A 144,179-nucleotide genomic window follows, 5' to 3' on the forward strand; every position below is an offset into this window, starting at 1 on the left:
TCACCCCTTCATTCGGAGGTGGAGGCATTAATTTAGGAAATGAAATGTATGAAGAATTTAAGACAGTTTCAGGTAACGTTTGCAACGGATTGTTCTCAATTGGTGAAGATAGTTTCGGAACCAGAAGAGCCAGCATTTGAACGTTATCTGGAAGACATTAAACTCTTAAAAAGAAGTTTCCTCAACTTATACATCGTTCATGTACCCCGGACGGAGAACCTACAGGTGGATAGCTTAGCACGCAGTGTTAGGAAACAACTGTCATTCGTCGTTCACATGGATGCGGAGTTACCGATTTGGTTTACAGAGTTAACATGAGTCTGTAAATGTTTGCTGTAAAAAAAACATATAGAAAATCTATCTTTGTTGAACAAATAAAAAATTTAAAACATCTTACTTTCGGGAACAGAGAAAAAGTGTAACTGAACACGGACAATTATATAATAATTTCTTCTTCCAACATTGTTGTGTTGTTATGAAGGTATATCTGGTGGGTATATACAAAAGAGTGGATGATAACAACAAGTCATGATTAAGACAATCTGATTATGCTTGATTGATTAAAGTTGAGCCAAATTAAACATAAAATGCTTACTTTTTATTATATTCTTTTCGGGGTCTATATGAATAAAAGGAAAAACGACAACCAAAGGCAAAGCATCATTTCATCAGGGGCCATTTTAAACGATTTAATAGCTTTGAACGAAACATTTAGTATGAACTGTATATAAACATTTTTTTAACTTTTCTTCATTGCATTTCTTTAAATGAAATTTATTCGGGAAATTTGGAAAATGTCTAAAAGTTCAGACTTTTTTAGGGTTGTGTGTTGTTGTTGTATGTGAGTAAGTTTTTAATTAATTATAAATCATTTATCATAATTTCCCCAAGTATTTAGTCCTTTAACAGTTTGAAATATACTTTTTTATCAACTGAAATTATAATCAGTAAAATAACATTAAAAAATTTTGTGAACTCATAGATCCAGGGCAACCGCCCCTCTCTCCATGGTCAAGAGCCGGGACTGCATGTCATGCCCGCTATCCTCCATCTCCCTCAATTATATTTTTCTTAGTTTTATTATAACTACACCAATGTTACATTCTAAAAAGGTTATTTTTTAGACTGAAAATAATAATGTTATTGTCTACAACAATATCCCAATATATAGTGCAATGTCAAATTCGTGGGAAAATAATTTTAATACTTAACCAAAAAGACAATTGGCCACTATCCCTCACTTAATGTGTGGTGTATTGAATCCTTGTCATATGTTTACGTTGCCAAAGTTTTTTTTAGCTAAACTGTAAAATTCATATTAATGAAGGATAGATTGTACAAAGATCAATCTAAAATCTGGTATCTTTTTACGTCGCCGATGTTCAAATTTGCAAAAAAAAAGTAATAGAAAGAAGAATCTGGTATCTCCAAAAACTTAGACCACATTGACGATATAAACACAAGAAAATATGATGTTTTCACGAACTCAGATTCACAACGAGAGTATTAAAATGAAAAGCACAACAAACAGAATAACGCCCAACCAAAAGAATGTCAAGAATACAATACGTGTGTTCTCAAAACATTTAACTTTGGATTAAATGTCGTTTTAATGTTTCAAAAATATACTCCATCCGTTTCATTTTACTTGTCGTTCTAGACTTCGACACACAGATTAATAAAACATTTAAGTTTATCTATTTACTAGATAAAAACATCATTATCAATACATCTAACCAGATTTCAACCAATAGAAAAATAGATTAGAATAAAAAGTCAATAAAATTTGCATTGAAATCATAAAACGACACTAATTTTGAAACAAAAATTTTGCTCTAAAACGACGTCTAATTCAAAACGGAGGGAGTATATGTTTTAGAGTTTTCAATCATTTTGTAGTTATTTTTTACTCCCTCTGTTCCCGAAAGTAAAATTTTCTAAAATGTTCACGCTTATTAAGAATTCAATAAATTTTTATAATTTAATTTTTCTTTTACTTTATTATACACTTTCCAATAATTTTTCACCAATGAAATTTAGTCAATTCAAATATTTGTATTTAATGTTTCTTAAAAGTATTAAAAAGTACCTTAAACATATAGAAAATCTATCTTTGTGGAACAACTAAAAAATCTAAAACATCTTACTTTCGGGAACGGAGGCAGTATAAATTTAAACCAATATGAAATTAATATAAACACATGACGTTAACAAAATATTATATGAACAGATTTTCTGACTTAAACGGTGAATATTTAGTAAACATTTACATCATTTTTTTGTAATTATTATTTTCAAAAGATGTTATGTATTTGAGTCAGCAAACATCAAACATTAAACTAAATATTCACCTTTTGAGTCAGAAAATCCGTACAGTAAATAGAATTGGTTTATTGATGAAGAAAGAAAAACATGAACTGACTATATTTGTTTGGGCTTGATAGTAATTATAACACCAAAGCCCATATAATTGGGCTTTAAAAGCTCTTATAGTCTCCGTCGTAAAAGCCCTAAGGAGAAAAGCCTGCGAAAATGGTGTAGCGTCTTGTCTAACAACTACGCCACCAAATCGAACCAACACCGCATCGTCGAGACTCCACGTCTCCTTTCGATGCATGATGTGTAAACAACAATCACCCATCTTTTCAGAGTGTAATACGTATGTGAATCTACTCCTTTTTTTTTTTTTTAATCTACTCTGGTTCTCTGGACTTTGATTCTCGTGTAGCTTAAGCGTTTTATGTTTTTTTCTTCTTCCTCTTTGTTTTTGGCCTTGGATTACATACATTTTTACACGGTGAAATGTTGAATTTCGATCAGGTCAAAATTAAGTTCATCAACTCATGAAATTTACTACCCAACGTTCCTATACAGCTAGTGAAGTTATGAGCACACAAAATAAGGAATGGTGAAATTTTCGTGAATGCTGCTGACAATGACATTTTGAGTTACTTAGTCTTTGTAAAGTGTTTCACATATATAAATTAGATCACTGAAGTGTACATAACCTATTGACAAGCTTAACATATTGAAAAATGAAATAGAAATTTTACTCGCACTTGAATTTCTTAACTTCATTCTATAACTATATTCTAAAAACCTTTTTGAATATTTCAGTGACAATCTCGTATATTATGGTGGTACTTCTGACTTTATCAGCTCTAGAAAATATTTTCTTTCTGGCACTGCAATCAAACTAAAATGTTTTTTTAATGGTTTCTCTCTTTAATTTAGGTTGGTTTAGTCTATGTCATCTTCACTCAAGTCAAGCTAGCCTAAACTGACTTGTGCAAACAGTCAACGAAGCATAAATGAATTTTCCTTGCATTAGTGAAAGAGAGCCTACAAGAGGAACAACCTGGCTTACAAAAACAAAACCAAGAAGACAAAGACATGAAAATCTATCCAAATCCATCAAGTTGTGGAGAAACAAGCTGGCAAATCTCCATTAACGGATGGCAAAGAAGAATAATAACTCTCCAACAATGTCATGTTATGTTTCACGTCTTCATAATGGTGAGGGTGTTTCTCTTCAACTGTTGAGGCAATATCACCAAACCTGAGTGTGGCACAGTGACTATGAAGATCTTCATTGAAACTATGCATGTTCCTCATTTCCCCATTTCCTTCGAGTCCCTTTTCTTGATACTCTTGTGGTAGGCTTACAAGATCAGGACACTGCTCTTGGGCCAACACCGCACTGAGGTCGATCTTGCCGGTGCATTCTCCCAAGAAGCTCGAATATGATGATGGCATGTTTAGGAGAAACGAGGGGAATTCATTAGACGAGGCGAGCCTTGGAAACTGAGCTTGTATTTCTTGTGGAGCAAGAAAGAGATTTGTGAGGTATTGTTGGTCTAAACATGAAACCGGATTGAAATCGTTGGTGGGCTCGTAGGAAGTGAAATCCAAGTAAGAGAATGGACTTATAGAGGCAGCAAGAGGAGTTGTACTACTACTAGTTTTGGGAATTTTGTTCGTGTTCTCATGGTGAAACTGGAAGTGAGAGCTAGTTTTGAGGTCTGAAGAAAAGTGTGATGTGTTTGATGGCTTTTGGTTGGACATTGTGTCGATGCTTGTGTCTGATGGTAACGAGGAAACAAAGGAGTGAGAGAGAGCTTTTAGGGTCGTTGTGTTTGACTTTTTGAAGATTCTGCATATAGCCCACGAGTCCTGTAGTGATCCATATAAATTTTGTATTAGTAACAAACATCGTGTTGCATAAACTATATTAACAATAAGAGTCATCTAAACTATTAAAACTGAAGTACAAATAGTACTTATCCATAAGTTTTCTTCAATAATTAAAAATGCCACTGACCTTATCTCTATACTTTTAGTCTAACTAAAAAGCTTACACGAATTTAACCATGAACATTAAAAGCCCATTACATTAGATTTGTGGTACTATTATCGTTGTTTGAACCTTACAACAAAGCTCGGTTTAATAACTTATATAACACGGTTTGATCTAAAGTATCAGTAAACCGGATAATATTTAAAATTGAAATTTTAAAATTCTATCAAATAACTTATATTAACAAAGAAGATATCAACTTGCAAATCGATGCCAAAAAAATATATCAACTTGCAAATCACAGTTGGTATATTCTATGTTATAAAGTGTTTACAGATATTTATGATATTACTATTGTAAATCTTGCAAATCATTCTATTTATTTTAGTCAAAATGTAAATATGTACACATAATATTCCTATATATTCACCGTCTTAATATCTTGCCTTAACAAAAACCTAAATTATAGCTATCATATTAACCACAAAGATTTCAAACTTTTAAATCACGCTTTAGTATAATCTTATATGTAAAGTTTATTCTTATTCTACAACTTGCAAATCAAGCTTTCAAATATTTAGTTTAGATTTCTTCTCTCTTATTTCCTGCACCAACAATATATATATACAGTATACCATTCCTAGAACGATAACCTATTCATATTCCGAAAAAGTAACGTAAAAATTGTTTCCCACTTCACGTTTTATACTTCTCGAACGTCAAACCATTTAAAACTTGATGGTGATCTCAAGTCAAACTACTGCATTCCCAGAAACAAAACAAGAGAGACTCTTTTTTTTTTTTTTATCAAATCAAGAGAGACTCTTGATATGGTTCTCGCCAATGAAAACTATAAGCATTTTGCAATTTTTTTTTTTCTTTCACATACTATTGATCTATAAGTAATGACAAAACCATATGTTGTAGGGTGTTAAAATCGGTTATTGATCTAAGAAAGTTACGGCCCGTTATTTTCATTAAGGTGATTTTCATTGTGCTTGGTTACTATGTTTTTTTATTATCATAAAACAATTTAAATAGATAATATAAATATGTTATACATATATATATTCATGTTATATTTGTTTTTTGTAGAATAAGTGGTATAGTATAAATATTAAAATGTAGTTTTTCTCATCTATCTAGCTATCATACATATTCATTTGCAAAAATCTAATATTAAATTATTTACCAAAAAGTCTTTGGTTTTGGAAAAACCATACTAATATAAATACAAAAAAATATAATATATATATGATCCATGCGGATGATAAACCGAATAAGAAGTAATGTATGTAACATTAGCTTACACTATCAAAATTTGATACTAAATGAACAAGGTCACACATATATAAATTGTGAAAAATAATTAAACATTTATAAATATTTAAAATTACAAAACGAAAATAAATCCGCGCGCTCAAAGTCTAGTAGTATTTAAGGCATAAGCATCCACAGTCTATTTATTTAATGAGCTTAGCTGGCTTTTTCATATTTATCATAAATTATAAGATACTTTTGATTATTTGCATATGAGTTGTAATTTTAAGAAAATGTTTCATAAAAACCTTATTGTTATTAGAAATAGATTATAGTAGACACGGAAAACACACAATAGTTTAAGCTTACAATCAAAGGGGAAAAGGTAGGGGAAAAAAAAAGAAACGAGTCCCTAAAATATAAAATCCATATATTCACATCTCTAGTATTTGTCAATAAACAATCTTGAAAAATATATTTGCTTTATTAATGTTAAAGAGAGATATATAGTTCAACTCACTAGCTACTTTGCGAAAAATGCACCAAATTCAAGATATACATTATTTACACATAACAATTATCCTCAAAACCTTCTAACCAGATCTTCGATCTTAATAATTAAATTTGTACGTATAGCCGTCCGCATAACTTTTTAACCATATATGTTTCTATTTCCAAATAAATTAAATCTAGACAAATCATTGAATTAACCCGAACTTACGTTTGGAGAGACAGGCGAATCGAAGAACCTCTTAGAAGAAGGAGTTGGCTCCGAGATAGAAGGCAAACGAAACTCATGCATCATCCAATCAGTCTTAACTCCTTTCGCAGCTCTTCCTTGGTAGAACACCAGTGACTTCTTTAGACCTATGCATTTGTTTCCTTCCGACGAGTATATCGGCCTGTCTGTTCCCGTGGCTTTCCAGAAACCAGCTCCAGTCACTCGGTTCGGCCTCGAGCTATTCCTATACTTCCTGTCCCTCGGACAGTAAAAATACCATTCCTTTTCACCCGTCATTGCAAACCCTAATATATTAATTCAAAACAGCAACAATAACAAACATATTTGGTTAGACATCAGTTACTTATATTATTTGTAAGCAACGAATATGAGATATAAAGTATGAAAAATTATATATACTTGGAAGATCCCAGGGGTCGTATTTGTAGATATCGAGTTGTCTTATGAGTTCAATGGAGAGAGGATGGTGTTGAACCTTCCGCTTGAGGTAGAAGCTTACAAGCTCTTCGTCGGTTGGATGAAACCTAAATCCGGGCAACAATACTTCCTCCATTTTCTGATCACCATCAACGTTTCTCTCTCCCATTTTCCCTAAAACCCTAAAATAAAAGGAGTTTAGAAAGAAACCCTAAGTGGAAAAAGATTGAGTCTGGTTGAAAGAGGTGGAAGAGAAGTGAAGTGGTTTATCTTAAGTTGGAATCAATATATGCTTCCTTGCGAGGGGTCTGAACCCGAAGGATCAGCCGCCATTTCAGCTGAGATTTTTAATAGTAAAGTTATTTTTTTTTTGAATTAATGTCCCAAGAAAATTTGTTTGAAGGCTTCGTTTTACTTTAGAAGACAATTTTTTAAAAAAATTGAGCTCAGGGAAAAAGGTTATAAACACTAGGACAAGCACACGCAAATATATAAAATAAAAACGTACTATACTATATATCATCTGTATTTCTACATATTTACATATATTATCTGTATTTCTACATTTCATTACATCAAGAATGATCAGGATAGCATGTACGCATATATACACAACGTGTACTGTACACAGTGTGCATGCAGCATAGACAGACAAGGATGTGCATGAAATTTTTGTATTTTTGTATTTTTCGTTGCCTCAATTGTGGGTAGTCATTTGTGTTTGAATGCATGTACTTACTATATATGAATGAACACAAGAAATTATTAAAGACCACTGGAGTCTAATAGTGTAGCTTCGGTTTGAAGTCTTCTAATTAATAAAGGAAACAAGGGTCGATCGAGGCCAGCTGCCACAAACAAGACTTAGGGGTGAAAATTTAAATTCACATATCTTTTTATTACCAATCAAAATGTTACATAGATTAATAATAAAATAGATTAATTTTATTTAAAAAAATCTCAAAATAATTAAAAAAAATAACATCAATTTTAATGATACTAAAGCCACTAACTAAACCCTAAATCTAAATCCTAAATCCTAAACCTTAAACCCAAACCGTAAACCTTAAACCCAAATCATATATCCTAAACCCAAATTCTAAACCCTAAACCCAAACCGTAAACCGTAAACCCAAACCATATATCCCAAACCCAAATCATAGACTCTAAACTCAAACCATATATCAAAACCTAATCCCTACATCCTAAACTCAAATCGTAAACCCTGAACCCAAATCCTATATTCTAAAGGTTTGAGTTAATGTTGATGTTGTTTCTTTAGAGTTTAAGATTTGGGTTTAGAGTCTAGGTTTGGGTTTAGGATCTAGGGTTTGAGTTTAAGGTGTAGGGTTTGGGTTTAGAATTTACGGTTTCGGTTTAAAGTTTAGGATTTGGGTTTAAGATATAGGGTTTGTGTTTAGGTTTAGAGTTTGGGTCTAGAATTTAGGGTTTAAGATTTAGATTTAAAGTTTAGGGTTTAGAATTTAAGATTTAGAGTTTAGTTAGTGGCGTTAGAGTCATTAAAATGAGCTTCATTAATTTTTTTGAATTTTTTTTTTAAAAATAATATATTTTATTATTAATCTATGTTATATTTTGATCGGTAATAAAAGAAGAGATGAATTTAAAAATTCACTTTCAAGGTGAATTTAAATTTCATCTGTAAGGTGAACCTAATTTTTGTTCAGCTGCCACTACAAAAAATTCGAAATTAAATTCAGTCGTACGCACTAAAATAATTGCCTTCAGGTTTCTAATTAAGATTATACTAACAAAATTAAAAACGATTCTCAGAATCCGAGTTTCTATTCCATTCCTCTTCACAGTTTCTATTCCCACTGACCAATGTCAGAAAATTACAAAATTAAACAGATGGCTACGTTTTAATGGCCAATGGGGCGACGACGTTACTGTAATTTACAATTAACACCCTAAATTTGATTTGACCACTGTCTGAACGATCGTGTTCGCTTTACCTTTTTGGTAACTTCATCGTTTCGGATTTTCCAACGGACAAGTCTTAAGTTTGACTCATAGGCCAATGAATTAGTTGAAGGGTTCGACTTTAATTACTTTACGCAAATTTTTTAATTCAAGTCTATTCATTTGGTTCAGAAAGAAATAAGTATTTCTCTAACTTTCAAAGTTCAAACTTAGTCGCGATATTGCGTATTACGATATTCCTTGGTATTAGTGTGCGCAGTGCATAGAATAAAATAATTGATTAGATTATTTATTTTACGATATCTTATTACAATATTCAAGGATAAACATTTAGATATCAGTTATATTCAGTTGATTTATTCGGATTTTAATTTTTAGAGTTATAAATTTAAATATGATTAGATATTTACAAATGTCGGTTTGAATTTGGTTCGAATCATTTCGGTTCGGGTTCGAGTTCGCGTACCTATTTTAATTATGTAATTTTTTAACAAAAATTCAAATATACTTAATCCTCAAAATCCGAAAAATAAAAATAATGTAAAACATAAAAATTTGAATAATTTAAGACTAAATATTTAAATTTACATAAAAATAGTTCAATTTAAGTATTTAGATGGAGAAAAAAAATATTTTCAGTATTTTGAACATATTTTGTTATTTTAGATATTTACATGTTAATGAATATCTAATAAATATAAAATTTTAAAAAACTAATATATTTAAGTATATAATTGTGTTTTAGATATTTTCGGTATCCAAAATATTTCAGTTTGGAGCGGATTCGGGTATATTTATTCTGATATTAAAATTTTAGATCCATTTCAGTACTTAATCAGTTTTAATTTGTGTTTAGTATTACTTTCAAATCAAGTTCGGTTCGGTTCTTCGGATCCAAATATTTTTCCCAGACTTATTTTCTTCTATAAATATAAAGAAAATAAATCAATGTAAAACTAATATGTTAGGCTTATTTTAAATACATAATTATTGGACCATATTATAAGAACACCAATAAAAATGGTTGAGCGTCGTGTCAATATTGTTGGACACGTTAAAAATCGACGTAGTCTATAACCAATAACGTATACTTTCTTATGAAAGTTCTTGGTAAATATGTTATAAACACGATAGATTCAAGTGAAATGGGTTAGAGTTGTGTCAAAAATAATGTGATCTCTTCACTCGGTATATGAATTATGTTTTTCAATTGATTTTGCGAGTTTTCTTTTTTTAAAGCTTTTTATGATTTCTGTTTTTTTTTTCTAAAAATCTGATTATGTTTATAGTTCTTGATTTGATATGAAAACTCTATAAAAAAAAGAATACTTGGCTCAACTAAAGATTCAACTTTGTGTGTGGCGCTTTCACCTCAGTTTTCTTAATTCATAACCAATGACAATTGTTTGTTGCTTTCGTGTGCATAAACCTCAACCATGACCAAGTACAGCAATATACGAAACTATCAATTTCTAAAAACATTCTCATTCCGGCATTTTAGTTGACGTGAATCTTAATGATTTTGTAATTTAATTGTTTCAATAATGATATTATTCAGTACTTGCCCGAAGAGAACTTCAATTCACTAATACAGAGGTTAAAAATACAAAAACTAAAAATGAAATGATTAAAAAAACTAGTGTGTGACACATTAAATATTTTGCGATAGAGTTAAGAAAATTAATGTGTAAACACATTAATTATTAAATGACTGTGAGAATGACACGTAATCAATCTAAAGTTGAAATGATTATGAGACTGATACGTGTCAATGTGTGTGTGAATACATTTATTGCGAATGATTCTTTTTAATATATATATAAGGGATACGAAATCACTATTGTTGAAATAAAAAGATTGTACCAAAGTAAATATTCCGTTTGCAACAAAAATGAAAGAAAAACAATTGTTGAAATAAAAAGATGGTACCAAAGTAAATATTCAGTTTGCAACAAAAATGAAAGAAAAACAAAATAAGAAGGCTCTCGGATTGAAATTACTCAGCAGAAAAGATCAGTTAAAATTCTTTCACAGTGGAACTATATTCAGAAGAAAAGACTGAATCCACTGTCTTATTCATAAACCTGTAAACTAAATATTACTCTTTTGCTTCTACTGTTTTACATATACCTTTTCTTTTTTTGTCATCTAGTAGATTAAGATTATATCAAACATTCGGTTACACGCATACAATAACGACAATGTCTGAAGCCAAAAGTCGGCAAGGTAACAAGTACCATCCGAAGCCAAGAGCCGGCGAGGTAACAAATACCACCCGGAGCTAAAAGATAAACATAACACACACTCTTAAAGCTAATATATAACCAAGAAAAAGGAGACAAAAGGCAGAAGAGTGAAAACCAAGCTTCAGCAAGGAATGCTCAACCATGCACTCGAAGATGAACTTACCTAGCGAGACCTCATCAACTACTAACACCAGTAGAAAGAAGTAACAAGGAGGACTAGAAGCACACGAACATCACCAATACATATAACTGAACTAAAAGAGGTTAGAATCTTTAACCGTCGCTGTAAACACCCTTCAATCCTAACTAAGTCTCGCCATTGGACCTTGAAAGAGTTCTCCACGCGCCTCATACGCACCAACATACCATCACCCTAAGGCAAAGCCTAAGAAAGCTTTCCGACTACATCTTATTCAACAGCCGGTAACTAGATAAAAACCACTCCAAATCCAACATTAACACGAGCAAATCAGCGGCAATCGACCATCACTGAAGCAAAAGCTCCAGAATTAACATCTATCTCCTTTCGATCCTCTCAAACACTAGAAATGGTCTCGCAAAGTGAAACATCTCTTTGACCCCTTAAATTATACTTGTAGACACGACAGTACTTACTAACACAGTAAAGTGCGGGTTCGTAATTTAAAAGAAATTCAGAAAACACAATCCTCTCTCTCAGCCACGAAAAAAAAAACAGACTCCACGGCCAAATCCACTACACACCACCGCGTCTTGACTCCAACACAAGCTGAATCGATAGCAAACTCCGACGAATCTCGCGAGCGGTCACCGGAATCAGCAAGAGACGCTTGACCAGAACCCGGAACAAAGCAACAGCGGAGGGGAGTGACCGGGAAGCAAAGTGGAAAACAGAGCAAGGAGGAGGGAAGCCTCCGGCGGCCGGACGCGCGCGAACGCGCCGGACGACGCCGGAGCAGATCTCGCGAGCGGTCACCGGAATCAGCAAGAAAGGATGGTGTAAGACCCGATCCCGGCCGACTAGGCCGCGGTCGATGCCTCACGTCGCTCAGTCCATACCCAGACCGAACCTCTAAAAATTTTGCCCTTTATTTAAAATATCGCCCATTGGCGAGGGCTAACTCAGATCCTAGCTCAAGACTACCTTAGTCATTCCCTAGCTAGATCAATACAACACATACGCAGCGGAATAATATCTACTTAACCATTCTATCTAGATCTATACAACATTGCTAGATCATACCTTTGCCACATCCACGGAGCTTGTTAGCTCATCGGCCCAGCTACACTAGCTGAATGAACTCATAAACCAGCTGATCGAGCTGCGAGGTAGCCTTGCCCAGCTCCCCGTCCACTCGTCCAACTCCCTTATACCTTCATAAACTCTTCTCTTGGGTACTTAGTCATTCAGCCAACCATCCCCACAGACATAAGTAACCCTTGAGAAGTCTTCAAACAGCTAAGGACATGCATCTGGCCCTTACCGGCTCATGCACTGTCCCACATCCTTTTTGCCTTATCAACTTATGATACCAAGTCCAGCTCATGGACTAACAATGCCCATCAGATCCTGAGTCAATCAACCAACCACCCCCACATGACTCAGAACTGATGAGTCTTCACACTTCCTAATCAGTCATGGAACCATGTCCCACTGAACCTGATTAGTGTTGCTCTTACCACCGGTGCATCCTTTGATCAATCAGATCAGACACCTTGATCCATCATCCAAGGATCAGGTCGTCCATCCTTACCCATGATCAGATCACACACGGCCTGCCTTACCAACACCAAGGTTGATAACCAGCAATTCCTTATGATTAATATCATAAGTGACAATATGTTCCAGCACACAAACATATGATCAGATATCCTAACACAAGGATCTGACCCCAATATGCCCTCAGGTGCAATTTCGACCGCAAGCAAACCTGCTCCAAAAACATAGCCAATGCTTTGCACATAGCTTACCAACCCAAGGTTGATAACTAACATTCCTTATGATCAATAATCATAAGTGACAAACATTTCACAATACACAAGCATATGATCCGATAACCTAACACAAGGATCTATCATTGCATGGCTGGTTCCATAACTAACCGATCATTTTCTCATTAAACCCAAATCTGGCCGATTTCAAATGTGATCCAAAAATCAATTAAAATTCATGACAATTCATGATAAATCATAACTAAGAGAATGGTCCAATCGGATTTCCCAGAACCGGCCTCCAGCCCCTAGATCTCGGCCAAGATCAACCAAACCGGCCCGAGGGACCATCTCTAAATCAATCCCTAAAAACTCATTAGGATTCATGATAATTCATTATAAATACCCACTAAGAAGAATCAATCATCAGATCCCCTCAAGTCCTTCAGGAACTATGAGATCCGATCATACCTTCCAAACCAAGGCCATGGAGGATTTCTCCTAACCGGCCAAGGCCGTGGTTTAGTGTCATCAAGTCTGATCCAACAGACTACACCATAATCATTCATAATATATATATTCCTCAAGGACGTGCCATACTTGGCCATGATCAATTCCACAGCCAACAGAATTGTAATTCAAAAGGTAATCATAAAACCGGTTACCTTATACATGATCTGATTAGATCATGTGCCTTCCCTTATCATGGACGGCCATGCTCCTCCAGGGCACGCCTCCATCATTGTCCTATCACATACCTCCAGTATTGATAAGATCTATTCAAGGGTCGCACCAACTTCCCATCCATGGAACTTCCATGAAACCAGTTTCTACACTGCATCCGCCTTCAAGGCTGTCTTGGCCTGTAAGAGTGGAGTCTGGCCTTCTCCCTTCTCTCCTGATTATCTGCGTGTGTTCCCAAGACACAGAGGAAGCCCAGGATGTGATCATCCATGATCAAACATCCTCACAGGGTCGTCCATCATTTCCCCCTTCAGTGCCCATGAAACTGCCTTTCTACACACATATGCCCTTAAGGCTGTTCATGCCATTGAGAGTGGAGTCCGGCCTTCTCCCTTCCCTCCTGACCATTTGAGTGTGTTCCCAGGGCACAGAGGAAGCCTAGGACATGATCATCCATGATCAATCACCATCAAAGGGTCGTTCTCAACTCCCCTTGTGATTGCCCACAAAACTGCCTCTTTGCTGCCTTCACACCAGTCTTGATCTTGGATGGAGCAATCCGAATCTCTCTCTCTTTTTCTCTGGTTTTCTTTGTGTTTCAGGGTGTAGAAGGAAGCCCCTGGTGTGCCTGCAAAGGCACGGACTTGCCTGCCTTTTATAGAAGAAGGGGTGGTTACTTTTTGGTGGTTACTTTTTAACCATTCCATCCCTTCGGTTTCAATCCTGGCCATTGATTTAAATCAATGGTCCAGATCACACCCTTTCTCCTCTGGCAGTTACCACACGCCCTGGAACTGCCAATCCACTCCTGGACAAGGCCAAACAAGGCCCAGACTGATTGCCCACGCCCCTGGCTCAATCCCAAGAGCCCACCAGCCCATCGGCACACACGGGTCACCCACATGGCCCGGCCACTGTCCAGACCCGGCCCAACTGCCCATGACTTGAACACTCAGTCCAGCTGAGTTGAGCTGATCCCCAGCTGTCCCAGCTGAGTGAGCTAGTCCATCTAGCTCAGGGAGCTGACACACTCTTCAGTGAGCTACACTGAGCTGCACTACACTTCACCTAGCTGGTCGAGCTTGCTTACTGCATCGCCCAGCTGTTATACACTGTGTCCAGCTTGTTTCCTTTATCTTCTTCAATCCTTCTAAGTCCCTTGGTCAATTTCCAGACCTAGACTTAGTTTTCCCATGATCCATTCTGATCACTCACTTCATCGAGCTTCACCTGGATCTTGTCCAGCTACCAGCTCGCTTGTCCAGCTCCTTTGAGCTTGTCTCCTTCTTGGATTAGCTATGCCTTAGCTTCCTGATGCCCTTAACCTTACTTCCAGGCTATGACACGCTTGTCTTTGGGTCATATGACCATACTGGTGCATTTCCACGCACCGCAGTCCGTCCGGACGATCCTATCCAGAATCGTGGACATGACAAGTCTCCCCCACTTACGAAGGATTCGTCCTCGAATCCAGTGGTGTTAACCTCTTGTCTCATGACAAAGGTTCCATACAAACTCCTTTGTACCCGGAACATGGAGCATGCTCGATTGGTTCTTTCTAACCAGTTCGTTGCATCTCCCACCTTGTTCCTTCTCACTGACCACGTCCTGGTCATCATATACACAACAAGTCTCCCCCACTTGATAGATATTTAACCCAAAATCTTATCAAGTGGTCCATCAAGCACCCATACAAAGACATGACTTGTGTCACTGACCCAACTCTCCAGGTTGGGGTCCTAGTAGACACCAAGTCTCTTACTCTCTGACCCTAGTCCATGACTAGATCATCTTCAGTCCCTAAGAACTTACTGCATACCCGAGTCTTAGTAGATTTACCCAATCTCCAAGCCACTCAATGTATCAGTCAAGTCTTAATGAACTCGTTCCAATCTTTAGGCCGCTTGTTGTACCACAAGTCCTAACAGATTGTTTTGTTTCCTTATGTCTTACAGACACCAAGGGTTCATGATCACAGCCTAATCGTACTGGATCATCCCTTAACCGACCACAGCCTTTTCCAGCTTGGCCATATTGCGATCTTAGTCCCTACTAGACTAACCGCCTTATCTTTACTTCTGTCCATCACTGGACTTTGTCATATTTCGATCCTGGTCCATTTAGGACGTGATCATATTCCGGTCCTGGTCCACTCAAGGACTCGACCGTGCATTCCGACCATAGGTCCATCTCCGAGTAGGTCGTGTCCTGATCCTCGTCCCTTACCGGACTTGATCATATTACGGTTCTGGTCCACTCAGGGACTCAACCGTCTCAATCAATACACAGCCTGAAGCTACCATCTTTCTGTTTCACAAAAAGAACTGGTGCTCCCCAAGGCAATACACTAGGGCATATGAACCCCTTCTCAAGCAACTCCTCAAGTTGCTTCTTCAGCTCTGCCATCTGAGCTGGTGCCATTCTATATGGACTTTTAGATAATGGGGCCGTTCCAGGTTCCAATTCAATGATGAATGGGCCAGCCCTATCAGGGGGAATGCCCTGTAGTGCCCCAAACACATCCTGAAATTCCCGAACCAACGGTATACCCTCCGGGTCACAGGCCCCTACAACCTCATCAGTGTAAATGGTAGCCAAAAGGCCTCACAACCATTTCCAAGCATCCGTTCTATTGGACTGCTGAAACCACCAAACTACAAGAGGTTGGCTTGATTCCTTGGTACTTAATCGGGGTCCAAACTCGTTCTCAAGTTGCACCCTTCCCAGGTGACAATCTAGAGTTGCCCGATACTTTCCCAACCAGTCCATGCCCAAGATCACTTCATGATACTTGAGGGGGACCACAATCAGATCTATAGGCATCGGCCTATCCAAGATCACCACAATCAGATCTATAGGCATCGGCCTATCCAAGATCACCATAATCAGATCTATAGGCATCGGCCTATCCAAGATCACCACAATCAGATCTATAGGCATCGGCCTATCCAAGATCACCACAATCAGATCTATAGGCATCGGCCTATCCAAGATCACCACAATCAGATCTATAGGCATCGGCCTATCCAAGATCACCACAACCAGATCTATAGGCATCGGCCTATCCAAGATCACCACAATCATTAAGTACTTAGATGAGTAGGATCTCGGTTTGATCACACATTTGGAAAATGTCCCATACCATTCTCCAAAGCATCACACATTTGTGAACGTCCCATACCATTCACAAAAGTGTTTATAGTATACCTCAATCCTCATCATACTAAGATACTTAACATCGTGTTTCCAATTCCTCTTGGAATTGATCCATTCCATTCATTCAATCTTAAGGAATCCTACCTTGACTTACACTGAGTCCAAGCTGATCCATCTGATCACAAGCCCACTCATGTACTAGCCATGTAGCGTCTCCCTTAGACTAACATGAACATTGCATATGCTCACTTGTTTTGAACGGCCACCAAGGGATAACATTTACCTCCAAGAGAGTGCTGCACGTTTCTTTCAACCTAAGCCACTCTCTGGTCCATGTTACTTCCTTTGTCCAGGTCGTCCATACAAAGATCTTGCATTGCTCCATCATCCAATCCGTCCATTATTCCCAAATAACTAGATAAACTAACCTTTATGTTTTCAGGGTCTTGCCGTGGAAGAGTGTATCTTGGCTAAGCCGGCTCATCTTGGAACTTCCCCGTTCACAAGCATGAAACCCAAACTTACCTCAACTCTCACTTGGCTCACCACAACTAAGGTTCCAAGTCATCTCAGTTTTCAGAAATAATTTCGGTTTGGAACTCAACATCTTTGAGCACTGTCCGTAACAGGATCAAGCATGCTCTGATACCAACTTGTAAGACCCGATCCCGGCCGACTAGGCCGCGGTCGATGCCTCACGTCGCTCAGTCCATACCCAGACCGAACCTCTAAAAATTTTGCCCTTTATTTAAAATATCGCCCATTGGCGAGGGCTAACTCAGATCCTAGCTCAAGACTACCTTAGTCATTCCCTAGCTAGATCAATACAACACATACGCAGCGGAATAATATCTACTTAACCATTCTATCTAGATCTATGCAACATTGCTAGATCATACCTTTGCCACATCCACGGAGCTTGTTAGCTCATCGGCCCAGCTACACTAGCTGAATGAACTCATAAACCAGCTGATCGAGCTGCGAGGTAGCCTTGCCCAGCTCCCCGTCCACTCGTCCAACTCCCTTATACCTTCATAAACTCTTCTCTTGGGTACTTAGTCATTCAGCCAACCATCCCCACAGACATAAGTAACCCTTGAGAAGTCTTCAAACAGCTAAGGACATGCATCTGGCCCTTACCGGCTCATGCACTGTCCCACATCCTTTTTGCCTTATCAACTTATGATACCAAGTCCAGCTCATGGACTAACAATGCCCATCAGATCCTGAGTCAATCAACCAACCACCCCACATGACTCAGAACTGATGAGTCTTCACACTTCCTAATCAGTCATGGAACCATGTCCCACTGAACCTGATTAGTGTTGCTCTTACCACCGGTGCATCCTTTGATCAATCAGATCAGACACCTTGATCCATCATCCAAGGATCAGGTCGTCCATCCTTACCCATGATCAGATCACACACGGCCTGCCTTACCAACACCAAGGTTGATAACCAGCAATTCCTTATGATCAATATCATAAGTGACAATATGTTCCAGCACACAAACATATGATCAGATATCCTAAAAAAGGATCTGACCCCAATATGCCCTCAGGTGCAATTTCGACCGCAAGCAAACCTGCTCCAAAAACATAGCCAATGCTTTGCACATAGCTTACCAACCCAAGGTTGATAACTAACATTCCTTATGATCAATAATCATAAGTGACAAACATTTCACAATACACAAGCATATGATCCGATAACCTAACACAAGGATCTATCATTGCATGGCTGGTTCCAAAACTAACCGATCATTTTCTCATTAAACCCAAATCTGGCCGATTTCAAATGTGATCCAAAAATCAATTAAAATTCATGACAATTCATGATAAATCATAACTAAGAGAATGGTCCAATCGGATTTCCCAGAACCGATCTCGATCCTATAGATCTTGACCTAGAACAGCCCCACCGGCCACCTTGACCATCTCGAAATCAATTAGATAAAAATCCCCAAATACCATGATAATTCACCACTAAGAGGATTCCAAAGTCAGATCGCCATAAATCCATCAGGAAGTAGGAGATCCGGACTTAGCTGCCAAACCAAGGCCATGGAGGGTTCTTCTGAACCGGCCAAGCCATGGTTCAGTGTCATCAAGTCTGATCCAACAGACTACACCATAATCATTCATAATATATATATTCCTCAAGGACGTACCATACTTGGCCATGATCAATTCCACAGTCAACAGAATTGTAATTCAAAAGGTAATCATAAAACCGGTTACCTTATACATGATCTGATTAGATCATGTGCCTTCCCTTATCATGGACGGTCATGCTCCTCCAGGGCACGCCTCCATCATTGTCCTATCACATACCTCCAGTATTGATAAGATCTATTCAAGGGTCGCACCAACTTCCCATCCATGGAACTTCCATGAAACCAGTTTCTACACTGCATCCGCCTTCAAGGCTGTCTTGGCCTGTAAGAGTGGAGTCTGGCCTTCTCCCTTCTCTCCTGGTTATCTGCGTGTGTTCCCAAGACACAGAGGAAGCCCAGGATGTGATCATCCATGATCAAACATCCTCACAGGGTCGTCCATCACTTCCCCCTTCAGTGCCCATGAAACTGCCTTTCTACACACATCTGCCCTTAAGGCTGTTCATGCCATTGAGAGTGGAGTCCGGCCTTCTCCCTTCCCTCCTGACCATTTGAGTGTGTTCCCAGGGCACAGAGGAAGCCTAGGACATGATCATCCATGATCAATCACCATCAAAGGGTCGTTCTCAACTCCCCTTGTGATTGCCCACAAAACTGCCTCTTTGCTGCCTTCACACCACTCTTGATCTTGGATGGAGCAATCCGACTCTCTCTCTCTTTTTCTCTGGTTTTCTTTGTGTTTCAGGGTGTAGAAGGAAGCCCCTGGTGTGCCTGCAAAGGCACGGACTTGCCTGCCTTTTATAGAAGAAGGGGTGGTTACTTTTTGGTGGTTACTTTTTAACCATTCCATCCCTTCGGTTTCAATCCTGGCCATTGATTTAAATCAATGGTCCAGATCACACCCTTTCGCCTCTGGCAGTTACCACACGCCCTGGAACTGCCAATCCACTCCTGGACAAGGCCAAACAAGGCCCAGACTGATTGCCCATGCCCCTGGCTCAATCCCAAGAGCCCACCAGCCCATCGGCACACACGGGTCACCCACATGGCCCGGCCACTGTCCAGACCCGGCCCAACTGCCCATGACTTGAACACTCAGTCCAGCTGAGTTGAGCTGATCCCCAGCTGTCCCAGCTGAGTGAGCTAGTCCATCTAGCTCAGGGAGCTGACACACTCTTCAGTGAGCTACACTGAGCTGCACTACACTTCACCTAGCTGGTCGAGCTTGCTCACTGCATCGCCCAACTGTTATACACTGTGTCCAGCTTGTTTCCTTTATCTTCTTCAATCCTTCTAAGTCCCTTGGTCAATTTCCAGACCTAGACTTAGTTTTCCCATGATCCATTCTGATCACTCACTTCATCGAGGTTCACCTGGATCTTGTCCAGCTACCAGCTCGCTTGTCCAGCTCCTTTGAGCTTGTCTCCTTCTTGGATTAGCTATGCCTTAGCTTCCTGATGCCCTTAACCTTACTTCCAGGCTATGACACGCTTGTCTTTGGGTCATATGACTATACTGGTGCATTTCCACGCACCGCAGTCCGTCCGGACGATCCTATCCAGAATCGTGGACATGACAGATGGGATGTCTATTAAAAATTACATATACCTTTTCATAAGCAAATTATCTTTAAGGTAAGGTAAGTTTTCAATTGATATAAATTTTAACTATGTGTCATCCCGCAATATAGATAGCTCTGGCACACGTGTACATCGTCTTATTCCAGTGGTTTCTACGAATATGAGTACAAACCATGATCACAATCTTCATACAGAAAACACACACACAAACTACCAGATCTTTCATAATCAGCATTTTATATGTAGTCTTGGTTCTCGTAATTCTCCATGTCTAGCAAAAGCTACAAAACTTGTATGCGCCGCTCAAACAAAGATACACAAAGCATTGATTGTTCTTCTACCCCGAATGTTTGATTTGTCATGCATTAATAATTAGTTAATGTATGAATCACATCTACAGATATATGCACCACCTTGTTTTCTAAGGGCTTCACCTTGTTTTATTATTTTTGCCAAGGTGAGCCCATCTAGTTTTAAATTTTCGTAAAGTTTACAAACGCTTCTCATATTTTATATGAAATTCACAACGTTGGCAAAAAAGATATATAGACATTTCTTCGCACAATCTTGTGTTGTGCAAGTACCATATATATCTTCGATGAGTCATACTCCGTAACAAGGTCTCATCTATTTGGTCCAAACACCAAAAAATGATCAAGTCAAATGCAACAATGCCAACAAATATGGTCTACCAAGTGAATGAAAGGCTTTTTAGGACTCTTCATATGTTTTGTTTTCTAGGATTCTGTAGTTCTGATTCCACTTGTAAAGAGATGGGACGAACCTTTCCAACATAGAAATTTATGAGTTTTGGTCCACGACTCATCGAGATGACCTGATTATGTTCATACTTGTTTAAATTTTTATCATGAGAACGTGAATTATTTCAGTAGAGTTGAAAGATTGTCATTTTCTGTCCCTACTGATGATATACATACGTGCTACTACAATTTAAGAGAAAATAAAGATAAAGTCGTATCAGTTATCAAAAAGATATTTAGCATATATTTAAAAATAATCTTTGTATTTCTTATTTTTTATCTTTGAAAAAATTCACAAAACTTTACAAAGGATACAAAGAAATTGGATGTGTTTTTGTTAATTATTGAACTAGATTACATGAAACCAGTTTACACTAATCCCAATGCATAAATTTACTACTATCGGCAGTAAAATGTAACTAATCCTCTATGCATCCAGTCACGTGACCAAATAAACTATCTAAAGGTCTAAAAGTATAACAATTAGGGGTGGGCACGGATCGGATAGTAACATATTTTTTAGTATCTATGATTTGCTTCGTACTTCACGGATATCTGATTTTTCGATTTGCTTTGATTCGAAAAAATACGGATATTCAGAAAATTTATAGGTATTTGCGAATATTCACGGATGTTTACGGTTTTATCCACTTTGTACAATACAAGTAAATCTACCAAACATTACACAAATTTGTTTTTTCTTAAAATAAAAGTTACATAATACAAAAGATAAACTAAAAATTAATGAAACTATGTGTTTTATGAATTTTTAAAATTAATAAAAAAATCTTATAAAACAAATATTTTTAGAAAAATTGTAGTTTTCGTTAAAGATTTTATACTTTCTCTTAAATTATATGTTAAATTATAATTGTATAAGATTATGCATTTAAAACTCTATATTTAGTTATAGATATACATCTATATGTATATAAGCTGGAGCATATCAGATATCCGCCTCTAATTTTTTTAGTATTTGTGATTTGCTTCGCTTTTAACGGATATTGATTTTTAATGTTTACTTTACTTCGGAGGCGTACAGTTATCCGAATTTTTCGGATCGAATCGAAACGAATAAAGAATCGAATCAAATTTAACGGATAAAATGCTCAGTCCGAATTAAATATCTAAGAATGGCGGCTGACCTAGGCGATGGCGAAGGCGACAAGAACGGCGACTCTCCCCTGTCTGAGACGACGGACCAAGGCGTGGTGGTTTCGACTGCGGAGAAACCCCCTCTCCCCGGATCGGGATCTCCTTGGCAGAAAACACCAGTGGGGGAACCGCTTCCTCCCTCCGAAGCTGTTGACGACGTAGTCTCGATTCAGATACCCGACGAGATTCTTGTAGAACCTAACCCACTATGGAGGTGCTACGTGGTTGGTTACTTCATTGGAGACACACCCATGTTGGTTCCATCCATACTACAGTGAATCGGATCTGGTCTTCTCCGAAGATGGGAAGCAAAATCGACGTGCAGTTTCTTGATAAGACAACAGTCTTGTTCCGAATTGAGAACCCTCAGATGTGTGTAAGAGTGACTCAGAGGCGTTATTGGCATATTGCAGACATCCCATTGGTGGTTAACGAGTGGTCTCCAGAAACTGCTCTTGATCCCCCGGACCTCTCTGCCATGCCGATTTGGATTGATCTTAAGGGTGTACCGAGTCTTTTGTTCTCACATAAGGCTCTGAAATGTTTAAGTCGAGCAGCAGGAAATTTTGTTAAGTTACATCCGCACACAGAGAAGTGTACCAGGTTGGATGCAGCTCGTGTTCTCGTAGAGGTGGATCTTAATAAACCTCTGGTGGAGAAAATCAGCTGTCTGGACCGAGATGGAAGGACGGTGATGATTGAGGTCTTATATCCCTGGTTGCCACCTAAGTGTAACATCTGTAATGGATGGGGTCATTTAGTCTCTAACTGCCAATCAAAGAAGATCTCAGTGATGCAGAAGGGTAAGGAGGTTGCGGTAGATAAGGGGGATTCAGATGTGGTTATAAATGGTGATGGTTCAGTGAGAAACGATCTTCAGAGTACGAAGCGTAATGTGGTCCAAGAGTTATTAGACGAACTTGAGGGGTTACCACTTACGTTTGGAAGCAATGTTGTTGGTGATATCCAAAGGAAGCGTTTGAGGTTGGGGATGCATCGACTTCAGTAAGTTCTGAGCAGAGGAAGGAAGAGTGGGCTTTGGTGGGTAGATCTGACATTGTTGAGAAGAGGAGTTCAGTTGGAGAGGACCAGGAGAGTGATGTTGTAGTCTCTCCTTCGAAGTTCAGTGTACTAGCTCTAGAAAGGCAGGAGGAGGAAAATAATGATGAGATGGAAGAGGATGTTAGTGCTGAGAAGGGGGAAGATGAAAATGTAGGCTTGGATATTGAAGAGGGTGAACTGGTTGCAAAATATGTAGCTTTGAAGGCAAAAGACTCAACTAAGACCGCTCGGTTCCGTACTGGTACAAGTTTTAAGTTGAGTAAGCAGATCCCAGCTCGTGCTAAGGACCTTAAGGGTAAGAATCAGACCAACACAAGAAAGACTTGTTCTTCATCTGGAATATGTGGGGGTTCAACTCGCCGCGCAAACACAGAGAGCTTCGTAGATAGGTACAAGCTGAGAAGTTTATGTTTGGATGTCTGTTTGAAACTAGGGTACAATAAGGTAATTGTGCTGATTCTTTGGAAGCGGCTTTACTTGGTTGGGCAGCTATGTCAAACTATGAATTCAATCCTTTAGGGCGCGTCTGGTTTTGCTGGTCTGACAAGGTTGTGGTCACTAAGCTTCATAGTAGTGCACAGGTCATTACCTGAGCAGTTCAGATCCCCGAGACGCAGGAGCAGTTCATATGTTCAGCGGTATATATATGCATCCAATTGTGAAGTGGAAAGAAGACGTCTTTGGCTGGAACTGCGGGGAACTCAGGCTGCTTACAGCCACCTAGACATGCCTTGGATAGTGGCTGGTGATTTTAATGCGACTCTTTCTTCTGGTGAACACTCCAGGGGATGCTTAACAAGTTCAAGCAGATAGGAATGACGCAGTTTCAGGAGGCTGTAGGGGACTGCATTCGAACTGATCTTACGCATTCAGGAGTGATATTTACATTGTGGAATAATCAGGAAGCAGGCCCTATTGGCAAGATACTGGATCGAGCTCTCATAAATGGACCCTGGTTACGGACGTTTCTGATCATCTTGTCGTTTTGAGGCAGGGGGATATCAGATCATGCAAGATGTGTGGTGCATCTCTCTGGTGTAGTGAACGAGGCGAGGAAACCATTCAGATTCTTCAATTACCTCACTGAGCATCAAGACTTCCTTCCCACGGTGAAGAGAGTTTGGGACTCCACTCAACCTATACATCACTCCTGTACAGCTTTGAGCAGATTTCATGCTAAATTAAAGCTCTTAAAGTATGATATGTGTTTGCTTAATAAAACGCATTATGGGGATCTTCCTGCAAGAACTAAATAAGCTTTTGAGGAGATGTGTCGCTGCCAAAACTTGGTACTGCAGGACCCGAATCCGGTAAATGTTGCTGCAACAGCTACATCGTCTGATCGGTGGAATAAGCTGGCTAGTATTGAGGAGAAGTTTTTCTGATAGAAATCCTGTATTAGATGGCTTGGAGCAGGGGATCATAATACAGTTTTTTTCCATGGGGCAGTGCAGACTAGATCATCGAGGAACACAATCTATTTTCTCGTTACAGAGGCAGGAACAAAACTTACTAAACTCACAGATATCAAGAGAGAGGCAGTTCTGGAGTTTCAGAGATTCCTCCAAACTAAGGAGCAAGGAACGGTTGAAGACCCATGCCCCTTGCTGCAGGAACTGTTAACCTATAGATGCTCGTCGGATTCTGCTGCTGGCCTTGTAGCTCTGGTGTCTGAAAAGGAAATTATATCTGCATTGCATGCTTTACCTAATGATAAGGTCTCTGGGCCGACGGTTTTACTAAGTAATTTTTTTTATTGCTGCTTGGACAATTGTTGGAAAGGAGTTTATCATCGCGGTGCAATCTTTCTTTTTATTCAGCTTCTTACCCACTGGTATCAACGCAACAATCCTATCCCTCATACCAAAATTGGTGGAAGCGCAGACCATGAATTATTATCGACCAATTGCCTGTTGTAACTTACTATACAAGGTCATTTCTAAAGTCCTTGCTCGTCGGCTCAAGACAATTTTGCCAGAGGCCATAGAAGTTAATCAAACTGCATTTATTAAGGTGCGTCTACTGCTCGAAAATGTCCTCCTTGCTTCAGAATTGGTAAATGGATACCATAGGACCTCCAACTCCAACAGATCAACAGTGAAGTTTGACATCTCGAAAGCCTTTGATACCATTAAATGGTCTTTCATTACTTCTGTTTTGCAAGCTATGGGACTCCCTCTGCAGTTTATTCTCTAGATCAAGGTCTGTATCTCAACGGCTGCTTTCTCTGTCTCTGTGAACGGCAATCTGGAAGGATTCTGTACAAGTGCTAGGGGTATCTGACAAGAATGCTCTTTGTCACCATACCTCTACGTTATCTTGAATAATGTCCTCTCTAAGATGTTAAACAAAGCCGCGGAAGAACATCAGTTTGGTTATCATCCTCAATGTAAAGAAGTGAGACTCTCTCATTTGTGCTTCACCGATGACATTCTAGTTTTCACTGATGGTTCTGTTGGTTCGATGAGAGGAGTTATGAGGGTGATGGAGCAGTTTGCAACAATCTCTGGTCTTCATATCAACGCCTCTAAGTCATCCATATTTGCTACGGGTCAGAATATAAACCCCTTGTTGGGTGAAGCTGTGCGTTTGGGGATCAAAGTGGGAAGTTTGCCAGTCAAGTATTTGGGTATGCCACTTACTACCAAAGCTTTTAACAAAGCAAGACTACGAGCCATTGATAGACAAGGTCAGAGGCAGAATGTTATTTTGGAGAAACAAGTATTTGTCTTATGTGGGGAGGCTACAGTTGATCAGGTCAGTCATTACAAGTATTGTCAACTTCTGGAGTCAAGCTTTTATTCTACCGAAAGCTTGTTTGGATACAATTGAAAGCATGTGTAGCGCTTTTTGTGGTCTGGTTCTCCAACGCAGACGCACAAAGCTAAGGTGGCATGGGAGGATCTCTGTTGTCCTAAAGAAGATGGCGGTCTTGGCATCCAGAAGTTGCGAGATTCATCAAAAGTATTTGCGCTAAGCTTAATATGGGGGATTTTTTCGAACTCTGACTCTCTTTGGGTCTCTTGGATTCAGCGCTACTTGTTGCGTCAGAATTCGTTTTGGGAAGTAAGGGAGGATGGGAAGGGATCTTGGATCTGGAGGAAGCTTCTAAAATTGAGAACGTTGGCATATCCATTCATCCGGTTTGAGATTAATGATGGTCACACTGCATTTTTTTTGGTATGATGACTGGCTAAAGATGGGGAGACTCTTGGACATTACGGGTGATGTGGGTACGTACTATCTTGGAGTTGCGAGAACCGCTCGAGTTAGTGAAGCAGTTATGCGTCAGCGATGTAACATCAGGGGGCATAGAAGTAGGCATTGTCATGCTCTTCATGACTGTATCCAGAATGAAAGGGTACCTCTTGACGAGCATGGCAGAGACGTGGTGCTATGGAAGCATGCGGAGAACACCTATGAATCACACTTCTCATCGAGTAAAACCTAGGATCAAATACGGGTGAAAAAGGATAAGGTAATTTGGAGCAAGAGTGTATGGTTTTAACAGGGCGTTCCTAGATACTCTTTTATTGTATGGCTGGCAATAAAGAATCGCTTATCAATTGGAGTGCGTATGAGGGCTTGGGGTATACAGCAAATTTGCTTGATGTGTGGAGAAAGGGATGAGTCGAGGGACCATATCTTTTTTGCTTGTCCCTTTACCTTCACTGTTTGGAACAGACTTGCAGGCCGGTTATGTGGTAGAAGGATCAATCCTGACTGGAGTCTCACTTTGCAGTTTGTTACTAGAAACACTCTTAGCAACATGGACAAGATACTTGTCCAAATGGTGTTTTAGACATGCATCTATTACATGTGGAAGGAGAGGAACGACCAGAGACATCAGAAAGGTTATCACACAACAGAGCAAGCTATCCAAATCATTGACAAGGTCATACGAAACCGAATCAGTTCTCTACGATACAAACCGGACCATAAGTTAGTTGGGCTGATGCAACGCTGGTTTGAGGTTTTCGATTACACATAGGTCTATTACAAGCATTTTCTTGTGTATAGCTTGTAGCTTATAGTTTTTTACTTTCCATTGTAATTGTCTATTCTTTTACCTTAATCAATAAATTTTAAATTTCATAAAAAAAAAAAAAATGCTCAGTCCCGATAGCAATGGCCTTCTCTTTTTTTTTTTTTTTTTTTTTTTTTTTTTTGTCAACTCACCTTCTCTTTTATATAGAGTACTAGCTTGCTTGTACCAACACTTTTAGTAAAAATTAAAACTGAACTGAATTCAATAAGGGGTCAAAATCTATGTGATTAAAATAAACCCACGCTATAAATGTATATGTAAATTAATAATACGATTACATATGCTGCCTCCATATAATTTTTTCTTCGATAAACAAATCTCCAAAGTTCGAAGTGAAATTAAAATAAATAAAAAGACTTCAGGAGTAATTAATCTTAGTTCTGAAGTACAAAAGTAGGTGATATACGTTATACTAATATTATCGGGTACGCGGTTAATTAAATCATTAACATTAACAAGGTGCGTGTAGCATTTATAAGGCAAAAGTCAAATTTACTCGAAGTTCTTGATGATTTTTTAAATACCGAATACCAAAGTATAGAATTTCTCAACGTTTCCTTGCTTTTAATAAAATTAAAATTTGATTTCTTTAAGGGTGTGTATGTACAAGTACCGTCAATTAATTGATCGTTCACGACCGTCAAATAGTAAATTATTGGTTTCCGGAGTCTGGTAATATAAAACACTAGCTGCTAAGTGACAAGGCAAATAGAATTTACATGAAATTAGTTTTTATAACCTTAGTAGAAAGGCATAGACTTATAAATGTTACTATCAACTAAATTAAATGGTGGTCAATATATTCTAACAAGACTTATATAGGTTGTTAAGTGAATTTCTTGTGAAGAAAAACAGATAGACATATGATTAACCTAGTTTGAAAGAAATAAAGAGAAGTCTAACTGCACGGTGGAAATATACTAAACGAAGACATGCATGGTGTGGCGTTAACTATACTGCGATCGTCATGGTTTTGCTTATTACTTCTTTTTGTTTTGGAAGTTTTTTCTTCTATCGCACCTATTGGTAGCATTTTTCTTTATTGTTGGAACCTAAGTCTTTTGGCTTCGAACGTTTGAATAAGAATTCAACATTGACAACAAAAAAAGAAGAAGACATGCATGAATGAGACTGAGTTTGATTAAGGAAGATAACGATTTAACGTAGATACGAAGTTTGCTGTTATGTCCCAACTATTTGTCACTAACGAGACATGTATCGTTTTTGCAACCATAGATGGATCATGGATGATATGACATTTAATCATTTGGATTTTTTTTATGCATATGTTATCGTTCTTTTTTTTTTGGCATTAAGCTTTAAAGTGTTGATCTGCCTGTCCCGTTCGTGCGAGGCATCTTTTTTTTTTGAAACGGTACCTTTACTTTTTGTTATAAATCATATATTGTGGATGTTTATAACCGGCTCCGTTTATAACCGGCTCCGTTTATAACCGGCTCATATTTAGAGAGAGAGAGAGAGTCGGCGGCTAGAGAGAGAGAAACCCTAGTTTCCCTTTTCCTTATAGATCTATGATTTGTACTTTTTCCATATTTGTATTTTCTTTCTTTAGTCTTTCTATTATTCTATGACGGTGTAATTCCTATATATAAAGGGCTCCTTATGTTTATGAATAATACAGAAACAAAAATAAGATTCTATTCTCCTAAGTTTCACAACACGTTATCAGCACGATTACTCTAAGAACCCTAAGCTAAAATCCTGAATCTAAAACCCTAATTCCCCGGCGATAAAACCTACCGGCGATCACGAACCCTGAACCCGATACTAAGCTGATTCTCGATCGCGATCCGTTCCCCAGCTCGCGACCTCAGCCCGTTCGCGAGACACAATCTCAGCCTGTTCGACGCGATCTGATAGCTGCCTACTCCCGTTCGCGATAGACGACCTCAGTCCGCTCCAGCACGCGACGATCTCAACATTCAGCACATTCGCGACCCGATAGCAACTCGATACTGTTCAATGATCTCAGCTCAGCTCGCGGCTCTTTTCTAGTTGGAGCTTCATTCAACCCGACTTGAGGTTAAGGTAAAACTAAACCATATAACCAAACCCTAAGGTAAATAGATCCAATCCCTAATAACCAAAATCGAATCTCATTGCTTGATCTAAATTGAAACCCTAATACCTTTAAAACCTAGCCGCACGTATGCAGATTGCATACCATGAAAACCCTAATTTAAAATCGAAATCGAATTTGATTGTTTATGTGATTGAATGTTTTGAATCTGAATTTGATCACATAGAACCGATTGCTAGGATTGATTAATCTCATACTTGAATTTGGTTGTTTGAATTGATGATCCAATTGAATGAATTAAGGTTAAATAAATCTCCTAGGTTTAAGTTGTTCTCATCTTGTTTAAAGATTTAACCTAACCGGCTTGTTCATATTGAAACCCTAATTGCATTGACTGATTAATTTTTAATATGATCCGTTAGGTTGATAGCAATTAACTCTTTGCTGCATTGCTTGATTGTTTGATTGAGGTTTCATGTTTCATGATCACTTAGAAAACCGTTTTGCTAAGATGTATAAATGATTGCATTATGAACATATAGAAACCGTTTGATAAGATTGTTCATACCCTTGGCCGTGCGGCTTGTTAACAAATCATGCATGCATAATCGTATGACTTGAATGCATCATATCCGTTTGGTCGTGTGACCAATTTGCATATCTGATTGTCTTGTATGCATCATAAGAACATTATAAATCCTAAGAATGAAACATATAATTTCAGATGTCGAGAATCAACAACTTGGATTTTGCTGCCCTAAATCTCTCTAGAGATAATTGCTTGCAATGGGCACTTGATGCTAAGATCATCCTGAAATCCAAGGGACTCGGTGAATATATCACCGAGGGCAATGATGCAAGTGAGAAAGATAGATATAGAGCTATATTGATTATACGCCATCATCTTATTGAGAGTCTCAAAGATCAGTATTTGACTATTGAGAATCCTTTAGACCTTTGGACAGAGTTGAAAACGAGATATGATCACCAGAGAACGGTGTTATTACCAAAGGCTATGTATGATTGGAGGAATCTCAGAATCCAGGACTTTAAGTCTGTGGACGAGTATAACTCGGCCCTGTTTAAAATAGTTTCGAAATTGAAACTGTGTGGTGAGGATATAACGGATAAGGATATGCTTGAGAAAACCTTTTCCACCTTCCACACAAGCAATGTGTTGTTACAACAACAGTAGCATGAGAAGAGCTTCTCTACTTATGCTAATCTGATCTCTTGTCTCTTGCTCGCTGAGCAGAACAATGAACTGTTGATGAGGAACAATGAATTGAGACCTCCTGGAACAACCCCATTACCTGAGGCACATGCGACAGTAGAGGCTAAGAAAGAGTTGAACCATGTCCAGAGTGATAGCCAACACGACCCTGGTCGTGGAAAATGGCATGGACGTGGTGGTCGAGGCCGAAACTCGTTTGGTCGAGGCCAAGGCAACTCATATGGCCGTGGCCAAGGAAACTCTTATGGAGGCCGTGGTCATGGCCGAGGCCGTGGTACATCTTTCAAGCCACAAAACTCGACCAAATCTGTGTGTCATAGATGTGGTATGGGTAATCATTGAGCTAAGACATGTAGGACTCCCAAACATCTCGTTGACCTCTACCAAGAGAGTTTGAAAGGGAAGAATCCTGAAGCTCATATGACTTATCAAGATGGTGAAGAAGATTTCAATCATGAACAAGACGATCTCATGGAGTATGAAACGTCTGATTGTTTAAAAGATCAAAGTTGATTTTGGCCATCTATGTTTTTGTGTTCTTTGCTTTGTGTTTTCTATGTTTTGATTTCTTTGAACTTATTTTGAATCTTAATGAATGAAGCTTTTATAAAGTCTTTAAAGTATCATTCTATCTTGTTTTGAAGAATGAAAGATGATATGGATGTATTCGTTGTGGACAGTGGGTCAAGCCACACGATCTTAAGAGACAAAAGATATTTCATAAATCTAACTCTTAAAAACGCCAATATCAATACCATTGCGGGTATAGTTAGTCTCATAGAGGGCTACAGCCAGGCTAAAATCCTGTTGCCTAAACGCATCTAGAGATATCTGATGCATTGTATTCACCCAGCTCTAAGAGATGCCTATTGAGCTTTAAAGATATTCGAATGAATGGCTTTCATATTGAGACTAAGGGCGAAGGAAACAAAGAGTTCTTTCAGATCATAGAGATCGGCCAAGGCTATAAGAAAGTCCTAGAGACTATACATGCGCTCTCTACTGGCATGTACTATGCTAAGGTCGTAATGATTGAGGCCAATGCCGTATTGAACAGAGTGACCACCGAGAATTTTAATCTTTGGAACGACCGGCTCGGCCATTCTGGTTCGACTATGATGCGAAATTTGATTTTAAATACAAACGGCCATACTTTGAAAGAAAAACGAGTTGTCCCTAAGAATTTAACATGTGTAGCATGTTCACAAGGGAAACTCATTGTTAGGCCATCACCAGTCAAAGTGACTAAGGAAACAATAAACTTTCTAAAAAGAATACAAGGAGACATATATGGACCAATACACCCACCTTGTGGGACGTTTAGGTATTACATGGTCTTGATTGATGCGTCCACGAGATGGTCGCACGTCTGTCTCTTATCAACTCGTAACTTGGCATTTGCGAGATTGTTGGCTCAGATCATTCGTTTGAAAGCACACTTTCCAGACTTTCCTTTAAAGACTATACGTCTTGATAATGCTGGTGAGTTCACGTCCCAAACGTTTAATGATTACTGTATGTCCATGGGGGTAAGTGTGGAACACTCCGTGGCACATGTACATACACAGAACGGCTTGGCCGAATCATTCATTAAGCGAATACATCTAATAGCTAGACCATTGCTTATGAGGTCGAGACTTCCGGTCTCAACTTGGGGACACGCCGTCCTACACGCGGTCGAACTCATACGTATCAGGCCATCTAGTGAACATAGATATTCCCCATCACAATTGCTTACAGGTCATGAGCCAGAAATATCTCATCTTAAGACATTTGAATGTGCCGTTTATGTTCACAATTGCACCACCACAGAGAACAAAGATGGGACCTCAACGGAGGATGGGGATATATGTTGGATATGATTCTCCCACGATTATAAAATACCTTGAGCCAACTACGGGTGATTTATTTATGGCCAGGTATGCGGATTGTCATTTTGATGAATCCGAATATCCAACATTAGGGGGAGATAATAATAAGCTGGTAAAAGAAATTATATGGAATCAAACATCCTTATCTTGGCAAGATCCTCGGACTCAAGAATGTGATTTAGAAGTCCAAAAGATTATACATTTACAAAAGCTAGCTAATCAATTGACAGATTCCTTTGCTGACCCGAAAAGAGTGACTAAGTCATATATACCAGCTGCTAATGCACCAATTCGAATTGATGTTCAAGAGTGACACAATCAAGTTGCTACAGAGTCTAGACAACGTTTGAAACGTGGTAGACCAATAGGTTCCAAAGATAAGAACCCTCGGAAAACTAAGAAAGGTGCAGAGAATGAAACCGAGGTTGTTGAAACCCTAGACACGACCGCGGCCGTTCCTAAATCCCGAGACTTAGCCGCGGCCGATCGCAAAACCTTAATAGCGATCACGGCCGATCATAAACTCTTTGATGCGGCCGGCCCTGATGTATCTAATCCTGATTCTTGGGACACCAAGATTCAAGGTACTGAAGGCCCTGATAATAATGAGATCTCAATAAAATATGTCTTGTCTGAGATACAATGGAACATAAAGAATGTCGACATTGATGATATATTTTCATACAAGGTAGCACTTGAACTTATGGATTTAAACGAGGATCATGAACCCACGTCTATTTATGAGTGCACTCAACGATCAGATTGGATCAAATGGAAAGAAGCTATAAACGTGGAGTTGAATTCTTTAAAGAAAATAGGTGTCTTCGGTCCTATAATCCGAACACCCTATGATGTTAAACCAGTTGGATACAAATGGGTCTTTGTGAGGAAAAGAAATGAACATGGTGAAGTAGTGAGATATAAAGCACGGCTCGTTGCACAAGGATTCTCACAGATACCAGGAATAGATTATGAGGAGACGTACTCCCCTGTGGTGGATGCTACTACTTTTAGATTCCTGATAAGTCTGGCTATAAGAGAAAACTTAGACTTGCGGTTAATGGATGTAGTAACTGCATACTTATATGGTCCACTGGATAATGAGATATACATGAAAGTTCCAGAGGGTATTGAAGTGAAAAACAAATCGAGTTCTCGAGAACAACATTGTATAAAGTTGGATAAATCACTTTATGGATTGAAACAATCAGGTCGAATGTGGTACAATAGACTAAGTGAGTACCTAGTGAAAGAGGGCTATAAGAATGACCCGACCAGTCCATGTATTTTTATAAACAAATTCGACAATAAAGGATTTGTGATCATGGCATTGTATGTTGATGATCTGAATATTCTAGGAACATCTGGAGAGATTTCCCAAACAGTTAAATATCTTAAGAAAGAATTCGAGATGAAAGATCTAGGAAAAACGAAGTTCTGTTTGGGATTACAACTTGAGTACATTAATGATGGAATCCTTGTGCAACAAATGGCATATACAGAAAAAGTACTCAAGAGATTTAATATGGCCGAGTTTCACCCATTATCTAGCCACATGGTTGTGAGTTCCCTTGGCCTGGACACTGATCCATTTCGTCCTAAGATGGACAATGAAGATGTCCTAGGTCCCGAAGTGTCATATCTCAGTGTCATATGAGCTTTGATGTATCTGGCTACTCACACACGACCAGATATATGTTTTGCTGTGAATCTACTGTCCAGATTTAGCTCTTGTCCAACCCAAAGGCACTAGAACGAGATTAAACATATACTTCGTTACCTGCAAGGAACGAAAGACTTGGGTTTATTTTATACTAACCATAATAAAGAAGGGTTAGTTGGCTTTGCTGATGCATGTTATCTCTCAAATCCACACAATGCTCGATCTCAGACAGGCTATGTCTTTACACATGGAGGCACGACCATATCATGGCGTTCCATGAAGCAGACGATCGCGGCTACATCTTCCAATCATGCCAAGATCTTGGCCATTCATGAGGCCAGCCGTGAAGTTATATGGTTGTGGTCCATGACCAACCATGTCCGAGTTGATTGTGGGATGACCGAAGGGAGAGACGCACCAACGATCATGTATGAGGACAATGCAGCATGCATTGCTCAGCTCAAGGACGGCTACATCAAAGGGGACCAGACGAAGTACATATTACCCAAGTTCTTCTTCACGCATGAACTTCAGAAAGTCGGCGAGGTCCAAGTAGCCCAAGTGCGTTCCAGCGACAACTCAGCCGACCTGTTCACCAAATCACTTCCGACTTACACATTCAGAAAGCTCACGCATCAGATTGGGATGCATAGGCTGAAAGACCTTCAGTGATGTTCAGAACATGGGGAGTAACACGTGTTGTACTTTTTTTCCTTCACCATGATTTTGTCCTACTAGGTTTTACAGGTAAGGTTTTAATGAGGCAACATCTACAGCGTATTACAATCCATGTATGGTTATGGCATCCAAAGGAGAGTGTTATAAATCATATTGTGGATGTCCATAACCGGCTCTGTCTATAACCGGCCCATACTTAGAGAGAGAGAGTCGACGGCTAGAGAGAGAGAGAGAAACCCTAGTTTCCCTTTTCCTTATAGATCTATGATTTGTACTCTTTTCATATTTGTATTTCATTTCTTTAGTCTTTCCATTATTCTATGACGGTGTAATTCCATATATATAAAGGGTTCCTTATGTTTATGAATAATACAAAAACAAGAATAAAAGATTCTATTCTCCTAAGTTTCACGACACTTTTTTATTTTTGAGAAAGGGCTTAACGGTACCATTACTTACCAATATTTTTCATAACCTACTTCCAAATTATTCAAGCACTTTAGTCAAAAAAATATATATTCAAACATTATACTGATTTTAGCATCATAGTTGCTCACATTCAAAGTTTTCAAACATAAATCATTGTTATGGTACGGTTTTTTTCACAAGTACTATTTAATTGCAACAAAAATATGTGAATAGCATCGTATTTTAATTTGTTTTGTCAATGACGTATATAAATTAACCCTAAACTTTTTAACCTATTATTTTGTCATTTTATAGGTTATTTTGTGATTTATAGGTTATTTTGTACTCCATATGTTAAACAATCCGAGTTCCCAAAACTTATCTGAGGCGTACCAAAAAAAATACTTTTAGGAATTGCCTACAATTTGTTTTAACCTCAACAACTGGGGCATCAACAAGCCCGTCGACGGAAAAATATTTAAAATTTAACATGTGAAAAACTGGAAAAAAATAGAATGTAGCTTGATGGCCCTGCTTCACCTGAGTTTACTATTGGTACCGACTCCAAAACTAGATCGCACTATAGGCAAAAGTCTAAATTCATAGGTACTCCAAACCCAATGAAACTCCTAAAAGCCAGGTTTCCTCGGTTCATACCCATTTTGTCTCTCGTTGAGTTTTGACTCTTTTGGTTTTTACTTCCCAAGCGTGTGCACTTGGTACTAGAGATATTTCTTTGATTTTTTCATTGTATATAAGAAAATGTCTTCACCAGCTATTCACAGTACAAAATAAATAGAATAAAAATATTAGTCAAAACTCCAAAGTCTTCAAGCCCAAGCATCCATACCTCTTTCTTCGTGAACATTATTAACCATCTCTTCACCACAGTTAACTAATCATGTCTCTCTCCTTCGAACTTTTATCTTTGACCAAACGTAACTCGTTAATCTTCTTTGTATACTGAATGTTTTGAACTATATTCGTCTATTTTAGCACTACTTCACATGTTAGTAATTAGTTTTCAGGTTATAGAGAAGATAGAACGTGGAAAAAAACTGATAATGATATCACTATAGTTTTTCTTTAAAAACTGAGATAAAGGTACAAAAACTGCTAAATAATTAGTACATTGAATATGTTCTAGTCTTCTATTTATTTATTTTGTTTTCGTTTTTCAAAATTATATTTAGTATTTAGATTTATTCTGCTTAATTTAGCTCATCAATATTTTCTTTGATGAATCTGAGTTTTGTATGTCAGAATACTTTAATTTTTTTAAATGGTCAATTTACTTCAAAATTTAAAACTGATTTAATAACATAGATTTAAACGTATCATTCATTCAGTATAAATTTAATCAATGGCTTAACATCCTTTGTCTCAATTATTTTTATATTAGATTTTTGCCGTATATCATATCCAGAGTAAGTCTTAAAATTTAAAGAGTTATAAGCAATTTAATAACAGAAAATGTAATACTTTTTAGAGATTTATGTTTATATAAGTTATCTTTTAAATTTTGGAATTCATACACTAATATTTCACTTGCTTACGCTTATGACATAACCGACTGATCATATTGGCTCGATTTAATTATACCATCACTCCAACAGTGTTTTTTTTTTTGCCAAAATGTGAATTTCATATATAATATGAGACAAGTTTGTAATGCTACAAAAGTTTTAGAGCTAAATTAGGTCAGCCTTGGCAAAAAATAAACAAGGCTAAGCTAGTATCACTCCAACAGTGTTGAGACTTCTAGTTTCGGCTTAGATCAAGGTTTCATTTCAATATACTTATTTAAGTGAAAAAGTTATTATATGTGTTTCATTTATGCATTTGTATACATTCCTTGATTAAGAAAACCAAAAACTAGTTGTTTGGATGCGTCCACGTTCTTTTTTAGACTTTTGGGCCGAGAAATGAGTTCATGGCAAAAACAAAGAAAAACTGGGATCTCAAGACCTTTATTGGGCGTTATCTAGGTGAAGCAGCAACATGGGCCCAGTCAATAAACATTAGCCGATTGTCAGTGTCGTGGTTTTTTTCTTTGTTTTCTTTGTAGTTTCGCGAATCTGCTTAGTTTGGAGTTTAACTTTTAAACTGTTACGGGAGCTAACCTAGGAGGAAGAAAGGAGTCACTTACTAGTTACCACTAGGAAAACATATTGGCTTCATCTAATATTAAAAGCTTTGATCAACCATTCGTTCGTACAAAGGTGTATAAACTTTTGGTTGATATACATCCGGATCAGATTAGGATTGTGCATTATTGAATCTAGATTTACATATTTAATTCTCAAACTTAGCTAAAAAGTCACTGGCTTCTACCCCACAACATTATGATACATTCAATAAAGTAAAAACACAATCATATATGTTGTAGCTGAATGGGATTCGATCGTCTCCCCAAACCTCCGAGACTCTGAGTGGGTTTGCATCTTTCCTAAATCGCTCATAATAATACTAACAAGCAGTCCTATATTAAATAGATGAACTATTGATGATAAGTATCTATTCTATTAAAACAGCAGCATGACCAATTGATAAAATGTTGTGTCCAATTTAAAAATATAACTGCAATGAATTGATTAAATAGAATATTGTGTTGATATGTTAATAACTGCCACGATCCATGTTTTTGTAACTGCATTGAACTGATTAAATAGAATATATTATTATCTGTAGTGATATAACTGCATCGATCCATATTTTTATAACGGCATCGAACTGAATAACTACATGAACTATTTGTACACTTCGTAAGTTGGAGTATCTTTACAGTTATATCATTGATATATCTTTTTATAATGATATGTTGATTGTTTCTCATAATCTCGGTTAAGAAGTATAAAATGTAATTATTAAATTATACACTTTATATTTGTTAAGAAATACAAAAGAAAACACTTATAGTAGTTTTACTTTTTATTTTCACCCCTAATATTGGGAAAGAAAATATATACTCTTTCCGTTCCCAAAAGATCTATGTTTTAGTATTTTCACATTTTTTATTAAACATATTAAAATTTAGCTATAAATGCATAGTTTTTTTTATAATTTTATATTTCTTATATTTTTAAACCGATAAGATTTTAAGAAATACAATTAATGTTTTTAATTTCTCATTATTAGTTGAAAAAATTGCATTGAAAATATAGAATATGTATCTTTTTGAAATATTTTTTTATTTAGAATATAGAACTTTTAGGAACGGAGAGAGTACTATTTTCACCAATTACTACATCATAATATCTAGCTATAATAAACTTTAATATATTTTTCAAAAATCATTATCACACTACAGTACACATAACTTATATCTCAATCCAAAAAATTGAGACTTATTCAATCAAACATTAATTTAATCAAATTTGAAATATTTTACACAAACATTAAGTTTATCGATTAACAAAGCACGTGATGTTAAAATAAAGTTTAACAGGGTTTAAGTGAAATTTTAATTGAAATAAATATTCATATAAACTCATTTAGTACAATAGGTTTTAAATAGGTTGTTCGATTAATTTTTTTTTATTAAATATGATCTTACTTCAAGTTAGTGAAGACCATATTAACCATTTATATATATATAAATGGTTGAAAACTTTAGAAATAAATTTTTAAATAATTTCTGAAATGTGTATGGCGCAAGTGTATAGTTATGCAACTTTACATATTTAATATAGTTACTAAAAATATCTATTATATTAAAACTCATGTATGACCGATTGATATTTGTTTCGTCCAATTATTTATAACCTACTTTCTTAAAAATTTAACTGCCATGACATGTATATATATATATTATAACCTCTTCTTCCCTTGGTATTTTATAACCTCCCGATGAAAAAAAATGAAAAAAAAAATAACCTCCTCTTCCCTTTACTTCATATCATTTCGGGATGCATTACTTTGAATGGAAAAAGTATTCGACTACAATCATTGACAGCAACCAATTCATCTATTAGATGCTTTGATTTTCGCATGTCTGATACCATTCTGTATATACATTATCAATAACAATTAATAGCATTTATATTCATAGTATCAATAACTATGTTTACAAATAAATAAATAATTATACCAGCTTTAAATATCGGACGGTTTGAATAAAAATATCAAATAATTTAGATAATTTTAAATTTATGGATAAAAATATTCGGGTAATTTTGTTAATAAATAGTATTTTTAGTATATTTAACTATTTAAAAATTAAGTATAATTAATATTTGTAGGTATATAATTCCATTTTAAAATTTTGGATACCTATTTGGTTAGCGGTTTGGTTCCGTTCAATTCAATTTTTTGGTTCCAGAGATATATGATTCACTTGATTATTTATGAATTAGGTTTACATTTGGTTTTAGTTTTTTGGTTCTGGATAAATGTGTCTAAACCTATACAATATCTTATATAGAAATTAGGGGTGGTCGTTCGAGTACTCATTCCGATTTGGTTAGGATCTAATTCGGATTTTGGGTTTTCGGAGTTTAATATTTTAGCCTCATTCAGATATTTTTAAATTTTAGTTCTGGTTCGAATAACCCATTGAAATTATTTTAAAAATCTTAAAGTTCATATACTAAATAATATTGATAACTAAATTGTATATTGATATGTTTGTTGCTTCCTACGAGCAAAACACGTACCTATTTCATTTAACTACTTTTTACATTTAACTGATTTTATGAATGTGGAACGGGTGATATTCTTTTTTTTTGTTCAACCAGGAAGAGGGTGATATTCATTTTAAGCTATATATAAAAAATATACCGAAAAAACAAAACAAACAATATACCCGCGCTTTGTAGCGCGGGTCAAGATCTAGTGTTTCTTGAAAGGGACTGAAGGGAGTGAGGTATGGGTGACCTAAACCGACTATTTTTGTTTTCCTAATCAATATTTTTATTAATTTGAAAATCCAGAGGTTTTGGTCTCATGAAAATTTGGGAGCATTCAACCGCCAATCTACAATAACTTGTCGATCGTGTACTAGAAAGAAGATAGAGTGGGTCTTACTCTAACCCAACTTGAAGACTATTTTTCACTAGAAATCAAACATCTATATTATAAAAAAAAAAGTACAACTAAAAAATGCATCTTAGTTTTACAACTTATTTACATTATAATTTCACTGAGTAATTATTAAACATATATTTAAATATGGTTTGTCTTTTCCTAATTTAATAAATCATTTTCTAAATTGAGCTTAAACTAAAACAACTACTTAATTATATTATAATGCCACTAAAAATTACATAATTCTAACATTTAGAATTTATTATCTTTTTATCAAATTAAACAACCATAAAACCTACCTTGAGGTAACGGGTTCAAATCATGTCTCCCCAACATTTTTCCAACAAATATAAGTTTGATTCTATCAACTAAACGAGTGGAGCCAACTCAATGCGAATATGAAGCACATGGATACATCTTTTTATCGAATAAATGATGATCCAATGGTTCTCACTCAATGAACTTTGTACTTTGAAGGTTTAATTGAATTATCGTGGCTCTCGTATGAATCTGAGGTTTCAATTAGTAAGTAGGATCTTAATAAGAAAATTCATATCAATACTAAAGAAGACACCTAAATTTAAAAAGAACCATTTATATAAGATATAATTAAAATATAAATATATTAGCTTACGTATATTTTCATATAAATAATAGCCGAATGTAAATGGATAAATGTTGAAGAGTATAAAATATATAGCACAAGATTTTAAATAGTATATAAAACAATTATCCGATACATTATCATAAAAAAATTATCCATAAAAAATAAAAATGCATTTGTGTGAATGCACGGGTCATGTTCTAAAAATATGGGTAAAACAATTGTTTACAAGAAAAAATAAAATTAATCAATATAAACTATAAATTATTTTGCTACAAATGTCATGTTAAACAATTATTAATAGGGGTAAATTATAGAAATATATATTATTACTTATACAAATATATATGTATTTATAAAAAATAAAAATAAACACCACCGCAGGTCAAAGTCTAGTAATTGATTAAGGTTCTCGATAAAGTAATGTTGAATTCTGAGAATGTCTATTAACTTATATTTCTTCAGTCTGTTAAATTTTTAAAGAATACCCAAAGAATAAGGATTCAAAAGTTTATGCAAACCTCATAATAATTTTCTAAATCAAATCAAAAATGACTCTTACAATTCAAAGGTTTGCTATATATACTAAAATGAAAAGTCATAACTCCTACAAGATTAGAATATAACCTTGTATCCAAAAGTTTTTATCCTAAACTCTTTAGTAATAAGAAACTTAATGTTTATCTTTTTTTTGGTCAAACTTAATGTTTATCTAAACAAAAGACTTTAATAATAGAAAAGGAAACTAGAAAACCAAAGCTCAAAAGGATAGCTAACAATGTATGCTACATCATAAGAAGTTACCAATAGCTCAGAACACCAAAATCGTTAAAACGTTTGGAAAGTTGTAAAAAGGTCAGACACATTAGATGTTGAATGAAGTCCCGCAAATCTAAAATGTTAATAGAAAGCTTACTTGGATTATGTTCTTTTATTTTAAGTGGTATTTTGTAATGACTGTCCGCCTGTTGGCCCCATTATCCCATATGAACAACATATATGTTACGTGATACACCATCTATGTATACACATAACTACATAAGTATGCAAAATGGTGTCGTAAGTGCATTTTCCTCGAGAGTATATGTGATGCATCTGTCCACAAGGACCACAACCGCATGTTGACTTGATATGTCAATTCTTCCACGTTTGAAAATAATCTGATAAGAACACAAACCTTTTTTGAACAAGAACACTGATTACAATCTCCAGAACCTAGGGTTTACTGAGAATCCCTATCTCTCTCAGACATCCACCACAAGATGCATAAAGATTCTGTTACAATCGATCATCTATTTATACTATCTGATATTCATGTAACTCGTCCGATCAGACTGATGCGGCATATTATTCTATGTGTGACCGTTTGTGAATTTTATAACTGAGAATTACTCACATGTTTTGCTTGTCAGTAGTGAAAAGTGGAGATTATAAATAATTTTTACTCTCAGATGCACTAGAATTGAAAATGTGAAATGTTAAAATCTTAAAATATAATCTCACTTGGGGAACTCGGAATATCTCTCTTCGCTAAAAGAAGTTTTGGGGACATTTGTGGTCGATGGAGACGAGATCCACTGATAACCACTAAAAGCTGTCTAGAGTTGTTCTGACTTCACCATGGTGTGAACAGATGCTAGTTAGTAGTTGCCAAAGACGTCTTAGTGTTATATTAGGGCTGAACATATGGAGACAATAAACATTAGGGCTGAACATATGACCCGATATCTGAATCCGAATCCGAACCCAACCCAGAAAACCCGAACCGAAATCCGAACCGAAGTAGCAAAATATCCGAACGACTATTGAATTAGGAGATATTGGATAACCGAACCCGAACGAGTAATATCCAAACCCGAACGGACATCCGAAGATAACCGAACATATGTATACTTTACCATTTATTTCTAGTTTATTTCTCTCATTTTATTCAAAATATTTATATAGATGTTGTATATGGTTCAAAATCATATAATATACACATAGTTGCGGACAAGATGATTTGCTATTCACTTAAAATGCATGTCAAACTTCTTGTCTCATACATTAACAAAAGTTGGATTCAAATTCTCAAAACAACAACTAAATTAGTGTTTTTCTATTTTCAAAATTTTGTTTTCAAACCTATTAATCGCTCAACTATTAAAAATTTAAAAAATAAGTTAAATTAATTGTAAATTTTAAGTATAAGAACCTTGAGTATATCCGAACCCGATCCGAAATAACCGAACCCGAACTAAAACTATCTGAACCCAACCCGATATGTAAAAAATATCCGAACGGATATCTGAAGTAACCGAAAATCTGAAATACCCGATCCGAACCCGAACGGATATCCGAACGCCCATGGCTAATAAACATTGTTAACTGCATAGGACTTAATTCAGATGGTAGAAAATGAAGATAGACATCTGATTAAAATAAGAGTTGATTACACTCACATACACTTTTTCACTTTCTCTTACACCTAGAGACACTTCTTACATGTGACACACTTTGTTGTGGGCCAGCGACAGATTCTGGACAATTTTGCCCTTAATAGAAACGATAATTGTGGACAAGTGATGCGTGGATGCGTGATTTATGGACGGAGCATACGTGGATAGGTAATGTGTGGATGAGTGATGAATAATATGTGGACAGACAATGTTAATGTGTGGACAAACGATGTTAATGTGTGGGCATATGATGTTAATGTGTTTTATAGTAGATAACCCTCACCAAAAGAATTTTTTTTTTTTTGTCCATACCTAAGTTCTATGTTTTGATACGACAAATTGTGGACTGAATCAAAGCCAGTACATATGTTTTTGATACAATTGTTTGTCACTGCCAAAAACTTTAAGGGAAACCAATAATATATGGATATAAAACAAAAGTTGTAGACAAGGTTTTGTATACGTGAAAATTTATCCATAAATTTGTGTCCACATCTACAAACAAGTGTGATCAAATACGTGAAAGCTTGAGATCGTTATCACCAGGACTTCTGAATTGACTCAGGAAGAACGACTCGAGTTGGTGGAATCAATCGTTGAGTTAAGCTGCTCCTCTCCAACAAACACATCACATCCTTTCCATCGACCTGGCTCGTTCCTCACTCACCACAACCAGACCCAAGTTTGAACCCAAAATCCATCTCGTTTCTCCTCAAATCATCGTCTTCATTATCTGCCGTCATTACCACTACGATTGAGTTCTGGTTCCAAATCGCTAAAAGTTTTATCTTTTGATCCAATGTGCTAGAGACTTTCCCCATGAACACATCCAATCCAACGCAACACAACTAGCTCTCGATCTCAGATAAGGTAACTCTACCAATGGATAAGACAGCTCTGATCCAGCTGTCTTATCGGATATCGAGAGCTAGTTGTGTTGGATTAAATGTTATCACATGGGAATTCTCCAACAGATCGGTGTACAGCAGTTCGAAATATGAGACCTTTAGTGAGTTAGAACCGAAACTCGATCATGGTGGGGTGTCAGCGGTGCCGGTGATGGTGGGAATAACGGTGGAAATATGGTTATGTGGGTTTCTCCTTCCCGGAGACTATGGCGAAGAACAAATTTTTAAAGGTATCAACCAACGGCCTTCGTGTTAAAAATGTCCACGTCCACGTCCACAACTAATTTATAATTCTATTATCCACGTTTTGGTGTCCACGTCTTCATTTAAATTTGTTAATATATATATATATATATATATATAATATATATAAAAATAGATCTTAAAAGATAGATAGTTTTATATATAATTTGTTGTGACAATTATTTTTGTTTAATATATTTTAAAATTTGAGAAAAAAGTAAATGAAATCATAAAGTGAAATGAAAAAAAAATAAAGTAGAATAAGAAGAGGAAATATATTAGTGTGATGCATAAGAAAGAAGGGAGAGGTGTCTCTTTAGTTTAGGGTCATATGAGTTATTTTCACAAGAGAAATAATATGAATGGTGACCAGGGAACAACGGCGAGGAATAATTCATTTCCTAAAGTTCCTAAAAAAAAATCACCATTCATGAGGAATAATAATTTCCTCTCATTCTCTTTCATTCTTTTTTTTGTAAAGAATTAAAGAACAAAATTATTCCTTGTTAAATTTGATAAGGAACAATCTTTCATTTTCATTCTTGTTATTTTATTTCCGTACATTCTTTTTTTATTCGTTTCTTTTATTTCTCGAATGATCACCAGTCAGACACAAAGTGTGTTTTGTGTTTCAAGTGTGAAGAATCTTGTAATATGTAATTAGAAAGTTGGAAAGTGTCTCTAAGCAAAATTCTTAAAATAATGTCACGTCTTAACGAGCACGCCGTGTGGATCTGTGGATGCGCCTTATGCTACTACTATGAAAAGAACCAACAGCAAAAATTACATGGGAGCCGTCGGATCCAAATACAAATCATCATGGGAGGTACGATCACAACGCGGTTTTGCAGACATAACATGCTTTTTTATAATTCACAGATGATAGGGTCCTATGTTCAGAGGTATGTTCTTCCCTACTCAGTACTAATTAAAACTTACCTTCATAATTCATGCAACTATGATGACTTATTTATTGAAACTTGAAAGTCACTCACTACTTGAAGCGTAACAAGTAATCTCTCTCAATTTGGCCGACAAAAATAAAAATATTTCTCGGTTATGCATTTAACTGTAAAAGAAATCATTTTTTGAGATTAACTCTAGATGGAAAAAGCTACATAAAATAAAAATAAAAGCATGGAAAGTAATAGTAAGCCCCTTTTTTAAAAAAGTATGAAAAACAATTATAATTAACTAAAGACAAAATCAACTTTTTCTTTTTCTCCCTTTTTCTTTGTTTAGATGTATTTTCTCAAATGTAATGGCTTTAATTATAAATTTCCGTCAATTTTAGGTTAAATACAAAAATATATGAGACGTCGATTAGATCTGCACAGTTCCCCCCTTCTCTCTATCTCTCTATATGGCTCAGTTTTAAAAAGGGCAAAATAGTTTTCTCCCTCACACACAAAGTCGCCAGCTTTATTTATCATCACCGCATCCCATGTTGAGGTCATTATGATGACGATTAACATCATAAACTAGGGTTCTCCACAATCTATCTTATTACACGTTTCATTCAATCCCTTTCTTCTCCACCAATCACCAATCACCATCCCCACCGATAACAACAGCTTCTGATTAGCCAATTCTATCTCCCAGATTCTGCTGTATGTTCTTATTTCTTCATTCCGACAAATCTACTTTTAGTTCCCGTCTCCTTATGTTTTTTGCCACATGGGGTGTTGTTACTTTTGTTATTTTTTTCTCAATCTGTTCACATTCTCTTTGTATAATAAAATGTTTTCGTTAATCTTTGCGGATATTTGTTTAATAACGTCGTAAAGTATTGATCTTTTGCTTCTTCCTGAAGACATACCTTAGTATCATTGTCTTGATGTCAATCTGTTCTTATGTCTTGTTTGCTGATTCAAATCCAACAGATTCACACTTTTTCCCTCTTTGATCTGTTTTCTTATATCCTATGGAGCTGATCTGAGTTTTGTTCCATTCTTTTTAGACCAATCATGGCGATAAAGTCGACTTCTGCTGACAACAAAACCAGAAGCTCTGTTCAGATCTTCATCGTCTTCAGCCTATGTTGCTTCTTCTACATCCTCGGAGCATGGCAACGAAGCGGCTTCGGCAAAGGAGACAGCATAGCCCTCCAGATGACAAACAGTGGAGCTGACTGCAACATCGTCCCAAGCCTAAACTTCGAGACACACCACGCAGGAGAGTCGAGCATCTCTGGTTCCTCAGCAAAGGTCAAAACTTTCGAGCCGTGCGATGCTCTTTACACTGATTACACTCCCTGCCAAGACCAGAGGCGTGCGATGACGTTCCCTAGAGACAGCATGATTTACCGCGAAAGGCACTGCGCTCCAGAGAGTGAGAAGCTTCGTTGCCTTGTCCCCGCGCCTAAGGGATACGTTACGCCTTTCTCTTGGCCTAAGAGTAGAGACTATGTGCCTTATGCTAATGCGCCGTATAAGGCCTTGACTGTTGAGAAGGCGATTCAGAATTGGATTCAGTACGAGGGTGAGGTTTTTAGGTTCCCTGGAGGTGGGACTCAGTTCCCTCAGGGGGCTGATAAGTATATTGATCAGCTTGCTTCTGTGATACCCATGGGGAATGGTACTGTTAGGACTGCTTTGGACACTGGTTGTGGGGTAATTAATCTCTCTTTATGTTTGGTTTGTCCTTGTCTGAGTTTGTGGTAGCTAAACTGAAGGCGTTTTGGTTAGGTTGCAAGCTGGGGAGCGTACCTATGGAGCAGGAATGTACGTGCAATGTCTTTTGCACCGAGAGATTCACACGAGGCTCAGGTTCAGTTTGCGCTAGAGAGAGGTGTTCCTGCTGTTATTGGTGTTCTTGGTACCATAAAGCTGCCGTATCCAACTAGGGCTTTCGACATGGCTCATTGCTCAAGATGTTTGATTCCATGGGGAGCAAATGGTGAGCACTAGTTTCTACTTCTTTAACAAACGATTCAGTTTCTTAATCTTGTGTTGGTGTTTTAAACAGATGGTATGTACTTGATGGAAGTTGACCGTGTGCTTAGACCTGGTGGGTACTGGATTCTATCTGGTCCTCCAATCAACTGGAAAATCAACTACAAGGCGTGGCAACGTCCCAAGGAGGAGCTTCAAGAGGAACAAAGAAAGATTGAGGAAGCTGCTAAGCTTCTTTGTTGGGAGAAGAAGTATGAACACGGAGAGATCGCCATTTGGCAGAAGAGAGTCAATGATGATGCATGCCGTTCAAGACAAGATGATCCTAGAGCCAACTTCTGCAAAACTGATGACACCGATGATGTCTGGTACAAGAAAATGGAGGCATGTATTACACCGTATCCGGAGACAAGTAGCTCAGATGAGGTAGCTGGAGGGGAACTTCAGGCTTTCCCTGACAGACTTAACGCAGTGCCTCCTAGGATCTCTAGCGGTTCCATCTCTGGTGTCACGGTCGATGCCTATGAAGACGATAACAGACAGTGGAAGAAACATGTGAAGGCCTATAAGAGAATCAACAGTCTACTTGACACAGGAAGGTACCGTAACATCATGGACATGAACGCAGGGTTTGGTGGATTTGCTGCTGCTATAGAATCACAAAAGCTTTGGGTTATGAATGTTGTCCCCACCATTGCTGAAAAGAATAGACTTGGAGTTGTATATGAACGAGGACTCATTGGAATCTATCATGACTGGTGAGTAAAAACAATATAACACCCTCTTCTTCTGACAACTTCTCAAAAAGCTCATTAGAGACTTTGTTGTGGTGTTTAATATGTGTGTTTCAGGTGTGAGGCTTTCTCTACATACCCAAGAACATACGACTTAATCCATGCCAACCACCTCTTCAGTCTGTACAAGAACAAGTAAGTGTGTCTCGCTTTTAACCAGACACTTGTCTATTGGATGTGTGTGTTTTTGAGACTAATGAATCGTTGTAGGTGCAATGCGGATGACATTCTTCTGGAGATGGATAGAATACTCCGTCCAGAAGGAGCAGTTATAATCCGAGACGATGTGGACACATTGATCAAGGTGAAGAGAATCATATCTGGAATGAGATGGGACTCGAAGCTGGTTGATCATGAGGATGGTCCTTTAGTTAATGAGAAGGTTTTGATTGCCGTGAAGCAGTACTGGGTCACCAACTCCACCTCGGCTCAGTGAAGTTTCTTTTATTTCTTGGTGTGACCTGACATTTTGATCAAATGGTAAAGAAGCTTTCTTTGTCCTCTTAGGGAATGTGAGAGAGCTACACTCTCGTCTTTGTTACACTTTTCTAACTATCTATTTAATTTATAGTTAAAATTTGTTTTCTTCTCTTAGCAAACTCAAATTTAGATGATCACCAAGTATAAGGCACCACCATTTGTATCGAGGATAAGTACTTGTATTTGATGGTTGTATAGAGCAGCGTGAGAGTAGATATGTTTGTATAAGAACTTGTGATGCGTATACCGATGCATGAAGCATTGTCATGTGTCAAGGACTATCCTGACGGTTACACACTGGCTAGGTCCTAGGTATAGCAAATAGGTTTCAGGAGACAACATGTTTTATTCAATTTGGTATGCATTTTTTTCTTGTATCATGTTCTTGTTTGCTTACAGAATATGCCAACTGTTAGCAGAATGGTATAGGAAAAACATTTCTTTCAAGGATTGTAATTACACATATATCAAGTGGTGAAAACAAGAAGAAGAAATAGAACAGGATCCGAGTCTTTGGCTATGAATCAACTTGCAACTCTTGTGTCTCAGCCTTCTTTGTGAAATTGAGACTGGTCTGTATAACTTTCTTAGGTCCTGAAAAAGAACACACTAAACATAAGGAACAAAGATTAACATACAATGAATCAAATTCTTGCAAGTGATAAGGGAGTAGTATAAAGAACCTTTCTCTGGATTTTTCTTGATCGAATTAACAACGGTTGATTTCCAATCCTCGTACTTAGCCTCCTCCATCTTCTTGTGTCTTTTGTAGCACGAAGACTGCATAAGATCCAATTCAAATGTCGCGTGAGCAAATGGTCACAACAAGTAAGTAACAAACGCAAAAGAGAGTGATTCTAGAAAAGATTGCTAGAGTAAACAAAAGTACCTCATCATCAGATGAATATCCACCGTCCTCTAGTTTCCTCTTTTCAGGTAACACATCAAGCAACTCTGAGGAGAATGTTGCACATAATCAAATTATTTTGCATCGTTGAAGTATATGTTCAGACTAGTAGAGGGAGTATAAATATCAAACATACCTCTGTTTCCTTTAACGTCTTTTGCATCTTTCTTCTCCTTGGAGACCCCAACACAGTCAAAGCAAAGGTCTGTCATGGATGTAGACACCTGTTTGAATAATCCATGTAGCTATATATCAGTACTTGAGCAATCAACTCGCACATAAAAAAAAGAAGAACAAAAACAATGTCACACTCACACAAGAGAATTCAGATTCTGAAGTTCCACAAACTTCAACCAACCTAAGCTTATCTACCTTAAGCTGCAACATAGAGAAACAAAGCTTGATATTCAGAAAGGTTAACCCAACAAAGATACTCTAAACATCCCTCAAAAAGGAAAGAAATCCAGACTAGTAGTAGAACTAATTACCTTCTGCTTCTTGGCACACAAATAGAAAGCAGCAGCGGTAAATACAGGTCTAGTGAAGTCAGCATTCGCCCGTCTTGACGCTGGTAGCGACGCAAGAAACCTCTCTTTATACCTAGAGGTCAACCAAAAGCCGAAAAGAGTAAGAAAAACATGACCAGGAGTTTCTATGAGACATTTAATCAAACACATCCCATGCATATACCATAAAGGGGATAAAAAAACTTACAAAGATAGCATGTTGTGCACTGATTTGATGATCCTAACGCACCCAAACTGAATCGCAAGCTCTTTAACATTGAGCTTAATCCTGAAATGCACATTTTTTAAATAACTCAACCAACAGATTCATGTAATTGAAGTGGAGATCTAGTGGAAAAGGAAACCCACTTGACTCCGATAACGTTTTGGAGGCTATTGAATGATCTCGTGTATGCCTTTTCAGACATGCCACTCAACTTAATCGCTGCTTGTCTGTCGAAAATAACCTGCAACCTGTAATAGATTCGAAAGAAAAGTAAGATACCCACGATGGAGATTGAATAAGCATATGATTTCAATTGCGACATTACCTAGACGCTGCCATTTCAAGACAGATCACAGCTTTACAGATCTCACCCTGCGAATCCGATTACATATATAGTTAAGAATGAAGGCAATTAAACATCAAATGGTGATTGAGTTTTGGATTCAGGATGAAATGTCTTACAACGCCGATGACAGATGAATCGAACTGGGCATCACAGAGACGTCGAATCTCGGCAGCTTTTCGGACCACAAGCTTGTTGTTAGAGAGATCGAGCTTTCTCGCTATGTCGGAGATATCCATATCCTTAGTTTCGGAGAAGAAAGATCCGACTGAGAGGTTTTTCAACAGATGTATTGTCAATGGCGAATAGCTACGAGGAGGGATTAAGAACCGCTGTTATATTATAAAAAAAAAATGAAAGAAGAGCTGCCAACGTTTGGCGGGATTTTTGTTTCCTAGTTAAAATGTTAACCGCGCTTGAAATTTTATTTTCATTTTCCCTCTCTTTTATGGGCCTACAAATAAGGCCCTGGTTTGGCCCATAGAGCATCTTAATTCCTGTAAACATGCAGCTGAATAAACACAAGAGAAAAGATACCGGAGCAAAGTGTGTCTAGATATATTGATGCTTAGTAAGACGTTCTAAACGCATCGTGAATCTTATATTTTAATATCGTTTACGGCATATTACACATGACTACTTGTGTAATAACTTGTCTGCATTAGTTTAATGAAGTTTTACTAGTTCGCCAATAAATTGAAACAATATCCCATAATAGTCTTGTAAGAAGACAAAAAAGGAAGCAAATGTTATATTCGACCAACGGCAGTAACACCATGTTCGTTCGATTGATTTTACCTACTACCGTACAGATCATAAGCTTTTACACCAAAACGGAAGAAACAAAGCAACTAAACAGCGACGAACGGCCTTTTTGTTGTTGTTGAGGTAATCCACTTATTAGGCTAAATAGCGGTAAAGTTTCCGGTCCGTATTATCCCTTTCCAAGAAATCACGTTCAATGAGCGACTCGATCCTCTTCTTTATCTCGGTCGGGTTAGCCAAGAACCGTGGCTGTAACTGTTTAGTCACCTCCGCTATTATGTTGTTGTGATCCAGTATTTTCCTAGACTTCATGATCCTCACAATCGCTGCTTCAATCTGAGGTTTCCTGTCTTCCTCCACTCTCTGTCTCGTCTCTTGCTTCTCCGGCTCTGTCTCCTTTTGTGCAACAACTGTTCCAATCTTCACTTTGTAAAACTTGCTTGTGAACTTGTCGTTCACACAAAACAGATCTTCTTCTCCTATGTCTTTGCTCATCGGTTCTTTCTTTATCACGTTTTTGCCTTTTACACACGCTAGCGATTGCAAGCAACGTTTCAGATCTGGTGCTGGGATTTCAGTAGCCTGTTCGATCTCCTTGTAGCTGAGACGATCGGAGTTGTTGAAAAGCATGAGGACACACATCTGGAAAGTCGACACATTGAGTTCATGTTTCTGACCTTTTCCAAAGATTGCTTTGATATCGGCTGTGCCCATGTTAGTTTGCCAAGACAATCTCCTACCGGTATGGGTTCCAAGGTAATAAGAGCGGAACTTCTCGCAGAGAACCGAAACTTCAGCTGGGAGATTACAAGGTACTGCAGGCTGTGTGGGCCATGAACCAGTTGTAAGAACCTGAACAATAAGCGTTGGTCCTTCTGAAAGCTCAGGGTGACTGCCGTAAAACCCTCTCATTGTGTCCTCTGAAGTCTTCATGTCAGTGAACATGCCTTCCAATTTCGAAGTGAACTGATATCCACATTCCGTCTTTAGTTTCACTATCAGACTTTTCTCTGCGTCATCTGACACGGTTTTGCCGGAGAGAAGCCTTTTAGCCAAATGCTGCTTGTAGTACTTCTCAAACACATCTTTCTCTTGTAAGTAGCGGAACAGCATCATGACTTTATCAAGGACGACCTCCACATCCGCGTCTGCGATACCCTTAAGTCCTTTCCGTAGCTTGTCATCAACGAACAAGGAGATGAACTCAGGAGAACGAGCATTCAAGTTGATGAAATACTCAAACGAAGAATTCGACGCGTTCTGAAACGTTTTATCATTACCAAACGCGGTGCTGATGATTTTGTCATACTTATCCCGCTCGTCCAATAGCCGCTGCACGAACTCCACCGGATCCTTGGACTTCTCCGGATCAGTAACAAGCTGCTTCCCCATTTCCCTTAGATGCGAGGTCATAACGTCTCTGACAGTAGCAAGACCGTTGGTAACCCTGCGGAACAAGTTGTACATCCTACCCAAATCCTCATACTTATCATTCAGAAGCATAGTAACGAGACCTGAATTCTCCATGTGAACCAGCCTCTGCATGTGGTTAGCAATCATCTCTTTCTCAACCACACTAGTAATCTTGTCTTCACTCTTGGCATCCAAGTAGTGTCCTACCCTATCTATCTCCTCAGTCAGACGTTTCTCAGCTTTCTTCAGGTAATCCCCACAATCACAAGACTCAATAAACTCCTGAGACTCAACCTTGTAAAACTCGGAAGAAGCATCCAAAAAGGGCTTCTCAAAATCATCCTGATACACAGACTCTCCCAAGTCCATAAACATCTTGGTAACATTCCTCACCAACCCTCTGTCAATAACCTCACCAGTGCGTTCCTTATGGACTAGATCAAGAAGTGTGTTCAGAAGCCTCGAGTGAATCTTAGGGGAATGCACCACGTTGTCCCTCCACAAACAAAGCCCCATGGGATGAACGTGAGGCTTCTTGGTGCTCTCGATGTAGGTTCTGTCCATGTACATGAGGATGTCCCGTATCATTTCCAACGCTTTGTTGTGCTCGTTCCATTTCTTGTTGAGCTCTTCAAGAAACGATCCTCCCTGAGCAGCCTCGATGAGCTTGGACTTGTCCTTGAGATGAGCAGTCATGGTGGCGATAAAGCCGGTGTAGAGCTTATCGCCAAACTTGTGCAGAACCATGTTGTACGCGTTCCTGATAAATTGGCATGAAAACTGATCATTCTCAAATCGCTAGCCATTTAACAGCTGAATGAAAGAGAGAGACTCACACCAACAGCTCAACAGAGAAATTAAGAAACATTTCTACACTAAATCTAGAGAGAAGAGAGAGAGACCTGTAAAGCTCTTCGAAGCTGAGGCCGCTAGCATCTTGATTGTAAATCTGATGAATCGCACGCTCGAGAATCTGCCAGGTTTTATCGGCGTATTTGGGATCCACGACGACGCGGTGCTTGAACGCCTCAATCTGGAAATTCCTCTTCTTCTGATTACTCATAATTCAAAAACACCTAGCGATAAGATAGATAAATCAAAACCTGAATCTGCGCAACCAAAACCAAAGAGTATCGCAAAATCAATCTGAATTCGAAATCAAATGGTTAGATCGGAGACTGACCGGAGAGAATCGGGGGAAGGGGGAGATGATCGGATTAGGGTTTGGAATGTATTCTTTCCTTGCGCGAAGAGATTAATAACAGAATAAACGAGAAATTAAAGGAACAAGTATGGATATCTTTGTTTAATTAATTATGTAGCGTCGGTGTGTAGAGAAGATATAGGGGAAGAGACTTGAAGGTGGAGTTTTTTTGATGATTGAAGATGATTTAGAGAGGATGGAGCCCAAGAGAAATAATAGAAGTGGACTCTCCGTCTCAGCCAGCGGTTTACGAACCATATGGTATATTATACATTCTTTTGTTCCAAAATAAATTCCCCAGGTGGGCTACACTCCATCATAGGATCCAAAATCTAGTAGTGGTAAGAAAAGTTCGTTTGTTCTATTCGAATGCCCATTTAGGATAAAAGTTCATTTTGTATTAAGGTTAATCATATCTCACAGAGACATTTCAGTCGCAGATCGGAAGCCCATCGTCAAATATCTTGACATTACATATTCAACACGTGAACTTGGATAACGACTAATCTTTATAAGTATGAAATCAACAGGTCTAAATGCCAAGATCTAAGCTATTTTGCAAAATATGTCATCTTTTTTTTTTTAACGCTGGGTAACACATTACATCATCATATAATCTCTAAATCTATTAGATACGATGATCAACTACCTGCAAAATATGTATTCTAACCATCTAATTTTCCTTATCATTAAATGTTAAGGGTACATGGAGAACAGACAATTTATCAATTAAAAATATTAGGGTACATGGAGAACAGACAATTTATCAATTAAAAATATTCGGATAGATTATAAAGTTACATTAGAGATTAAAATAATTTTTTTTGTCTAATCAATCAAATGTTGATATTTATATGTTCAGAGAAATTCTTGGGTTGGACCTCTAGATTCACCAACCAATAGTGTTTGACTGTTTAATATTTGATATCTTTTAAAAAAGGAAACAAAATTGAATTTCCAAATAAGATTATATTTTTAAAATAAAATAATAAAAATACATAAAAATAGTTACAAAAAATAAATATATAAATATTGTTAAACCGTTAGCAAAATACTAAATCCTATACCCTAAATTATAAACCTTAAATCTTGGATAAACCGTAAACCATTGAAAAATTTTAAAACATAAATCATACATTAAAAACTAAATCTTAATAACACTAGACCCTAAACCCTAATCACTAAACCCTAAACCCTTGGATAAACCCTGAACCCTCGGATAAATCATAAACTCTAAATCAAAAATATTTAAAATTAAACCCTAGAGTTTATGATTTATCCAAGAGTTCAGAGTTTACCCAAGGGTTTAGGGTTTAGTGATTAGGATTTAGGGTTTAGTGTTATTAAAATTTAGTTTTTAATGTATGATTTAGGGTTTAAGATTTTCCAACAGTTTAGAGTTTATCCAAAGTTTAAGGTTTAACGTTTAGGGTTTAGGGTTTAGGATTTAGGGTATAGGGTTTAGTATTTTGCCGAAAACTTAACAATATTAATTAATTTATTTTTTGCAACTATTTTTATGTATTTTTATTATTTTATTTTAAAAATATAATCTAATTTGGATATTCAATTCTATTTCCTTTTTTAAAAGATATCAAATATCAAATATTCAAATACTATTGGACGGTGAACCTAGATGAACCCAAGAATTTCTCATATGTTCACGTCTTCTTAAATGCTAAGCTTTCTTTAAATATTTCTTGAATAATGTGATAGAGTTTCATGTAGATTCTAATCGGTGATCATAAAAATAACAATAGAATAATTTAATCGTTTTGTTAAAGAATGTGTTTTTCTTTTCCAATTTGTTAAAGAATGTTTTTCTCTATAGTTTTTTAATAAGCGAAGAATAAAGAAAAAATCATATGACAAAAATATGTATGGTAGTACTTAGACCATGTTCAATGGGAGAGCCACTATTAGGTCTCTTATGTAATATTTAATTACTAATTTTTTGTTAAGATATTTTGTTAAAGTATTTTTGTTTTCTTTGCTCCAATGGTAAAAATTCATTAGGGGTTCTTGAAAAAAACAATTGTGCATGTGTGTGTGACTGTGAATTTTTTCTTTTGTCGTTGTTCTATGAACAGAGTATCTGTATAACCAAAACAAATCATATTGATCATAAGAAGAACAAAAAAAAGGAATACAGAGGATGCATAAACAGAATATCAACTTACCCTGGCTTTACTTCTAATGTCCATTCCAGATCCACCAATCCTGCTCATTCACAATCCATACGAAAATATCAAAAACCCAGAAGACAGACAACAAAGAAAGAGACAAGCTTTATGATGTACACGTCAAAACATAAGAAGAGATTAATAGCAAAGGCAAAAGCTTTTGGATCATAGCCATAGTAAGAAACAGAGATAATGAGACCATATGTATTCAGCAATGATTTGCTTGGTGGAGTCGGTGAGGTTGAGGTTGACGAGATCTGAGAACAGAGACATGGCTGCGTTGAAGAGAATAATAGTGAAATTAATGAGTGTTGTTTTAGGGAAGGCGATCGAAACAGCTTCTCAACATCAGCATCATTGCATCAAAATCAAAAATAGAAAATATATACACACAAACAATAGCTTCAATATAAAACTGAAATCCATTGACAACTAATCCAAACACTCTTCAAATTGAGATTTTTATCACACAACAAACGCTTAGCCTCTAGTTTCAAGATGATCCAATTCCAAAGAACCAAAAGAAAGCATCAGAGATATAGTAAGTAAACCTCTCGTTTAGACCAACAGATAAAGCATCACCACTCCCACCAAGAACCAACCAAAACCTGCACCAATCTTCTTCCTTTCCCTCCACCACCACCACCCGAGAACTCAAAACCTCCACCAATCTTCTTCCTTTCCCTCCACCACCACCATCTTCGTCCCACCACTGCTCCTCAAATGCGCCAACAAACCTTTCAAGAACATCTAAGAAGGAGTCGTTTCCGGTGAAGTCCTTGATCGGCGTGTATCTAAGAAGGTTCTCATCTCTCAGAAGAGAACCATAATCTGGCTAATAACATCCAGAAAACAACAGTTTAAGTCAAAAGACAAGAGATTGTCACTATCTGCCAAAACATAGAAGAGATCCTCACTTGTGAAAAACCAACAAGGCTCGCATTGTCTCCAACGAAGTAGTCGTTTTCTAGAGGATAGAAAGAGATGGACTCATCTTCCCACACTTTGACTTCATGAAACTTGCGGTAATCTTCTATGAAAATCGTAATCAAATTCAAATAAAAGCATAGTAAATCAAGTTTCGAGCAATCTTCCATCGAATTGAAATCAAACAACAACCGATTAATCAACGAACAAATCAAAATATAATTAACACAGAGACAAGAGAGAGAGACAGCTTTCAATTCATCAACCTCAATTTGGTACCTTTGACGTTGGAGATAGCTTTCAATTCACTAACCTCAAGCAATCCTTGTCTCTTGATCGAAACCGATCGATCAAAGCTTCTTCTTCGAGAGAATCAGACTGGACAATGGCGTCGACTTGCTATGATTTCTCGATCAAAGCTTCTTCTTCGACGAGAACCAGATCGATCAAAGCTTCTACATCGCAAGAGCGATGGCCGGCGAGTTTCTCCTCTTCTATCCTCTACCCAATAATTTTTTGACACGTGCATCCTAAGAGATGTGCCTTATAGCATAATTAACCATAGCACCCCAAATGGGGTGCTTAATTTTTTTTTTTTTTTTGGTTTTTGGCTGATTAAAAAAAAAAATTAAAAATGAACCAATCGCGGGCCGCCACATGTCAGTGGGGTCCGCGAACAGTTGAAACAACCGGCGCTTCCTGCGCTTAAACAAGCGCTCTGTTTCTATTTTTTTTTTTTTTTTTTTTAAAGTTAAGCACTGGGGTAAGCACCCCGGTTAATGCTGCTCTTAACTCTCTCAATTAAGAGACGTGCTTTAGGTTTTCATCAATTTTTTTTTTCTTTTAATTCATAATTAGACTAAGAGACTCATTTAAGAGTCTGCATTAAACATGCTCTTAGTAAATAAAAGGAATTTATTATTCTCATTCATTTACTCGCTATTTCTATAAATGCTCACTAAACATGTGATAATTGTATTCCAACAGCTCATGAATTAGTTTAATTAGTTTTATACTTTCCAGGACTATCAATGATCTGAAGTTTTGTATTCTCGCAATTCTGTAATTATTTAAGGTAATTTTATATTTCTTATGACTATTGACGATCCTAAAATGTTATAGGATTCATAAGCCCTTTCTCAAGGAAAAAAAAAAGTTATATGATTGTAAATTCAACGGTACGTTAGTTAGTTTAACTATTTTTATATTTCGTTTGGTGACCTAATCTTTTATTTCAACGAAGGATCTAATATTCGTTTGAACAACTATCGCACCAAAGATTCAATGTCTTTTTTCTATCTTTAGTGTTTGCTATATGTTTTTTTACAATGATTTGACATGTTCTCTCGAGGCTAATGTCGAGAAAACTATTAAAGAGGAGTCTATTGTAAAGGAGGTTATTGTTGAAAAAAACTTGAGTTGAAGAGATTATTGTTGAGAATGTTGAACCTAATGCGAACAATTGAATCGTTTTGTTTAATTGTAACTTTTATATTGGTTGTATTTATTGAATGTCATATTCGAGAATGTTTATCATGTTATTATTGAATACTGATGACGTTCTCAGCTACATGGTTATCTTGTTTGCTGAAGCGGAGGTGAAAATTGATTCGTTTTACGTTTTTTTTCCAGTAATCTATTTATTGGTTATATTTATCTAATTTCATTTGTGTTTCTGTTCTTTTTAGCCTCCAAGCTACCTAGCCATAGCTCTAGCCAGTGAAAGGGCAAAGAAGAGGGGTAAGGGAAAGAAGAAAATCCCACCACTCACCCTTGAGCAAGCTATAAGGAAGGAAAGGATGGAGGCCATTGAAAGAGGGAGAGAAAGATACTAGAGTCTGACTGTGTACTTTTTACACAGTTGAATAAAAGTGACGGTGGAAACTCTGTTTTTTTCTTCGAGTTTTGTATCTTGAATTCATGTACTGTAAACTAAGGGATTTTCATGAACCTTCTTTTAAATTTCCATTCTGCAAGATGTCTTTCAGGATTAGTCCCAATCCCATGAATTTTTAACCATTTATCTACATAATATGACCAAATCTTTCTATTTTCCAAATCAATATTGTATCTATGACGTTTGAAATGTGCTCGATCTTCAAAAAGCGTACATTGTAATTTATTAATTCACCAAAAAGTCTACGTACCTTTATAATATTATATTCTACGTATCTTACAAAAAGAGGAGCTCAGGTTTCTTGAAACCTAATCAATGTTTTTTTTTTTTTAATCAATGTTTGTTTGACTTGGAACACGTTTTCATGTCCTTGAAACTTTTCAATCTCAGTCACAAGTCCTCACAGTCTTGACCTCCAAAGACTCTCTTCCGAATAGGAATATCATATCTATGACGTTTTTGCATTTGAGCTATCTGATCACGTCAATGAACAGTCAACTGAACTCCTAGTCGGTTCAATCCCTCCGTATTCAGATTTCTTGGCACGCAAGAAACAAGTTCTTCTTCCTCTCGTCGGCTTGCGTCGGTCCCAAAAAAAAAAGTAGAAGAACTTAGACAGCTACTATTAACCATTGATGCTACTTCGTAGAGGTTTAAATCTCGGATATGAATATTTGTAACTTTTATAAATAACTAAATATGGATTCAAAATGGAAATACTCTGTTTCTTTGTGTTCTGCGTTTTGTGAGAATTGATAGACCAAGTATTTTAAGCTTCCACACAAATGCAGAAACTTTCAAGTTTCTAAAACAAGAAAGCTCTCACTGTACACATTGCTGATTCATTCAGAAACATAATGCTGCTACCACTCAAAAGATTTCCTCGATTCTAGCTATGAAAATAGAGTAGTAATTCATTTATAATGGTCACTTAGTGTTAGGCTAATTCTGGTAGTAGACAGACTTTCCTCACAATCCATACAGACCATGTACAGCTGACGTGGACAGAAAAGTTCGCATAATGCCACGTGGTTGTATTTGTATTTGCATAGTGGTATGTACAGTACAGCTGACGAATATTCTTGGGAAACCAAAAAAACTTCCACACTTTAATAATAAAACTATCTGACGTGGTAAATAAAGTAAAAGAAATTAGGGAACCGAATCCGAAAACCCGATCCGATAAAAATGAATTCGAACCGATCCAAACCTGGCATAAATACCGAATGAATCTTGTTTTATGGTATTTCGGGTTATGGATATTATCCGAACCGAACCCGAACCTAAATGGATACCCGATAGAACCCGAAACATTCAAAATTTTCAAAAAGAACTTCTACCACACATGATCTCAATTCATAATATGTATTCAAAATATATTAAACATCTAAAATAATCATCTATTATATGAAGATTGATGGTTGAAGGTGGCGGTTGAAGTTTTTAGATTTTGGTTTTGTTTTCATTGAATAATGTTTTTCATTTCATGAGAACTTGGTTTTCGTTTTATGCTTTCATTTATTTGGTTTTCTTTCGATCAATAACTAAGTTTACTTTTTACTTGATTTTGAATGATCACATTTGATGTTCCTTTCTTTTTTTGAATCGATTTTATTTATGTTTTGGTTACAAAATAGGTACAAATCAAATATTTTAAAACCGAAGAACCGATTTTACTTACTTTTTGGTTACAAAGTAGATATAAATCAGGTACATTTAAAACGAAGAACCAATTGCGACCCGAATCCGAAAGTATATCGGGTTGTATCGGTTATTTGAAGATTTACTAACCCCGACACGAACCCAATAGAACCCGAACCGATCCCGAACCAAATTTTAATATAACCCGAATAGAACTGATTTTGATAAACCCGAAAAACTGAAATCCGATTGGACTAAACCAAAATCCGATTGGGACCCCGAATGTCCAACCCTAAAAGAAATCTTTCGAGTGGCACAGAAAGAGATAACAAAAAGAGCCGTGACTAATAAAGATTATAAAAGCTCACTTTTATTGCAAACAACATGTGTGTGTGGCTCTCTCATCTCTACATGCCCCTTTCTCTCCTGATGTGTCATCTACTCATCTTCCCCACTTTTTTCTCTCTGCGTGGCTCTCTGCGATCCATTCATTATACGTTATATACTCTTGTCACACATCGTTTAAAGAATAAACACAAACACATCGTTTAAAGAATAAACACAATACCATCTCTTCTTCTTCACTTTCTTCTTTCTTGAGTACAGTACTTGCAACGTTTGGTATGTAAGAACTTAGAGATACCCCGGTCAAATTGTTTGGTTGGACAATCACATCTTTTTTGTCCCTGGTATGTTCCGAGTTGAATATAAGTTTTTAATATTCTTTAACAGTTTAAAGAACGGATTTGATCTTATATTTCTTGCTAAGTAATGCAAAAAATTAAACTGAATCTTTTTTATCTCGTCTTTTTTTTTTTGAAAACTAGTTTCATGATGTTAATCCTAATCCATGCAAATCTGCTACTGACAACATCGAACAAGACAGCACAAGTCTGAGGGGTCAAAAGAAACGTCTGAGAACAGCGAGATCACAACAACAACAACAACAACTGCATCCGAAGAGAAAACAACTGATGACTTGAAGAAGCCAGACAAGATTCTTCCATGTCCAAGATGCAAAAGCTCGGACACCAAGTTCTGTTACTACAACAACTACAACGTTACACAGCCACGTCACTTCTGTAGGAGCTGCCAGAGGTACTGGACTTCCGGTGGATCCATGAGGACCGTCCCAGTTGGTTCAGGCCAGAATAAGGGATGGGTTTCTTCAGACCATTACATGCACATCAAGTCCGAGAATACTAACAACTACAATGACGCCTCGGCGAAAATTCTTAGCTTCGATTCTTCGGGCGACGAGTCTTTGGTTACCGAGAATGGTAAGAATCAATCAAGTGACTCTATTTCAAAAAATTTCAACAACTTTCAGAGATTTCTTCCTCCGCAAGTAACATCCTCTGTTTCGCGTCCTTGGCCTTACCAGTACCCTCATATCCCTACCTTCTACCACATACCTGTCTACTGGGGCTGCACGGTTCCTTTTTGGTCTACTCTACAGACTTACACGTGTCTAGGGAAAAACACATGAGACGAAGCTTCACATGAAAGTGTTGAAAAGAACAAAGCCACTTTTGTAAGAGCAAGATTAGATTCAAAGTCTCAAAGCATTAATGATGAACAAACGTAGCTACGAAGAATCGTGTGTTTTATTCAATACTGATGAAACGTGAGAAGACACAGCAGTTCAACATAGTCGTTAATGGGTCTGAAACAAAGAGCATCAGCAATAGATTTGTTTCTGAAACGTATCTAAACCTGCAAGCAAACCCTGCAGCCATGTCGAGATCCATGAATTCAGGGGAGCATGTAACGTTAAAGCGATTTCAGTATATAATAATCGTTTGTTTGTTTATTCATGAAGAGAGATTTAGTAGTGTATTGATTGTTACCTTGTAGAGGAAGGTAAAAAACTGTAGGTAATTTTGTTGTGTGGTGAAGCTGCAGATAACTTTTGACCAAACCGATGGTAGCTATTTCATATCTCCCTAAACTCTTTTTTTTCCTTTGTCAACTAATGTGGTTGTTGTTTTAATCACAGGTTGAGTGTTGTACCGCCATTAGTTCGCTTGCCTCATAGAGTTTTATCTTCTCCAGAAGAATCAGTTGATTGGTTGGACTACTAAAGTAAAAACTCTTATGATCAAAACGGTGATTAATTAAGCACCCTCCTCCCTTAAAATTAACAGGCGCATGTAGCTTTGACCAACTTAATTAATTAAAGTGAAACGTTTTGAATTACAGGAAACCGAGAGCATCCCACCATCCTGGAACCAGCCGAATTCTATTCCCGGATGCCTGTCTTCTACTCTTTGGGTGGGTAGACTATGGAGGAGAAGGACGAGAAAAAACTAATTACATACATTCTACCTAACTCAGAGTGTTTAAAGAAAGTGGAGATATCCTTCTTAGATACCTCTAATCTTGAAGAAAAACAAAAGGAGTTAGAATCTTTGCCAAGAACTGAATGAATAATTCTCTTGATTCATTCATCGTCTGTACAAGAGTTTATAAAGTCTATTCTGTTACAAGTTGGTTTGATCTTACTATATTACAGGAGAGTATCTCTACTATATACCAAAACAGAATAAGAATATTTGACATATTCTTTCAAGAATTTTATCATCATGTCAGCTTCTATTCCCCACTCAAGTGGAATGGAGGTTTAGATGTTGACGGAACATCTTTGTCTCCATTTGTTGTTAATTAGTAAATCTATACTTTTAACTAGCTAATCCAACCTAATACTATGATAACACAATCGGAAAGGAGATAAAAAAATATGATATACCGCGTCCCCGGCGTTATGTTCCAAAGTTGCGTCTAAATGAGGCTGAGGTGGCTCGGACCCGGCTAATGCGACAGTGATCGACAACGGCTTGGACAACAAGCATGCAGTAGATAATTAATTTCATAACCAAAAACTGATATCATATACTGTATTTAAGATAACCAAAAAGTCCAGTGGATTTTCTTATAAACATTATCACTCTCATTCAAATATTACAGCTAGCAAACTAATAACAGTATCATTTTTAACCAATACTATTCTTTATTTTTCATGATAACAACCCCATTAAATACATTAATACTTCTTTTTGTTGAACCTTTTTAGATATAAATATAATCATTTGTAAGGCACATCATACAATATTACCTTTAAATTAAAAATCACAATTAAAATATTTCAAATAATCAAAATTACAGAAAACCTAAATCATAAGTTATGAAAAATGTATAAGACATACACATAATTTAAACAGGTGAATTAAAATATATTACAAATGAATTATATTATTATTCAATAGAAGTTATATAACACGTGAGAGGTAATTTTTAATCATGATATATTTACACTCAGAATCCTTGTTAATCATAACTGAAACAAACCGGAATGAACCATGAGATTTCTTCTATTGAAGAAACCAAAGATGAGAACTTTTGGAGAAACCTGAATATCAAGAGAGATCTGGGAATTGTGTACAAAGCTGTATTTCGGCGTATTGGATTCTTGAGATGTAAGAAGATTTTGTTTTGGGTAGGAGTTGAGTTCAATATTGTTTTAGTGAAGTGAGCAACTTTCGGGCAATCATTAGCTAGACTGATTATATTTAATTATGGTTAATATATATAGACAATAAATAATTAAAGGAAATAAAAAGAATTGTTGATGATTTGATGATTGCAATGATCTGAAAGAAGAATAAAAAGTGAAAAGAGATGATTGCAATGATCTGAAAGCTGTGTCACTTACGAATACTGACAATTTTAGAGTTCTTTTCAATGATCATGATTTTAAATTGATATTTACTCGCTTTTCATTTTCATATTTTTGTATTTGTTATATTGCTTTATTTCGACATTGAAATGACAGGTTGCTTGAGTAGGAGGAGTTTCTCACTTACATGGTTGTGTTGTTTGATGGGGGTGTGAGGCTGAGCTGAATGATGAGGGTGATAACATTGAGCTGATTGATGAGGATGATAAAGCTCACATGAACAAATTGAACCTAAGTTAATCTAAGATAATTTTAGGCTTTGCATAACAATCCATGATCATTGATATGTTATTTGTGTATTTCGATGCATATTTTGATGATCTCTGAAATTTCATTGTGATTTCTTTCGATCAACAGTTTTAAAGTTGTCTCAAATTGAATATATTTACATGTCTTTTTAACATGAGGATATCCCGAACCTATGAAATAGTCTAGACTAATCTCTATAAAGATATGCAATCTACAGATAGATCATTTCTTCAAAAATTTAAATGAAATCTAAATCATGATTTTATATCCGCGTGACAAAAAGGGTTTAGTGTCCTAGGTTGTTTCGAGCCTGGATTGCTTAACAACTCAAATTCTGCCTACCAGTAGACCACTACCTTATGGTTAAAATATACAGATATTTCTCAGGCTATTGTTGAACCTAAGCCTCCAAATTACCTAGCTGTAGCTCTTGCCTGTGAGAAAAAGAAAAAAAAAAGGAAATGGAAAGAAGAAGATCCCACAGCTCGCATGAGAAAGCTTTGAGGAGGAAGAGGATGGGTGAAATTGAGAGGAAGGAGAATCAGGGTGAGAACACTGCTGTCTAAACTGTTGAAGTGACATTTCCTTGAAGTATATACTACCTGAAAAAAATTGAAAATTTAGACAGTTGTATAAGTTCAGTTTAAACAACAACAAAAATCAAAATAATGTGGCACAGTTATATGCTACTTGAATTCATGTACTATATACTTGGGGGTTTTCAAGAACTTATTGAATTTCCATTCTACGTGACTTGTTTCAGGACAAGTCCCATGAATTCCTTACCATTTCTCTACATGTTATGGCCAAATCTTTCTATTTTCCACATCAATATCCTATCCTATATATGAAGTTTGATATGTGCTCGATCTTCAAAATGCGTACATCTTGTAATTCACTAATTCAATGTACCTATTAATTCACCCAAAAAACATTCTACGTAACTTTTTTCTGATCAAAGTCTACGTAACTTTATAATATGATAATCTCGCAATCTGTACTTTAACATATCTTATACTATAAAGAAGAACTTCACTCTCTTTTCCTCTTGTCACGTCAGTAATTAGGTTATTGGGAACATGGCACGTGTCCTTTTCTTTAACGAGTTTTTATTTTTGTGTTTGAGTAGGGCCAAAGCCCAATCTCAGCCTATACTAAACACGAAACCCACTAACACCTTCTCTGTCTTCTAACGTCGTCGTCTTCTTCGTAACTTCTTATCTTCCACGACCGATTGCAGAATCTGTGTAACGCCGTTTTCCTCATTGAATCCACTTCATAACGTCTTTCCATTAACTCCCTCCATTCAACTCTGCCACTAACTCAACTTTAATGACCCCTTTTATCAATTTCCATCTCAAATCCATAATTCATGAGACTATAAACATGGATAAATACCTCACCAAATCTCACTGCTTCAAGAGATTAATCATATTCCTTCCATACAAATTCAGCCTGTAATGATGGTGTCATCTCATATCCTTATTTCCGATTTAAAGTCCGGTCGTTGTCCCAGACGGTGGTGACGCTTTTTCTGTGTTTCTGGGGAGCACGCACTGTCAAGAAAAGAGGAGAGCTCATGGGATTCAACATGCTGCTGTTTTATGAAAAGGTAGCTCTTCATGTCCCTTTGATGATAGAATCTGATTTATTATGTTGCTTCTCTAATATTTTGTCATGGCTTTCCGTTAAAAAGTCATCGCTCTAAGGATCTATTCATGTGATTGGCTAGATGCATGCTTAAGTGATGAAGCTTTAATAGACCCAAGTCAAGACTCGAGTTCCCAGTGACTAATCAAGTCTCAAGAAATGTAAACTGATGATCCTAATATATATAATGAAAAGACCGGATCTCACAAGAAGTTACAGGGTTTAAACACCATCATGGCTGTCGAGATGACTGCATAGTTTCTCAGGTATACATCGATCTCCAGATTGCTATACTGGTCTCCTCCAACATGTATGAAGAACAATTAGCTTAAAACCATATCCACAATCTATTATTTATGTTGAAGCTAGGATTAGTCATTTAAAGCATTGGAGTAAAGCTTCGGTCATCATCATATTTTTTCATTTTGCATTGTCAGATGTTTGTGTATTTTTCGTTTAAATGTTTGGTATCTGATTTTCTTTAGGGCTTCAAATTGGCATGAACTTTTCAGAAGAGTACAGGTGGTTGCAAAAAGTCATTGGTATTTAGACAGCAAAGTAATTAGGATTACGCAAATCCAAAGCAATTGTGGATTTTGGGTCTTTTGCTTCTTTTGCTGGTTTATGTCATGGAGCAAGCCTCTTTTCACTCTGTATTCTTATTTCTTATTTATCTGGTTCATGAAATCCTCTTGATGTTAAGAGAAGTCAATAATTTTATTTAAAAAAATAACACAAACAATGCCATCCACATGCGTAGGTTTGGCTGCAAAGGCATCATATGTTCAGCCAACATGTGCTGAGGGCTCTGCAAAGGAACACCTGGTTCCGGCAGTAGGAGTGCACTCAAGAAGGCATGCAAAGAATGGTTACTTAAGCTCTCCACATCAAGACCCTCTTATTTTTCCGAACCTTCGTTGACGTTATGCTTTAAAACAAATCAGAGTCTTTTGTTTAATCTTCTTCCATGTTTGCCACTTAAATTTTTTTTTTCCGTAACACAGTTTGCCACTTAATTAATACATAAAATTAATACTATATGGCATGTGCATTGGTTGACATATTGCTAAGTTCTGGTTACAAAAATAATTAAATTAGTTAGGTGGTTAGAGAAATGAAATCAACAACGTCCTTAGACACTCATCTAATGTAACGTCACACTGATTTATTAACAATTAATTAGCATAAATATCCAACAACTGCTAAATTTGTTTGCTACGTTTCCACGCAGCCACTGACTCATATGGTGTAACTACTGTCGGACAATCGAGCCATTTGGTGAAGAAGTTTCATGTTTAAACTTAGCATTAAGACATAGAATTTCTGCTACTCAATATCATACATCGATCATTTAGCCTAACAAGATTGTAAAATACATTAGGTCTGTGGAGAAGCAACGTGGTGTTCCCTAAAGCAAGCCTTCAAAGCTTTCCACAAACAGAGAACGCCACTTACAATCGATGTACTTGGGGAAAGTAAATAGTCACTCCAACAGGTTTCATGATTTCATCACGAAATAACATACATCTATGACTATTTAGATGTACATTTAGTCACCAACAAAATCCACGACACGTCACTGGCATCACCTCTTCTCCAAAGATGGTGAAGAAGGAGCGTTCCAAAAAAAAGACAAAGTCACCATCGCAAATTCTCAAACACTAGCTCCCATAAGAATACCGCAGAATCTGACGGTTCTATCTCTACCTCATGGTTGCACAAGAAACGAAAAGGTACACAACAGATTAAAGCTTAAGTTTGACTGTCATCACTGATATGAGTCCACCTAAACCTAAAGTAGGAGAAAATGATGATTAAAAGTCTTTGAGAGGTTTAAGAAAAAAGCCCTGAATTCCCTGCACTTACGAATCATGTTTCTTAGTAAAGTAAAATCCTTTTACTCTTTGTCTTTGTTGTGTTCTGCTCTGGTTCAGTGATCTCAATTTTCTTTTTTCTTACAGAGAAAGACAGAGACCATGAATGGTAATTCAAGGAGAGAATCAGAAGCTGAGTCTTCATCAAGCCTTGAGTCTTGAGACCCTCTTCGCAGATCATCTGCTTCTGATAGCTTACGAAGGTACACATATCTCCCAACACCATATTATGCACACACACAAAAAAAAAAAAAAATCTCTACTATGTTTGATATTGGGTATGTGAGTCGGACTTTACATAATAGTTCGATGTTTGATTAATGATAAGGCTGGGTTCTATCTGAGTCAGACTTATCATCATCATTCCCTTACTTTTTTCAACTAATATGCTTCATATCATGATAATGAAAACTTTCGCAGATAGAAGAGGAGGATCTTGTTACAGAAAAAAATGAAATTACTCGAAAAAACGGTAATCAAGCTGCACATGAAGAGTTGATGAGATCTCCAGGTGCGCCAGAAAATCTGCACATTAACAACAACTCACCATTCACCTATAAATACCACAACTCTCAGAAACCATACATCATCATAGATTCAGAAAACACTTCTGCAGAAGTCAACATGGGCACCATCACAGTCTCTCTCACATGGAAAGTCCCCCTAAAAAAAATTCAAGTCTACATTAACTGCCACTTTTCTCAAGCACCACGGAACGGAACACTATCGAAGCAACACTGGTTCTGGCCATATCTGCAACACACGATCAAATCTATGACATCAACCTCCATCCTTTGACTGTCACTCCATAGTGTATGTTTACATGAATTAAACATAGCATTGTTAATCTTTTACCAACCGCTTGTGTTACACAACGATCACAGTGTGTTGCACACGAGTTCGAGAGAAAGAATAAGATAGACGTTTCAGGCTTATAAACTATTCTGAAAATACTTTTGTATTATTGAGATTCTGTGATATTGTTTACAACAAATGATTGATCTTTATATAGAGATCAAATCATTACAAGTATAAGAAACACAATTCTTTATACTAAAGGACACAACATGAAGAGTTACAACTCTTTGTGTAATAACATAAATAACTAACTTATGTAAATGTATTAAGGAGAGATTAGATTATAGTTTAACACTCCTCCTTAATCATATCTCGACTTGACTCCAAGTTGCTTCCTTAGATCTTCAAACCTTGAACCGCCCAATGCATTTGTGAGAATGTCTGCGAGTTGATCATCCCCTTTGCAATACTCTAGTTCAATGATTCCCTTTTGCTCAGCTTCTCTCACGAAATGGTACTTGATCTCTATGTGCTTCGTCTTTCTGTGTTGCACCGGATTCTTCCCAATTGCTATTGCTGATTTATTGTCACATAAGATCGGAATGCCTCCTTCAAACTTCTGACCAAAATCTTCAAATAGTCTTTGTAACCATACGGCTTGATTTGCTGCTGCACATACGGCTATGTACTCCGCTTCAGCCGTTGATTGCGCCACTGTTTGTTGCTTGCTTGATTGCCAACAAAACATAGCTGATCCAAGAGTAAACACATAACCTGAAGTGCTTTTCTTGTCTTCCTTAGAACCACCCCAATCGCTGTTCGAGTAGCCTACATGTCTTGGTTCTTTCACGCTTGTGAAGTACACTCCAAAGCTTGATGTTCCTTTGACATATCTTAGCACCCTTTTGGCTTCTTGGTAGTGCTTCATGTGAGGTGATGACATGTATCTTGAGAGATAGGTGCTTGCATACATCACATCAGGTCTTGATGCACACAAGTACAAAAGCCCTCCAACGATGCTTCTATACTTAGTCGGATCTCCATACTCCTTGTCATCCTCAACTCCTTTTCCTTGTGGTGTAAGTGGGTTGCTTACACTCTTGCTGTCTCGCATCCCAAACTTGTCTACAAGTTTGTTTGCATAATTTTCTTGTGAAAAAAATATGCCTCCATCGTCTTGAATTACTTCCATTCCAAGAAAGTAGTTCAACAATCCAAGATCCACCATCTCAAATTCTTTCTTCATGTTCTTCTTGAATGTGTTGATGCTCTGAATGTTGCTTCCTGTGATGATTATATCATCCACATATAGACTCACGATCAACACATCTCCTCCTTGCTTCATGATGTATAAGGCCGCATCATTCATACTCCTCTCAAAGCCGTTTTGAAGAAAGTATGAATCTATCATTCCATACCATTCCCTTGGGGCTTGCTTTAAACCATATAAAGCTTTGTGTAGCCTTAAAACTTTGTGTTCCTTCCCGTGTGTCACATACCCAGGCGGTTGTGTGACATACACTTCTTCCTTGAGGTCGCCATTGAGAAAGGCTGACTTCACGTCCATCTGATACAATCGCCACTTCATCTGAGCCGCATAGGCAAGTATGGCTCGTATTGTATCATGTCTTAAGACAGGGGCAAACGTCTCAAGGTAGTCAACACCATACTCTTGAGAGAACCCTCTTGCAACTAGCCGTGCCTTGTGCTTGATGTGATTGTCGTTTGCATCAGTCTTGATCTTGTAGATCTACTTCACACTTATCACATTCTTCTTCTTTGGCTTGTCCACTAGTTCCCACGTCTTGTTCTTCTCAATCATGGCTATTTCCTCATTCATTGCTTCTCTCCATTCCTTGGTACCACACGCTTCATCATAAGTGTATGGTTCTTCATGTGCATGAAGACAAGCTTCTATAGCTTGAGCCGCTTCATCAAGCTCTACTCTCGGTGCCCTTTACATGATATCAACCATGGACCTGAACTTCCTTGGTGCCTCAGAAGCTTCTTCATCTCCACTACTAGTATCATGATCATCATTTTGAATGAAAACAGAACTGAAAGTACCTTCGGTTTGTTCCTCAGGGCTGGATGTGACTTCGGTTTGTTCCTCAGGCGAGTGAGATCTTCCATAGACAACTCCAATGTCTTCCTCACTTCTTCTTGCCTTTTCCAACCCCACTTCTTGCTTTCTTCAAACTCGACATCTCTTGATACTTCAATCTTCTCATTCTCCAAGATGAGAACTCTATAGCCTTTGGATTGGTTGCTATATCCAACAAAGATTCCACGCTTTGCCTTGACATCTAGCTTCCTCCTCTTTTAATTCAGGACATGTATGTAGCATATGCTACCAAACATTCTCATGTATGACACATCTGGCTTGTGTCCACACCACTTCTCTATAGGAGTGACATCTTCTTCTATTGCCTTTAATGGCAGACGGTTTTGAAGATATGAGGCAGTGTATACCGCTTCTGCCCATAACTTGAGCGGTAAGTCTTGCTCTGCCAACATTGATCTAGTCATCTCCACCAAGGTCCTATTCATGCGCTCCGCTGAACCATTTTGTTGTGGTGAATAAGGCAATGTGACTTGCTTATTGATTCCTTCTTCTTCACAGAACCGGTTGAATTCTCGTGAAGTGAACTCACCACCTCCATCTGATCTCAGCGTCTTGGTGGTACAATCTGATTGCTTCTCCACCATTGCTTTGAATTTCTTGAACAGTGAGAATGTCTCTGACTTTTGCTTCATGAAGTATACCCAACACATGTGAGTATGATCATCCAGGAATAGCAAAAAGTATCGGCTTCCATCAACAGACTGGTGCTGCATCGGCCCACATACATCCGTATGTATAATCTCAAGCTTTTCTCTTGTCTTAGTTTGAGATTCCTTTAGAAAGCTTTTGCGTGATTGCTTTCCAAGTCTACATGCCTCACATGCTTCCTTCTCGACTTTAAACTTTGGTAATCCCTTTACCAAGTCTTTGTCTTGCATTTGTTGCAACCTTTTGTCGCCTACATGACCAAGTCTCTTGTGCCATGTCTCCATCTTTCCTTGCTCACTAGCGCTCATGGCTTCTTCTACCTGAGCCAAACTAATCCTGATTCGATAGCTTTTGTGAGTCATTGGGATATCCATTATCCTCCTTCCTTTTGCATCCTCTATCATGCATCTCTTTTCTTGGAAACTCACCCGATATCCGCTTGAAACAATTTGTGGAACACTCAACAAATTTTTCGCCAAACCCGGAACCAAGAACACATTTCTGATGGTCCTCTTGCCACCTTTAGTCATGACAGTAATGTCTCCTTTATCGGCTGTCATGACCGTGCTTCCATTTCCAATCTTTATTGGAACCTTGATACTCCTATCAAGCCTTGAGAAGTAACTCTCCTCCTTTGTCATATGATTAGTTGCTCCACTGTCTACTAATCAGACATCTTCCATCACTGTTGTTGATGCTTCGCTTGCACTGAACAACATGTGATCTTCATTCAAGTCTTCTTCGAGACTTACAAAAAGGCCTAACTTGCCACAATTGTAACACTCCTTGTTACTTCTGTGACCCTTCTTTGGATCATCCTTCTTCTGTTTCTTCAGACACTCGCTCTCGGTATGGTTGTTCTTCTTGCAGTAACCACACCACTTCTTGCCTCCTTGGCGCTTTGAGTTGTCTTGTGTAATACCATAATTTCTATGTTTAACACGAGCATCAAATGCTCCTTCACTGGTGCTTTCTTCTCTTGCAGCCAGCCTTGCTTCATGAGCCTTCAAAATCCCGATCAACTCTGCCATCTTTGTTGAAGTCATATCGCTTGTTTGCTCCAATACACTGACTATGCTATCGAACTTGGCTGGGAGAGAGATGAGTATCTTCTGTATGAGTTGAACATCTGTCTTATGTTCACCATGATAATTTAATTTATTTGCCAATTCAACTATCTTATCCGTGAAGACCTTAATGTCTTCATTCTCATACATCTTCAGATTCTCGTACTCCCTTCGAAACATTTGAAGTTTAATCAAACGAACTTGAGGAGAGCCTTCATACTCTTCCTTCAATGCATCTCACGCCTCTTTGGATGTTGATGCTGCTGCAATCCCTGAGAAGATATGATCCGATACGGCAGTTTGTAAAATTTGCAAAGCCAATGTATCGTTCATCATCGCTTCTTCTCTAAGCGATCTTGCCCTTGCTGTTTCAGGGGTTTCATCCACTTGTGCTGGTGGGGCTCCTACGCCTTCTTCAACCACAAACCATAACTTCCTGGTCTTGAGAATGGTTGTCATCTTAATGCACCAGAAGTCGTACTTCTCTCCATCAAATATGGGGATTACTTGATTCTTCATCGTTTCGTGTGGTTCTGAAATCGTATGCCAAAATTCTCTAGCCTCCTTTTCTCCACGCCAAGTGTTTCTCTTACTAGTGCTTTCTTCTTTGTCCTCTCAAACGTAAAGCTCTGATACCATGTTAATCTTTTACCAACCGCTTGTGTTACACAACGATCACAGTGTGTTACACACGAGTTCGAGAGAAAGAATAAGATAGACGTTTCAGGCTTATAAACTTTTCTGAAAATACTTTTGTATTATTGAGATTCTGTGATATTGTTTACAACAAATGATTGATCTTTATATAGAGATAGAATCATTACAAGTATAAGAGACACAACTCTTTATACTAAAGGACACAACATAAACAGTTACAACTCTTTGTGTAATAACATAAATAACTAACTTATGTAAATGTATTAAGGAGAGATTAGATTATAGTTTAACAAGCATGTATAATGTGTATGTGATGTGTATGGTTCATCATTTATGTGTGCACCAATTAATGTTTATTTATTATAACTGTTATATTATTATATATCATCTAATGATAAATTTGATATTTTAATATTTTTAAAGTTCAAACTTTATAAACCATTGACAGTGTTACTTGATCCAAAAATGTAGTACGCAATATATCTTATAAATAAAATATATATTATTAAAATAAAAATTGTTCAAAAATGATAAATATGGTCAAAAATTGAAAAGTAAATAATAAGTTAATTATATATATTTAATAAGACAAATGTACAAAAATATTCTTTAAAATGTAATTATTTAAAAATATAAATCAATCATACTCTAAATCTAGCAATAATATATATTTTTTTTTAAAATATAATCAGTTTGCATGATATAGTTTATTTAAAATTTTCTATAAGTATGTATAGTTTTAGACAGCAACATTAAATATTAGATTTTTATACTATCTACCAAATTTTAGAAAACAAGTTTTATATCAATTCACTTTAAATATTATCTGAATCAATAGATTTGAACGAAACATATAAAAGAAAAAAGTAACAATACATTCATAAACAAATGTATAAGATAAATAATTCTTAATTTATGCATTGAACTTCAAATTAATTCATTATTTATGTATTGAACTTTAAATTATTATTCCAAGTAATTTAATATAAATATTTCATTATATAAGTAAAATAAACATTACAATGAAAATATTTAAGATAAAGAGGAGCTCAGTCCCAAGTTCTCACGTTTCAATGTCCTTGAAACTTTTCAAACTCTGTCCCAAGTTCTCACCGTCTTGACCTCCAAAGGCTCTCTTCGAATATGTTGGTCCACATAAATGGGAATCTATTTTCGCATCTGAGCTATCTGATGACGCCAATGAACTATCAACTGAACTCCTAGTCGGTTCAATCCCTCGGTATTAAGATATCTTGGCTTTCAAGAAACATTCTTCTTCCTCTTTTTCTTCTTCATCATCATCTCCTCTGCCTGATTCAGTGACTTAGTCCCAAAAAAGGAAGAGCTGAGACAGCTTCTATTGACCATTGATGCTACTCCATAGAAGGTTGAATCTCGGATATGAAGATTTTGTAACTGTTTTCAATCTGGATTCAAAATGAAAATACTATGTTTCTTTGTTTCTGCATTTTGCGAGAATTGATAGACCAAGTATTTAAGCTTCCATACATTAAGTGTTAGGCTAATGCTGGTAGACTGGTAGTAGTAGTAGACATACTTCACAATTCATACAGACCATGTAACAGCTGACGTGGACAAAAAAAAGTTCGCATATTGCCACGTGATTGTATTGCATAGTGGTATGTATTTTTGCTAAACGAATATTCCTAGGAAAAAAACTTCCACAATTTACTAATAAAACAATCTGACATGGCAAATAAAGTTATGAAATCTTTTGAGTGGCACAGAAAGAGATAACAAAAAGAGACGTGATTAAAGATTGCAAAAGTTCACTTTATTGCCAACAAACATGTGGCTCTCTCATCTCTACATGTCCCTTTCTCTCCTGATGTGTCATCTTCCCCACTTTTTTCTCTCTGTGTGGCTCTGTTCGATCCATTCATACCAACCGCATACTTTTATACGTTATATACTCTTGTCCCACATCTTCGTTTAAACAATCAACACATACCATCATCTCTCCTTCACTTTCTTATTTCTTCTGTACCGTACTTGCAACGTTTGGTATGTCAGAACTTAGAGATACCCCGGTCAAATTGTTTGGTTGGACAATTACATCTTCTTTGTCGTCCCTGGTATGTTTCCGAGTTGATATACGTTTTTAATTTTTTTTTTAAACATTTTTAAAAACGAATTAAGACCTTGTTAATCTTAGCACTTCAAGATAAGTAGTGCTGAAAATCAAACTGAATATTTTTTTCTTTAGTGTTTATCACTTTGAAACTAGTTTCATGATGTTAGTTCTAATCCAAGTTCCTTAAAATTCTCAGATGAGCAACCAATCTGCTACTGACGACATCGAACAAGACAGCACAAGTCTTCAGAGATCATCTGATCTCACCGAGGAGTCAAAAGAAACATCTGAGAACAGCGAGATCACAACAACAACAACTACATCGGAAGAGAAAACAACTGATGACTTGAAGAAACCAGACAAGATTCTTCCATGTCCAAGATGCAACAGCTCGGACACCAAGTTCTGTTACTACAACAACTACAACGTTAGCCAGCCACGTCACTTCTGTAGAAGCTGCCAGAGGTATTGGACTTCCGGTGGATCCATGAGGACCGTCCCAGTTGGTTCAGGCCGCCGTAAGAACAAGGGATGGGTTTCTTCAGACAATTACATGCACATCAAGTCCGAGGATACTAACAGTTACAATAGCTCACCGGCGAAAATTCTTAGCTTCGACTCTTCGGGCGAAGAGTCTTTGGTTACTGAGAATGATAAGAATCAATCAAGCGACTCTGTTTCAAAAAAATTCAACAAATTCCAAAGATTTCTTCCTCCGCAAGTAACATCCTCTGTTTCCCCTCCTTGGCCTTACCAGTACCCTCCTAACCCTGCTTTCTACCAAATCCCTGTCTACTGGGGCTGCACGGTACCTTTTTGGTCTACTCTACAGACTTGTACTTGTCTAGGGAAAAGGACAAGAGACGAAGCTTCACATGTAAGTGTTGGAGAGAACGAAGACACTTCTGTAAGAGCAAGACTGGATTCACAATCTCGAAGTAATACTGATGAAGCAAACGTCGCTACGAAGAATCGTGTGTTTTATCCACTGCCGATGGAACGTGAGAAGACACATCAGTTCAGCTTATTCGTAAATGGGTCTGAAACAAAGAGCGGCAACAATAGGTTCGTTCCTGAAACGTATCTAAACCTGCAAGCAAACCCTGAAGCCATGTCAAGATCTATGAACTTCAGGGAGAGCATGTAACATTAAAGAGATTAGAGTATAGAACAATCGTTCGTGTGTTTATTCATGAAGTGAGATTTAGTACTGTATTGATTGCTACCTTGTAGAGAAAGGAAAAAAAAACTTAAGGTATTTTTGTTTTGTGCTTATGGAGCTGCATATAACTTTTGATATATACTCCCTCCGTTTCGGTTTAAATGTCGTTCTAGAGTAAAATTTTGGTTTCAAAATAAGTGTCGTTTTATGATTTTAATGCAACATTTATTAATAAGATTCTTCTGTTTATTTTTTTATTGGTTGAAATATTGTTAGGTGTATGGGTAATGATTTTTTTATTTTGAAAATGTACAAAATTAAACGTTTTCTTAATCCGTGTGCATAAGGCTAAACCGACAAATAAAGTGAAACGGAGGGAGTAATTTTATTTATTTGCTACGGTTATCGTTTTGTGCATCATCCTAACGACGTCATAGGTAAATCTGACTCCGAAATAATGTTTTTTGAGCAAGACTCTGAAATAATGTTTATTCTTTTATTTGTCCTAGTGTACAGAATAATGTGAGAAAAGAATAAATAAAAGATGAGTTTATATTTTTATGTAAAGGAGAAAAAGCAGAGCACCATAACTATAAGTCCTTGGTCATAGAATCCATCTAGTTGTTAAGAAGAAAAGCCAAAGGAGGAGCAAAAGTCTCTTTGGGGTAAAAGGAAGTCTCTTCATTGAGTCTAAATGGGAGAAAAAGATTTGTTGATGTATATAAAGACAATGATTCTAAGAATTCTTTTTTGGTAGCAAGAAATGTCTTTTGTTCACGGAATTAGATTAATTGCATCAGCAATAAATGTTGTTATCTTCAAAGGAATTATATTTAGTACATGCATCATTCTATTTTACAAACATTACTTGTTTTTACTATTATAACCAAGACGTATTATAAGGTGTTGAACCTTTCTGGGTTTGTATGTGGTCAGGTCATCTGTGAGATGTTTTTAACTGAATTTGTGATGCAGAGAGAATATTCAGGAATATTCTAAATATTCTAATTATTCAAAATTTTATTTATTATTGGGATAACTATCTATAATGTTTATTGGTTTTTATGTTTTCTTATATATAGTATTTGAGGCTATGGTTTTATGTAGTTTATGATTTGATTAATAAAAATTGAGAGTTCTCTCTTTATTTTTTGTTTTCGGTAGATTATAGGTGATCTCAACGAATTTAAAAATACAATGATCTTAGGTATTCTTAGACTAAATAAGATCTTTGTGATTATTCTAGTTTTCCGGGTATTCTCAGAATCAACGGATCTCTAATTCTATCCTATAAAGCTTCCGCTACATCAGGTGGTATCAGAGCTGTTGTTTTGGTTTCTTCATCAAAACTCGATTCTGGAGAGGTCAAAGACGTAGGCAGTTGGAGAGATGAAGTTCTTCTCCAAAAGATTCTCGTCGAAGTCAACAACTTGGAGGTAAACAATCCACGTTTTGATGATTATGGTGCCAATTGGGCTTTGACAGAAGATGGCCCAACAAGTGCTTTCACATATCATCGTAATAAGGAGGAGCACATGGATATCAGCTTCATGATGATTACATGGTTCACGGTGCAAGTCGAAGTTGATGAAATATGTCAACATTGCTTACTTGTTTGGCAAGAATATTGTCATTGGATGCTAAGGAAGAGAAGAAACAAATTAATTGAAGACCACGGTTAAGATTCGAGGACGAATCTTTCTAACCCGGAAAAAATGATGCAGAGAGAATATTTAGGAATATTCTAAATATTCTAATTATTCAAAGTTTTATTTATTATTGGGATAATTATCTCTAATGTCTTAGGGTTTTTATGTTTTCTTATATATAGTCTTTGAGGCTATGGTTTTATGTAGTTTATGATTTGATTAATAAAAATTGAGAGTTCTCTCTTTGTTCCTTGTTTTCGGTAGATCATAGGTGATCTCAACGAATTTAAGAAGACATTGATCTTAGGTAGTCTTAGACTAAATAAGATCTTTGTGATTATTTTAGTTTCCCGGGTATTTTCAGAATCAACGGATCTCTAATTCTATCCTATAAAACTTTCGCTACATCAATTTGTTATTCTATAGCAACTTGAGTTAGAGTTGTCGAGGAAAAAGTATACAAAAGCTTCATCTTTTTTGTTAAGTATGTGAATTTTCATTAGAATCTAATGACACAGGGGATACAAAGGTTTTGAAAGATCAAATCCTAGCATCTGAGAAGCTTATCAAAGTAAGCTGCCTAAAAAAGCCACAAAAAAAAAGTAAAAAAGACTCTTCTAGGACAATGAAAGGTTTGATCACAATCAAAGAATGTGACCAAAGCTTGGCAATTGAAGATATCAGGAGCAAACATTTAGCTTCAGTAGATCTCGGAACAGACATGATGCCAGGACCTGCATCAAACAACAGAGATCAATGGAGGATTCAACCGGAGAATGGTCCAAGGACCCGCAGACCATCCCGAAGGCGACCCCGACAGGGGCAACATGCGAAGCAAGGGAGACCAAGCCTTGGTCCGGCCATCAAGACCCAGTGAAATCTACTCCAGACGTTGTCCACTCCATAAGACGGTAAGGCGTGTCCCTGTGAGTCCCACCCAAAACAAATAGGCCAGGAGAGGAAGAGCAGGTGAGGGACAGGCTGATGGAAGCAGAGGTTATACGGCTCAGCTCCGGTCCCATCACGCAAGTACCGCACAGAAGGATTGGCTACATGGCATCGGAAAGGCAGGTAACGTCTGACAGCTTCCTTCTGAAACTTGAAGGGCGGAGGAGACGAAAGCTCCAATCAGCAGGTGGAAGAGAGGCTAGACCCGACTTTGGAGATCTGACGAAAGAGACTTTATGCTCCTCCTTATACATTTTCATAACATGGCAACTCCCAGAATTACTTTTGGTTCTTCAGTACAAAAATTATATACGATGAATCTATACTATATAAAAGTTGAGGCTATAAGCTATTGAGGACGTCCACGTAGGATGTTAAACGACCAATCGTATTATGACAAATCAGATTTTTAATTTGCATAAAAATTTCAATATTACCAAAAAAATCGTTTATTTCAAAATAAAATATAATTCAATGTCAAATAAGGTAAATCTACAAAAGTAAAATATTATAAATAATTTAACTTATTATATAATTTTTTTTCGAAATTTAACATAAAAATATAAATACAAATAATAATTAATTTAAAATGCAAGACTTTAAAAAAATTATAAGTAAATAAATTTAACTCATGATTTCCAAATTTAAGGCCATATGCTAATGAAAATATTCACAAATAACATATACTATATATCTGTTAAATGTATAAATAATTGAGAATGTTCACATAATATTTTTAAAACACCAAAATATGTTCAATCATCATTTTATTTACTATATGAAAATTGAGGCTAAAATCCATTGAGAATATACACATACGATTATAAGCAACCAATAAAAATATAAAAAATTATAATTTTAGTTTACTATTTTTTTAAATGTTAAATTGTTTTTTAAAAAAAAATTATTTAGCAACCAATCAAAATATAAAAATCATAATTTTAGTTTACTATTTTTAAAATGTTAAAAAAAAAATTAAAAAAATTTATTTGAATACAAAATGGAATTCAATATTCAGATTTTTAATTTTTAATTTATAAAAATGTCAATATTACCAAAAAATTATTTATTTCAAAATAAAATATAATTCATGTCAAATAAGGTAAATTTACAAAAGTAAAGCATTATAAATAAGTTAACTTAATATATAAAATATTTTTTCGAAATTTAGCATAAAAATATAATTATTTTTCGAAATTTAACCAAATAAGCTATAACCAGTGATCAGCGCATACGCGTGGATATTGGTTCTTACAATTTTATATATTGATATTTATTTTTCATAATTAGTATTATTAATTTTTGAGATGAGTTGTAATATAACTAATTGTATTTTAAAGACCTGGACTGAATCGGGTAATATGATTATTTTTGGTACAAATATCTGCACCTGTTTCATATACATTTGTTATTTATAATTTTTTGGGTTTCTATACATCATAACCGAACTCATCCAGACCCACAAGGACTATACTCAAAACCCACACATAAATTTATAATATTCAAACGATACCTAATTTCAAAACAAAAAAATGATACCCGAAAAGAACAACTCGTACCTAAATGGATAGTCAATGTTCATGCCTAACTGATTTTATAAACTAATAAAAAGGACTATTTCTATGTGTTTGGCTAAATTAAGTGAAATAGAAAGAGTTTTTTATTAGTAAAATAATTATATGGAGTTAAAAATTAAGTGACAATACATGTAATACATTTTTATTATATTATTCATAAAAACATGTCTTTCAATAATGTTTTTAACTACGTAATATTCCACTGATTGAAATTAAAATAAATAAATAAAATTTAGTAAAACAAACTAAACCGTTTAATCATATGCAAAACCTAGTTATTTTACATTTTTTATTTTATAATTGGTATAAAGTTAATGTTGATTAACTAATAAATAAAATTTTGCACTATTATTACTGTGGTGATATAATGATGTGATGTATGGTTAATGTAATATAATTAATAAAATTGTTAAACTGGGTACGATCATACAAGCTTAACTACAATACAAATATAATAAGATCAAGTAGTAGATAACTCTAATACTTTAGATTATCAATATTATTAATTCAATAAATAAAATGTTACATAGCATTAGTTAAACTCATTAGATTTACTTTACTTTTTATATAATCTTACAAAGGCTATTTAATATTATTTAAAGTTCATCAAAATATTGATTATGATTAAATTTAAAATTAAATATTGTACTATCACACATACACACACACACACACACACACACACACATATATATATATAACAATCACACATTAATTGTAAATTTTTTCTTACTACAAAGTAAAATTAGATATTATGCAGATAGTTCAATTATTTATGTATTCAAATAAAATATAAGTAAAATGTATGATAAAATATTAGAGTGTATTAACATTTTACATGCATCAAGCAATTTATATAATATTTTAAAATACAAATTAATATTTTACCAAAATTAGGAATATGCTTATAAACATAATTATTACATTTATAATACAAATAACTAAATAGCTAATAAGAGGGTATAGTTATAAATAAGTATAAATAATAAAATCAATAAATCATATTTCAGATAATAAAATTATATAAATCAATTAAATAATTAGTTTAAAATTTATTATACAACTAAACTAAATTATTGATACAGATTCGAATATAAAATCTAGTCTATACTATATAAAAGCTGAGGCTATAAGCCATTGAGAGCGTCCACGTGTGATTTAAAACCACCAATCAAAATACGACAAATAAACATATTAATTTATTATCTTTTAAAAAATGGTAATATTAAAAATAATCTTTAAAAACGAAATTAATATTACGTAAATATACTAAACTAACAAAATAGATATTAACTTTTCATAACTTACTAGAAAATGCTAACTATTAAAGTAAAATGGAAATTCAATAGAAAATAGTAATATTAACAAAAAAATATGTCTTCTTAGGTATATTTTAATGTTAAAATAGTTAGAATAACAAAAACAATTAATTTTTTTTTGACTAATATATAAAATAAGAAAATTTCTAACTTCTAGTATATGAAGTATTGCGTGACTATAAATAATTGTCTAAATTTCCAAGAGAGTCTAAACTATGGTTGTTTCTGCTTACTTTGAGAAAGTAATAGATAGTGAAAAAAAAAAAATCTAAACTATGGTTGCTTCTGCTTCTTCCTTAGTATTCCACGACCTCGAGCATAGTTTTAATAAGAAGTTGTTTATTATGGGTTTTGCAGAGTGGTTATTTTTTGGGAGTTTACTTATGGGTTCATTGTTTAACCCGCCCATATCATAAGTAACATCAAAAAGAGTTGTTTGTTATGGGTTTGAGTTGCTTCTTATTGATCAAAAGGCATAAGGAAGTTTATTTAGTCATTACTAATCTATATGTTCATGAAAATATATTAAGTTTGACACGAATTTTACAGGCAACAACAATGATACATGCATTCCAGATTAAGAACTTCTTGGTCATCAACAACAAAACATGTTATAAGTTAACTTGTCACAAGTTCATAATTTAATTCACTTAGCCTACAATTTTCGTACGTCCAGACAAGGATGCCATGATATTGAAAGGAAAAAAATTTGGATTACCTAGGAATATATGAGACGAACTTTATTACAGTCCATATAAAAAATATACGATTTTATCAGAATGTTCTAATGATATACCTATTTTATATAGATGCCCTTGAAAAGTTGGTTCTCATCAACAATGAGAATTTTAAATATCCAACTTGTGATGCATTTTAATTTGTTATTTTTAAATATGTCAATATTCAAAAAAAAACTGTTTATTTCATAATAAAAAAAATCAATATCGAATATGGCAAACTAAAAAAAGTAAAAACATTATACATATATTAACTTAATATATATATATATATATATATATATTAATAATTTTTAAATTTAACATAAATTAACTAAAAATAATAATTAATTTTAAAATAAAATAATTCAAACAATTATAACTATAAATTTAACTCATGATTTTCAAAATTTAGGCTATATGCTTTTGAAAATATTCATGAATAACATGCATTATATATAACCTAAGACTATAAATCAGTGAGAAACAATTCATTATATAAAACAAGGTAAGTTAACAGAAGTAAAACACTATAAATAAATTTACTTAATATATAATATTTCTCAAAATTTAACATTAAAAAAAAAATACAAAATAAGAATTAATATTAAGAATACAAGACTTTCAAACAATTATAAGTAAATTAATTTAACTCATGGTTTTCAAAGTTTCGGCTATATACTATTGAAAATATTCAAAAATAACATACACTTATGTATGAGGCTATATGTCATTGAGAGTATACACATAGGATTAGAAAAAACAATCAAAATATGAAAAATCATAATTATAGTTTACTATTTTTAAAATGTTAAAATTTCCAAAATTGATAATACAAAATGGAATTCAACATCAAATAAGGTAAACTAATAAATAAATCATTAAAATTAAATTGATTCATAGATATAGATACAATATTTTTCCTTCCAGGAACACAAAATAAAAATATACTCTTTAAAATAAAATTTCAAAAGTGTATTTTCAAAATAAATTATAAATCAATATCAAATGTGTTTTCTTTAATAATATCCAAATCGAAAAACCAAACATAATCTTCATGAACAAGGAACGCGTCAAGAATATATGACTTGAAGTGAATGAACAATACTAGTGAATGAGAAATAGTACAAAGAAAAATGTAAAAAATCCGCGACAGAAAGTAGACATACAAAGCCGAAGACAAAATCCAATAGACAAAAAATGTATCACACCAAAAAAATGGATAGAGTAGAGAATAATTCCAGTATAAGATTTTTTTTTTGAAATTTACATTCTCTCTTTGAAAGATGTTAAGTAAGAGAACAAAGATAGAGAGAGATAATCGCAAGCCATAATTTATTTATGAGCTTCGAATTATTTTTAATCAATCAAAAAACTAACGAATTTATTTATCCATTAAATTTTTAAATATTAATCAACATTATTATTTTATGTTTGTACAAATATGTTTTTAGTCAGTTACAGTCAAAATCTTCATCGAAACTAAACAAATAAGTTATACTGAAATAAATCTAACATGATGTAATTTACAATATTTTTTAAAACATTTGTTATTAAAGCAAACTAAATGATGAATTCCTATAATCATTAGTCTGATCCACCTCATATAACATATAAAGTTTAAGATGCTCTCTGTTGAGTTATGTTGAAGAAAATATTTAAAAAACAATGTTTACAAGTTAGATAAAAAAATAAAGAGTCTAAGAAAGCATGTCAAATAAATTAGTTAAGATTTTTAATAAAATTATAAAGACGACCATCAATAAATTAGCATGAAGGATAACATAAAAAATGATAAAAAAAATAATCAATATGAATTTATCATCAACAAACTAAAAACATACAAATTTACAAACTTATAACATTTTAAAAAATCTCAAGATTACAATGAGTACGCTATCTAAAATGTTTGTTATATATGGTGTTTTAGACATCTTGTATATATGCTTTTCAATTGGTTTTCAAGTCTTTATCGAGTCTTCCTAGTCCTTTTCGAGTCATTACAAGTCTGGAGTTTCATTGGATGGGAGATAGACCAGCTGGAACAAAAGAGGCAGAAAACAATGCAATTTGGTGATTTTTCACGCTGAACAGTCGAGCGGAGCAACCCGAGTGCATGTTACAGCAGCAGAGATTTTTAAGGAAGTTTCCAAATATTTCGGGATTTTACCTAGGGCTTCCTTCTTTTACTCCCAGACAGCCATAGACCTGCATATATATCTTTTCTTATTTTTATTATCATTGGACGCTAGTTTTTACACAAGAAACCATTGGAGACTTTTGTACTTGAAAATTTGCTACCTTGAAAGGGAAAAGGCTTCATCTCTTTCACCTTGAGAAGATTCTTGAACCCTATCTAATTTATTTATTGATTCATCATGTTTTCTTCATCTATTGTCTCTGTGATTTCTCTGTTCATGGCTTAGTAGTCGCTTGTTAGGGATCATGGATCAATGAGTTAGACACAAATAGGATTGTTATTCTTTGATATCTCTATCTATTGATATTCTTAATGCTTGTGTTAAACTGGTCATTTATCATCTGATCATTGGTTTAATATAATCATCAAAAGTGTTTTAGGTTGCTAGAAAGAGCATAGATAGGCGATTTTTCCTTAGCCAATGAAAGCTGATGTTAAAGCAAATCGTGAACCAATTGAATCCAAACTTAATGCTTGTCATCATTCTCTGATCCAAACGACAGTTTAGGCATTAGGATTGCTTGATAAATTGGTAGACACCACGATAGTGGGTTTATCTATTCTTGTTGTTCAAGTTTTGGATTGGCTCTTATTGCCTTCCTGAATAGTTGTGTAGCTCATGATCCTAAGTATCCCGATGAACCACCCTGAACCTAGCTCTTTTAATCATCTGAAAACCCTTAAACCAGTTTGTTATTTTCGGTCACGTTACCCTTATCTCAAAACCCCCATATTGTTTTAGCTTGATATTGATCCTATAGAAAGAAATAAAGTGTAATCGTTGGTCTCTGTGGATTCGATCCTAAAGTGATACATCGACATACCATTCGATTGTGGTAGTGTGCACATTAGGTTAATTGGTGTGCGTATGCACATTAGGCTCACTTGCTCTATTCTTTTTGTTGCAGCTAATCTTTTCAGGTGCATGACCAGTAGACATACTCAGAGAAATGCACAAAGAGAGTTACATTTAGCGACCAGGAGCTAGCAAGGTTAGAAAGAACAAACCGTCAACAATCAGGGCCGAACAACGCCATAATGGGCGACTACGGCAATCAAGGGAAACTCACTGCTCAGTTGCAACAGATGCTTCAAATGCAGCAGACCATCCAAGCTCAGCAGGATGCTGCTGAACAAGCTGCTCTCACGCGGCAGGAACAACAGGCGCATACTGCTTCAATCGGGCAGAGAAACCTTCCTTGCAACATCCCTACTACTCGTTCTGCCATAGTTCCTCCACCCTGCACAAGGCAGGACTTCGAGATCAAGCCTTCTTTGATCGGTCTAGTACAGAGAAAGGTGTTTTCTGGTCTCTTTACAGAATTTCCAATGGAGCATATTGAGAGCTTCGAAAAATTCTGCAGTTTCACTCGTGCGAATGGTGTCCCACCAGATTACATCAGGTGCATGTTATTTTCATTCTCTCTTGATGGAAAAGCTGCACGGTGGTTGAACTCTCTCCCTACCGGCTCTCTCACTACATGGGAACATGTCCGATCAGAGTTCCTCAACCATTTCTATTCTAAGGCGAGAACAGTTGCATTGAGGAACAAGATCACCTCCTTCAGACAGCTCACTGATGAGCCTTTTTGTGATGCATGGGAGCATTATAATGACTACCGCAGAGAATGCCCTCACCATGGATTTGATGATAATTACCTCTTGGGAATTTTCTATGATGGAGTTGACTGGGAATTTCAGAGTGCTATGAACTCTGCCAGCAATAGAGACTTCATGACTCAGACCACTGATGGAGCATTTGAGCTGATTGAGAACATGGCTGCTACCTCAGCCAATAAGAACGAGAAGTGATTGCTCCAAGAAAGGGAACAGTTCCGCCACCCAGAAGATAGATGAGCTGACTGCCAAGGTTGACCAGCTCCTGAAAAACAACCAAGGGCACGTCTTCAGCATGGAACAAGCTATGGCCGGGCAAATTCAGAACCAGAACCAGCGACAACCGCAGAGCAATCGGCAAGCTGCTCCAGCTACCGGGAACAGTCAACCAGATAAGCTGAAGGGTCTGGGTATGATGATGCAACAATTGTTGCAGGGTATGCAGATTCATGGCAAGGCATTGAATCAGGTTTCTACAGACATCAACACTAAGATGGACAACATGTTCACTGAACTGAATACAAAGTATGATACTGTGAGCAACCACATAAAGAGGATTGATGTTCAACTTGCTCAAACAACTGAGAGTATCAAGAGTCAGCAAGGTACCCTTCCTAGAAAGAATGTGATGAATCCTAGGGTTGAGCACTGTAATGCAGCAGAGCTGAGATGTGAGGAATCTGAGGGAAAGGAACCAGAGCAACTGTCTGTTGAGACTGTTCCAGACACAGAAGAGAGAACAGAGCACTATACTAGCTCTAAAGTGACTTCTCCCGACGAACTTGCTGAGACTCCACCAGTGCGAGTCTATGTTCCTAAGGTTCCCTATCCAATTCCACCTAAACATCTGATGGATCCTATTAGTGCAAAGCAGCTAGCTGGGTTTAGGAAGATGGTGAGAAGGCTTTATCAAAATATCTCATTTGAACATGCTTGGGAGATTCGGTCATTGCATATGTTCTTCAAAAATTGCAGAGAATCTCAGGAGGATATCAAGGCACTCTTTACTGAAGCACTGACACCATCGCTGAAGGTACTGCTTAAGGTTGATGACCCTGGAAAGTTTTTTTTTCCTTGTTCCACTGCTGGAGTGGAATTCAAGGAAGCTCTTTGTGATTCTGGGTCTAGTGTAAACCTTGTCTCAAAAGCGATTGTAGACGAGTTGAGCAATGTTGATGTTGAGCCTTCTCTGGTGACTCTGGCTTTTGCAAACTCTTCCATGGCAGTCCCTTATGGCACAATTCGCAACCTTCCTATCCAAGTTGGGAACTGTATTCTCCATACCGAATTTCAGGTTGTTGAGATGAGCAAGGATCATGAGATGCCTCTAATATTTGGAAAGTCATTTATGGCTACAGTAGGAGCAGTCGTCGACATGCCAAATAAGAGAGTCTCCTTCTCCAACATCAACAAGAAGGTTTTCTACAAGGCTGTCCCAACCAGATCACAAATCCGCTACGCCTCTTGCATCTCAGTGGTTAGTGGAGAACAGCTGGAAATTATTCCTAAGAAGGAACTTGGTAAAAAGGGTGAGATCAAAGAAGTCCTGGATGGAGATCCTCACACTGATATAAAGAAACTCATTGGGAATGCAAAGGTGAATGAAAAAGTTCAGAAGAAAAGGGTCAAGGGTGACCCTATGATGACTTTGATACCTCGCTTGTGTGATGAGAAATCCATTGAGTATGAGATAAAGTGCAAGGGTACCTCTAAACCTTTTTCTAAAGTCAGAGTAATTCTCACACATGAGCAGAAAGAGAAAGGAGAAGCTGCTGTGAAGGCTGAGCAGAGTTCTGAAGTTGAACATGTCTAATTGTGGAGCTTGTTTTGGAACAAGCCCTCATGATCAACCCGAATGATCTCTGTCACCAAGTCAAGCTAGTGACTTAAACCAAGCGCTTGGTGGGAGGCAACCCACTGGTAAGTGTAAATATAAGTTGGTTTTGTTTTTGTTTACTTATTTTTTGTTTTAGTTTATTGAGTCTCAGGTCAAAAAACAAAAAAAAATCCGAGATACTTCAAAAATTCTAGGTGGCAGCAACGGAACAACCTGCCCTCTGAAAAGAGCGGTTGTTCCAGGCGACCATCTGACGATAGAACACCCAAAATTTTCATGGAGCCCCCACTCCACTTAGGTAAGTATATCAACCCAAAAAAAAATGTTTATTCTTGTTTTCGCCTTCTTTCTGATTTATTTTCACACCAGAGACGGTGTGAAGTAAGTCTGGGGGAGGGTTTTCGTCGTTTACTAACTAGTTTCTTTCTTTTGTTTTTCTTTTGAGTCAGTTTTTATGATCGAGTTAGTCAAAACTTGTGGGAACTAGGACCTTATTCCGTGTTGATCACTGACCACCTAGTGCTTTAGTTATCTTATTCAGTGACCTTAGCGTGGACCTGGAACACCCTGACATATCTCATTTGATTCTCCAGAAGTTCTCAGCCGATCAGGTTACACTGGGTAGACTTAACTCCACCTAACTTGAACCTAATCTTGACTGAATTTCTTCTTGTTATGGGCATTAGATCAGGGAAACGAGTACACACTCAAGACTTCTTATCCTTTTTATCCATCTTGATGATCCTGAGTGGCTAGCTCATCTTTAGCTAGTTCCCACCTGGCACCTTAGCCTTTATTCCACATTCATGCATTTGTTTTTCAGTGTCATATGTGCAGATATGTGCAAAAAGGTCGGAGAGGAAAGGATCAACGCAGTCTCTTACTCGTTACTGATGCAGAAATTCAGTCAGAAAGGAGAACAAGTAGATTAAGGGAGCAACTTCTCCATAACCAATGAACTGCGCAAGAGCAGGGGTGGAGAACCAGAATGGTTGCGAAATCAGAACCACCAGTGTATTACGTCCTTCTTCGTCACATCACCATATCAGTCTTCAAAAAAATAATAATAATAATAATAATAATATGGTGGAGAAGGGGAAGAAAGAAAAGAAACATGTTGCCACTGGGAAGGTCCAGCAAGAAGTTGGTACCAAGTGTTGAAGAGTATGTAGAGGAAAGTGGAAAGCAGAACAAACAGTCGTCTGTTCCATCATCAAATCAGCCACACGAGAGAAAACAAAAAAGAGTAGAGGCTGTGGACATCAATGGATCTATCATCTCTTGCCATTTTGTGTGATATCATGCATCCTCTACAATGAAATGGTAGCCCCTAAACACTTTTAACTCCACCATTAAATAGCTCGTTTAACACCTAGCCCGTCTATCCTGAATAGTGCCTGTGATGAGAAGCTCACGCTACTCTTAAATGAATGTAGGAAGTTTTGTCTCGATAGTGTTGCTTTTTCAGGTTTGAGATGTAGAGTATGGAGCCGATTTTTGAACAGTAGTCAGTGGGGTTCTGGTAAGGATGTGTTGTCCTAGCTTACTGTTTATATGGTTCAGAGATTCGTGGTTAAAGTATGGTTGCTGAGAATAGGAGAGCTCCCACATTTTCAAACCTTTCTCCCCGTTCTTGATACGTGACATTGTTTGAGGACAAACAAGGATCTAAGTCTGGGGGAATTGATATATGGTGTTTTAGACATCTTGTATATATGCTTTTCAATTGATTTTCAAGTCTTTATCGAGACTTCCTAGTCCTTTTCGAGTCATTACAGGTCTGGAGTTGCATTGGATGGGAGATAGACCAGCTGGAACAAAAGAGGCAGAAAACAGTGCAATTTGTTGATTTTCACGCAGAACAGTCGCGCGGAGCAATCCGAGTGCCTGTTCCAGCGGCAGAGATTTTTAAGGAAGTTTCCAAATATTTTGGGATTTTACTTAGGGCTTCCCCCTTTTACTCCCAGGCCGCCATAGACCTGCATATATATCTTTTCTTATTTTTTATTATCATTGGAAGCTAGTTTTTACACAAGAAACCATTGGAGACTTTTGTACTTGAAAATTTGCTACCTTGAAAGGGAAAAGTCTTCATCTCTTTCACCTTGAGAAGATTCCTAAACCCTATCTTATTTATTTATTGATTCATCATGTTTTCTTCATCTATTGTCTCTGTGATTTCTCTGTTCATGGATGAGTAGTCGCTTGTTAGGTTTAGGGTGTTAGGGATCATGGATCAATGAGTTAGACACAAATAGGATTGTTATTCTTTGATATCTCTATCTATTTCTAATCTTAATGCTTGTGTTAAACTGACCATTTATCATCTGATCATAGGTTTAATCTAATCATTAAAAGTGTTTTTGGTTGCTAGAAAAAGCATAGATATGCGATTTTTCCTTAGCCAACGAAAGCTGATGTTAAGGCAAATCGTAAACCAATTGAATCCAAACTTAATGCTTGTCATCATTCTCTGATCCAAACGACAGTTTAGGCATTAGGATTGCTTGATAAATTGGTAGACACCACGACAGTGGGTTTATCTATTCTTGTTGTTCAAGTTCTAGATTGGCTCTTATTGCCTTCTTGAATAGTTGTGTAGCTCATGATTCTAAGTATCCCGATGAATCACCCTGAACCTAGCACTTTTAATCATCTGAAAACCCTTAAACTAGTCTGTTATTTTCGGTCACGATACCCTTATCTCAAAACCCCCATATTGTTTTAGCTTGATATTGATCCTATAGAAATAAAGTGTAATCGTTGGTCTCTGTGGATTCAATCCTAAAGTGATACATCGACATATCATTCGATTGTGGTAGTGTGCATATTAGGTTAATTGGTGTGCGTATACACGTAATATAAGTTCGTTATCTCATCACCAGCATTTAGCCACTAGAAATATTTTTTTTATCAAATTATATAATAGTTTATAAAGGATCTTAAAAATATTCATGGAAACTCCGAAACAAACATATATTATCTATCGTACCAAAATAATATTTTTCATATAAAAAGAGTAAATTATGATATATTGTGATGCTATACAACTAAATAATTAGATCAAGTAATTTATAAATATTATACTTTAGGTTCTCTATATTATTAATTCAATAAATAAAATATTATTTAACATTTGTGTAATTCATTATATTTACTTTAAATTTATATTATCTTACAAAGATTATTTAATATTAATTAAAGTTTATCAAAATATTTGTTGCGATTAAATTTTAAATCTAAATATTATAATATTACATTAAATCTAAATATTATAATATTACATATATATATGTATAACAATCACAGATTAATTGTAAAGTTTTTCTGAATATAAAGCAAAATTAGATATTATACATGTAGTTTAATCATTTATGTTATTCAAATAAAATATGTATAAATTTTTGATAAAAATATTATAATTTATTAACAGTTTACATACATTGAATAATCTACATAATATTTTAAAATATAATTTTATATTTCAAAAACTATGAATGTGTTTATAAACAAAATTATTGCATCTATAAATACAAGCTAATAACATGATATAATTATAAATAAACATAAATATTAAAATCAACAAATCATATTTCAAATAAAAAAATTATATAAATCAGTTAAATTGTTAGCTTCAAAGTTATTATAAAACTAAGCTATGTGCGAGTATAAAATCTAGTATGTTTATATAGATGAACATGTACTTGCTAAAAAAAGCCTAATTATATGGGCTTTTGAGTAAGAATATTTTTAATTAATAAAATATTTTATAACTAAATGTGTTTCTAAAACTATATGAAACACTTAACCATATAACTAAATATTACTTTATTTGAATCATTTCATAAACCATAATGTTTATCAAATAATTAAGAAATATTATGCGGCTATTATTTTGTTTGTCACCTTTCGGCTAGTTAGTGACCGTTCACACTAATTTGCATTAACTATCATTTCACAACTTTTAGATGGTGACTTTTTTCAAACTTGTATAACCGTTTACGTAAATTCCAGAATCTTGCATGCAATCAATTCTATTTTCAGATTGAAGACAAAAATGATTATTCTTTTCCGTAACGTAAATACTTAACCATTTTGGTCTTTATGCTCTTTGATTACACCGACTCTTTTCGATGATGAAATCGATCGTTATGATTGTCGAGATTGTTGACTGATTATTAAATTTCCAAATCAACAACAACCCATTTATTCAAGGATCGACATCTAAGTCCTTTACAGCATCGTAAGATTCTAATGTTTCATACAATTATCAAACACTCGTTCTAGTGCATTGGTTTCATTACGATGCCATACTGATTCGATAGATTACGAGACCGTACAGTAATGAGATTACGAGACCGTCGGACAAAGCACGACTACATACGGCCTCATCCTAAACTTCTCAATAATTAAATCATGAACACTCTTTGAAGCGGATTCATCCGTATATGTTCATGAACTAATGAGAATCAATTCTAGAATGAATTGATTAAATCTAGATAGGCTCTGATACTACATGTTAATTAATTTTATGATTTCATTTATGAAATCTACACCCAAGACCTAATCTAGATTTGATTTAATTCAATCCTAACACATTTCTAAAGAAGGTAGAAACACTAACCTTGATCCATGCTTGGATGCAATTCCACCAATTGATCTTCTCCTCTTTAACCTTCTCTTTGGTGATTTCCTTGATGGACAGGAAAGCCCAAACCTTCCTTAATCTCCCCTTTTAGTAAAAGCTATTAGTGCAATGTTGTAAAGAGACTTCTCGTTATGTTGATAAAAGGAGTACGAGTCCTTTTATAATAATCTAAGAGACGTGTTGGTTTATATCCATCAAACGGATGTGTGTAACACAACTCTTCTTTATAACCGCACTACAACATATACTCACATATATATTACATTATGGTAATATATTCTATTATTACTACCTTGTATATATATGTGTATAATCATAGGATTAAGGATATTTATAAGCGAAGGTGAAGCATGAGGGTTATCAATACACCCATATTCTAACTCATTAATCGAAACCGATCTATCACGGTATCGCCTTTTATATTAGAATCTAAAAACATTGATATGAACTTGAACTTTATATTAAACCAATAGATACATAGGTCACATAGAATATAAAATATTCTTACATTCTCTCCACATGTTAATTAATTCTATGATTTCATTTATGAAATCTACACCCAAGACCTAATCTAGATTTGATTTAATTCAATCCTAACACATTTCTAAAGAAGGTAGAAACACTAACCTTGATCCATGCTTGGATGCAATTCCACCAATTGATCTTCTCCTCTTTAACCTTCTCTTTCGTGATTTCCTTGATGGACAGGAAATCCCAAACCTTCCTTAATCTCCCCTTTTAGTAAAATCTATTAGTGTAATGTTGTAAAGAGACTTCTCGTTATGTTGATAAAAGGAGTACGAGTCCTTTTATAATAATCTAAGAGACGTGTTGGTTTATATCCATCAAACGGATGTGTGTAACAAAACTCTTCTTTATAACTGCACTACAACATATACTCACATATATATTACATTATGGTAATATATTCTATTATTACTACCTTGTATATATATGTGTATAATCATAGGATTAAGGATATTTATAAGCGAAAGTAAACCAGGAGGGTTATCAATACACTCATATTCTAACTCATTAATCGAAACCGATCCATCACGGTATCGTCTTTTATATTAGAATCTAAAAACATTAATATGAACTTGAACCTTATATTAAACCAATACATACAAAGGTCACATAGAATATAAAATATTCTTACATTCTCCCACTTGACCTTTGTGTCGACTTAAGGGTTCAATAACTTTAATGTGCACTTTTATATCAAGTTCACTTGATCTTTACTAAAATTTGGATTGATCGAATCATGGCGGTTGTATGCCATTAAACGACAGAGTCCCTTCCATGTATCACAAATCAATTCTAATTTTCTATCAATCCTTATATGAGAAGAACTTTTATTTCTCAAACCAACCATATGTTATCTAAAAACCATAAGTGTTTACACAATACTTTAATGATAACATAATAAATAAATCAGAAACATAACTTTATGTGAATTCTCAGTGTCAAATACATAATGAACATCCCATAACTAAAATTGCAAAGCTTTATCTATAATACCCATACGTTCTACATGGCCATTGAACGCCTTGGGTGGTAAACATTTAGTTATCGGATCCGCTACCATCATTTTGGACTTGTCATGAATCACAATATTGGGCTTTGCGTGTATTAGTAGGAGCTTGCTCACTCCTACAAAATATCGAACGTCGCCGCGGTATTTCTCGCCATGCAAACTGCATGTATACGTGGTTGTTCTATGGGGATTGACACGAAAGCCCAAATCGAAGTTAGCTTCAGGTTGGATTGATCTTACCCTAAATCCTTCAATTTGCTCCTACAATACAGAAACAGTGTTCTACGTGAGTCGTGACCCCAATTTATTAATGATCACAATTCACAAGTTCACAACATAACATTACGGGTTTGTCAATTTCTATAGTTTATTTTCTGTCTACGAAAGTAACTAGGATTTACAGATTAAAAAAATCATCATTTGGGATATGTGAAAATCTGTGGTTATAAAAAAGGATGGAAAATCTTTAGACTTTAGCTTATGTATAAAACGATGTAAATGTAGGAATCCTAATTAAACTTGTCCGTTACTAATTGATTAATTAATTAGCATAGCATATACAACGTTTTTACCATTTTTGTCAACTTATTTAAAAACCTAACAAAACCCCTACATTTTCACCTATACGATATACTAAAATAGCCAATATTCAAAACCAAAACAAATTTTACTCCCAAAAGTGCAACTATTCTTTTATGTCTACAACATAAAAAAAATATAAAAGAGGAAAAGAAGTGATATATGGTGTTTTTGACATCATTGTGTATATGTTTTCTAATTTGTTTTCATTGTTTTATCGAGTTAGTTTAGTTTTTTTAGAGTCTGAAAATTTCAGGTTAGGAGAAGATTGAATAGCTAAAGGAAGAGGCATGAAGAAAAGAGCAAGAATTGGAGATTTCTCCCGAAGAACAATCTGCGGAGCAGTCTGACGGTCGATCCTACCAGAAACAACCAGACGATTGTTCTCGATAATTATGGAAGTTTCCATATCCTCCAAAGATTTGCCCTAGTTGCTGATTCTCGACTTTGAAGTCTAGGGGAGCCTCCATATAAAAGCGGCCCCTATCTATTTTATTTGAGTACGCTAGTTATTGCAAGAGACCTAGACCTTATTCTTGGATATTGCTATTGTTAGGGAAACGGCTCCTCTTCTTGACAAAGAAGATCAATCCTGAACCCCATTGTTTTACCTTTGATTTACATGAAATATTATTCAGTTATCATGTCTTGTTCGTCTTGTGTTATGGCTGAGTAGTCGGCTAGCTTGTCTAGGGTTCTAGGGTGTTAATCGCGAGGCTAAACATAAATAAGCAACTCTTTTGTTTCTTCGTACATTCTAGTTCTTAATGCTAGTCCTAACCTGATCACTTACTGCTAGATCTTAGGCTCAATCACTCACTAATCGTGTAGTAGTTTACCTGATATCGAATGAATGAGCTGAGCATCTCTAGTCAGCGAAAGTAGATACTAGAGTGTTCAGTGAACCCATCGGACTTGATCTCTATACCTTGCGATGGACCCTTGATCCAAACGACAGTTTAGGCGTCAAGGTCGAACCGCAAAGGGGACAGCGCCACGACAGTGGGTTGTTCTACTAAGAGTGATCCGTGTTCTAGATCATGTCTCAACGAACTTGAATAAATGTTTGGCTAAGTTTTAACACCCGATGAGAAACCCTAGATCGACTTATCTTTAATATCGAATCTAAACTTTTTAAAATCTTTTACTTTACATGCAAGTCTCTAAATAATTCAAAACCTCATTTTTAGTTTTAGCTAAGTTGAAAGCTCATAAGAATAAAGTGTAGACTGGTCCACTGGAATGAATCTAAATTACTACAATTATCACTGTTAACTTGACAGTAGGAAAGGTTCAGTTTTAGTGTATCAAGTTTTGGCACCGTTGCCGGGGACCAAATATTTTACCTTTGTTTTTCAGTTCTATACTTAGTCTAAAGCATCTAACTTGCTTTTCTCTCTTTGTTCCAACTGATGATCCAGGTGCATGACCAGTAGACATACTCGGAGCAACGCACAAGGACCATTATTCACGCTAAGTAACGAGTAGCTCGCAAGATTAGAAAGACATAACAGACAACAACCGCGGCCTACTAACAACACAATGGTTAATCACAGAGGCCAAGACGATCTCACTGCTGCAATGGCGCTCATGCAACAACAGATGCAGCAGATGCAACAGACAATCAACGCACAAGAGGCTGCTCGGCAAGCAGCCGCCGACCTCGCTGCTCAGCAAGTCGAGCAACAAGGCGCTCCCATCGGAGAGCGGAACCTTCTGCGTAACTTCCCCACCACTCGCTCCGCAATCAATTCGCCTCACTGCACTAGACAGGACTATGAAATCAAACCCGCTTTGATCAGCTTGGTGCAGAAGAAAACGTTCAACGGTCTCGTAGCTGAAATCCCTTTGGACCACATTGAGAATTTCGAGAGAGTCTGCAACTTCTCTCGCGCGAATGGAGTGCCACTAGATTACATCAAGTGCACCTGTTCCCATTCTCCTTGGAAGTGAAAGCAGCTCGCTGGCTCGATTCGCTCCCAACTGGTACGCTCACTACATGGGAACAAGTCAGAGCGGCGTTCTTGAGCCACTTCTATACGAAGTCCAAAACCGCAGCTCTAAGGCATAAGATCTCAAATTTCAAGCAAAAGACGGACGAACTTTTCTATGATGCTTGGGAACGTTACAAGGAATACCGAAGGGAGTGCCCTCACCATGGGTTTGAGGATGACTATATTCTGGAAGTGTTCTATGATGGAGTGAGCTATGAATTTTGCAATGGTCTGGATTCCTCGAGCAATGCGGGATTTCATGACACAAACAACACAAGGCGTATTCGCACTGATCGAAAATATGGCGTCCAGCTCCCTCAACAAGAACAAGGAACATGATCGCTCCAAAAGCGTAAACAGCATAGACGACCTTGCGGCTAAGGTTGACCAGCTGTTGAAAGGTAATCAGAGCCAAGTGTTCATCATGGAGGAAGCTGCATCAGAGAACAATGTTTGAGACACTACAACTAAGGGATTGGATGATCAGCAAGAAGTGATCTACGTCAATGGACAAGGATGGCAGTACAAGAACTACCACCCGAACCCTAACGTTAGGAACAATCCTCACCTATTTTCATATTCCAAGGCTGACAATCCGGTTGACAACGCTCAGAACAGTCAAGGGCAGGACAACGGCTATCAGAAACCATATTAGGGAAGAACATATGTCCTGAGCCAAGCGCAGCATAACCAGTTCCAGAACCAGAAACAACAAACTGTTCAACCGACCACTCCTTCGCCTACAACTGCTCCGCAAGACGAAATAAAGGGTCTAGCAACGATGATGCAGCAGCTGCTCCAGGGTCAACAGATTCAAGGGAAAGCGTTGAATCAAGTCACCACGAACATCAACTTCAGGATGAACCACATGTTCAATGACCTGAGTACCAAATATGATAACGTAGCCAGCCATATGCGCCAGATGGATGTTCAGATCGCACAGACAGCTGAGAGCATCAAGAGGCAGCAAGGTACTCTACCTAGAAAGACCAACAAGAATCCTAAGGAGTGGAAGAAACCTACCGGATACAATTTCCAAGAAGTTTTCAGCAGCGGAAAAGGGTAAGCAGAAAGAGGGTGAGCAACCAAGATCTGAAGCACTTCCTTTATCTGACGAGGAACCAGAACTGTCTGCTGCGACTGATCCGACACCTGTCACTCAACCAGTTGAGCCTGTTCCTACGCGCGAATACACCCCCCAAGGTTCCATATCCTGTTCCAGCAAAGACGTCTCGCAATGATCGGGAGGAGACCAAGTGTAAAAAGATGTTGGAAGATCTAACTATCAAATTACCTCTTCTAGATGCGATACAAATGATCCTTTCTATGCGCAGCTTAATGAAAGGGTTGATCTCTGGTAAGGTGACTGGAAACAGTGAGCTACTGATGGTTTCAAAAGAGTGCACTGCGGTACTTCAGAACAAGCCGATAAAGAAATTGGATGATCCAGGCAAGTTTGTTCTCTCCATACAAATCGGGAGAATTGTATTCGCCTGTTCTCTATGCGATCTGGGTTCCAGCGTCAATCTCATGCCTTACTCTGTGGCAAAACTACTGGGTTTCACAAACTTCAAACCGACAAGACTCTCCCTGGTGTTCGCCGACAGATCAGTCAAGTCACCGGTGGGTATTCTGGAATATCTTCATGTCCGAGTGGGGAACACTTTTGTTCCGACAGATTTTGTGGTTCTGGAAGTTGAAGAAGAACCGATAGATCCACTCATCCTGGGACGTCCTTTCTTGTGCACAGCTGGTACGATCATTGATGTTCGGCAAGGGAGGATTGATCTTCACCTAGAAGACTTTGCGATGAAGTTCGAAATGAACAAATTGCTGAAGAAACCAATGCTAGATGCGCAAACATACACCGTTGAGGATAACAATCAGGTGCTACTCCCTCAAGAAGGGATGATCGAGGAGATCCTTACCGACGATCCGCTCAAGCTAGCTCTGATCTGCTCTGAGACAGAGCGCTAGCTCTGATCCGCTCTGAGACAGACCACAATGTCATGAGCGTGGACGTGGACGGCTACGACAAGATGCTTGACTCAGCCAAAAGCATGGAGAGACTTGTAACCTATCTAAGTTTGGGGGAGAAAGACGAGAGCAATCAGAGCGATACCTCTGGAGCATTCGCTTCGAAGGGCGCTACTAAGCTGAGCACGCCTCGCGACGATCCATGGAGCGAACTGAAAGCTCCAAAGATCGAGCTCAAATCCCTCACTACGGGGCCCAGGTACGCGTTCTTAAGGCCAAATTCTACTTATCCTGTTATTGTGAATTCTGAACTGAACAATGTGGAAACAACTAAACTCCTGTGTGAGCTGAGAAAATACCGTAAGGCATTAGGTTATTCACTAGCTGACATTCATGGCATTTCACCTAATCTTTGGATGCATAGAATACACCTAGACGATGAATCGATGACTTCTATAGAGCATCAGAGGAGGTTAAATCCAAATCTTAAAGATGTTGTAAAGAAAGAGATAATGAAACTTCTATAGGCTGGTGTGATTTATGTCATGTCTGATAGTAACTGGTTTAGCCATGTTCATGTAGCTCCTAAGAAGGTGGAATAACTGTCATAACAAATGAGAAGAATGAACTGATCCCTACTCGAACAGTAACCGGACATCGCATGTGCATAGATTTTCGCAAATTGAATGATGCGACTCGCAAGGATCACTTTCCATTACCTTTCATTGATCAAATGCTTGAACGATTAGCTAACCACTCATACTATTGCTTTTTAAATGGATATCCAGGTTTCTTTCAGATCCCTATCCACCCGGATGATCAGGAGAAGACGACGTTCACGTGCCCATACGACACGTTTGCATACAGAAGAATGCCATTCGGCTTGTGCAAAGCTCCTGCGACATTTCAACGTTGCATGATGTTTATTTTCACTGACCTGATTGAGGATATAATGGAGGTTTTCATGGACGATTTCAGTGTCTATGGAAGCTCTTTTACAGTTTGTTTAAAAAACTTGTGCAGGTTACTGCAGCACTATGAGGAGAAGGATCTAGTGCTGAACAGGGAGAAGTGCCACTTCATGGCTAAGGATGGTATTGTTCTTGGGCACAAGATCTCTGAGAAGGGGATCGAGGTCGACAAGGCAAAGATTGAAGTCATGATGAGTTTGCAGCCACCAACATCATTCAAGGGAATAAGGAGCTTCCTGGGGCACGCGGGTTCTTACAGGAGATTCATCAAGGATTTCTCAATGATCGCAAGACCACTCACGAGACTGCTCTGCAAGGATACCAGATTCGAGTTTGACAGCGAATGTTTAACGGCATTCCACACGATCAAAGGAGCCTTGATCAGTGCACCAGTCGTTCCGCCTCCAGACTGGGACTTACACTTCGAGATCATGACAGATGCTAGTGATTTCGCGGTAGGAGCAGTGCTGGGACAGAGAAAGGATAAGAAACTGCATGTGATCTACTATGCGAGCAGGACGATGGATGAAGCTCAATGCCGATATGCGACAACGGAGAAGGAGCTTCTGGCCATAGTCTACGCCTTCAAGAAATTTAGGTCCTACCTAGTAGGATCTAAAGTGATAGTGCACACAGATCATGCAGCTCTGAAGTACTTGCTGACGAAAAAAGATGCCAAACCGCGCCTGCTCCGATGGATCCTCCTACTCCAGGAATTCGACCTTGAGATCAAAGACAAAAAAGGGATTGAGAATGGAGTCCCCGACCATTTATCTAGAATAAAGATCGACGACGAGACTGTTCTTGATGATAGTCTCCCTGAAGAACAAGTCTACTCGATTGGTCTGTATGCCGAGAACAGCTCAGATACTCACGCCAAAGACTTTTCTGCTGATTGTTCCGCGGTAAGCTTCTCTGATTGTTCTGCGGATTATTTCACCGACCAGGAACACTTTGTTGCGGCTATAAAAAAGAGGTACTCCCACCTACCGTAGTTCGCTGAGATAGCTAATATCTTAGCAGGAGAGAAAGAACCGGTTGAGTTTACTGGGAATGAGAAGCAAAAATTTCTAAGGGATGCAAAACTCTACTTTTGGGATGAACCGTTCTTGTATCGACACTGCAAAGATGGAGTGTTCCGAAGCTGTGTTCCGGAAGCTGAAATTCCGGAAATCTTGCTTCATTGCACACACTTCATCAACAAGGTCTTCCAAGGGCTCTTGAAGAAGAACGGTGTCAAGCACAAAGTTGTTACGGCATACCACCCCCAAACAAGTGGCCAAGTGGAAGTGTCTAATAGGGAGATCAAGAGCATCCTGCAGAAAACGATCGGAACTACACGCAAGGACTGGTCTTTAAAGTTAGATGATGCGCTATGGGCCTACTGAACAACCTACAAAACGCCATTAGGGACCACTCCATATCATCTGGTATATGGCAAAGCCTGTCACCTCCCTATGGAACTCGAGTACAAGGCGGCATGGGCTGTCAAACTACTCAACTTTGATATCAAATCAGCCAAGAAAAGGCGTTCCATTCAGATTCACGAACTTGAAGAGATCAGGTACCTGGTTTATAAAAGCACGAAGATCTACAAGGAAAAGACCAAAGCCTATCATGATAAGCGGATCATCTGCAGAAGCTTCGAACCAAATGATCGAGTCTTGCTTTTCAACTCCAAGCTGAAGCTCTTCCCTGGGAAGCTGAAATCCAGGTGGTCCGGACCGTTTACTGTCAAGGAGGTCAGACCATATGGAGCCGTGGTCCTACTGGATCCGAATGGAGGGGAGTTCGTCGTAAATGGTCAGCGTTTTAAGCCATACCTAGCTGAAACGACAATCATAGCAGGGGAAGAAATTCCTTTAGGCGATCCATCCCCAGCTCAATAGGCTGATAAAAGTCAAGCTAGTGACTTAAATCGAGCGCTTGGTGGGAGGCAACCCACTGGTAAGTGTAAATATGTTTTTCTTTTCATATTTTGTTCCATTTTTTTTTCTTTTTATTATAGGAAAAATAAAATCGAAGACTCCCAGAGGAACAATCCATGGACTGCTCTCGCTGGAGAACAACTGCTCCTCCAGGTAAGTTTTCGACACATAAAAAAAAATATATAAAAAAGAGAAGAGGAAGCGGTTAGGGTTTGCCTATTTAAGGTAACTACCCCACTTCCCCACCTAGCCCCACATCGCATTAGTAATGTTTGTGGGTCGTGTAGAAAACGATGGAGCTTCGCCATTTCTCAGTTAAAATTTATTTTCACAACCAGGGATGGTGTGAACTAAGTCTGGGGGAGGTGATTGTGTGAAACTAATCTCTTTCGTTTTTTATGTTTGAGTCAGTCTTTGTGTTTCATTGAGTCAGTCCAAACTCTTCTGGGAATTAGGACCCTATTTTGTGATGATCTTTTAACCACCTCGTGCTCTAACATTCTTATTCAGTGACCTTAGCAGCGACGAAAGACCCACACTTGGACCTGGAACAGCGCTGACTTATCTCACCTGACTCTCCAGAAGTTTTCAACCGATCAGGTTACACTGGGCCGACTTAACTCCATTTAACTTGAACCTAATTTTGACAGCAAATTCCTCTTGTTATTGACATTAGATCAGGGAAACGAGACTTACACTCAGGACTTCTTACTCTTTTTACCAATCTTGTTGATCCTGAGTGGCTAGTTCATTTTTAGCTAGTATCCACCTTGTACCTAAGCCTTTATTCCGCTTTCATGCATTCTATTCTTCAGTTTCATATGTGCAGATATGTGCAAAAAGGTTGGAGAGGAAAGGATCGACGCAGCCTCTTTCTCGTAATCGCTGCAAGAACAACCCGAACAATCAGAAGAGCAGTCAGTCGAGAACAAAGGAGAACGACCATAGGGCACCGATCATTCTGTGTATTATCTCCTTCTCTGTCACCTCATCATCTATGATCTCATCAGTTATCCATTTAAAAAAAAAAAAAAGAAAAGTGAGATATATGTATATTTACCATTTTATATGAGATCATCGATAGAGAAGGAGGACTAAGTCGGTCAGATGCCCTTTTGAGTTGACTCGGTCAAAACTAGAACAAGGAGAGTTAGTACCAATAATAGGGAGTAGAAGAACAGTAAAAGCGATAGCTCCAGAAGTCAGCAAAACGAGTGAGGGGTTGTGGACGTCAATGGATCCATCATCTCTTGCTATTTTGCGCGATATCCTGCATCCACTACAAAAATTTTGGTAAACCCTAAACACTCTTTTGACTCACTATAAATTAGCATGTTCATACCTAGCCCGTCTACCCTGAATGATGTCTGTAACAAGAGGATCATAACACTTTAAAACGAATATAGGGAGTTCTGTCTAGAAAGTGTTCCTTTTCAGGATTGAGATATAGAGTATGGAGCCGATCTTTTAACAGTAATCAGCGAAAGTTCTAGTAAAAGTGTGTGGTCCTAGTCAGTTGCTTATATGGTTCAGAGATTTGAGGTTAAGGTATGGTTATTGAAGATTAGGAATGTTCCCACACTTTCAAACATTTTCCTTGTTCTTGATACTTGCCTTGTTCGAGGACAAACAAGGATCTAAGTCTGGGGGAATTGATATATGGTGTTTTTGACATCATTGTGTATATGCTTTCTAACTTGTTTTCATTGTTTTATCGAGTTAATCTAGTTTTTTTAGAGTCATTTCAGGTTTGTAGAAGATTGAAGAGCTAAAGGAAGAGGCATGAAGAAAGGAGCAAGAATTGGAGATTTCTCCCGAAGAACAATCCGCGGAGCAGTCTGACGGTCGATCCTATCAGGAATAGCCAGACGATTGTTCTCGATAAATATGGAAGTTTCCATATCCTACAAATATTTGCCCTAGTTGCCGATTCTCGACTTTGAAGTCTAAGGGAGCCTCCATATAAAAGTGGCCCCTATCTATTTTATTTGAGTACGCTAGTTTTGTAAGAGACCTAGACCTTATTCTTGGATATTGCTATTGTAAGGGAGACGGCTCCTCTTCTTGACAGAAAAAATCATCCTGAACCCCATTGTTTTACCTTTGATTTACATGCAGTATTATTCAGTTAATTATCATGTCTTGTTCGTCTTATGTTATGGCTGAGTAGTCAGCTAGCTTGTCTAGGGTTCTAGGGTGTTAATCGCGAGGCTAAACATAAATAAGCAACTCTTTTGTTTCTTCGTTCATTCTAATTCTTAATGTTAGTCCTAACCTGATCACTTACTGCTAGATCTTAGGCTCAATCACTCACTAACCGTGTAGTAGTTTACCTGATATCGAATGAATGAGCTGAGCATCTCTAGTCAGCGAAAGTAGATACTAGAGTGTTCAGTGAACCCATCGGACTTGATCTTTATAGCTTGCGATCGACCCTTGATCCAAACGACAGTTTAGGCGTCAAGGTCGAACCGCAAAGGGAACAGCGCCGCGACAGTGGGTTGTTCTACTAAGAGTGATCCGTGTTCTAGATCATGTCTCAACGAGCTTGAATAAATGTTTGGCTAAGTTTTAACACCCGATGAGAAACCCTAGATCGGCTTATCTTTAATATCGAATCTAAACCTTTTAAAATATTTTACTTTACTTGCAAGTCTCTACTTAATTCAAAACCTCATTTTTAGTTTTAGCTAAGTAAAAAACTCATAAAAATAAAGTGTAGACTAGCCTTTGGAATGAATCTAAATTATTACAATTATCATTGTTAACTTGACAGTAGGAAATGTTCAGTTTTAGTGTATCAAGAAGCATGTGGGTCCTCGTGATATGAGAGAGACAGATAGGTAAGGAGCTTGAAGAGTAGGAGAAACGGTTTGGAGGGAAGAAACAAATGCAATGTGTGTGTGAGATTTGGTGAGCATGTTCATGTTTGGCCTTTCTGTTGCACAATCTCTGCCTCAATCTTTGGCAGCTCATCATCTCTTTATACGCATCTTGTTTTTACTCATCACATCTTTAACACGTTTTTACGTCTTCTCTTCCCAAATATTTTACCTTTTCATACGAGTCCCCTCAGTTCATAAATATATTAGTTAGTTAGTAATGGCAGGAGTTTATCAAATGTTTCACTAGACAGCCGACAGGCGACAACAATCATCTACGGTTTGCTAATTAACGCAAACACAAGGACACGGACATGGATCTTGGTTTGTTTGCTTTCTTGCTAGTAGAGATAACTTCTTGCTAGTAGAGATAACTTCTTGCTTTTCTGTAACCAAATTAATCACAGTTATTGACTCATTATAACTACACTTAGGTCAAGATTCATGCCGTCCCCAAGCTAAGAAAATCAAAAAAGTGTGGTTGCTGCTTTGCCTTTTTTGCCACTTCCTCATCTACCACTTCCATTCCAATCAAATTCATTGCTTCATTTGGCACTCCTTTCCCTTGGCTCATAGAGTCAACGTACGGAAAATTATATAACGCTTCTGACGTGGCACCAACATTATCCTCGATCATCATTTGATTGCCAAACATACCCACGACCATTGGAGCCTCAGTGCTCTCGTAACCTTATGTTGTAGATAGACCAAAAATAAAACCACACAAATTTATCAAAATATGCAAAGGGAGAAAGATAATGTAACAAAATAATGGGAGTAACGAAGAAGAAACGAGTACCTTGAAAACAATGGAAAGGCAACACAAGATGATTTTGGTCAGTCGTCATAGACGCATGATTAACCAGGTGGTGAGTCAAATTAAACTCGTGGAAAGGCCGAGTAAAGTAATGCTTAGTGGAGATAAAAGAGGGGCAATTAGGGCTAGGGTGATTAGGAAGATGAGGTTTAAGTGGATTATTAATTATAAGCTTCCTCCTACGGTAAGCAGAGGAGTGTTCTCTATACTTACGAGCCATGATAACATGCCAATGGTTCTTGACGGAATTATCAGTCCTACCAGGAAAAAGCCTCGCAATCATTGCCCATTTGTTACCATAAAGCCTATGTGCTTGCATTAGCCTCTCCTCTTCCTCCTCCGTGAAAGCTCTTCGGTTTATCCTCGGGTCCAATTGGTTAAACCACCTTAGTCTACAGCTCTTCCCTATTTAACCAACAATCAAAATGAAGTTACCAAAACTCACATCTTGGACACATACTTTTTACGACACAGAAAAATAATTTTTTTTAAAAGATTTATTTTTAATCACCAGATCTTAATAAAGCTCTTGGCTTACCCAGATGGATCAAACACATTGGTTTTAATGGAATTTTGAAATACCCATTATTAAATATTATTTTGATTTAATAAATTACCGGATCTTCCTTGAAGCTTTTCAGCTATTAGATTCCAGTTTTGTGGACCGTAAATGGCGACAAGCTCTTTGAGCTTAACATCTTCAGCTGGTCTCCAGTGTCCTCTACCCAAGACCGACGGTTTTGAAGACGACGAAGACCAAGACTGCCCACTATCTGTCGTCTCCTTCTTACCGCTCTCGCTGTTACTATAGTTAGGGTTATGATTATTACTCTCTTCTTCGTTAACTCCAAAAGGACTCTTCAAGATATCAAATTCATGACTTGTGTTGCAGCGACGATGAAGCTGAATGTTAATATCGTTAAAAGGGAAGTTCCAAGAAGAAGCTTCTCTCCTCGCGGCGGCGATCTCATTCTCATCCATCCACCGTTGATTTTCCGACTTATTCGGTTGTGTTTGGAGAGAGGAAAAGAAAGAAGAGAAGTGTGTAACTGAGATTTGAGAGAGATGTCACGACTCACGTCAGCTTTAGACCACCATCATATGAGTAGATCAACTGTGCGGTGCATCTGCGTATATATATACACCTACGTAAATGTATGTGTCATAAATCTATATATAGATTTTTTAAAAATATATATTATATTATATATTATGGTGTGTGTTATGTATGGCATTAGGTATGTGCGTGTACGTACATGTCGCGACCGTGTTTTCTGACGACTGTTAAAAAGGGTTATGGACCGCTGTCACGGACTGATTCAAACGCCATAGTTATTTGCATTTATACGTTGTTATTATTAGTGATACCACTGTAATAGGCAGTGCCGGCTTAGCCCATATGCCAAGGGCACATTTGCACAGGGTCCTCTTTTTTCTTTAGACAATTAGAGCATGATTATTGGGGAGTTGGTGGAGTTCTTAACGGAATATAAAAACTCGTCTCTTAACTTTTAACTAAAAAAGTTAAAAACCGATTCTTAAATAAGAGTTAAAAGTTAAAAGTTAAGAGACGGATTATTATACTCCGCTAAAAATCTCATCCTAAGAACTTTCCAATAATCAGGTTCTGGTCCTATTTTGATAAAAGGTACAAATATTACTGTTATTCAAAAACTGCCAGGTATACCTACATTTATAGAAGGTCCAAAGTTTTTCTAGAATAGATCATTTGCTAAATATCACATACTTGAGATTTGTAAACAGTTTAATACACTACGCTTCCATATATTTAAAATAATTAATGTGGTCAGTGTCGACCCAAAATACTAATATATGGTGAAACCCTTGGACAACATCCAATGAAACACCAAAAGATTAAATTTGGATTTGAAAATCTTGGACAACATTCAATGAAACACCAAAACAGTAAATTTGGATCTCATTTCACTGGAATTGGCATAAGAAAGAAAAAAGGTTAAGTTTGAGAAGATGAAGTGAGAAAACAAAAAGAGCTGTAAGAGAATGATTGTGCTAAGAAGACACCACATATACACCACATATACGGTATACCCCAATGGATAATCATGTTTTAGCTGTTTTTTTTTTCACTTAGATCCTATTAATTATTAAATATTTAAATTAGCATTGATTAACAGAGGCTTGTTGATAATGTGGTCAGTGTCTTCTTTAAACTTAACATTTTTTCTCTCTAAGACCAACTCCAATAAAATATAAAAACACTAAATATTCTGTAATTTTACCTAAAATAAAGCATCAACATAACACAATTTCCTCAAATTTGGTGTTTTGTAAATAATGTTCAACCCAGGAAACCAAATATTTTAAAACTATAGTTTATTCTGTCTCATTTAATAATATTTTTAAATTAATATTATTAATAAGTTCAAACTTATAATTAAAATAAATATATGGTATTATTTTGTATTTTTCATTTTAATTTAACAAAAAAAAATATTTTTCAGTTATTAATATCATTAAATGAATATTATCATTTACATCATATTATAACAAATTAAAGTATCCAAGATACTTTTATATTTTTAAAAATAATATACATTTTAATTTAATTAATAATTTTATTAAAAAATTAAAACAAATATAAAATTTAAATGTGATAAAATAATTAATTATCAATTAAAAATAATTAAAGTATTAAAGTTAAAAATTTAATAATATATAGTATTATTTTTGGTATAAAATTTGAGTTATAGTTGAAGAAGAATAACAAAATAAGACACTAAACACCAATTTGGAGTCATTGTTGAAGTTGTTCTTAATCTTTGCTTGTGTGATTTTCCTTCTTCAGCATCACTTATACGTGTATTGGCTCTTTATTTTATAAAACTTCCATTTGTTAATTTGTTCATTTTAATTTATACATTCTAACTTGAACAAATGCTAAGATGCTCTTGAGTCCAAAAAATATTTCACAAATGCTTCTCTTCTATGATTTATGTTAATTTTATTTATTTATAATTTGAAATATGACTAAAAGTTTAGTTAACCCTTATAAATTTACTTATTTACAAAATATGACACTAAACATAATTCATTGTTTCTTAATCTCTAGAGATTCTACATTTTCTCCCTTTCTTCTGTTTTTTTTTATCTTTTTATTCTTCTTCTTATTTTTCTCTCTTGTTTTCCGTTTTCTTCTTTTTCATCTTCTCAATCTCCTCTCTTGTTTCTCTTCTTTTTCGGTCTTTCCTTTTAGTCTTTTAATTTTTTCTTTTGTTCATCTGATTGTTCAGTCGCAGTCTTATTCGATCTTCTCTTCTTCCTTTTGTTTCTGTTTTTCTTTCATTCTTTTAAGATTTTCGTGCTACTCTTCGTAGAACCTAAAAACTCAGATATAGAATTAGAACAAAAAAAAATAGTTTTATCAAATTGTATAATCGAGCAAATCTTTTTTTTTTTTTTTTTTTTTTTTTTGATGACCGAGGATCCCAGGCCGGGGCCCAGACATCCCTCGAAGCCCGCAGCAGCCACGTTGACTCCACCCCAGAAGTAGCAGGATGGGCCCGGGTGGCCACCAAATGGTTTAACCCAGCGGGGCATCGAACCCAGGTTGTTTAGCAACGCTGGAGCTCGCCTACCACTAGGCCACCAAGTGCTGGTTAATCGAGCACATCTTGATAAAACTATATAATTTGTACAAGTAGAACTCAATTATAACAAGTTATACCTCAATTAAAAATTTAAAATTTAAAAATTTAAAAATAAAGGCAAATTAGATTTATTTTTTGAGCAAAAGATATATGAGGTTAAGTACGAACATGTGAAATTATCTTTTCCAATAAAAGTATTTTGAGAAATTTGTCCCGCCTGAAAACAAAATAAATAATCTATTAAGACCTTTTTCGTATTTGAATAGAAACCCAAATTGGCAGATGTTAACCATTATCAATATCAGATTCAGAAGTACTGTCGAAGAGCAGTACGATCTTTCTGCACTGAGATTAACCGAATGCACTGCATACTCTCTTTTTCCTTCTTCTCTGTCTTTTTTTTTTTTTTTTTTTGCTCAACATCATACTTTTCATTAACCTTGATCAAAGTTCATACAATGACTTCTCTGACTCAACTAAAGAACTCAACCACACAGGCAAAACAGAATACAACTTAGGGACAAAGGACGCGAACGTAGAAGTCTCCTTCGCTATTCTGTCTGCTACTTTGTTACCACTTCTCGGAGCAAACACCACCTCGAAGCCATGATTTTCCGCCATCAATAGAGATATTTCCTGCAGTAGAGGTTGTAGTGTTGGCCACATAGCTTCCTCCTTAGTTATCAGTCGCTTCAGCATCAAGGAATCTGTCTCAATAATCACTCGTGTATAGCCAAACCCCGAGAGTGTTTGAACTGCCCATCTGCACGCTTCTTCTCCGTCTTTTTAATCAGTCAATCCCGTCGAAACACATATTTATATATGTATGAAATATTTAATATTTTGAAACCAAAGTTATGCAGCTTTAGTTAAATTATTGGGATAATTTGAAAAATGCTCTATTAATAGTTTATATTTTCAAAAGTATATTTTCTTTTTTACTTTTTGAGAAATACATTTTACTAAATATGAAAAGACATTTTATTCAGATTAGATATTGTTATAACTACAATATAAATTCAAAATTAACTCGGACGAGCTAGCTCAACTGGTAACACCTTAGGCATTTATCTGAGAGGTCACGAGTTCGAGTCTCGGACGGGAAGGAGTGTCCAGGACCGTAATAGGTACAGACAAATGCTGGCTCCAGGTCTAGGTGGGATTAAGGCCGAAGGCCCGAACCCATCCTGGTTAAACAAAACAAAAAATCAAAATTAATAATAATAATTCTCTATATCTGCAATCTTTCTCTTTCGTTCCATAATTTTATTTCAAAAGCATTGTTGCACCTTAGCTTTTTGCCTCTTTCCTAAATTAATGTTTGTCATTAGACATTAGAGTGTGTGCATTCAAAATATAAAATAAATAACATGATTCTTGATCCTTTGCGTGTTGAATGATATTTTTTTGGTTTGTGATAATGAGTTCTGAATTTTATCAAATATCAATACAAAAGAAGCTAGAAAATGTTGATCTGCAAAGGTACAATAAACTCCACTATCAACTTCTTGCAAGTCTTTAGAGTGTTATTATTTAGATCTTTGCATTTTTTTCTTGATCAAACGATCTCTGCTTTTGATCTCTACTTTTTATCAGTGTATTTTATACAGTGGTGAAAGAAAAAGATAGTTTGGTGAAAACTGAAGTAGATGAAAACCATAAAAGTGATTCAGACAATTTTCATGTAATTATTTTTCATATCTGTAGGTGTATCCGCAAGTTAGATATTATTTTTTGTATCCACTTTTTATAGGAAGGACCATTTAAAAAAGCTTCTCATATATTGTTGGAAAAAATATCACGAAGAAGACGACAGATGACGCTCACTTGTTCTCTTCTATTTTTTCAAAAAATAAATATGCAGATATATTTAAAAAGATACTGTGTAGATATTAAAGAGATTTTTTTTTTAAAAATAATTTTCTGTTATAACTAATAATTTAAATAAATTATAATGATATAAATTGATGATATAATTAAGTATTCAGATTAGATAATTCAGTAAATTCATAAATACATAAGTGTATTTTTCAAAAAAACTTAAATCATGGTGTAATTTTCAAATTAAAATCTCATATGAATGTATTTCTCCAAATTTTTCCTAAATTATTTATCTGGCAGAAGCAGCATTTATAATTATTGTAGTTTTATTGTAGTTTTACTTACCATTATATATATATATATAAATATATATATATATATATATATATATATATATAGATTATTAGAGTTATATATTTCTTTGTGAAATAAAATATGGGGAACCACAATAATATGTTGTTTTACTAAAAAGACTTAACATTACAATCCAACTGACAAGAGCCATTAGCCAGTGTAGGGACTTGCTGACTTGTTTCGTCTTTTGTTTTGTGCGAATCCATCTTTTTTAGTAAAATCTAGTAGTCGTTAGATTGTTTTACTCATTCATAGCAGTTTAAAATCATATAATCGTCGTAAGTTTTTGAATGTCTATGGGTTTATTAATCATCATCATGTCAAATGTATACATAGTCCTTGGCAAGCACTAAAGAGTTAATATAACTCGGAGGATAAAAGGAACTCGTGTTCAAACATAAATAAATTTCAAATTAGTATCGAAACCGTCTCAAAACAAACTGAGGATGCAATACTCGGAGGATAAAAGGAATTCGTGTTCACACATAAATAAATTTCAAATTAGTATCGAAACCGTCTCAAAACAAACTGAGGATGCAATACTTTAGAGAGAAAAATGAAGAAGCATGTAGTAATGTTAGATCATGTCTTCATTGTATATAGAATCTTCTAACAGCACGATCATCGGAAAGCATAAAATGTTAATAATACATCTAAACTCGAGTTATGGTAGACGATGCGATTAAACTGCACATTGTAAGTTCTTCACTAGTTCAACGAAGTATCACGGCAATAGCGTTCGCTAAACTAAATATTGGTAATAGCGCATGAAAGGTAACACGTGCACATTAACAGTAACATAGGATCCAATTCAATTCAAAGAAGAAGTACTTTCTCTTCAACTCTGATGCGTCCCCATGGCCTGATTTTGGCGTGTGATGTCGCACAAACATCACGTGTTTCTCTCTCTTGTACAACACACGCTCACGATCTAAAGGGTTAATGATAGATATGGATATATTCCTATTTACAAGGGATTTAGGAGAATGTTAATATTCCTATTCCTCATTACCTTACTACATTCTCTTTGTATAAATACCAACATTGGTTGATAAGTAAAGACACGTTTTACATTATATTTTATGGTATCAAAGCTAAGATCTCATGACCTAATTTTTTTCTTGATCAATACGTTTGATCTCCTTCTTTCGTTCTACTACTACTACGGTTTCATCAACCACGATGACTGAACACCATACGTCATCTTCTACAGCTACTTCTACTTCTATGACGACGCATGCTTCTTCTAGAGAGCTATCGCCATACTATCTTCATCCACCAGAAAATCCTGGAGCCGTAATCACCTCAGTACTACTTACAAAAGAGAACTACACGGAATGGGCCACTGAACTTCGAAACTCTCTACAAGCAAAGCAGAAAACATGTTTTATTGATGCTACAATACCGAAACCTGCAGAAGAACCCGACCTATCACGATGGCTTGCAGCAAACTCAATGATTGTTGGATGGATACGAACATCTATTGATTCTAAACTCAGATCAACAGTCACTCATGTACCTGAAGCACACAAGCTTTGGGAATCTTTACGCTTTCGCTTGTCTGTAAAGAACGGGACTCGTCTCCATCAGCTACAAGATGAAATCACAAACTGCAAACAGAACGGTCAAACAGTATTTGAATATTATGGTCGACTTAGCAAGTTGTGGGAAGAGGTGCAAAACATGAAGACTACACGGCCTTGTACGTGTGCTGCTGCAGCCGATATAGAAAAAGAAAAAGAAGATGCAAAGGTTCATAAATTCTTGTTTAGCCTGGACGATTCCAATCTCTGCGATACGATCTCGTATAACCGATGAAGACCCGCTTCCCGACCTTAACATTTTTTACTCACGGGTCGTCCGCGAGGAACAAAACATCGCGTCTACTCGTTCTAAGGAACAAAGAACTAAAGCTTTAGGATTTTCTGCGAAAACAGAGTATTCAAAGGATTCAGCTCTAACTACAAAAGACACTACTCCGCCACGTTCCAGGGATCCTTTACGAACCTGTACTCACTGTGGGAGGACAGGCCATGACATATCTGAATGCTTCCTTGTACATGGTTTTCCCGACTGCTTTATTGAACAACGTAACAACTCATCTCGAGGTGGTAGGGGGGGTCGTTCAACTAGCAATCGTGGACGTGGACGTGGGAGAGCTAGCGCAGTCCAAAGCAACGTGCAGCACAACTCTAAATCAAATCGCATCATTGATCGCTCTTCTCCAAAATCAGCAAAGCAACCTTTCGTCCGAACGTTTGTCGGGTAAAACAATGCTTTTTGATGTTATTATTGATACAGGGGCATCACACCATATGACGGGTGATCTCTCATTACTATATGATGTCCACGACATCCCATCCTCATCAGTCGCGTGTCCTAATGGACAGGACTCCAATGCTACGAAACAAGGAACATTGTGCCTTAGCAAAGACTATATGCTTACTGATGTTCTTTTTGTTCATGATTTCCACTGCACCCTCATATCAGTATCTAAATTGCTAAAACAAACTGGATGCATAGCCATATTTACTGATACACTGTGTGTTTTACATGACCGTTTTTCGAGGACTCTGATTGGAGCAGGTGAAGAACGTGAGGGGGTTTACTATTTTTGGGTGTTAAAGTTGCACGAGTTCATGGAGCTTCAAAATCGAAAACTTCTTCTTCAACTCTGTGGCATCGTCGACTTGGGCATCCATCCTACAAGGCTTTATCTACCCTACCTATTTTCAGAATTTTAAAATAGATTTTAGTGATTCTCAGTGTGATATCTGTTTTAAAGCAAAACAAACTCGTCAAGTGTTTCCTAATAGTCATAATAAAGCTGATTTTCCTTTTGCTTTAATCCACTGCGATGTTTGGGGACCTTACCGTACGCCATCCTCTTGTGGGGCTGTCTGCTTTCTTACTATAATAGATGATTATTCTAGAGCAGTATGAACATACCTAATTCTCGAAAAATCAGAAGTTGCTTCATTAATGAGCGAACGGCAATTTGGACATAAAGTACAGACTATACGTACTGATAATGGAACCGAGTTCATGAACCTTGCATCTTACTTTCGTGAAACCGGCATTGTGCATCAAACTTCTTGCACATACACACCGCAACAGAACGGTCAAGTGGAAAGAAAACACAGGCATATATTAAATGTGGCTCGAGCTTGTATGTTCCAGTCTCGCTTACCTATTGAGTTTCGGAGAGAAAGTATCCTAGCTGCAGCTCACATCATAAACCGGACACCAACTAAAGTTCTTAATGGGAAAACACCTTATGAAGTTCTCCATGGTCGTCCTCCTATATATGAGCAATTACGGGTGTTTGGCTGTCTCTGCTATGCCCATCAACAACCTCGAGGTAGAGATAAATTCGCTACAAGAAGTCGCAAGTGTCTCTTTATCAGTTACCCCTTTGGCAAGAAAGCTTGGCGACTGTATGACTTGGAGTCAAATGAGTTTATTATCAGTCGAGATGTGGTATTTTTTGAAGATCAGTTTCCTGGTATTGAACACTCTGTGTCTGTTACTCCACCCGTTTCACGACCTGATTTTCCCATCGATGACTGGCTGATGAACTTCAATCAACAAGAGAAACCGCAGCAAACACTAAATCTTGATTCTATCACACCTATGAATGACTCTACGGTTCCAACACCTTTGGTTGTTCCCTCGACTTCTCCACCTACCATACCTTCTACAACTTCTCCGGTTCCTACGGTTGATTCGGGGGTACCAATGATACATGAGATACCATCTCCTGCACCATTACCTTCTCCTTCTACATCACCAGCAAAATCTATTGAGACTGAATCATCTATGTCAAGTTCTTCTCCATGTCTTCTTGACCTCCTTGGTCGTGGTCATCGCACAAAGAAACCATCAGTTCTCTTGAAGAATTTCCTCACTAATGCTGCAACTACAAACCCTTCTCACGTTCACACTTCATCAGATCAGAGTTCTCCTCCAACGGTTCCAGGTAAGACATTGTATCCTATCTCTGACTACTCTTCTACCTCTGTTTTTAATGATAAACACCAGGCATTTCTAGTCAAGATCACTACGGACTATGTTCCTAAAAACTTTAAGGAAGCAGTCAATGATCCACGGTTCAATGGAGCAATGAAAACAGAGGTAACATCTTTGGAAGAAAACCATACATGGGATGTCACCGTGCTACCACCTGGAAAGAAAGCCATCGGTTGTGGCTGGATTTATACAAATAAATACAAAGCTGATGGAACACTTGAACGCCCTAAAGCTCGACTAGTGGCTCGTGGGAATCGACAGAAAGAAGGACTGGATTACAAAGATACTTTTGCTCCAGTAGCTAAGATGAATACTGTTCGGTTTCTTCTCAAACTCGCAGCCGCTAAGAGATGGGAGATTCATCAGATGGATGTTCATAATGCTTTTCTTCATGGTGATGTCGAAGAAGAAATCTACATGGAACTTCCTCCTCGTTTTAAAGCTGATGATCCATCCATGGTTTGCCATCTACGGAAATCTCTATATGGTCTTAAACAATCTCCTCGATGTTGGTTTTCCAAACTCAGCAAAGCTCTCAAATCATTTGGGTTTGTTCAGAGTTATGAGGATTATTCTCTGTTCTCTTTCATGGAAGCAAATATCTGTCTTCGTATCTTGGTCTATGTAGACGATTTTATTATCGCTGGAAACGATATTGCTACCATTCAAAGATTCAAGAACTATCTACACCGGTGTTTCAAGATGAAGGATCTGGGCAAGTTGAAATATTTTCTTGGCTTAGAGATTGCACGTGGTCCTGAAGGAATATTTGTGTCTCAACGCAAGTATGCTCTTGATATAATAACCGAGTGTGGCTTACTTGGTGCGAAACCAACTCCGGTCCCTACAGAATTGAATCAGAAACTTGCATTAGCAAAAGGTATGCGACTTCAAGATCCAGGCAAATATTGACGACTAGTAGGCCACCTGATTTATCTTACTTTCACGCGTCCAGAACTAAACTACATTGTTCATATCCTATCACAATTTATGCATAAGCCGCTAGAGGATCACTGGATAGCAGCCTTGCGGGTGATTCGTTATTTAAAGGATTGTCCAGACCAAGGTATAATGCTATCCTCTGATGCTAATCTCAGTCATATTCTGATTCTGACTGGGCGGCTTGCCCTATGACGCGTCGATCTCTTAGTGCGTATGTTGTTCTTCTTGGTGATTCTCTTGTCTCTTGGAAAACGAAGAAGCAACGCACAGTGTCTCGTTCTTCGGCTGAGGCCGAGTATAGATCAATGGTTGATACAACCTGCGAGTTAAAATGGCTCAAACGTCTTCTACATCACTTCGGCTTCACTCATCCTCAACCTATGCGTCTCTTTTGTGACAGTCAATCGGCAATACACATAGCCAAGAACCCGGTCTTCCATGAGCGTACTAAGCATGTCGAGAATGATTGTCATTATGTGCGTGACGCCGTAAAAAACAAGTTTATTACTACTGAGCATATTACAACGAAGAACCAGCCTGCGGACTTGCTTACTAAAGCTTTGCCTACTCCGACATTTCATTATTTGCTGTTCAAATTGGGAATTCGAGATATGTCATTACCAACTTGACGGGGGTAAATGATTAATGATAGATATGAATATATTCCTATATACAAGGGATTCAGGAGAATGTTAATATTCATATTCCTCATTACCTACTACATTCTCTTTGTATAAATACCAACATTGGTTGATGAATAAAGATACGCTTTACATTATATTTTACTATCGCAATTAATTTATCAAACAGTCTCAGAGACTTTGGTAATATGCTTGTTTTGGTTTCGGTTCAGAGCAAAAGGATAAAGGAGAAGAACATACACCGGAACAACATCGAACAAACTTGGAGACTTTTTCTATGCTTAAGTTGGAAAGTGACTGCTATGAACATGGACTAACAACGAGAGATTCAATTCAGGTATTGGTGTAGTCATGAATATTAACTTGTTAGTTCTGCCACTCATTCTTTCTATAATATAATATATTCCCCACGGTTAAGGGAACATTCAAGTTTTGGTCCCTAAGAATATTTGTTCATCAAGTCGGTTGAATTAGGTCTAGTTGGGTTGGGTATGAAGGAATTTTTGTAGCAATTAAATGCAACATGGCGAGGATATGATAATCAAAAGAAGAGTAAGTTAGCGAGGAAACCGAAATGAACAAGGAAGTGAGAGTAATGAAATAAGTGGAGAGACAGAGAGGATAAATGGTGGGAACAGATCACGAAGACGCACACAAACTCATACTGTTTTTGGAGTTTCCAAAAAGAGATGACGTGAAAGGTAACCAAACAGTAAAGTTTATCTTTTTTTTGAACAAAGTAAAGTCTATCTCTCTCAATTTTCAAAGATGAATGAATCAGTGACCCATCTAATCTTATAGCCTTCTTAGCCCCTACGAAGTCTCTATATCAACCTATTTTCACATCCACCAACAAAGTTTGTCTTAAATTCTACCCTCTTTCTTAACTTCATTGGTATATTTGGTTACAATCACACTGCTTATTTATTTCCATAACCGGACTTAGTTATCCAAAATGCTTAACTTAACTTGTCCCTTCAACTAATCATTTGGAAGTTTTCATGTAATATTTTAGGGTTTGAATGAGTCAAAACTAGTCCATATGATTTGCCGAACCAAAGATTTAGTTCATCATTTTCATAATTCTTACGGTGGGTTATACATGTAAATGTAGAAAAACGGACTGTAAATAATATTTAGTAAATTTACAAAAATAATATTTAGTATTTTAGGCACCAGTCGGTTTAAACAACGATTTTATATGGTGGGGGCACGACCCGACCTAATGCAGCATATAAAATAAAAGCATCATTATCCTAAATGGGTCTCTTATTTCTTTTTAATACTTTTAAAATGCAAAATTGAATTAAGAGACTGGATTAAGAGACTCGAAAATTTACGTGCTCCAATGCAAGTCTCTTAGTTAAGGGTTTTTAAAAAAAATATATTAATTTTTTTTATTAAACTTATTTTTTTATTTTTCTTATTAAACTTAAACTTAAAATATTATTAAAAATAACATTTTAAACATAGATTTTAAAATAAAAACAAAAAAACATAAACAAAGATTAGTAAAATAAACGATTATAATTTAAAAAATAAAATTTCTTAATTAAGGGTTCTTAGAAAAAAAATATTAAACATTGTTTTAAAGATAAAATTTATTTATTAAATAAAACATATTAAGAATAATTATTCCATAAACGTACATGGTCTTCTTCACGATTTCTTTGGATATAAGCTCGTTTTTTTCATTTTTTTTTCCTTTCTTCTTCTTGATCACCATAATGAATGATAAAATTCTCAAAGGTTTGATCAAAGTGTTGATCAAAATATTGATCAAATGTATCATCAATTGATTCTTCTGAAGTGTTTTGAGAAGAAGAAGCCATATATGGTGTTTGATCAAAGTGTTTTTAGATTTTCATAAAAAAAAAGAAGAAGAGTGAATGGTGTTGTTAATAAAACTTTGGTGTTTACAAACTTTATATAGACACAAAGCATTATCAAGTCCGTGACATAATAAGTTCTTTCGCCTTGACATAAACATTTTTCATTCAAAACATAACAGATCAAAGTAGTTTGTGATGTGTTTCCAATCAAACAAAACAAACAAGTGATTTTTTACAAACAGGAAACAAGTAAAAAGAACTAAGTTGGTGACACCAGAACATATATCTCCAGCCTCAAGCTGACGGTGTTGATTACCACCGCATTTCTCTTCTTCCACTGCCATCTCAAACTGACGGTGTTGGTTATTCTGATGATGAAACCCATCTTCAATTCCCGCGGTGTTGTCTCGTGTGGCCTCCGCTTGTTTTTCTTCTTGTATGAATTCGTGTCTAAAGGGAAACAAAACTTCGTTTAGTTAATGGCTTATGTTAATCTCCAATAGTTTCCCTGTCGCATTTTGTTTAGGAAGCAAAACTCTCATGTCTCTGCAGAAGGAAACAGAGAGCCATGCCTAAACATAAGATCAAGTAACACACGGCATCTAATCTGAAGTAACTAATCAGAGTCTTTTTGACCTCACAGTAAATAGCTCACCACGACAGTGCTTACCTATTGAGAGATAGAATACAACATTAAGTTTCGTTTACATAGCAAAAACATATTATTAGCTCAGATGCAAGGAGATACTAACATACAACATTAGAGAGTCTCATCTCCTGAAGAAGCATTCACCTGAAGAAAGATCATCTTCATGATCAGTTCCTAGGGAGCAGGCAATGTGAGGAAGACGGCGATTCGCAGCTGAAACGATCGTAAACCAAAAGCACATTAGATGAATCCAAATTACATGAAAATGCAATTTTGAGAGAAATAAGACCTGAAGTGAGAGAAGGATTTGCCAGGATAGAGAGACGAGACTCAGTCCATCCACGAGCTCGGAGCTAACTGTACCCAGATTCGTTCCCCATCGGGTTTACCCGAACCGCGAACCCAAATACGGAAGCCTCCTCCTCTCCACCAGAATCCCGCCGCTCTTGCCGCGATCTCTACGCCTCGCTCACATCTGAAGCCCAGTTCACTTCGCTAAACAGCTCACTACTCGAATATGTACCGACGGCGAAGGGTAAATCGGAGCAAGTCCTTTGGATGTTGTCTCTGAGAACTTTCTCTAGAACTGAATGAAGGAAAATTAGATAATTTTGAGTGTTTAAGATTCGGATGGTGATTATTACCATCAATCTACAACGTGTTCTTCAGCTTTTTTTTCTTCTCCTCTCAGTACACCGACGCGTGTCTTTTAAGAGGCGTATCTTGTGTGCCTTGATTAAGAAACGTTCCTTCAGTTAGGGCACCATTATCGGGAGTTCTTAGATAAATTTTTAGTTTAATTAAGAATTTAAGGCCCTGCTGAACTTGGTACGGTTATGTTCTGCCTGCGTGTATATATATAAAATTGTATGGAAGGACAATAATGGTGAAGAATTTGAGGCTAAAATAACACGATAATTAATATTAAATAATAAAAACGAAAGAATGTGACAAGTAGTGGGACGTAAGGGAGCAGCAGAATACAAAGGCTAATCCATGAGATTCTGTTAGGTGTGCTCCCTTGACATAGCCATATTTTCAATTTTCCTTGCTCTATAAATCTCATAACTCTACCAATTTAATACGACATCCAACTCATGGGCTCATCTAAATTTGTCTTGAATTTGATTGATGATTAGAGTTTTAGTTGCACGACAAATGTTTTTTTTCCAGTCATCTCTACTGTTAATGAGTACACTTCGTGTCATGACTTAACCAGCAATAGAATACTATAAAATAAGAATATAACTGAAGATAAATATAAACAAATCTATACTATTAAAAGGAAAAGATCAAAAAAATTTGACAGAAGATAGCTAGACAATGAGGAACTAAGACAAGTCATTCTCGAGGGATGAAAATCTCCTGATCTTCCCCCCAATGCGAATATAAAGGAACATACCTCCAGCTGCCGAAAAGCCTTGAGTGAGTGGAGGAAACAACACAATATTAACTCGGCAAAGCTAGTGGAGGAGCTCAAGGAGAAAGTCGAGGGTTTATACGCAGACGATAATGCGATTACTGAGGAAATTGTAACAGCGTTGAAAGAACTCTCTGATGCTCTTAAAGCAGAAGAAATGTTCTGGAAACAGAAGAGTAGCGTGTTTTGGCTGAGAGAGGGAGATAAAAATACAAAAAATTTCCATGCCCTAACGAAGCAAAGGAGAGCAAGGAACAAAATCACGCAGCTACTGGATGCAAATGGTAACATAGTTGAGGACGAGAAAGGTCTGGTAACCATTGCTACTAGCTATTTTCGGCAAATCTTTGAGTCTTCTATTCCAGAAGACATTGAAGAGGCGCTATCTGAAGTTCCTACGACGATTACGGGATCAATGAATGACAGCCTCACAGCTCATGTTTCTGAATGGGAAGTCAAACTAACTATTTTTGCCATGCATCCAGATAAGGCGCCGGGACCAGATGGGATGACTGCACTTTTTTACCAGAAGTTTTGGGATATAGTCAAGGAGGATTTAACTCATATGATTAATAAATTCCTTTTTGATGGGACTATGGCCAATGGTCTGAATGATACAAATATATGTCTTATCCCAAAGACAACTAAGCCCAATGATATGACTCAATTAACACCCATAAGCTTGTGCAATGTCAGCTACAAGATCGTCTCTAAGGTCTTATGCCAGAGACTAAAGAAAGTCTTGCCAGGATTGATATCAGAAACCCAGTTAGCCTTTGTTGCGGGAAGACAAATTTCGGATAATATCATGATTGCTCAAGAAATGTTTCATGCCCTGCGAACTACACCGAGTGGACGTAATAAGAGGATAGCCATCAAGACAGACATGAGTAAAGCATATGATAGGATGGAATGGTCGTTTATTGAAGCTGTGATGCGAAAGATGGGTTTCTCCGAAACATGGATCACCTGGATCATGAGGTGCATTACGTCGGTAAAATATAAAGTTCTTATGAATGGGCAGCCAAGAGAAAATATTGTTACAGGTAGATGCCTGCGTTAAGGAGATCATTTGTCTCCTTTAATTTTTATTCTGTGCACGGAAGCGCTCGTTAGCCTTCTCAATCATGCAGAGAGCCAAGGGAAGATGACGGGGATGCGTGTCACACGCGCATGTCCTTCGGTATCCCACCTTCTTTTTGCTGATGATAGCCTTTTCTTCTGTAAAGCGGAGCCCCGTGAATGTGAAGAAGTAATGAAAGTAGTCAAGACATATGGTACGACATCTGGCCAATGTATTAACTTTGACAAATCTTCCTTACTCTTTGGTAAGAGGATTAATGCAACTACTAGGCAAGAGATTAAAGATGCACTTGGAATACATAATGATGGTGGGATGGGAAAGTACTTGGAAATCCCAGAGGATATTAGTGGCTCTAAATGCAAACTCTTTGCATTTCTAAAGGATTACCTGATGCATAGAGTAAATGGATGGACAGGTAGATGGCTCTCAAAAGGGGGGAAGGAGGTAATGATCAAATCCATTTTGCTCGCTCTTCCGACATACGTTATGTCGACGTTTCTGCTCCCACTGGAGATTTGCGAAAACCTCGCTAGTGTCATTGCACAATTTTGGTGGAGTTCGAATCCACCGAAAGAGGAATACACTGGGGAAATGGGAAAAGGTTTGTCTACCAGAAGAAGAAGGCGGGATTGACTTCTGTTTAATCCATGAGTTTAATCTAGCACTATTGGCAAAACAATTATGGAGATTGGTTCAGTACCCTGATTCACTGGTTGTCCGAGTCTTGAGGGGCAGATACTATAGGATGACCTCGCCATTAGGAGCAATCTCCGCAAGTAGTCCGTCATATGTGTGGACAAGTATTTACTCCGCAAGGAAGCTTTTGCTTCTGGGGATCAGACAGAAGATTCATTCTGGTTATGAAGTCAAGGTGTGGGAGGATCCGTGGATTCCAACGATACCTGCTAGACCAGCTACACCTGTAGCACCTGTGATGCACCCGAATATGAGAGTTAGTGAACTCATTAACAAGGAATTGAAGGAATGGGACGTAGGGCTACTAGAGGATTATGTCCACCCCGATGACATATCACTCATACGTAGTATGGCCATAAGCTCTACTCATCGCCGTGATACTTTTTGCTGGAACTACACGAAGAATGGCCAATACACAATTAAATCTGGATACTGGATTGCTCAAAATCTATTGAAGCCAGAAGAGGAAAAAAAATACTGGAACCAAGTATCACTAAACTTCAAGCCTTTGCTTGGAAGTTGAAAGAGCCAAGGAAGATGTGCCATCTTATATGGCAATTGATAACGGATCAGGTGGCAGTAATGAGGAATCTAGTAAGGCAGAATATGAGGTGCGATAATTATTGCCCAAGGTGGGGAGAATTAGAAGAATCTGTACCACATGCAATATTTGAATGCCCTCCAGCACTCCAAGTATGGTCCTTATCAGCAACTCCTACAAGCCCAGGTATATTTCCAGTGGCAAGCGTCTACACAAACATGGACTATCTATTCTGGAGGAAGAATGAAATCTTAGAACCAGACCAAGACATAGATCCTTATCCCTGGATAATATGGTATATTTGTAAGGCTCGTAATGATAAACTTTTCAAGGGAATAGACAGAGACCCCTTGGAATTAGCCTGGTTTAATGCGAACGAGATGATACCACCAGTAGTACTGGCCAACAATAATGAGGAAAGCCAAGTCTTAAGCTTGGGTAATATTTGCCTGTTAGATGGATCTTGGACAGCTTCTGATCGCTTTAGTGGATGTGGATGGGTCTGGATGGATAGCGGGGAGAACACACAACTTATGGGAACACGAAATTTCACTCGATGTGAATCAGCATTGCATTCAGAGGTAGAAACACTGCGATGGGCGATGGAGAATATGCTTCAACACTCGCCAAACCAGAGCTTTGGAACAGACTGCAAGGAGCTAATTGCAATGATAAAGGAACCCCAAGAGTGGCCAAGCTTCGAGACATAATTGGAGAAGATAGAGACACTGCAGATTTGCTTCCCGGACTTCAAAATCACCCATGTGCCACGAGTGCGCAACCAGTTTTCTGTTTTTTTTTTTTGCTAAGTCTGCTAGGATCTTTCTTAGGGAGTTAATTTTCATTGGTTGTTATATTCCGGTCTGGTTACTCAGACAGCCTCAAGCTTGAGTAAGAGAATGACCGCGTAACCAGACCAGCTCAAGCTTGAGTAATAGAATGGCCGTTCGAAGTAAAAAAAAAAAAAGTAAAAGATTTTGAAAAAATTTACTAGTGAAAAGTTTCTGCACCCTTTCATGTGACTCATTATTTTTTGGTCTTATTTTTTTTTTTTTATAATTATACGATCAATAAATATTGTTACCGAAACTGAGGGAATCAAATAATGGGAACTCAGCCCCTCATGTACATTCCTATTTCCCATCCATATATACTATTTAATTATTTATTATAATTTATACTTTTTGATTAAAATGAAGTAAATACTCAATTAAGTACAATTAGATCTCAATCCGCACAACCGTGCGGTTGTTATCTTTACTTTTTATGTTTGATAATTATGATTTGTTTTAATTTTTTGTAAAATAAATTTGTTGACAACATGTGTTATTAATGTTAAGAACTAAAGTGGTATGTTAGATAAATCATTTGTTTTCTAATATTTATTATTTCTAAACTTACCATTTTTAAGTTTATTTATTTCCAAATCATACAATTTCTATGATTTGTATATATTAATATATATATATATATATATATATATGTGCTGATAAAAAAACAAATTTTTCATTTTTTTTGGTTTTTATATGCTTTCATTTATATATGTTGTAATTTATTTTATATCTTGTTTAGTTATAACACTTCTAATATTTGACTATTTTTTTTTTCTAGGATAAGTCCAGCTTAAAAATCACACATGAATTAACATTGTGACTTCTATTTTAATAGAATAGATTATGTTATTTTTTTTTAAGGTAGTATAGTATTTAACGTGATTCTGTTTCGAAAATATAGGAAAACATTTTAAAAGGTCACAACAACAATAAATACGTGAGGTTCATCTCCAAACTTTAAAATAAATATGTAGAATATTCTATATTTTAGTAAAGACTGGAAAGTAATATATTCTCCAAAAGTAGATATTCGGTTGATTAGTTATAAGGGAATAAGTTAATAATCTTTAATTCATTTGAATTTAAATAGAATAGATGTAGATAATTCTGTTGCAACTGAATGTAGATATTCTCAAATTGTTAACGACGTAAACAGTGCACTAACTTCATCTTCTCCAAATGCGCGTGTTCAGTAAATTATTAACATATTTTCAGAGTTGCAATCAAATAAGTGGAGGTTATTGGTTGTAGTATTTTAATGAATTTAGGATTCTTTCTTGGATTTAGAAATTTTTGATAAATACATAGATTTTAAAGTCAAATAAGTAGATTTCAGAATCAATGATATAGATTTCAAAATCAAAATAACTGGATTATCGTAAATCAGCCAAATAGTTAAGCAGAGATACCCTAATGATAACGTGTTAATATTATTACCCCCCGATAGTGCCTACAGGTTCTTATATCACTGGTTACATCATTATATACAAGTTGTATCTTCGTATGAAAAAAGTGAATTAACCTCCACTCTGTATATACATAATAGACTAACCCTAAAGGGATAAAGATTGGCTATGTGGGCTGTTCCAGACAAGAAACTGTTAAAGCCATGTGATGCATAGAAGAGACCATACTGTAGCATTTAAGTTCTCATTACCTTTACATGGACACAGAAAACAAACGTCTTTGTAACTGGCTGCGGCTAACATTGTGGTTCTTGTTGTGATTCTTCCATTGATGCTCTTTTAGGGTTTTAAAGTGTTTGTTTCTTGTATTAATTTTCTAATGTATAGTAGATATTATATATAACTATGATAGACCGACCACTACGATAGAAATAGAAAACTAGGAAAATGTGGAAATTGGACAATTGGAAAAATAGAAAACTTTCAAAAGTGTGATGAGTGCTCAATGTTTTTAATTGGAAATGTTACAAGCACCCTACCGTTTAACAAAATAATCATATCTTTGTGAGTGCTTGTTATAATTAACGTATGCAATACATATATATATACGAAACTTGGTGCCGAAAAAATATTAGGAAAACCAATAATACAGATTTGTCAAAATATCAAGGTTCAACTCAATATTTGCTCCTTTGTATTTTTAACTTAAAATCATTCATAAATCCATTCAAATCTAATTTTAAATCAAATCTTCAAACTAATTATTATTATTGAATAACACCTGATTTTAAAATCTATTTTAAAATCATAAAACCAATAACAATTGATTTGAATATAGATTTTAAAATCATATAACCAATAACGATGAATTTGAATATTGATTTTAAAATCACATAACCAATAACACTAGATTTGACTTGTATTTTCAAATCCATTAAAATATATGAACCAATAACACCCATCATGGGAAATACGTATATGAATGCCAAACTTGACACATACGAAAACTGAAATAATCAAATAATATGGAAAGACGTAAATGAATGTCAAACTTGACATGAACTTCATATTTGATGTTAGGAGTTTTCAAGGCTCCTAAGACAAATGTTGTAGTATAGTGATTGTCGAACCAGTTCTGAGGGATATCAAAGCACTGAGAATGCAAGTACTCACTTAATCTAAGTGCAACCAATGATTTAGATGGGTTTTAAGCTATGACTAAAACTAGAAAGCAATAACAGAATGATACTTTCTTGACTAAGGGAAAAGAGAACTCATGGGCATAGGGATTAGACCTTGGGTGATCAAGTATCGAACTAAGGATGGCAAATGATCAATCAAACTATCAACCTTAAGCCTAGACACAATTCTAAGCAAGCTCTATGTCTAGATGAATGCTCATTTGCTAACATATCTCAAACATCAAATGTCTTTGGTTGAATAATATGAAAGCAATCATTACTAACAAGTCTATTAGCTATCTTAGCATCTTTAACAACAAATGTCTTTGGCAAATTATACTAAAAGTCTAGGAGAGTTGTCTCAGGCATTTCATCAAACACCTTTCGGGTGGGAAATGTCTATTGATCAACTTTTGAGTGGCCAACTCAGAAGATGCATTAGGAATACTCTACTAGCAAGGAACAAGAATGATCTACACTAAAACATCCTAGAACTAACCTAATCACCCTTAATCTCCCTAACCCATGAATTCAAAAGGTGATTACTCACTAATCTCCATGATTCCTCTTAAACCCATATTGGATTTCAGATTAATCATGTAGAGAAATAGATAAGAAATCAACAAGAACACAAGAACATAACAATCAAAATCCAAGAGATGAACTTTTCAAGAGAGTTTTTGTGTCTTTCTCAATAGATCAAAAGATAAAATCTGCCTGGTGGCTACCAAGAGTACTTAACTTAGGTTTTGCCATCTAAAAGCAATAAAACAAATGACCAAAAGGCCCCTGAAATAACATAAAAATCGTCCAATCAAACACGCGGAGCGACCTAGCATAGTCACTCCCAGGAGGTCGCTCCCGACGCTTTCTTCGTGTCTTGCCCCGTCAAAACGCGAGCGACTTGAGCTGGTCGCTCTGGCTGGGAGCGACCTCGGTAGGTCGCTCTGAGGGGTCGCTCCAGGATGCTCGACTTTGGTGTCTCCGGACGAGAGGACGCGAGCGACCTTGGTGTGTCGCTCCAACAAGTCGCTCCGGACTTCGGGAGCGACCTCAGTGGGTCGCTCCGGGCTTCGTTTTGTGTCGTCTCGCCATGGAAATGCGAGCGACCTCAGAGCGTCGCTCTGGCAAGTCGCTCTGAGAGGGGTGTCTCACGATAGAAACGCGAGCGACCTCTCCATGTCGCTCTGGCTGGATCGCTACGGAATGTGTGTCACAGCGACTTCACGGCGTCGCTCCGGTGAGGTCGCTCTGGTGCGCTGCTCGTCCGTTGATCGCTTTAAACACTTCTTTTGAGCTCCAAATGCACCCAAATGCCTCCAATAACTCCATGTGGTACTCCAATACCTGATAAAGACTCATGTATGTAAAATGCAACCTAAACATGGCTAAATCGTAGTCTATATGATCAAAATGCACATGGGTGAATGGATAAAACAATGTAAATATGCAAGATATCAATATTTATTACAAATCAGAAACTGGCATAGGAGTTATAGAGCTATATGTCTTTCACTGAAAAACAAAAGTACTCTTGATTATTTCATATATTTTCGTAGGCAATGTTATATATGTGAAGATGATATTAGTTCATTTGGATTTAGATTAGATATATAGTACATGTCGATCTGTATATTTAATTTTGTCTTTTATTTAATATACCTATTATTAAGGATTGAAAATGTAACGTAACCAGCTCTAGTAAGTAGTTCATTTTTAAAAAAAATCATACATGACAGAGAAGTTATGACTTCTCTTTTAATAGAATAGATATATATATATGTCGACAAAAAATACAATATATATATAATCTTTTCATGGACCGTCTAATAATATAATCATCCAATTAAAAACATGGTTAAAAATCTTATTTAAAACGAATTCTATTTACTTTTCATTTTAATGTTATACACTATATTTTATTCTCATCATCTACAATATTCAGATATTAATTATTAAAATGAGTTAGCATATATCATTAAGCATATTGTATCATGTCATCTTACATTATATAGTTTCATATATTTACAAAATCAAATTTGATAAAAACATTTTTACAAATCATATGTTAAAACAAAATTATATATATATATATTACCTTAACTTAATTTTTATAAAAATTATTATAATAAAAATTGCTCAAGATAAATTTAAAAACTATTAAAACCTCCACAAATCTATTCTATTTAATTAGCTAAAAAATTTACCAAGTAAATCTTAAGGCATATCAATTTAACAAATGTAACATTTATAAAATACACTTAAAATATAATGAGAGAGTATGTCTGGGTATTCAGGTATTCGGGTCGGTTCCTTTCTATCTGGGTTCTTTGGTTCCCAAACATTTGGACCCAAATAGATATTTGAATTTTTTTTGGTTTGGGTTTAGGTCGGTTCCTTTCATGTTCGAGCCAGCTCGGAATCATAGTTCAAATACATATAAAATATATGTAATATTTGGGTACGTAGCAGGTCTAAGCCGGTTCTGATATTTAAGATCTGAAAAGATTAGAAGTATCCGAAAACCTGAAAAATGATTCGAATCTCGAAAATATCCAAAAACCCAAAAAAATACCCAAAATATATTTAAATACCCAAAAAATCTGAAATGCTTCCCGAAATATACCGAGGAACCAAAAAATACCCAAACTTTTTTCTGAAAACCCGAAATATATTTTTAACAGTTTGAAATTTTACCTGAAAATTAAAAGTGTAACTGTAAACTCAAACCCAAAAAAAGAAGAATATCCGTAATATTGAAAACATATATGAAACACCCAAATATACCTAACATACCCAAATTGTTTTATGTAATTTGGATACCCGGTAGGATCTTGGGTATGTATGTACTGAACCAAGATCCGCTGGTCCAAAACAGATACCCACCATGTACATTTCCATGGACCGGGATACGATCGGTTTTTTTTTATTTGAGTAAATGTCTAGGCTTAAGAGAGAGAGAGAGTTATATGATGGGTATACAAAATCTCAAATAAACTAATTCATAAATTATATAATTTTAAACAAATTTTCTTCTTCGATATAATACGATTTTGTAATATAATAATGTACAACTGTCTCAAAATATTAAATCATATCAAATTTTGTCTATAAATAAAAAAAACTCACACTTTCGAAGCACAGGTCAAAATATAGTTGTTATTATAACATAAACAAACGTACATAGCTAAGGGAAAATTATAGTTTATGATGTATAATTTGATGAAATTTGCTTTATTTAATATATTTTAGTATATTTAGTATTTATATTTAAATGAAATTTTAGTAGTATTTGTAATAATTTTATATTTTTATAAAATTTTATTAATAAATATACTGAATAATTGATTGTTAGATGATTATATTTTTAGATGTAACTCTATAATAATAAATGATTTTAATATATTTATTATCGACTATAATCAAATGTTTATTATATCATTGACTAATTTTGCTATAAAATTAAATTTATGAAATTATTTCACCAATTATAAATGGAATTGAATTGGCTTATAAAAGCAAACGTGATTTATTATAAATATGTATAGTAAAAAACATAAAATATGTTATTAAAAAATTTGTTTAGGTCATGCAAAAATGTTGGATCGACACTGCAAACATATATAGGCTTAAAGCAGTGAAGAGTAGTGATTTAATAATACAAGATTGAAGATTTTAGAATGTTTAGAATGTTGAAACATCAAAGGACAATACTATTTGATTTTATATATGTTTTCTTTGATATTAACAAATTAAGATAACAAAATTCTTTTTTTTTTTTTTTTTTTTTGATAATCCAGGGTTCCCCGTTTCGCGGGTCATTCCCTGCTCCGGTTAGGCAGCGGGTCAGCTTCACCCGGGAGGGTATTCCCTGAGCCCGAAGGTCCATTACCCGCTTTTGGTGACAGGGATGAGCAGTTCGTCCCTGGCTGGCGTCGAATCCGGAAGCATGACAATTGGTCCCCAAAGCTCTAACCAGTAGAGCTGACTCATCCCGTCAACAAAATTCATTTTTATAGTATCGGAATGAAGTTAACAAAATTTATTTGTTGATGGTGTAAACAAATTTATTCATGTTTTTTATTAATTATTAATCCCTGAAAATTGTACTATATATTTAATAAAATGGATAGAATTTAAACTTTGCAGATAAATACTATTAAAATAGTATTGGAATTAACTTGTGTTGAAAGAAAACCTAGTTTTGGTGGTCCGAAGATATACTGAAAGAAACAAATATGCGTTAGAGATAAATTTTGATGTCTACATTTTCAAATCACAATTCAAGCTAGTTAATATTTCTCTTTTTAAATGATGTTAAGATTGAGATTCGAAAAATATACTTATATACATAATTTTCTTATTCACATTATTTTTACATGTTCTATATTCAAATCGTTAATACCCTGCATGTTATTATTGTCTCTTTGCCAACACATGTAAAGAATATATAAAAAATTGATTGGTTGCAGAATTGCGGTTGGAGGTTTAACCATTTGAACTACGTATGTTTCTAAATGCTAGTAAACCATCATTTATCTAACCGCTAAAACAGTGTTAACTGAACCATCAAAAGCCTTGATCACCCGTTAGACATTGATAACAAGAATCAGAAATTCACAATGCAATCTAGTAAGAACAATCTCTTTCATTAGGTGCCATGTGCAGGGAGGATTCGAGTTGCACAGGGGAAACTGCGTACGAATATACGCACATATGAGTCTCGTCGCTGTGTAGCCAATAGCCATGCATAACAGTGACGCCGTATGGGATATTCAGACTTAACCCAAGTCCGTTAAGAGTGTCGCGATTAGGAATTACAAATAGGACAAAAAGTACTCCTTACATGATATTATTTGTTAAATATTGGAAAAGTAATATGAGTGTTAAGTATGGGTAAGATGTCAGAAATCTAGTGTTAATGCAAATACCCACTTCTTCTTATGGTATAAAGGCCAGTTACCTGCCCCACTCTCACATGTTTTAATGCTCACTTCTTCCATCTGTTCAACGGAAGGAAACATACTCTAACACGGCTTGGCTAACCCTCACATTATCATGTCAATAATAAATAACTCAACGTCCATACCAATCTAAGAACCAACAAATAATATAGTATAAAACAATAAATACGTACATATGCGCAAAACAGGCTTTGAGTCAAATTTTGATTAATAAAAATTCGTTTCCAAAGATATCAATCTGTATTTCTGTTATGATGAGTGATAATATATACTAGCTTTATTTCACTGTAGACAATAAATCTACCGGCGATAACATCGTTGAGTATTTCACATTTTAATATTAAGGTCTTTGTATGCGTTTAAAGTCCATAACAAACGACGTATGGGACATTTACCCTACTCGAAAACCAACATAAGAAACAAAGCAAATGGAGCCGTAGAACTGGACATTTTATCCGTTAAATTTGATTTGATTCGTTATTTATTTCGATTCGATCCAAAAATTCCAGATATTCGTAAACTTTCGAAGCAAAGCAAATAATAAAAATAAATATCCGTTAAAATCGAACCAAATCACAAATATTAAAAATTTGGAAAGCGAATATCAGATCCGATCCAGCAATATATAAATACATGTATATTTTGATTATATTTAAAAATTTTAAAGTATAAAATTATATAATTATTAATCTAACATATGATTTGATAAATTCTATTCACATTATTACTTATATAAAAGTATTACATAAAAGGAAAAGAACACATTTATGATAATTATAAATTGTTTCTTAAGTTTTGTGTTATTATAATTGTTAACTAAGTTCAACAAATTTATAAAATATATAGATTCATTACTTCTTTTAATTTTTATCATATATATTATGCAAAAAAATATTTTACAAAACAAATTTGTATCAAATTTTTAAGATTGTTTGTATTAATTAAAACATATGAGATATCCGTAAGTATTCGTAAATATTCGCAAATATCTATTTATTTTTCGGATAACCGTTTTTTCCGAATATCCATATTTTTCGGAACAAAATAAATTGAAAAATTAGATATCCGTGACATACCCTGCAAATCATAAATAGCTTCAAAAACTTGGATATCTGATCCCTGTCCAGGCCTAAATGGAGGTGTCACTTTTAGTTAAAAAAATCTAAAATGACAAAACAATAGTTGCAGAGAGAGAGTAATGGTCACAGCTCAGCAATTATAACGCTCGCAATAAGCAAGCTGAACCTCAGCAGAGAAATCTGCAGATCCACATCTAGAGGCAACCTAGGCAAGGAGAGGTCTAGGTTCTAGCTAATCTGACCCTCTGATGGATCCAGAGTGTATGGATACTTTTGGAAGGACAGGTGATGCTACATCATCTATGAGATCAGATATCAACAGTAAATCCCATCAGATCTTAGTCATAGAATCAAGACTAGTTCAATGTCCCTTTAATTAATAAATAATCTATTTAAAATAGATATAAATAAGCAAGACAGAAGTAATGTTCAAACTTCAAAGTCAAAGTCGGACTCAGATTTGTCCAAGTGGTAAAAGCGACTAGATGTGATGGGTTTGGTTAACTGTTATCATCTTCGTCAAAAAACAAACTCTCAGCATTTTTTGTATTATACACAAAAATGCAAGAACAATGATTTCAACGTACATGTCTGAAACATTCATCCCTTCAGGAAAATTTCACTGTTTTCGCAACACTGTTAGATTGTTAGATAAATAAAAACAATCACAAAACTATTAGCTTATGGACTGTACTACACTATTTTATGACTTCTGTACTATATCAAGTGAATTATATACTATATTTTTAAATATATTCGTCGTATTGGGAAGCTGCACATTTAAACGAACTATTCACAACTGTTAATGGCCAGGGCCAACTGAGCAAGAGGACAAGCGGTTCCACCATCCCGGACCGCTCAGACTCGTACCCCCGTATATTAATAGTTACGGGATCCATTTTTTTTATAAATCTATATATTTTATACAAAAAAATTATAAATACAATAAATAAAATTGAAAAGAGTTCAAAATTATTTAGTATGTATATAGTTTTATTTCATAATAAAATATACAAAATATTATTGATTAAAATTTTAAAATATTTTAAACATTATCTGAATATAAATTTTAAAGGGTAAAAGAGTTTCTTTTCTGCCCTAAGATCCATAACTCCTCTCTTGAGAAAATGTAGATAACCTGCACCAAACATTTTATCTCTCCGCCTCGTTATTAATATTGAATCATAGAAGGGTAAAAGAGTTTTTTTTTTTAATATGATGATTCAATATTAATAACGAGGCGGAGAGATTAAATGTTTGGAACAGGTTATCTAGATTTTCTATCTTATCCAACCGTGGCATATTCTTTTCTATATTTTCTTCTAATATAAACTTACATTATATTTTTTTTGTTAAGGATAATATAAAAACTATGATGTCCAATTCAACCAACCAATTATGAGAAATTACAATTATAGATTTTAAAGATTATTTTATGAAAAATATTGTGATTTATCCAAATTTGAATTCTAATATAACTTTTATTTCAGATTAAGAGCACTTCTGACATGCTGAAAATCTACTGAAAATATTTTGACTATTTAGATTCACAATATTTTAATAAATATAATAAAATCTACTGAAAATATTTTTAAGGTGTGGGCTTCTAAAGTTTTCAAATAATTTTAGATTATTTGATAAAAAAATTAAGTAAATATATAAAAACTCAAATCTCATAGTTTTAGATGAAATTCTATATAGTTTAACAAATCAAATCACTTCAAATTCTATATTGAATACGCCTACCATAAAGTTGTGTTTAATCAAAATTTCAATAACATGTTTTGTGTTTAAACTAATATCATATATAATAATACAAAATAACATTCAAATTTCATAAATTTCTACAAATTAATGATTTATAGACTAATTTCATAAAATAAACTATATACCAATGTTAGTCAATATTATATGAATAGTTGATTAAAATCAATCATAATTTTATGAATATTTTTTTCGCCGGTATATGAAATTTTACATTAAAAAGTATTATTATTTGGTAATATACTTATGAAATATATTTATTAATATAAATACTAGAAATTATGCTAGAAAACTTTATAAATATCACCATGTGTTATTACAGGAATCCAATCTATACTTGTAAAATTTTAAGATGGAACCTACGAAGGTGAAACCGAAAATCCAAAAACTCAGAAAACCCGATTTCATTCGGGTTAGGATAACCGAACCTATCCTGGCTGTGATATGTGGCAATCTTGTCGAACCGAACCACATTGAACAAAATAGGGCTGGTAAAAAAATCCGGATCCGAAAAAACGAACCGAATCCGATCTGAAAAGTAGTATTGAACCCGAACCGAAATTGATTAAATATCCGAATGGATTCAAAATTTTGGTATTTAGAGAACCGAAACTGAACCGAACCCGATCCGAACCGAAGTATTTCGGATACCCGATTATATCCGAAATTAATTTATATACATATATATATTAATTATTTTTAGATTTAATATATATTAAAAACATCAAAATATATAAGATACTTTTAAGTTGTCCAAAATACTTATAAATATATACAGATAGTCAAAAGTACATGTTTAAAATAGTTAAAGTATACTCAAAACACCAATAATACCTACAATATCTATTGATTCTCAATTCAAATATTCAAACCAAACCAATTTATATGTTAATTTTAGGTATTTTGACATATGCTATTCAAATTTATATGTAATATATTGTTTTGTTTATAGATTTTGAGAAATTTAAAGTATATAATGAATTTTAAATTTTTTTAAATAATTTAAATGGGTTATCCGAACCCGAACTGAATCCGCAAAGACCCAAACTGAAATTTAGAAATATCCGAATAGGCTGAAATTTTTAAACCAAAAAACTCGAAACTCGAATAAACCTGAACCGAATCTGAATGAGTATCTGAACGTGCATCCCTGAAACAAACCTGACATCAACCGTATCTTTACTTGAGTTTCTTTTATAATGGGCTTTAAAAGTTGGCCCATTTATCTTCTAAAATCCAAACAGTGCCGCTGCTGAATATGTTGGTTCACATATGTCACGTTGAAGCCGAATCCCTCAGAGTAGGACCCATATTTACATCCGAATCCCTCAGAGTAGGACCCATATTTACATAAGCCGCTAGCAACCACATGGGTTTTGGACATTTGGTTGCTGTGTATTTATTTTTTTACACCATCGATTTAGTTTGCGACACCAACTGACCAACGTGTTACATTTATCCACTTCCACGTAGATTATGTCATGAAATAAAACACATGTATAGGTGATTTGTTTCAAGGGAAATTGCGTGCTTTGACCATCAAACAATTAATAATTCATTGAATTGAATGATCAATTGTCCTATCTTTCCATTGTTCCATTTGTCTTCCACGGAGCCGTGCTTCAAGTGTATCCAAAAAAGTTTTCGTCTAGGATCCCCAAAATATATAGTTTTTTTAGGATCCCAAATTTCAGAAAATAATTAGTAGTACAGTTGTTTAAGTTTGTCATTTATTTGATAAAAAATCAGCGAGTGAAAATAGTTTGATGGCATCTTGTACCAATCTTCAAGCGGTTTTAAGCATAAAAACATTCGGATGTTATTGGAGATGATTTGTGTTTTGAATTGATGGTTCTAAAAGAAACGTTGCCATAAGATTAAAAGAGACTTCTTGAAGTTCTGAATTCTTTGAAAGGAAAGGAAGAGTGTTATCCAGACTCATGAATTTCTTATCAAATATTATTGACGATTCCAGTTTCTGTCACTGCTAAAAGAAACTTTTCCAAGTGTGATCAACCATATCACAAAAAAGATTAAATGGTTTAGTAATTATATTTATAGAAAGAAAATTAGTTAGGAATCTAGATTATGCAAATTTAGTTAAAAAGTTTAATGAAAAAGAAGGAAGAAAAATTTGTTTTAATTTTTAAAATTATTATTTTTCTTCTTAATGTTTTTTAAATATATATTACGCTCTAATAAAAAAAATTATAAGAGGGGCCATTTTTATATTCACCTCAGGTCCCACTAAACCTTCGCACGTCACTGTTCTTTTAGGCAGAGCCGGTCCTGGACTAAAGCAGATAAAACCCATGTTTTAAGCACCAAATTATGCTATATATTTTAGGGGCAGCATAAATATAAAAATTTGTTGTGGTATAGTGGTTCAGAGTCTTAACTGTGAGTTAAACATGTTAGGTTCGATTCTTTTCTCCTTCGTTTTAGATAATATTTTTTTTAATGATCGGTTTAATGATGTTGGGCTTTAGGCGCCAAAACATGCCGGACCGGACATGCTTTTATATAATATTGATGTATTACCCCTGCTTGAAACTGGAGAAATCTGCTAAATAAAAATATTAAAATTAATAATTATTATTCTTGTGCCTTTTCCAGAATCACACCCCTTTAAATAGTTTCATCCCAGATTGTTTCCACCGTATTTTCTCTGATTACAATCCCGACGCTAGTTAGACTAAAAGAGAATTTGCGAAGAGGATTCACTTATCTGAGTTGCCGGTTCACTGTTTTCGAAATCTACAGAAGAGACGAGAAATTAACAGGCCTGACGGCTACTAAAAAGTATTGTTCAGTACTGTTTTATTTTATCATGTTCCATTCCATTTAATTATTAATAAAGAATTTTCTATTTTGTTTAGAAATATAGTTTAAATTTTTTTAAGTTCCAACTATCGTTACATGTTTTTGAACAAGGAAATATACTATGATGTATATTGTATAGTTTAATATTAAATAATATAATATAATTTTACATAATATATGTAATTTTAAATTTTGATATTTGTGTTTAGGGTTTATATTTGGATTTAGAGTTTAGTGAATATGGTTTAGACTTTAGTATTTACAAGGCGAGGGGCTATGATTAGGATTAGCATGAACTTCTTCCATGAATTCATAGATATTTCATAATTTTACAATATATACCATGCTATTTATTTTGTTTCATTCTATTTGGGGTTAAGGCTTATATTTAGGTTAAGGGTTTAGTGAATAGGGTTTAAGGTTTAGTGAATATGATTTAGGGTTTAGTATTTAGAACGTGAAGGGGTATGATTGGGGCCGGCATTAACTTCTTCCATGAAATCATAGACATTTCATAATTTCACCAATATATAAGAATTTTTTACATCTAGAGACACTTTCCCACATTCAAATTACATTACAAGACACTTATCACTTGAGATACATTTTTTTTAGTCAAAAAACTCTTATGACCCTCAACTAAAGAGAACCTCTCTTCTTCTTATTTCTTTTTATTATTTTTCGTTACTATACTTTATGTTTTTATTTACTTTTATCTCAAGTTCTAAAATATATTAAACAAAAATAATTGTCATAATAAACTATATATAAAATTATCTATCTTTTAAGATCCATTTTCATATATATATTATATATATATTAATGTGTAAACAAAACTAAATGTGGACGTGGATACCAAAGCGTGAATGACATAATTATAAATTAGTTGTGGACATGAACATCTTAACAGAATTATAAATTAGTTGTGGGCATGAACAATATACTTTTGATTCCATTCATAATATCGGGATCTAAATTCAGTTCTAATCAAATTTATTTCCATTCACATCATGAGAAAGCGAAAATTCCTTAGATCAGAAATCTCTGACATGCAAGATCTATTACTCTTCGACAAAAGGTAAACGCTTCTTCGATTTTTCTCTCTGCTCATACTCACAATATCATCTCTTTCTCATCTTGATTGAAGTTTAATTGCAGATAATTTATCAATTGGGCTGAAGAAGCCAAGTGCTTGTGTTGGAGATAACGGAGTTTGTGTCCACGTTTTATAGTATAATTTTAGTAACATGAACCCATGTCCACATATTGTTGTATAGATTTATGGAATCAAAAAAGAGAGTTTGTCCACGTTATCTACTATAAACACATTAACATCACATGTCCACACATTACTCATCACTCATCTACATATCACCCGTCCACAAATCACCCAACCACACATCACTCGTCCACAAATCACCCATCCACAAGTGTCGTTTCTATTAAGGGCAAAATTGTCTACAATCTGTCGCTGGCCCACAACAAAGTGTGTCACATGTAAGAAGTGTCTCTAGGTATAATAGAAAGTAAAAAAGTGTCCATTAATGTAATCAACTCAATATATAACATACTATTTATTTTGTTCCATTCTATTTGGGTTTAGGGTTTGGTGAATATGGTTTAGGGATTAGTATTTAGAAGGTGAGGAAGTATGGTTGGGGTCATCATTAATTTCTTTCATAAAATTGTAGACATTTCATAATTTCACACACCAATATATACTATGCTATTTATTTTGTTACCTTCTATCTAGGTTTAGAATTTATATTTGTGTTTAGGATTTAGTGAATAGGGTTTAGGGTTTAATATTTAGAAGATGAGGAGATATGGTTGGGGCCAATATATATCTTGCTATTTATTTTGTTCCATTCTATTTGGATTTATAGTTTATATTTGGGTTACGGATTGTATTTAGGTTTACAGTTTGTTTATTAGGGTTTAGGGTTTAGTATTAAGAAGTTGGGGTGAGTTGAGATAATGTTTAATATATAGGGATTGAAGTTGGGGTAATGTTTAGTATTAAGGTATGGGGGTGAAGTTAGAATTATGTATTATTTCAGCGATGTGGAATAGAAAACTCAATACATATTTATGTAATCATAATCGTGTAACGTGAATTCCTTGTATTCTCTCAGATAAAACTAAATATTAGCCATATCTTAATTTGTGTACGTCATCTAACATTCTATCCTTCACCTGCTACTTTTACGAAAAGATATTTAAAACCGGCTCATTTTATGCATAATTGTTAGTTGTTTAATTATATCAAAATCAGTGACATGCATTTAATTTCTTCTCCAAACTTAGCTATTTCGCAAATTTTCCCTTCTTTCGATTCACAGTTTGAAAAGGGATACCTTCACCCGATTCTGACTATTTCAAGAGAATTTAGAATTCAAGAGAATTCAAAGAATTTAGAATTCAAAGATTTGATTCGCAATAAAACAATAAAACTGTTAAGAAATAACTTATAATTTATAGTATCGAGAAGTTTAAATAAGAGTAGAATTTGATACCCGTAGGAAGCAAATAACACTAGTATAAGGGAGAGAGTTTATTATAAGGAAGAAGAAGAAGATGTAATAGTTCTTTGATTATAAACTCTTGTTCTTGTTTATGGTGTACAAAAGAGTGAGATGAGTGATGGTATTTATAGTGAACAACAATACATAAAATAACAAAGATGGTGCTTAATTTGGTAAATGAGTGGGTGATCATAGTGTTTGATGAGTAGATGATCATAGTGCTTGAGTTGGTAAAGGAGTGGATGATCATAGTGCTTGAGTTTGGTAAAGAAGTGGATGATCATTTCAATGCTTAATTTATAACACTCCCCCTTGATCATCCATCTTGTATTACGTGGTGCCTCGTTAAAAACCTAGTCATGGAAAACCCAATGGGAAAAACCGTAGTAAAAGTAAAAAGAGTACAACTACGTAAGCTCCCCCTCGAATGAGTAGTCATAGAACCTTTAGAACAATGATAGATTTTCATCTCTCAAATTGTAACATTCTCTTTGGTTGTCTATCTTTTGTATGTTCTTTGTTGCCTCGTTAAAACCTTGTCATGGAAAAACCCAATGGGATAAAAAAAAAACCATGATAAGGAAAAAGAGTACAACCACACTTACTATCATATTTCTTTCCCTGGAAACAATATCTTCAGGATATGCATTCCAATCAACTCTCTTCAGAGAATTAAGCTTAAGAGAATAAACTCTATTCATTTCTATTATGATATCTAGGGCCTTTAGACTTCTTGTCCATAATTCTCTTTTGACTTAGACAATAGTTTATTGGTCTATTTGGATTTCAAACCAAATTTCTTACATATAATCGTATAGAAATTCGTCTCGTACATACGAATTATTCATTTGTAACTATAGAAGTTACTATTATGATTTTCTTTCTTTTCATATGAAATTACATCTTTCAGTAATGAAAAAGATTAATAATTTTCTTAAATAACACTCTTACGTATGGTATTTCAGGACCAAACATATACGAGCGTCTTAAATAAAATACTTTAAGGATCTTTATGATAACATCTCAGTTTTAGATCTCCAGTTTAGAATACATAAAACAATATAGTATTGTCAAGAGTTTTCTTCCAAAATATAATTTTTCTATAACTCTTCAGGAGTTTTGATTATATTCAAATCATGATTCTATTGATTTATAATCTCTTGATAAATACAAATGGATACATTTGTTAACCTTATAATATTTCATATATCCCATAAAATAGTTTGTTTCAATTCGATCGAATATGCAGAGTTCCCGGGAACATGATTTTGATATCATCAATCCTTCATGGATTATACTTTCAGGGATTAACATTTTTCAAGTGGATTGTTTCATTCAAGTTCTTCCTTTATTACCAGACTATAAGGAACTTAAACTAGTTGCATCTACCACATGAAATTATGTCTCTTCACAATTAATTTCATATTGATCCTTCTTTGTGTGCAACGGTTCATTTACATCTCACTTGTTTTACACCTTTTAGTGTATGGACTACTGGTCCAAATACTTCTCTATTTCACAAGAAGTTTATATCTTTGTCTATTGCATCTTTCTGATTTGGCCAATCATTTCTTTGTGTACACTTTTCAATAGACTTTCTTTCATGATCCTCTTTCTCATTTATTATATCAACTGCTACTTTGCATGTATAATATCATCGACGTCAATTTTCTTATCGGTTCCATTTTGTTTCATACATGACATAACTTATTGAGATCTCTTCATTTGTCTCAGGTACCTGAATTTTCGTCAGTCATGTTTAATTTCTCTTCTGGAGATCATACAAAACTATATTGCCTCGTTTTGACCATTATCAATATATGCTCCTTTTTCATTTACGAGGATTTATCTTTGGAACCAATCTGTCTACCACGCTGCAGGCGTGACTAGCAGTTTGATATTGTTCTTGTAGAACATTTATTCTTATTGGAGCATTTACAGCTGGTATATGTGACTTGATCACTATATTTATATGGGTCGTGTCTGGCAACTGCTTTAGTAAGTTTTGAAATGAATTATCTTTTGGACTTCTATTTCACATTGTGTTTAGCCCGAGGATCAATGATAATTCATTTCAACTTATTTTCTTTTCCAGCTGTTTATTTTCTCCCCCTTATGTTGGAAGTACTAACTCACTTTTAGAATTCATGTATAGCCTTACTTATAGTTTTCGGGGATGGCTCTGGATTCTTAAGTGTCAATAGAGATTTATATCCAACATATATTTCCAACCTCATTTGAAAACACATCTTCATTTGAAGCTCTGTGGCGGAGCAACATCCAACATTCTTAGATGAAAATGATTGGTTTCTGATTCTATACCAATGATGGGGAGAACTAGTGAAAATTTATTGGCTTGATGCGATCCAATGTTGCTCAAAATGTTTAGCACTTATCTCAGTGAATGTGCTATAGTCGTTAAAGACTTTAAGAAGTGAATTCACCAATATTATAAAAATGCATAGTGGGTGATCAGTCCACTAACATCTTCGTTATTTATGCCAATATCTTATTTTGGCTGGTGAAAACCATATTACCCTTTTATCTTATGGGTAAGCAACATATGTCAAATCATTCGGAAGAATCTTCTGGTTCTTATATGACTATGCATATGACCTTTAAGTATATATTCGCATTATTAATGAACCAAAATGGTCTAACTGATTCATGCCAAATGTAAACTTCTAGTTTACTATACATTTATCTTCATTATACTAATCTTTGTGTAGTACAATATATAAGAGGCTGTAGATATTTTCTCTAAAATACTTATACTGCTTTGAGAATTATTTCTGATTGAAATGTATATATCATTTCGTTTGCTTATTGTCTCAACATAAGTGTCTCAAAATCTTACGGATTTACTTTGAGAAAAATTCATTAATCTTAGTTTTAGTGTAAACATAATCTTCTGGATGTTTGACTTATCATAAAAAGTGAGATTCTTTAACTCTTCCCCTCGAGAGTATAATACTACAGGTTTATCAATCTCGAATGTATCTCATTTTCTTAATCAACAACATATCCTACATGGGTTATGTATTTTTCGTAGATCCTTTTAACTTTTGATACTTATAAAAATACAATACCTTAAGAACTTTAAATTGCATTCTTAAGAACTTTAAATTAAATTTTTATGTGCAGTAATACTATGTATACTTCTGGAGCATCATATATATCCTCTTTTTAAGCATTCTATAAGTTTTACTACCTTGTATTGTACACACAATAAATTTTCTTTCATCTTCAGATGAATTCATAATTTCTTTTCTTTATTACCATGTTTATTTTCTCAACTTTAAGTGAGAGTATGAGTTCTATAAAGAAACTCTTTGGACCTTGACCTCATTTATGCTCACGTCTAAAACCACAATTTATGAGTTTTTAAATGTCATATTCTCTTCAGGAGAATGAATCATAATCAACTAGACGTGATTTATCAATAGATATTTTTCAATATATATGCATCATAAAAAAATTTCTTGAAGAAATTTTACTTTTAAACTTAACATCCAACATAGTTGGCTTTATTTACCGACTTCAGGTCTTGTAATCTTTAAATGCAAAATACAAAATGAGCTTTAGGTAATCACTTCAGGTGATAATACCTTTTTTATATATATTATCTTCCAAAACTTATGGATCTTTTAGAGTCAAGCTTTAAACTTAAAATCCTCAATATAAATGGTAATAAAATCAAAATATTTCAAATATATATAAATATGTATTAACAAAGGTGTCTTATTATATCAGAAAATAAATAAAACTTTCATAGTAATTATTATATAGACTATATTATTACTCTCATGCTTTTTAACAAAGTTTAACCTATCAATCAATTTAATGAACAAATTTATATCACTGCCAACTTCATGCAAATTGATTTATCTAATCAAGTTTGTTAAACTTGTATATAAAGCATAAAAATACTTATCTTATAAACAGAAGTATATCGGCGATGAAAGTTTCAGCTGTTCACGTTTCTGAATTGGCTGATAACTTGTACATATCTTTCCGAGAGAATACACAATCCTGAA

The 144,179-nt window shown here is 35.8% G+C and overlaps 9 protein-coding genes, 2 non-coding genes and 1 pseudogene across 23 annotated transcripts; 6 read left to right on the forward strand and 6 right to left on the reverse strand.

The window, feature by feature from the left end:
• Positions 1-3,027: 3,027 nt before the first annotated feature.
• LOC106443057 (protein FEZ-like) lies at positions 3,028-9,001 on the reverse strand. The gene is made up of 3 exons (XM_013884664.3): positions 6,699-9,001; positions 6,279-6,583; positions 3,028-4,173 (listed from the first exon to the last, which is right to left on the reverse strand). The coding sequence occupies exons 1-3, from the start codon at positions 6,883-6,885 to the stop codon at positions 3,415-3,417; spliced, it is 1,251 nt and encodes a 416-aa protein (XP_013740118.1). The 5' UTR covers positions 6,886-9,001; the 3' UTR covers positions 3,028-3,414.
• Positions 9,002-22,570: 13,569 nt separating this feature from the next.
• On the forward strand, positions 22,571-24,320 carry LOC106441397. Its single transcript, XM_013883219.1, has 3 exons — positions 22,571-23,131; positions 23,242-23,775; positions 24,117-24,320. The coding sequence occupies exons 1-3, from the start codon at positions 22,571-22,573 to the stop codon at positions 24,318-24,320; spliced, it is 1,299 nt and encodes a 432-aa protein (XP_013738673.1).
• A 10,144-nt stretch (positions 24,321-34,464) lies between these two features.
• Positions 34,465-34,860, forward strand: LOC106441398. Its single transcript, XM_013883221.1, has one exon. The coding sequence runs from the start codon at positions 34,465-34,467 to the stop codon at positions 34,858-34,860; it is 396 nt and encodes a 131-aa protein (XP_013738675.1).
• A 10,963-nt stretch (positions 34,861-45,823) lies between these two features.
• Positions 45,824-49,707, forward strand: LOC106429736 (probable methyltransferase PMT2). 2 transcript variants are annotated; one of them, XR_007323973.1, is made up of 8 exons: positions 45,824-46,102; positions 46,453-47,104; positions 47,180-47,390; positions 47,460-48,144; positions 48,238-48,315; positions 48,391-48,660; positions 49,433-49,488; positions 49,583-49,707. XR_007323973.1 is itself a non-coding variant. In XM_048758634.1 (6 exons), the coding sequence occupies exons 2-6, from the start codon at positions 46,460-46,462 to the stop codon at positions 48,614-48,616; spliced, it is 1,845 nt and encodes a 614-aa protein (XP_048614591.1). In that variant the 5' UTR covers positions 45,824-46,102; positions 46,453-46,459; the 3' UTR covers positions 48,617-48,765. The 2 variants fall into 2 exon arrangements, 1 of the variants encoding a protein (XP_048614591.1); XM_048758634.1 differs by lacking the exons at positions 49,433-49,488; positions 49,583-49,707 and having other exon boundaries at positions 48,391-48,765.
• Positions 49,082-51,013, reverse strand: LOC106429754 (origin of replication complex subunit 6). The gene is made up of 10 exons (XM_013870508.3): positions 50,762-51,013; positions 50,625-50,671; positions 50,443-50,547; positions 50,282-50,362; positions 50,056-50,167; positions 49,883-49,945; positions 49,704-49,791; positions 49,550-49,614; positions 49,344-49,440; positions 49,082-49,254 (listed from the first exon to the last, which is right to left on the reverse strand). The coding sequence occupies exons 1-10, from the start codon at positions 50,879-50,881 to the stop codon at positions 49,178-49,180; spliced, it is 855 nt and encodes a 284-aa protein (XP_013725962.1). The 5' UTR covers positions 50,882-51,013; the 3' UTR covers positions 49,082-49,177.
• A 321-nt stretch (positions 51,014-51,334) lies between these two features.
• On the reverse strand, positions 51,335-57,682 carry LOC111205340 (cullin-3A). Of its 12 annotated transcripts, none has more exons than XM_048758632.1 (6): positions 57,448-57,669; positions 57,125-57,240; positions 56,759-57,038; positions 56,205-56,482; positions 53,723-53,896; positions 51,335-53,580 (listed from the first exon to the last, which is right to left on the reverse strand). In XM_048758632.1, exons 5-6 carry the CDS (start codon positions 53,881-53,883, stop codon positions 51,543-51,545), a joined length of 2,199 nt encoding a protein of 732 aa, XP_048614589.1. In that variant the 5' UTR covers positions 53,884-53,896; positions 56,205-56,482; positions 56,759-57,038; positions 57,125-57,240; positions 57,448-57,669; the 3' UTR covers positions 51,335-51,542. The 12 variants fall into 12 exon arrangements, with proteins under 12 accessions (XP_048614589.1, XP_048614587.1, XP_048614588.1 ...); XM_048758630.1 differs by having other exon boundaries at positions 57,414-57,665; XM_048758631.1 differs by having other exon boundaries at positions 57,125-57,237; positions 57,414-57,662.
• Positions 57,683-61,295: 3,613 nt separating this feature from the next.
• Positions 61,296-62,782, forward strand: LOC106429775 (annotated as a pseudogene).
• Positions 62,783-74,405: 11,623 nt separating this feature from the next.
• On the forward strand, positions 74,406-76,846 carry LOC106443058 (dof zinc finger protein DOF1.3-like). Its single transcript, XM_048758635.1, has 2 exons — positions 74,406-75,572; positions 75,768-76,846. The coding sequence occupies exons 1-2, from the start codon at positions 75,504-75,506 to the stop codon at positions 76,716-76,718; spliced, it is 1,020 nt and encodes a 339-aa protein (XP_048614592.1). The 5' UTR covers positions 74,406-75,503; the 3' UTR covers positions 76,719-76,846.
• Positions 76,847-86,681: 9,835 nt separating this feature from the next.
• Positions 86,682-86,788, reverse strand: LOC125588119. Its single transcript, XR_007324513.1, has one exon. It is a non-coding gene; the product is annotated as a small nucleolar RNA R71 (small nucleolar RNA).
• A 10,629-nt stretch (positions 86,789-97,417) lies between these two features.
• Positions 97,418-97,524, reverse strand: LOC125588090. The gene has a single exon (XR_007324487.1). It is a non-coding gene; the product is annotated as a small nucleolar RNA R71 (small nucleolar RNA).
• Positions 97,525-101,759: 4,235 nt separating this feature from the next.
• Positions 101,760-102,191, forward strand: LOC106441402. The gene has a single exon (XM_013883224.1). The coding sequence runs from the start codon at positions 101,760-101,762 to the stop codon at positions 102,189-102,191; it is 432 nt and encodes a 143-aa protein (XP_013738678.1).
• Positions 102,192-104,886: 2,695 nt separating this feature from the next.
• On the reverse strand, positions 104,887-107,112 carry LOC106441403 (transcription factor MYB117). The gene is made up of 3 exons (XM_013883225.3): positions 106,547-107,112; positions 105,912-106,334; positions 104,887-105,802 (listed from the first exon to the last, which is right to left on the reverse strand). Exons 1-3 carry the CDS (start codon positions 106,908-106,910, stop codon positions 105,555-105,557), a joined length of 1,035 nt encoding a protein of 344 aa, XP_013738679.1. The 5' UTR covers positions 106,911-107,112; the 3' UTR covers positions 104,887-105,554.
• Positions 107,113-144,179: the final 37,067 nt, after the last annotated feature.

Source organism: Brassica napus, chromosome C5 (genome assembly GCF_020379485.1).
Source record: "Brassica napus cultivar Da-Ae chromosome C5, Da-Ae, whole genome shotgun sequence".
NCBI lineage: Eukaryota > Viridiplantae > Streptophyta > Magnoliopsida > Brassicales > Brassicaceae > Brassica > Brassica napus.

Coding starts and splice junctions, on each gene's coding strand:
- LOC106429736 (XM_048758634.1), top strand. CDS start 46,460: ATGGCGATAAAGTCGACTTCTGCTGACAACAAAACCAGAAGCTCTGTT. Junction 47,105..47,179: donor CTTTGGACACTGGTTGTGGG/GTAATTAATCTC, acceptor CGTTTTGGTTAG/GTTGCAAGCTGGGGAGCGTA. Junction 48,145..48,237: donor ATTGGAATCTATCATGACTG/GTGAGTAAAAAC, acceptor TGTGTGTTTCAG/GTGTGAGGCTTTCTCTACAT.
- LOC106441403 (XM_013883225.3), bottom strand. CDS start 106,910: ATGGATGAGAATGAGATCGCCGCCGCGAGGAGAGAAGCTTCTTCTTGG. Junction 106,335..106,546: donor AAAGCTTCAAGGAAGATCCG/GTAATTTATTAA, acceptor TTGGTTAAATAG/GGAAGAGCTGTAGACTAAGG. Junction 105,803..105,911: donor GCCTTTCCATTGTTTTCAAG/GTACTCGTTTCT, acceptor CTACAACATAAG/GTTACGAGAGCACTGAGGCT.
- LOC106441397 (XM_013883219.1), top strand. CDS start 22,571: ATGGGAAGCAAAATCGACGTGCAGTTTCTTGATAAGACAACAGTCTTG. Junction 23,132..23,241: donor TTATAAATGGTGATGGTTCA/GTGAGAAACGAT, acceptor TGATATCCAAAG/GAAGCGTTTGAGGTTGGGGA. Junction 23,776..24,116: donor TGAAACTAGGGTACAATAAG/GTAATTGTGCTG, acceptor TGAACACTCCAG/GGGATGCTTAACAAGTTCAA.
- LOC106443058 (XM_048758635.1), top strand. CDS start 75,504: ATGTCAGAACTTAGAGATACCCCGGTCAAATTGTTTGGTTGGACAATT. Junction 75,573..75,767: donor CATCTTCTTTGTCGTCCCTG/GTATGTTTCCGA, acceptor TAAAATTCTCAG/ATGAGCAACCAATCTGCTAC.
- LOC111205340 (XM_048758625.1), bottom strand. CDS start 53,883: ATGAGTAATCAGAAGAAGAGGAATTTCCAGATTGAGGCGTTCAAGCAC. Junction 53,581..53,722: donor AGCTTCGAAGAGCTTTACAG/GTCTCTCTCTCT, acceptor CCAATTTATCAG/GAACGCGTACAACATGGTTC.
- LOC106429754 (XM_013870508.3), bottom strand. CDS start 50,881: ATGGATATCTCCGACATAGCGAGAAAGCTCGATCTCTCTAACAACAAG. Junction 50,548..50,624: donor CTTGAAATGGCAGCGTCTAG/GTAATGTCGCAA, acceptor AATCTATTACAG/GTTGCAGGTTATTTTCGACA. Junction 50,363..50,442: donor CAAAACGTTATCGGAGTCAA/GTGGGTTTCCTT, acceptor TGTGCATTTCAG/GATTAAGCTCAATGTTAAAG.
- LOC106443057 (XM_013884664.3), bottom strand. CDS start 6,885: ATGGGAGAGAGAAACGTTGATGGTGATCAGAAAATGGAGGAAGTATTG. Junction 6,584..6,698: donor CGACCCCTGGGATCTTCCAA/GTATATATAATT, acceptor TTAATATATTAG/GGTTTGCAATGACGGGTGAA. Junction 4,174..6,278: donor ATTCGCCTGTCTCTCCAAAC/GTAAGTTCGGGT, acceptor GGATCACTACAG/GACTCGTGGGCTATATGCAG.
- LOC106441402 (XM_013883224.1), top strand. CDS start 101,760: ATGGAACTCGAGTACAAGGCGGCATGGGCTGTCAAACTACTCAACTTT.
- LOC106441398 (XM_013883221.1), top strand. CDS start 34,465: ATGAAGCAGACGATCGCGGCTACATCTTCCAATCATGCCAAGATCTTG.